General features: G+C 40.5%; 4 protein-coding genes, 1 long non-coding RNA gene and 2 other non-coding genes across 22 annotated transcripts; 5 read left to right on the top strand and 2 right to left on the bottom strand.

Annotated features, from left to right (window-relative positions):
* Positions 1-1,123: 1,123 nt before the first annotated feature.
* Positions 1,124-9,850, bottom strand: syt4 (synaptotagmin IV). The gene is made up of 5 exons (XM_051429327.1): positions 9,559-9,850; positions 6,843-7,462; positions 6,422-6,745; positions 2,900-3,020; positions 1,124-2,407 (listed from the first exon to the last, which is right to left on the bottom strand). The coding sequence occupies exons 1-5, from the start codon at positions 9,590-9,592 to the stop codon at positions 2,088-2,090; spliced, it is 1,419 nt and encodes a 472-aa protein (XP_051285287.1). The 5' UTR covers positions 9,593-9,850; the 3' UTR covers positions 1,124-2,087.
* Positions 9,851-14,105: 4,255 nt separating this feature from the next.
* Positions 14,106-26,265, top strand: LOC127379198 (uncharacterized). Of its 16 annotated transcripts, none has more exons than XM_051428520.1 (5): positions 14,106-14,700; positions 17,341-17,471; positions 20,109-20,165; positions 20,254-20,372; positions 22,588-22,642. In XM_051428520.1, exons 1-5 carry the CDS (start codon positions 14,598-14,600, stop codon positions 22,637-22,639), a joined length of 462 nt encoding a protein of 153 aa, XP_051284480.1. In that variant the 5' UTR covers positions 14,106-14,597; the 3' UTR covers positions 22,640-22,642. The 16 variants fall into 16 exon arrangements, with proteins under 16 accessions (XP_051284480.1, XP_051284463.1, XP_051284465.1 ...); XM_051428505.1 differs by lacking the exons at positions 20,109-20,165; positions 20,254-20,372; positions 22,588-22,642 and adding exons at positions 17,690-17,743; positions 17,894-18,095; positions 25,806-26,265 and having other exon boundaries at positions 14,583-14,700; XM_051428506.1 differs by lacking the exons at positions 17,341-17,471; positions 20,109-20,165; positions 20,254-20,372; positions 22,588-22,642 and adding exons at positions 14,830-14,960; positions 17,690-17,743; positions 17,894-18,095; positions 20,969-21,426 and having other exon boundaries at positions 14,583-14,700.
* Positions 26,266-28,032: 1,767 nt separating this feature from the next.
* On the top strand, positions 28,033-33,256 carry LOC127379197 (carbohydrate sulfotransferase 12). The gene is made up of 6 exons (XM_051428502.1): positions 28,033-30,277; positions 30,643-30,750; positions 31,121-31,296; positions 31,742-31,885; positions 32,029-32,336; positions 32,629-33,256. Exons 2-6 carry the CDS (start codon positions 30,648-30,650, stop codon positions 32,867-32,869), a joined length of 972 nt encoding a protein of 323 aa, XP_051284462.1. The 5' UTR covers positions 28,033-30,277; positions 30,643-30,647; the 3' UTR covers positions 32,870-33,256.
* A 598-nt stretch (positions 33,257-33,854) lies between these two features.
* On the bottom strand, positions 33,855-92,905 carry sema4f (sema domain, immunoglobulin domain (Ig), transmembrane domain (TM) and short cytoplasmic domain, (semaphorin) 4F). The gene is made up of 15 exons (XM_051428499.1): positions 92,098-92,905; positions 44,130-44,275; positions 43,419-43,478; positions 39,713-39,811; positions 38,758-38,869; positions 38,456-38,575; positions 38,172-38,326; positions 37,895-38,076; positions 37,633-37,774; positions 37,288-37,501; positions 37,048-37,157; positions 36,772-36,923; positions 36,117-36,172; positions 35,747-35,937; positions 33,855-35,596 (listed from the first exon to the last, which is right to left on the bottom strand). The coding sequence occupies exons 1-15, from the start codon at positions 92,189-92,191 to the stop codon at positions 34,871-34,873; spliced, it is 2,559 nt and encodes an 852-aa protein (XP_051284459.1). The 5' UTR covers positions 92,192-92,905; the 3' UTR covers positions 33,855-34,870.
* Positions 92,906-96,822: 3,917 nt separating this feature from the next.
* On the top strand, positions 96,823-96,894 carry trnaa-ugc (transfer RNA alanine (anticodon UGC)). Its single transcript has one exon. It is a non-coding gene; the product is annotated as a tRNA-Ala (tRNA).
* Positions 96,895-99,300: 2,406 nt separating this feature from the next.
* On the top strand, positions 99,301-99,372 carry trnaa-cgc (transfer RNA alanine (anticodon CGC)). The gene has a single exon. It is a non-coding gene; the product is annotated as a tRNA-Ala (tRNA).
* A 27,738-nt stretch (positions 99,373-127,110) lies between these two features.
* Positions 127,111-128,507, top strand: LOC127379199 (uncharacterized). Its single transcript, XR_007888269.1, has 2 exons — positions 127,111-127,462; positions 128,350-128,507. It is a non-coding gene; the product is annotated as an uncharacterized LOC127379199 (long non-coding RNA).
* Positions 128,508-142,891: the final 14,384 nt, after the last annotated feature.

A 142,891-nucleotide genomic window follows, 5' to 3' on the forward strand; every position in this document is an offset into this window, starting at 1 on the left:
CAGTAAAGCTGTAAATGTGTAAAACCAAAACAAGGAGATAAAGGATGCTAAAATGCTCAGCAGAGCTAAGGGTTACTACTGCATCTGTAAGTAACACTTCTCACATTAAATAGTGCAACATATTCATTCATAAAAAAGAATTAGTGCAGCTTTAAGTAAGTAAACAATATGGCTTTTTCATTCATTCATAAACACAGCATTGGTTATCTTGCTATATGACTGGGCTGTTTAACACAACCAGTTCTAGTTCTGCCTTCAGAGATGAGAGATGTTCACGGCTAATTATAAAGTCCCAGATCAATGACGAATAAGTCTTTACATTAGAGTATCAGCATTTATCTGATAGCTGGCTGAGTCGTAATTGGTTAATCAGAGGAGGTGAGGAAGAGGTGGATGGTAGTGATGCTGCACGTGGCACACAGGCCTATTTTATCGCTTCAAAGATGACAGCAGAGGTTTAAAATAGAAACCAGCCTCAGCGAGCGACCTTACAGGTCAGAACCACAGAGGAAGAGCAGAGTGACAGAACATCCTGCTTCTCCAGAGACTTCAGCACAAAACACATGATGTAACTCAGTGTAAGATTAGACTGTGGAGGAAAGAGGGAGGACAGAGGCAGGATACAGAGAGAGATTATAAAACATACCTTTCTTGGTTTTATCTTGTCAAAGAAAGACAAAAGGAAGGAGAGGGAAGCTGAGCCAGCTGTCCTCCCTCACCAAACCACTTAGCTGATATTAAATTCAGACATGATGACTTCATTCAGGAGCACTTAGCCACTCAGCAGTTATTACATCATCAAACTTGGAAAGGGGCCCAATGATGTCATCCCCAGGGTGCTGTAGGTGAGGACACACACAGACAGACACGTTTATACGCAGACTGCGCAGTAGTATTATAATTTTAAAAGAGGCTTTTACCTTGGAGAGAATGAACGTGGAATGGAGATATTAGAATTCATGATATATGTTCAAACAAAACCAAGCTTAACCTCAGCTTACCCCATTAACCCTAAAGGAGCTAAAATGCCTCTAGTGGTAATAATGCACTTCTAAATACACACACATGCACACACACATACAATTAACTCCACATACTCATGAAATAAAGACTACAAACTCAATTTCTTTCTCAGAACTTGCCATATTTTATAGTAAGGTACATACATTTACACTTCAGCTGTCTTTGTGCTCACAGTAAGGGGGACAAAACACCTACAGTAAACAGTATGGTGCGCACATCTCTTCAGAGCTGACACACATACAGGCACCCATACACACACGCACAGTCGTATCAGCAAAAGCACTCTCATATCGAAACGCACGCACACACTCACATACACAGTTAACTGTCCCCAATGCACTCAGTCTGTTCCAGTCTTTTCTCAAACCACCTAATTTAGGCTTTCTTGTACTTAAGTAATGATATATGAAATACCACTTATACTTACAAAACATGTTCAACAAATCAACTATAAGAGTACAAAACAAAAACATAAATAAAAACAATCTACATCCTTATGAAGAAAACATTGTCGTTATAAAATAAACTTTAATAATCCACATTTTTTACAGCATTGTCAGATGTGGTTCATTCTGGTTTTCATATGATGGACTAGGTTACTATTTATAGGAGGAAGAGCTGAAGAAAGAGAAGGAGAAGAAGGAGCAGAGGAAGAAAAGAAGAAGAGTAATAGCGACATTTAAGACATTCTGCACTGCACACGGTTACAGTGACAATTGGTTGTTGCCATGGAGATGATGTTGCATGTTACCAGGTGATTTTCGGTGACAGTCTTTGGGATCATTTAAAGCTATGGGGTTCCCTTTGTCATGCCCCGCCCTCCCCGCTGAACCCCAATAACTTCAAAGATAAGTGAGTGAATGATTGACTGAATGATGACATCACTTCAAATGACCCTCCCCACAACATCAAAGTCCCCTCCCCCTTGTTTCCCACCCACCCTCACTGAAAGTCCAATGGGTACTGGCTAGCAGGGATGTTAAATCCTGCCCATCCTCCCTCCATCCCTCTGGTGGTCAGACCAGATCGGATATGGACGACAGAATCCACCAACACCCGGCGTTCTAATCCTCCGACATGGCGTGCCACTTGGCAATCTGGCGACGCGGGTGGTCGCAGATCTCCCTCCAGTGCTCGCCAGGGGTGCCTGCTGCTGACGTGCCCAGCACCAGACGCCCGAGGATGGTGTTGGGACAGCGTGAGTTGCCCGTGTCTGAGTCCATCAGAAGCAGCTCCACGCTGGTGTCCCTCAGGCCCTCGTTGGAGGGCAGATCAAAGACAAAGAGCTCGTTGAAGACCGGGTTGGGGGAGCATTTCTTCACGTGGGTCTTCTTCTTGCAAACCCGCTTCTTCCCGTGGTACATGTTCACCTTGACGTATGGATCTAGAGATGAAGAATGACAAGAGCAGATGAAAAAAGTAAGGACGGAGGCAAAATAAACCCTTGCTGAATATCCATCCCTGCCGCGGCTGCAGAGTGGCATATTATTCCTAAGCCAGATCAATACGGCAATCGATAGAGCGGAAATGATGGATGTTAGTGATGAGGACAAGAGAGGCTGGCTGTGTAAACACTTTAGTTGTGTGTGTGTGTGTGTGTGTGTGTGTGTGTGTGTGTGTGTGTGTGTGTGTGTGTGTGTGTGTGTGTGCGCTTGTCACTAAAGTGCTCTCTATCACATCCTGATCAGATTACTTTAGTGCGGTGGCGGTGTCATTATGGCAACTATCACAGCATCCAAAGTAGTCTGGGCTGTGTGGCAAGAGCAAAAGGATTTTTGGTCCCATCTGATTATGGTTATGTGAAGGAAGTTCATGCAAGCATGCATTTGTGTTTGCCTGTGTGCTTCTTGAGATGTTCAGCTAAAAGTGTATCTACCTGTAGGTCCATTGTTTTCAGTCTTGGGCAGGTGGCGAGCTTTGAGGACGACCACAGTCAAAGTGTTGGTGGTGGACTGGTAACACAGGGACAGCAGTAACTCACCTCGGCCTGAGGACTTCTGTGGAGAGACAGGAGAGGGGTTAATGTGTGAGAGGTGGTGTGGGGACAGAGTAAGGGTGAAAACAAAACAAAAAGGTGCAAAAAGAGATGGCAGGTGTGAAAGGAGACAGAGAAGAAGAGACGTGTTTCTCAGCTTCCAAACTAGGCGTGAACTCGCACTCAATCATATTTAAGGCAGCAGACCAAACAAGCCAAAACATGTTTTTTTCTCACCCCTAAAGTGAACCTTCCACTTATGCTGACTGACCATGATTGCCACAGAGGCTGTATGCAAAGAAGATCTCTGTCCTAACACATTGTAAATTGTTGATAGTTGATATTTTTTTAGTACTGTACTGCTGCTTATTATTAATGTTCTGATTTATTTAGCTGTGGAGATATAGGGTGGGGTAGGTGGGGTAGGTGGATTAGGGGGTGTTCATATTATAGGTAAATAACAAAAGAATGCATACGCCTTTAGTAGTACCTAATAAGGCGTGGCAATTGGAAAATGTATGTAGTAACAAATAACATATAACATATAATGAGCTATTATCAATGCTGTGTGGTGAATCCTGCACTGTAAATGGTGTCGAAGCTGACTTTCAAATGTCTGTCAACTAAAATATCATCACCTGCTTATGGGGTGTGTTCTCATATCTTAACTAGCACAAACGTGTCACTGAGAAGCTCCCCAATCTGCTCTGCATTAGTGCTTCCACTGTGATACTGTTCTGCAGTTTGTGGTACACATACACATCCATGTCTGGGTCCACACCCAAGAGAGTTGGCGCCTCGGATGCTGTGATCACACCTAACAGGATGTCATGCCTCAGCTCATGGTTGCCATGGCAATGAGAAGTAGCACGCAGACAACTTCTACCCCTGACCTGATGGTTAGATCTCGGAAAATACAGATGTGACTGTGCTGCTGATGTGTTTCTATATCATTCCTCTGGGGACATTGTACACACATTATAAATTAGGAAAGGCTAAGTGGCAAAATAATATTCTACTCTATTCTATTGTTTTTGTCATCTTCCGGGTTGAAAACAAGGCGATGGCTACGCCGCCTGCTTGCATGCTGTATTGATTCCAAGAACTGCTGTGTGCTTAAACATGCATACACACACTCAGTCACACACACGTACCCACACAAAGCAGTGAGACACAATCTATGCCACGCAGACAAAGAGAGCCACCACCCTGTTAGCAACGGGCTGCTCCTAATCAGAGGGAACAGTGTAGACAGCTCATATTAAAAGAATTCAGCCAACAATAATTGTCTCATTGCAAGTCACACACACAACCACATGGACATATTAAACAGTGGATGTAATTATGAATAAACTATTCTGTTTGATCCACTGTTCTTTTGCATTCTGTAAAGCCCTGTAAATCCATCAAAAAGGATTGTTTGCGCTTTCATTTTTACATAAAGGGAAACTAGTGCCTATATATTCTCACAAATAACCACAGAAAAGAGGCTGAGCCTTTTTCTCTCTTCACCTGCCAACGTCAAATTCAATGAAAGAGTCCAGACAAAGAATCCAGGCTGCAAAGCAATATCATAGATTCTAAAACTAATTTCCTATTGATTGCCCAAAAAAGTGTTCAGACACAGCCGACTCCGCCCTACTGCAGAGGTTTATGAGATTTGTCTCTCCTGGGATGCCAGTGAGAAATGGATTTGAAAAAAAAACATGGTTAGTGTGCAGAGAGAGCCAGCAGAACATAGTTTAAGAGGTAATATCCTCTTGATGATAAAAATACAAAAGGGGCTCTGCTGAGAGGGAACGATCCTTTTATATTTCTCAGAATCTGAGTCACATTACCCAGCACTTCTCTGGAGTACTATATCGTATCAGAGATCTTAAAAGATATTACAGATAGCTTACATTCCTCCTGGGAAGGTAGAAATGTGCACGAACATATCCACTCCCACCTGCTTGGCACAGAGCTACCATTTTAGCAGAGCTCTGCAGACTACAATATTAGCCCACAAATCTATAATTACATTGATATCATCTCACATTCCACCTGCAAATGGACAAGTGCTCATGTACAACCAAACCATCTAGTACCAGCTGCTGTATACTAGACCACAGAGCTATGATAAGGATAGAGATATCATCTTTCACTCCGTCCTTTAAATTTACTAATACACTGAATGTAATGTACTGAACCCAAGTCCAATACATTTTCAGGAAATGTATTTACTCGTGGGTATTTTCTGTCACAGTACAATAGAACAGTATATCAGTTCACATCTCAACAACTGGTACTGATACTACAGTATGTACTACATTCCTTTAAAAGAAAAAATACTGTACTGTATATGTGCACAGTTGTGGTTCTTACAGTTGCCAGGAACAGCCAGTCTGGAGCACAAGTCTATTGACCACCAGCCCACAGATCCATAAGGGTGTGGTGTGGATATCACTCCATCTATTCAGTACACTACTGGGAATGCAACAATATCCATATGATAGCCTTTCAAATCGTTTGCATATAAAAATCCTCAATAAATGAAACAAGATGAACCATAGTTCAGATGATTCAATGGCCTAAACCCTGTTTGCTAAGTAGCTGGTATTTTAAGAGGAAACATGTATCAGCTGTTCCAGAATAATCAGCTCGTCAGGAATTTGGATTATAAAGGATAATAAACTGCAGCAAAAACTGACACACATAAAAAAAAAGAAACACCAAAGCCTTTCACTTATCCAGACTCACAGCGTTTAAGAACGACACCAGACCTCAGTATCAGCTTTCAAATCCATAATGGTGCAACCGATCTTGTCTCTATGTCTCCACAGAGGGATACACTTCCTATCTGCTCTCTCCACTGGCTTTATTTAACATGAGCACCCTTTTACCGAACTAGAAATAAATGCTTGCTTCAATGCATTTGCAAAATATATTACATACATTCACATTTAGAACACTCATTCGAGATGCAGATTATGTGATTAAATTAACACTTGAGAGCAGCATGAAAAATTTCAGTGTGGTTCAAAGAAACATAATATGATGCACTTGCATTTAGGTGAGTTAGAAAAAGCTCCATGATTTAAATATCATTAGATTTTATATTGATTTATGTACTGATTAATATTGTAAGAGTGGAAGCACTTTGTTGCAGTGCTTTTAGGGATGATGCAGGCACTAGTGTTATAATGATGAGTCATTATTGGCATTTTTTTTTTTGATTTTGTGGTTAGTTTGAGTGTCATTGGAACTGTTTGTTACGTAAAATAAATATGTAACATATAGTATGTTATATAATATATATATATATATATATATAGTGTGTTGCATGCTGTCAAAAAAAACTGATAACTGATAACAACAACAACAAAAAATACAAAAAGTCATGAATTCGATGGGTTCAAACATCAGAATTGTTCCAGATCTTACCTTGACATTCCTCTTGATGATCTCTCGGCTCATCAGGACACGGCCCTCTGATAAGTCGATCCCGGACAAAGGTACAAGGGTCTCTCCGATCACCTCATCACGGGAGAATCTATCAAAGCTGAGCACCATGAAGTGAAGGGCCAACTCCGACACTCGGGTCAGCGGGATCCCGTAGAAGCTGAAGGTCTCATCAAAGGCGGGGTCCAGAGTCTTTCTGAGGACTCTGGTCTTTACCCGGTGCTTTTTCTCCGGCAGCAGGGTCAGCTTGATGTAAGGGTCAGAGGTCAGGGACTGCTCATCTGTTGGGGTCAGGCCATGGGCTTCCTAGATCAAAAAGTCAAACTTGTAAAACAATTCTACAAAAAAAACTGATTGTAAAGATAGACACACACCTAAACACCAGGCTAAATGCATACAGTACCTTGATATGGACAATGAATGCCTTCCTCTCTGCCTGGTAGTCCAGGGAGAAGTGGAGGGTCCCTAGCCCGCCCTCCCTCTCCTCTCCCTGGGGCTTGTCCACAGCCGGGGTGGGTGCCTGGCTTGAGAGGGTGCTGGAAGGTGAAGGGAGGTCACGGCGGTCCATCACCCCAGGCTGGGTAAAACCTGCATGGGGAGAGGGCAGCTCGAGGTCTGGGGAGCTCCGCACCTTCTGGTGGTGGTGATGAAATGGTTTGGTGGTGAAGTTGCCATTCAGATCCCGTTTCTCCAGATCCAGATGCAGATCCGGCCTGGAATCGTTTGGACTTGACGCCAGTTTACCAGTGGCGGTTGGGCTCATAAGTGATGTAGTGTGGCAGTTCCCGTTAACGTCAGTTTTACTGGTGTCATTAGTCGTCGTGGTGGCAGGTGCAGCGAACTTCTTCTTGCCGCTGAGGCTCTCTGGGTAGATGTCAACCCCTTTGAGCATGTGCACAAACTTGTAGGGAGGTGTCTTCTGGGATTTGGTGTTTTTACGCTGGCAACAGATCCATGCAAAGGCTGACACAGTGAAGACAAGGCCAAAGACACTCACCACAGCAACACCTACTGGCACTGCCACTATGGAGGAGGAAAGAGAGAGCAGAAGGAAGAAAACAACTTTCATTAAAAAGGTCTGACTACACATAAGACAGTTGTGCAGCTTGCACAACCTCAACAGATTTAATTGTTGCACTAAGGCAGTTGAATCCATTTTGTGCATCTGACTGACGTAGGCTGCAGTCTTGACTCAGAGAGAGATGAAAACAAGGCAATCTGTTCAACCCTGATGAAGTACCATCAGTAGCATGTTCATATTCCAAACATGGCTTCAGTAAATCAACAGGAAACAGCTGGTGTAAGTAATAAACTGCTGCGACATCACGTCATTATGCGACTGGCTCATTTCTTAATGGCAGGTTTATAAAAATGGCTGAACTCAGAAGCAGGACGTGGAAAAGCAACAAGCCGTCAGCAACAGCACCAATGGAGAAAAATGTACTCCAGTGTCAGTTGTTGTGTTACCAGGTATCATAACAATCACTATGATGACAATGTCAGTCGATGATATGCAGGCCTACGATATAAACATGTTAGGGAAGATTTTTTTGTCTGACGACCAGACTTTAAAAAGGAATTGGTCGATACAGAGGACAAACACCAGCTGATGTAACATAGCATAACAGATTCTTATAGATTATATTTCATTTGTTTAGAGCAAAGAATTGTATCCCTCACTACTGTAAAGGCAGGGTGGCTCACCCCGATATCCCATCTGCAACAATGGCATAATAACCCAGAAATGTGTTATAGGCCCTGTATTATTTTATTTATATTCCCCCTACTGCAAGGGAAGATTTGCCCAAAAATGCACTAACAGTAGTGGTACTTGAGAGTCCTAATTCCTTTTCAATGGCACTTTTTGTCACCTATAGTATCACTGAAATGTTACTATGGAGACATGTTACAGGGATATTTGCCACTGAATGCTTCAACTCTTTGTTTAGTGGTGTTGAACTGTGACTCAACAGCAATCATGCTGCCTTCTCATGCAGTCAGAGTTAATAGGTCTATTTCAATGGAGGAAACACAGACCATTTCCTGCAGTTCAAGTGGGCGGCCCGGTGGAAAAGCACTCAGGTTAACACCCATACAAAGACAGAGAGGGGGCGGAGGTAGTAATCACTCATGTACTTGTCTTTTAAATCTTTCTCATCTGGTCAAATCTACTAAATTTGGATGATCAGATAATCGGTACTGCAACATTTTTGATAATTTATTTAAAATTGTTATATAAGAGAATAAGTGTAATTATGAAACACAACAAACAATACATGTAAACAATATGTATTATTACAATTTGCTATATTTGACATATATTATTATTATTATTATTATGCCTATATATCAATTTCAAGTACTGTAAGCCAGTTTTGCTGTGATGGCTGTAGGCATAGCATCTATCTAAAATGACTAATCTGAAAGGACTGTCTCTGTCAGACTTCACAATGGGCTAGCAATGAGGTAGTAAGTAAGATCATTTCCATTTTACATCCCAGCACTTCTACATACTGTTTTCTCCCTTTTCTTTGCATGAATATTTCAGCCCAACGCCCTGGGTGAACTGGTTTTCAAGGCAACAACAACAGACAGATGGATGTGCCAACGGGAGGGCGGTGGGGGAGCTGCTGAACCGACAGGAATTTAAGAAAACAAACAGGTGCTTCCCAGGCTTCACCTGTGCTGTAGTAACACCCACTCAATTTCAAATTATAATATTAAATGAAGTTTGTTAATGTTAATATCGTAAAAAAAAAAAAAAAGGGGGGGAGCTATATATGTCACCTCCACCCTGCTGGTTAGTTTTGCTGGTAATTAGCTGTCGCCCTTAAGCTAGCTGCAAAATGGAGGCTGGAAGTCTCCCCAAACACGTTGTTTTATGGAGTATGAAAGGGTTAGGCGACACACTGAACACTGCTCACTTTCACTTTCTTCACAGGCCACTGTAACATACCTGCACTGCCATTGTTTTAAAATGAATTAACAAGTAACAAATGAACAACTGGCCACTAATAACGCCAGTACTTCTGAGAAGAGCCGCGTGAAGACAGCAGCGCCTTTCACACATTCACACCTGTCTCCTCCCGTCCTAATGAATGAGTGAGGGTCGGACTCACCGAGCTGAGCTCCGTCCTCCACCATTGGAGCCATGGTCGCTGTCCGAGGTGCTGAAACGGTCCGTCTGCTTTCACACCGAGCTCTCTTCTCTACGGCCAACTCGCTCCCCTGATGTCGAGGTTGGGGTATATCTCCGCGATATCTCGGCTTTGATTATGTTTAATAATACACGGGGCTTCGGTAGGGGCTTCAATAATTCAAAAGAGCCAGCCTTGTTTCTCTCTCAGAAAGAGAGATGGAGGGATGCTCTGTCCTCGCCCTGCTGCTGTTACTCTGTGATGCGTGAGTGTATCTCACAGGCGGCAACACCCCGTTTCTTCTCCCTCCCTCCCTCCCGCTCCCCCTGTCTCTCTCTCTCTACGTGTTTTCTCAGTCTCTCTCTCTTTCTCTCTTTCTGTTCACCAACTCCCCCCCCTCCCTCCCTACCGGTAAAGCTGAGCTCATCAGTGCTGACGCAGTGGTGACGGAGGCTGGCTGTGAAATCAGGACCCCCGGTGTAGCAGCACAACAGGGCTGCCAATTCCCCTGATTAATTGTTGGGGAATGAACAGTCTTAGTCTGTATCCATCTCCTTCTTTGGTTGTGTATACGTGTGTGTGCGTGTGTGTGTGCGTGTGTATACATCCTTTATCGATAAGACTGCTGAATGGATGTGTTATACTGTAGTCTTCATTCATTAAAGTAAGTGGAAATTTGGCTGATAGGTTTGTATGCAGTGATGCTTTCCTCTGATATAGATTGGTAGTAATTCTAATAACAGGTCGGTTTTACTATGACCAATTCCTTTAATAGTCCACAGTGTATTTAAGATATTGTACAGTGTATAGTCAACAGTAAGTAGTACAACCCTCTGTTGTATACATACTGTATGTACACATACACTCATCTACCAAGTTAGAGTGAAAGTATAGGTCAATTGACATCATGTGGATCACTGCATCCTAAATTGCACAGTTCAGTTTGACTAACATACTTAATCCTATATGTAATGTCACAGATCAGAACAGGTTATAGATAACTTTCAGTTTTCATTGCTTTTCATACATTGTTAACAGAGTGTAACATATGACAGTCTATGTGCAATCTAAAATAAAGGAAAAGCAAGAATTTGTTGTCACCTGGACAATTCAGTGGAAGACATGTTTTGTAGCTTTTAAGTTGTGCAATGGTCAACAAACTGAGAGCTTGGTGAATGTTTCTTGCATTCTCTACCTTGCCCAATGATACTGCACTGGGCCTTTTTATTGTGAAACTTGTGAAATGTGTAATATAAATGTAATGTGTCTAACTGTAATCAGTGAGTTCAACTCTGTGCAGGTAATATTCTGACCACAGTCAGTTGCACTGTTCCTGACAAATAAAAAAACCCATAACATACACAAGTCAATGTGTCCTGCATTCTTAACAGGTCTAACATTTGGAATGATCAAATACTGACCCCTGGTGTTCATAGTAAAGAATGCATCTCCCCAAAGTACAGTGAAGAGTAGTGAAAGCATGTCCACATACTTGATGCAGATTTGACACCCATATCAAATAAAAAAAAGTAGTAGAGTCACATATGAGCAAAATAATCAGATCTGGGCCAGCAGTGTGAACGTAGCCTTTGTGTCAAAACATGGTGGAGAACTGAGGGAGTTGACGGAATCCTCATCAGCTCTGTTGATACACTGGCTTTGGCCCAGCCCTTTATTACAGTGCAGATCGGCTGTGTGGGTCAGAAAGTTGCACGATCAGACTGAAATTAAACTTTACATTCCTAAAGATTTCAAAAATGTTGTGTGCTTGTGTGTGATCTGCAGTGTAATACAATAATACAGTGTGCGGCAGCCAGCTAAAGCGGTGATAATACTGTTAATATAACATACACCTTAACTGATTTTTACTTTTTGAGGTGGGGCATTTTTATGTGGCTGTGATAAGATATCTGTGAATCACACTCTGTATGGGATTGTTGTCTGCCTCAAGGAGTAAACATACAAACAAGTGCATGTATACATTTATGAAGCCAAGTGTGAGGAAGAGTTTTTCCTGTAAAGTGATGTGAAACTACTAATACTAGTTCTCTGAGATGAAAGGGAGGTAAAAACTGCGTTCACACACATAGCTATGCAGTGGGCGAGGTGACACCCGGAGTATATAAAGCATGTTGAGGTCTCACCCCAGCTCTCCTTCCGTTTACCACAACCGTTTCAAGGTGAGTCTCTTATAGGAATCTAATGACAGACTCAACTCACAGTGCAGTATAATTCAAAATAGAATTTTCATACAATTTTCTTTATAGGTAGACGGCCCCACTGTGGAGCTCATGAATGAAAGTTTGGATCACTTCAACCTACTGATTGCACTCGTGGAGAAAGCATCTCTCTTTCCGGAACTGGAGGAACAACTGGAAAAAAACAAGGACCAAATAGAGTTATTTTGCAGCAATTGAGGACAATAAACAGAAATTGAAAAAAAAAAAACTAAGAAATATTTCAAAATCCTTGAGGAGCACAGTTAATTGTAAAAAGCAAAAGGAAAACTGGAAAGTTTGAAGGTGAGTCAGTCAGTTTCTATGTTGCTCATAAAAATTTTACTTCTGAAAGACATCAAGACCATAATGGAGAAAAGCAAAGAGCTGTTTGAGGGTTTCGGTGCAGAAATGGAAAACACTGAAAAGTAATTGGGGGAAAAAAAGGAATATATTAATTTCCTTGAGGAGCAGCAGGGTGAATTGTAACTTCCGTGTCAATTAGTGCCTCTATCTCTGATATTGCATTTATTGTATCTGTTTAGTTTTCTCTTTCCTAGTGTGCAACTCCATCTCAATGTTTCTGCATTTGAAATCATAAATTCAATTTAATGGTTTGACATGAAATAGGATGTTACACAATGAGTTGACAGGGAATACATTTACAAATGTACTGCTGTGCATTACAATTGGGGAAGTGGAAACAATGATTATGCAAAATGAAACAAAATAAACACATTTTACTCCTGTTACTTCTAGTTCACTAAAACATAAATGTGGATAACTTAAGTGAATTATGTTTCTGTTTTCTTTGGCTTCAAAACAGAAATCAGAGCTTTTAATTAATGATAATGATTCAAATATTGTACATGAAATCCAGCATATGTGGATATCTAATAAATTCAGTACCTGGGAATTATTGTCTGTCTGTTGTCTGTTCTTTCTTTACAATCCTAAAAGATGAGGCCCAGAGTTCTGATATAAATATGTTCTCTGTAGACGTAATGCCAGGCTGGTAAGTTATCCTCTCTGTTGCTTATAACAAAGACCATTTTTACTCATGCTGCAGGAATTCAAGCATATTATTGAGAGAGAGCAGCTCTTTGAATTAGGATCAATGCTGGCGTGTTTGTAATAATCATTGTATAATGATGGTTTGTGGGATCAAACAGTGAAGAATTGTGTCCAGATGAGATTTAACTTCATGTCCAGTGATCCAGTTATAACCATAAGCATTATTTCTACTGTTTATGTATTTTTACAAACATGCATGTGTACTGTTTTGATTTCACAGGAAGTGAAAGTGAATGACTGACATGAAGAGATGTGCACGTGCATCACACACTGTGTTTGTTCACAGCACCTTATGAAATGGAAAAAAAATATTCTGAGAGTTCTTTCTCACATTTTGCTGCCATTTATTGTCCTGCTAGCTCTGTCTCTTCTGCAGGACAGAGGGCAGGGCTCAGCTCCACACACACACACACACACACACACACACACACACACACACACACACACACACACACACACACACACGCACACACACACACACACACACACACACACACACACACACATAGTATCATAGTATTGGGTCAGGATTTCACAGATTGTGTATAAGAAAGTGGATCTATCAGTGTATTAAACAACTGACTATTAATTGCTTCTCATGAAGTGAAAGGAAGTTTTACCTACACTAAGTGATGTTGGAGAATTACTAGAAAGTAAAAATACTGTTTCTGTGAAAATGAAACTCAAGAGACGAACAGAAGAAGTAGAATTGCAAGCGAGTGGAGACAAGGTAAAACCTGTGTGCACAAACAGCTATGCAGTGGTTGAGGTAACACCTGGAGCATATAAAGCATGTTGAGGTGTGTCATTTTATATTTCTTTTCTTCATCACCTCTAGCTCTTCCCTTTACCCAGCAGGTAAGATCAGAAACTGTAACTCACTATAAGATGGTTTATACTGTAGACCTGTAGTTCGTGCTGTACCAGGTGAGCTACCATGTACCCCATCATTTCCTAAGTTTAATAGATTGAGTTTGAATGAAGCTCAGCTGTAGTTCAATCAGGGAGACCTTCTCATTGTAACCCCCTCCACTCCATTCACCTCCGATCCATCACATCCAGTGTCCAGATTGAGCTCACCAGAAGTCCACTCTTCATCACATCCAGATCTTGAGCATTCTCTTCATTCCTTCACCACCACCAGTGTCTAGACTCCATCAGGGGGTTTCCTATAATAATCACAGCTTCACCAACACCTTTAAATACCATGACATCATAATCGGATCTAAAAGACTTTTCACATTTCTCATCTTCATTGTGCAAATATCAAAGAAATATATTTGTTCATTCAAAAAATGTAGTCTCTCCTGATTCTGGTATTTATTGTGTTTCCTTGTTGAGCTCACAAACTGTACAGTATGGTGCTTCTCAGTATAGTGTTGGACAGTTTGAATCATACTTTTTGTACACTTTGTATTGGATTGCTGTCTGCCTCAGTGTGCATCAAGTAGAGGCAAAGTGAAAGCACATGTACACACATTCTTACAACTGCATGACATAAAAACACAATGACAGAGTGTAACAGACGAATTTTTCTTTTACTGTGCTTTTTGTTTTGCTTTCAATGCAACAACAGCAAACTTGTTCTATTGTATTGTAGGATATGTGGAATAACCTGTCCTACATTCTTATGAACAATCATTAAACACACACACACACACACACACACACACACACACACACACACACACACACACACACATATGCACGCACATACTCACGCACTCATAGATGAGTTATATACTCGGAGTATATAAAGCTTTTTTTGGCACGTCACCTCATCATTTCTTCCTTCTTCACCTGTACAGCAGCTCTCCTTCCATTCACCCAGCAGGTAAGATCAGAAACTGTAACTCACTATGAGATGGTTTATACTGTAGACCTTTTAATATTACACTTCACAGTTTAAAAAATGTCCTTTTCAGTTCCTCATTGATCCTTTAATATCATTTTTATTTCACAGCGATGGCAGCAGCAGCTTTGTCCAGAAGCAGAGGAGTGGCTGATGTCAATACCACCAGAGGCCTGTTCTTCATCTTCTCCCTGCTGTGTCTGGTTTGCCTCGCAAGTTCATTCATTGACAAGGACCAACTGGTAAATATATTTTTGCTCCATTATGTTGTGATATTGCATCTATTGTACCTAAGTTACTACCTTAAATTTCTCTTTGTTTGTGCAACCTCATTTCAAAATGATTTTAGAGTCACTGTTGACAGGGATGTGAAATGTGTTGATATACCAACAACTTTTGATTCATACATTACTACTGATGTGCAGCCATTACAATTTAGGGAGTGGAAACAACGGTTTTGACTATATTTTGACTATGTTTTTGTTTTCTTTTGCTGCTTTATTTTCACAATTTCCTTCAAAACATAAGCATGAGCAGTTAAATAATGATAATGATTGAAATATTGTACATGAAATACAGCATATGTGGGCAACTCCAATAAATTTGGTACCTGGGAATTATTGTCTGTCTGTTGTCTGTTCTTTCTTTACAATCCTAAAATACGAGGCCCAAAGTTCTGATATCAATATATTCTCTGTAGAGGTAATGCCAGGCTGGTAAGTTATCCTCTCTGTTGCTTATAACAAAGACCATTTTTACAAGAAACATTTTTACAAGATCATACCTGTAAGAGCCAAAGTCATCATAACATACTGCCAGAAACTACTTGGTTAGGGTTAGGCAACAAAACTACTACCCACCCCAACTGTTCTGCAGAGTGCAGCAAGGCTATCAAAAGTAGTTTACTTGAGCTTACTAAGCTGATAAATTAGCATAGAGCTCATGCTTAATCCCAAATCTGTCAAATGCCACAGAAAATGATTACACAGACACAATCACATAAATGACGAAATGTTTTTACCTGAAAATCGTCTTCACCGATGTGTGTTGGTGATGATCACTGTGCCTTCAGCGGTGGCGCTTTCCTCGGCACCTGTAACGTTAGCTAAATGATGTAAAATGTGTCAATGTTAATAGAGGTTTTCCTCCGACAGTGGGAAACAGTTTAATACTTTATTTGCCTCTTCATCAGTCATTAAAAATGAAAATTAACTTATCAAACAGACTTTTCACAATTTACACAGTTCTTATGATAAATTCGGCACCATGTTTCACAAACCTCAAACATTAACGTTATGTTAAGTTACACTGAAGTTTATTTAACTTAACATTAGTTCACAGAAGAGCTGGTAAAGTTAAAATCCAGCCGAAATTAAAACTCTTTCTTTATGAGTCATACAAAGTCATACGTTATGATTTATAAGTAATCTGTTAAATTGAGCATTATGTTAGCGGAGTCTGGAAAGTAGCCGGCAGGCACTGAACTCCGAGTGTGTATTTTCGGAGCAACGGACCTTCGGAGCAGTGGAAGCAGTGGACAATGTGCTTTCGGTCCATGAGGACATTTTTTTAACTATTGTATTGTAACGTTAGTTGTAACTAATGCATGTTACGCTAGCTAGCTTTAGCTTTAGCTGAATTAGCTAACGTTAATATTTGCTAAAACAAAACGGTACAGACTGAATCTTTCTAACAGTTAACGTCAGATTCAAAACACGGCTTCGCTAAAATAATGGGTAATTACAGTCAATAACACAAATAAAACATTGTTCTTGATTTCAGTTTAATTACCAAACTTATTTTCTTCTTCTAATATTTATTACATTTTAGCTTCTAAAGAGACACAAATACAAAAATGTCCTCCCAACTTTGATGTTTTGAAACTTAGATACACTGCCTGTTGTTGGTATATTCACACACACACACACACACACACACACACACGTCATAGTATTGGGTCAGGATTTCATAGATTGTGTATAAGAAAGTGGATCTATCAGTGTATTAAACAACTGACTATTAATTGCTTCTCATGAAGTGAAAGGAAGTTTTATCACTCTCATACTGTGTAATATCCTTTACTGCCACCTGAAGGTTTCTGCAGACAGAAGATTTCAACGATTAAACCTTCTGCCCTCTGGCCACAGTCCTCAGCTGTCAGACATTAAAGAATGAGCAAAAACGTATCATGTTGATGACTATATTTACATAATTTGCTGTCTATCACAGTGTTACAGATTTGTTCAAATGTGTCAGGATAAATTAGGTATGTACCTACACTAAGTGATGTTGGAGAATTAGTAGAAAGTAAAAATAGTGTTTCTGTGAAAATGAAACTCAAGAGACAAACGGAAGTAGTAGAGTTGCAAGCGAGTGGAGATGAGGTAAAAGCTGTGCACACACAGCTATGCAGTGGTTGAGGTAACACCCGGAGTATATAAAGCATGTTGAGGTCTCATCTCAGCTATCCTTCCGTTTACCCAGCAGGTAAGATCAGAAACTGTAACTCACTATCAGATGATTTATACTGTAGACCTTTTAATATTACAGTTCACAACTTAAGTTAGTTTAAGTTAAGTTGCAGTTCTTCATTGATCCTTTCATATAATTTTTATTTCACAGCGATGGCAGCAGCAGCTTTGTCCAGAAGCAGAGGAGTGGCTGGTGTCACAGCCACCAGAGGCCTGCTCTTCATCTTCTCCCTACTGTATTTGGTTTGTCTCGCAAGTTCATTCATTGACAAGGACCAACTGGTAAATGTATTTTTGCTTAACTTCCCTTTGCCATAGAAAAAAATTATTCACATTTATCCACAGCCATTATGAGTCCTCATGAACACATTTACTGTTGAAATTCTCTGACACACTTTTACCTGCAGTTGTATGCATTAATATCTTCTATATTGGAGCTGCTGTCAGGCTCACATGTCCCTAAATGTTACTACATGTTGATTCTCACCCTGGATTTACAGGAAAAGCAAAAGGAAGATCTCCAGAAAGCAGAACAGAAACTGGAAAGTTTGAAGGTGAGTCAGTCAGTTTCTATGTTGCTCACTTTAGTGATGGAATATTCAGGATGAGAGAAACTCATTCACAAGTGAATTCATATAAGAGACACAACATAATGTAAGAAAATAACAAACTGAGTGGTTCTATATGTGTTTTTTCCCCATTAGGAAAAGTACAAATTAGAAATGGCTTCCAGTTTAGAGCTCATAGATGAATATATGGGCTACCTGGACCCAATGATAGCATTAGTGAAGGAAACCACAGGAACATCACCTGATGACTTTCCACCAGTGGATGGACTTCTGCAGAGCGTCAAGGCCTACATGGAGAAAACCAAGAGTTACGTGGAAGACAAAAAAGTGAAGTTAGGTGCAGAACTAGAGAACCTTGAAAAGGATCTCGAAAAAAAGAAGAAATTAATCAAATTCCTTGAGGAGCAGCTTGGTGAATTGTAACATCCATGTCAATTAGTGCCTCTATCTCTGATATTGCATCTATTGTATTCATAATTCATACATTTACAAAAATGTGTTTTTTGTTTTCTTTTGCTGGTTTATTTTCACAATTTCCTTCAAAACATAAGCATGAGCAGTTAAATAACAATAATGATTCACAGCATATGTGGGCAACTCCAATAAATTCAGTACCTGCGAATTGTTGTCTGTCTGTTGTCTGTTCTTTCTTTATAATCCTAAAAGACGAGGCCCAGAGTTCTGATATAAATATTTTCTCTGTAGAGGTAATGCCAGGCTGGTAAGTTATCCTCTCTGTTGCTTATAACAAAGACCATTTTTACTCACACTGAAAGAATTCAAGCATATTATTGAGAGAGAGCAGCTCTTTGAATTAGGATCAATGCTGCCATCTATATCTGATATTGCATCTATTGCATCTGTTATGTTTATCTTACATAGTGTGCAGCTTCATTTGAATGTCTCTATGGACTGGCTTTGAAATCAGTCACTATTGACAGCAATGTGAAATATAGCAAAAACTTTTTATTCAAACATTTACAAAAGTTCTGATGTGTAATTACAATTATGGAAGTGGAAACAATGGTTGTGCAACATTTTCCTGGTTTATTTTCACAGTAAAAAAAAGTTTTTTATTCATTGTCTGCTCTCTTTAGAATGCGTCACTGTTCACAGGGATGTGAAATGTGTTGATATACCAACAACTTTGAATTTATGAGTATACAAAAGTACTGTTGTTTACAATTATAACTTGGGAAGTGGAAAAAATGGCTATGCAAAATGACATACAGTTACATTTTAAATCTGTTTTTGTTTTGTTTTGCTGGTTTATTCTCAAAGTACAATAATTAAATTCAGCTATTAAAATCCAGCATACTGTATGTGGGTAATGGTGCGGTTAATTAATGATAATGATTCAAATATTGTACATGAAATCCAGCATATGTTGGCAACTCCAATAAATTCGGTACCTGGAAATTATTGTCTGTCTGTTGTCTGTTCTTTCTTTACAATCCTAAAAGACGAGGCCCAGAGTTCTGATATAAATATATTCTCTGTAGACGTAATGCCAGGCTGGTAAACTGCTGTTGTGTTGCAAAAATGCAGCAAAACTGCCCTTTATTTACTATGTTTATATGGGCCTAGCTTTAATGAAGATCGTTCCCAACAACAGAATCTTGAAGTCTTTCTCTGTTGTTAATCAGAATAAATATTCGGTACTCTACTAAACTATAGATTTAATCCCAAATCCCTACTGACAGTTTCTCCTGAAGTGAAAGAAAAAGGTAGAGGACAGGCAGGGAGACTTCAGTACTGAAATGTCCTGCACATATTCACATTCTTATAAACAATCATACACCTACAGGAACAGATGCATGCAGGTGAGTGGTGCAGTGGGTGAGGTGACACCAGGTATATCTGGAAATAATACAAATATTTCTTGACATAAGTGTCTTTTATCAGAAAAGAACAACTGATCATTTCTAATGAAAAGAAAGTGAGCATGTTATCTGAGGAAGATCAACAGTTTCATCACTTTCTGTGACTCCTATATATTGTGTAATATCACACACACACACACACACACACACACACACTCAAAGGTTAGTTATGCAGTGAGGGAGGCGACACCTGGAGTATATAAAGCCTGTTTTTGGTGTGTCATCTCATCATTTCTTCCTTCTTCACCTGTACAAGTTCATTCATTGACGAGGACCAACTGGTAAATATATATTTTTGCTTAACTTCCCTTTACCATAGAAAAAAATATTCACACATTTACTGTTGAAATTCTCTGACACACTTTTACCTGCAGTTGTATGCATTAATATCTTCTATATTGGAGCTGCTGTCAGGCTCACATGTCCCTAAATGTTACTACATGTTGATTCTCACCCTGGATTTGCAGGAAAGGCAAAAGGAAAATGTCCAGAAAGCAGAACAACAAATTCTAAAAAGTTTGAAGGTGAGTCAGTCAGTTTCTCTGTTGCTCACTTTAGTGATGGAATACTCAGGATGAGAGAAACTCATTTACAAGTGAATTCATATAATAGACACAACATAATGTAAGAATGGAGTGGCTGGTGTCACAGCCACCAGAGGCCTGTTCTTCATCTTCTCCCTGCTGTATTTGGTTTGCCTTGCAAGTTCATTCATTGACGAGGACCAAGTGGTAAATATATATTTTTGCTTAACTTCCCTTTACCATAGAAAAAAATTATTCACACATTTACTGTTGAAATTCTCTGACACACTTTTACCTGCAGTTGTATGCATTAATATCTTCTATATTGGAGCTGCTGTCAGGCTCACATGTCCCTAAATGTTACTACATGTTGATTCTCACCCTGGATTTGCAGGAAAGGCAAAAGGAAAATGTCCAGAAAGCAGAACAACAAATTCTAAAAAGTTTGAAGGTGAGTCAGTCAGTTTCTATGTTGCTCACTTTAGTGATGGAATACTCAGGATGAGAGAAACTCATTTACAAGTAAATTCATATAATAGACACAACATAATGTAACAAAATAGCAAACTGAGTTGGTTCTATGTGTTTTCTTCCCCATTTGTAACAGTACAAATCAGAAATGGCCTCCAGTTTAGAGCTCATAAATGAATATATGGGCTACCTGGACCCAATGATAGCATTAGTGAAGAAAACTACAGGAACATCACCTGATGACTTTCCACCAGTGGATGGACTTCTGCAGAGTGTCAAGGCCGTCATGGAGAAAACCAAGAGTTACATGGAAGACAACAATGTGAAGTTAGGTGCAGAACTAAAGAACATGGAGAAGGATCTCGAAAAAAATAAGAAATATATAAATTTCCTTGAGGAGCTTCAAGCTGAACTGTAGCATCCATGTCAATTAGTGCCTCTATTTCTGATATTGCATCTATTGTACCTAAGTTACTACCTTAAATTTCTCTTTGTTTGTGCAACCTCATTTCAAAATGATTTTAGAGTCACTGTTGACAGGGATGTGAAATGTGTTGATATACCAACAACTTTTTTTCATACATTACTACTGATGTGCAGCCATTACAATTTAGGGAGTGGAAACAATGGTTTTGACTATATTTTGACTATGTTTTTGTTTTCTTTTGCTGCTTTATTTTCACAATTTCCTTCAAAACATAAGCATGAGCAGTTAAATAACAATAATGATTCAAATATTGTACATGAAATCAAGCATATGTGGATATCTAATAAATTCAGTACCTTGGAATTATTGTCTGTCTGTTGTCTGTTCTTTCTTTACAATCCTAAAAGATGAGGCCCAGAGTTCTGATATAAATATTTTCTCTGTAGAGGTAATGCCAGGCTGGTAAGTTATCCTCTCTGTTGCTTATAACAAAGACCATTTTTACTCACACTGAAAGAATTCAAGCATATTATTGAAAGAGAGCAGCTCTTTGAATTAGGATCAATGCTGACGTGTTTGTAGTAATCATACATACATTGTGTGATGATGGTTTGTGGGATCAAACACTGAAGAATTGTGTCCAGATAAGATTTAACTTAATGTCCAGTGATCCAGTTATAACCATAAGCATTATTTCTACTGTTTATGTATTTTTACAAACATCTACTTTTACTGTTTTTAAAGAATTAATTTGTTTATCTAGCCAATGATGCAATAAAAAAAAAAAAAAATAAAATAGATAAATTGTGTGTACCTACACTAAGTGATGTTGGAGAATTAGTAGAAAGTAAAAATAGTGTTTCTGTGAAAATGAAACTCAAGAGACAAACGGAAGTAGTAGAGTTGCAAGCGAGTGGAGATGAGGTAAAAGCTGTGCACACACAGCTATGCAGTGGGTGAGCTGACACCCGGAGTATATAAAGCATGTTGAGGTCTCATCTCAGCTATCCTTCCGTTTACCCAGCAGGTAAGATCAGAAACTGTAACTCACTATCAGATGATTTATACTGTAGACCTTTTAATATTACAGTTCACAACTTAAGTTAGTTTAAGTTAAGTTGCGATTCCTCATTGATCCTATATATTCATATAATTTTTATTTCACAGCGATGGCAGCGGCAGCTTTGTCCAGAAGCAGAGGAGTGGCTGGTGTCACAGCCACCAGAGGCCTGCTCTTCATCTTCTCCCTACTGTGTCTGGTTTGCCTCGCAAGTTCATTCATTGACAAGGACACACTGGTAAATATGTTGTTGCTTAACTTCCCTTTGCCATAGAAAACATTTATTCACATTTATTTGCAAGTCCACAGCCATTATGAGTCATCTCAAACACATTTACTGTTGAAATTCTCTGACACACTTTTACCTGCAGTTGTATGCATTAATATCTTCTATATTGGAGCTGCTGTCAGGCTCACATGTCCCTAAATGTTACTACATGTTGATTCTCACCCTGGATTTGCAGGAAAAGCAAAAGGAAGATCTCCAGAAAGCAGAACAACAACTGGAAAGTTTGAAGGTGAGTCAGTCAGTTTCTATGTTGCTCACTTTAGTGATGGAATACTCAGGATGAGAGAAACTCATTCACAAGTGAATTCATATAAGAGACACAACATAATGTAACAAAATAGCAAACTGAGTGGTTCTATGTGTTTTTTCCCCATTAGGAACAGTACAAATTAGAAATGGCCTCCAGTTTAGAGCTCATAGATGAATATATGGGCTACCTGGACCCAATGATGGCATTAGTGAAGAAAACTACAGGAACATCACCTGATGACTTTCCACCAATGGATGCACTTCTGCAGAGCGTCAAGGCCTACATGGAGAAAACCAAGAGTTACGTGGAAGACAAAAAAGTGAAGTTAGGTGCAAAACTAGAGAACATTGAAAAGGATCTTGAAAAAAAAAAAGAAATTAATCAAATTCCTTGAGGAGCAGCTTGGTGAATTATAACTTCCATGTCAATTAGTGCCTCTATCTCTGATATTGCATCTATTGTACCTAAGTTACTACCTTAAATTTCTCTTTGTTTGTGCAACCTCATTTCAAAATGATTTTAGAGTCACTGTTGACAGGGATGTGAAATGTGTTGATATACCAACAATTATTTCATACATTACTACTGATGTGCAGCCATTACAATTTAGGGAGTGGAAACAATGGTTTTGACTATATTTTGACTATGTTTTTGTTTTCTTTTGCTGCTTTATTTTCACAATTTCCTTCAAAACATAAGCATGAGCAGTTAAATAACAATAATGATTCAAATATTGTACATGAAATCAAGCATATGTGGATATCTAATAAACTCAGTACCTTGGAATTATTGTCTGTCTGTTGTCTGTTCTTTCTTTACAATCCTAAAAGATGAGGCCCAGAGTTCTGATATAAATATTTTCTCTGTAGAGGTAATGCCAGGCTGGTAAGTTATCCTCTCTGTTGCTTATAACAAAGACCATTTTTACTCACACTGAAAGAATTCAAGCATATTATTGAGAGAGAGCAGCTCTTTGAATTAGGATCAATGCTGACGTGTTTGTAGTAATCATACAAACATTATGTGATGATGGTTTGTGGGATCAAACACTGAAGAATTGTGTCCAGATGAGATTTAACTTCATGTCCAGTGATCCAGTTATAACCATAAGCATTATTTCTACTGTTTATGTATTTTATAAAACATGCACGTGTAGTTTTTTTTAAAGAATGAATTTGTTTATTTAGCCAATGATGCAACAGTATATACAAGATAATAGGTACTGTAGCCTCATGTACAGAGGCTCAGCTGCTGTGAATTCACTGCAGCAGGTGGAGTTACAGGGTTTAAACAATAAAATAAGATGATTGATTTCTACCAAGATCTTGATTTCAGTTTAATTACCAAACTTATTTTCTCTAACTTCTAATATTTATTACATTTTAGCTTCTACAGAGACACAAATACAAAAACTTCCTCCCAACTTTGATGTTTTGAAACTTAGATACACTGCCTGTTGTTGGTATATTCATGGTAAAACTGGCAGAGAACCAGTGTTCTGTGGTTTCACAGGAAGTGAAAGTGAATTACCGACATGAAGGAATATGCACGTGCATCACACACTGTGTTTGTTCACAGCACCTTATGAAATGCAAAAAAACGATTCTGAGAGTTCTTTCTCACATTTTGTTGCCATTTATTGTCCTGCTAGCTCTGTCTCTCCTGCAGGACAGAGGGCAGGGCTTAGCTCCACACACACACACACACGTCACAGTATTGGGTCAGGATTTCATAGATTGTGTACAAGAAAGTGGATCTATCAGTGTATTAAACAAATGACTATTAATTGCGTCTCATGAAGTGAAAGGAAGTTTTATCACTCTCATACTGTGTAATATCCTTTAATGCCACCTGAAGGTTTCTGCAGACAGAAGATTTCAACGATTAAACCTTCTGCCCTCTGGCCACAGTCCTCAGCTGTCAGACATTAAAGAATGAGCAAAAACGTATCATGTTGATGACTATATTTACATAATTTGCTGTCTATCACAGTGTTACAGATTTGTTCAAATGTGTCAGGATAAATTAGGTATGTACCTACACTAAGTGATGTTGGAGAATTAGTAGAAAGTAAAAATAGTGTTTCTGTGAAAATGAAACTCAAGAGACAAACGGAAGTAGTAGATTTGCAAGCGAGTGGAGATGAGGTAAAAGCTGTGCACACACAGCTATGCAGTGGGTGAGCTGACACCCGGAGTATATAAAGCATGTTGAGGTCTCATCTCAGCTATCCTTCCGTTTACCCAGCAGGTAAGATCAGAAACTGTAACTCATTATCAGATGATTTATACTGTAGACCTTTTAATATTACAGTTCACAACTTAAGTTAGTTTAAGTTAAGTTGCAATTCCTCATTGATGCTTTCATATAATTTTTATTTCACAGCGATGGCAGCAGCAGCTTTGTCCAGAAGCAGAGGAGTGGCTGGTGTCACAGCCACCAGAGGCCTGTTCTTCATCTTCTCCCTACTGTGTCTGGTTTGCCTCGCAAGTTCATTCATTGACGAGGACCAACTGGTAAATATATTTTTGCTTAACTTCCCTTTGCCATAGAAAACATTTATTCACATTTATTTGCAAGTCCACAGCCATTATGAGTCATCACAAACACATTTACTGTTGAAATTCTCTGACACACTTTTACCTGCAGTTGTATGCATTAATATCTTCTATATTGGAGCTGCTGTCAGGCTCACATGTCCCTAAATGTTACTACATGTTGATTCTCACCCTGGATTTGCAGGAAAAGCTAAAGGAAAATGTCCAGAAAGCAGAACAACAACTGGAAAGTTTGAAGGTGAGTCAGTCAGTTTCTATGTTGCTCACTTTAGTGATGGAATACTCAGGATGAGAGAAACTCATTCACAAGTGAATTCATATAAGAGACACAACATAATGTAACAAAATAGCAAACTGAGTTATGTGTGTTTTTTCCCCATTAGGAAAAGTACAAATTAGAAATGGCCTCCAGTTTAGAGCTCATAAATGAATATATGGGCTACCTGGACCCAATGATAGCATTAGTGAAGAAAGCTACTGGAACATCACCTGATGACTTTCCACCAGTGGATGCACTTCTGCAGAGCGTCAAGGCCAACATGGAGAAAACCAAGAGTTACGTGGAAGACCAAAAAGTGAAGTTAGGTGCAGAACTAGAGAACCTTGAAAAGGATCTTGAAAAACAAAAGAAATTAATCAAATTCCTTGAGGAGCAGCAGGGTGAATTGTAACTTCCATGTCAATTAGTGCCTCTATCTCTGATATTGCATCTATTGTACCTAAGTTACTACCTTAAATTTCTCTTTGTTTGTGCAACCTCATTTCAAAATGATTTTAGAGTCACTGTTGACAGGGATGTGAAATGTGTTGATATACCAACAACTTTTTTCATACATTACTACTGATGTGCAGCCATTACAATTTAGGGAGTGCAAACAATGGTTTTGACTATATTTTGACTATGTTTTTGTTTTCTTTTGCTGCTTTATTTTCACAATTTCCTTCAAAACATAAGCATGAGCAGTTAAATAACGATAATGATTCAAATATTGCACATGAAATCCAGCATATGTGGGCAACGCCCAATAAATTTGGTACCTGGGAATTATTGTCTGTCTGTTGTCTGTTCTTTCTTTACAATCCTAAAAGACGAGGCCCAGAGTTCTGATATCGATATATTCTCTGTAGAGGTAATGCCAGGCTGGTAAGTTATCCTCTCTGTTGCTTATAACAAAGACCATTTTTACTCACGCTGCCGGAATTCAAGCAGCTCCTCTTATCAGGAGGAGTTTTTTGTGGAAATCATACATACATTGGTTTTTGGGATCTGATGGTGAAGAATTAAATGTAACATAAGGTTAGAAGACCAAAGCTATCTCTTTAGTTGTGGATGTGTGGTTCACTGAAATCATTAAATGCATTTTTATTTCATTAGAAATGGCTCTCATAGTGGTTGGTGTCCTATTTCATTTTATGTACCCTATTCAATGGCCTTAAAAAGTGAGCGTGAATTCAGTTTCTTGTTCTGTTGCTTTCACTTCTTTTGCATTGGATTGTAAAGATCTTCTGTCTTTAAAGGTGGTTAATGATATTCTCCTATGTCCCTCACAGCTGCCTCTGTTGTGAAAGAAATATATCTGATGTTGATGTGGGTAACTGGAGAAATGGACAGGAGGTTGATTGATTGAATGTCCAGTTCTAACCATAAGAATTATGCCTACTGTTTATGTATTTCACAACCAGGCATATGTGTACCATTTTTTCTGAATGCTTTTATATTTGCTACTAAAGGTGCACTAAAAGGTGTTCAGTTTAACAGACAACATATTTTCTCAAATGTTTAAGATTTATTTTCTGTAGCTAAAGAGCCTCAAATACAGAAATGTCCTCCCAACTTACCACTGGGTTTTTGAAACATATAGATGCACTGCATGTTGTATTCAAAACTACCACAGAATGAGTGGCACATCCGTTCAAAGGAAGTGAAGGTTCATCACACTTCATCACACACATCTGCCAGATGAAACAACATCACATTTTGCAGACATTCATGGTGGGTGCTGCTGCTGTGCTATTCATGAGTAAATTATCACAATGCCTCTTATAAATCAGAGACTGCAGAAGAAACACACAAACCATTCCTGTTGCATTATGATAACTACACATCAACTCAACTCAAAGGAAAGCATCTAACATTCTAAGAGACTTTGGCAGACACAATATAAACACTGATTTCTGGAAGAAAAAAAAAACCTGCCTACTTCTGGTTCGCACCTTAAATAGAGGAAACAAGTTTTGTGTGGAAAGACATCATTTACTTGTTTATAAGAAAAAAATGTTTGTATTAAAGGTGCAACTAGAAGGAAAAACTTGCATGGGACAGTTGACAGGAAATGTCAAACAGAAAAGGCTACAAACAAGTGACAAACTCCCAGTGGAGAATAATCTCCCCTAGACAGTTGGAGTGTTTGAAGTGCAGGAGGAGGGAGAGGTTTGTTTTTTTGCTGTCAGGAATAAGGCATATACATTAACTCCATTACCCGCATGTTCCCAAAGAAATTACATCCTTGCTTTAACGAGATGAGGGCAGTAACTCTTAAAAGGCTGTTGAATTCAGGACAGCTGGAAATAAATTTGTCTCTCAACTTATGAATGTTGCTATAAGTGGTAGGTTTTGCTAGAAACATTGTTGAATGAATCAGTGTGTATAGCCCTAGATGAAAGGTCCATGGATTAAAGGTTTTACATATTATCCCCTGGCAACCGTGAATTACATGCAATTTTATGGCAATCCAACCAAAAGTTATGTAAGATATTTAAATAAAAAACAAAAGCATCAACTGCTGGTGATCAAGCCAACAATGAGAAAAAGGAATACTTTATTGATCGTTTGCAGAGATGTCCTCTGCTGAAACTGCTGAAGAGCATCCATCTCCATTCGCCAACATTTCGGCCGTTGTGTGTGACCACAGTTATCTTCCCACTTGGTTTGGTTGTCTGGTGGAAAATGCCCTCGTCTACATAGCAGGATTTGTAGTCCGGCAGATTCTGCGAAAGCTGTCCTGTGATGTGTGCCATGCGAGCTTGGTCAGAGATGCTGTACCATCATCATTTGACGAGAGCTACCACCTTCTATCCCTGAAAAACAACGGCGGCCTAGTGATTCCATCACAAGGCACAGTGAAGGTTTGATTTTATTATCTTGTTTTTTTTAATCTTTTAATCTTTGTATATTAAAGTTGCTTTGTTCTTTGTTCTTATTTTCTCTGTTCTGTAAAGTGTCTTTGAGCACTGTGTAAAGCGCTATATAAATATAATGTATTATTATTATTATTATTATTATTATTATAATATATAAGGTGCTGAGAGCTGCAGAGAGGGTGATTCGCCAAGCTTCATCAAAGCAAGCTCCAAAGGTGTCGACAGTCATGCACATTGTCCAGGAGGAGATTGGAACGGAGGATGTTTTCCTGCTTGGGGAACACGTTGAGGAGACACAGTTTGGCATCGACAACCATCATTCCAACTTGTTGTCACTGGTTGTGTCTGTGTTTCTTGAGATAAGGCTGCACCACATTGCCAAACTCACCTTTCTTGACCTGCAGAAAGGGAGCACGAGGAAGAAGCTCTGCAAAACAGTCCTCTTTCAGGGGTTTTAGCTCATCTAAAACTCTCATGAGCAACTTTGTACATGTGTAAATATGGTTTGTGGCGGGGATGTGTCATGTTCTTGTGTTAACTTGAGAATTTACATTTACATTACATTTTATTCTCCCTCTGCTTTGTTATACAAGTCTGAAAAGCAAGATGAGAGTGTATAGAGGCATTTCCACTTCCTTCCCCTCCGCATTTGTTATCCAGGTTTTGTTCTAGTCACTCATGGTTGTCACTCTTTTGTATTCTGTTGTGAAACTTTTTGGTTAGCTATATTTGCTGTTAATGCTGGAATAAGTACATTTCCTGCTGTTTTGATGAGAATGCGCATCTGCCTGGTATAGAACAGCCTCGAAACAGTCTCACAAAAAACGTGTGAAAATCAGTTTAGAATTCAGAGTTATGATTGATTAACACATTTCATTGCGCCTCCCAAACAGATTACACTGAGTGGCGCGGATGACCGGTCCAAGATGGCGGCCCCACGGCTCGTCAGCGCCAATAGGGAGTAGCGGTCGATGCAGCGTCTATTCTTTATATGTCTATGTTTTTATAGATCTCCTCCTTGTTTGTTTTTTCATCTGTCATCTCTCTTTTAATTCATCCATCCCTTTTGTTTTATCTCCCTTATGTTTGTTTTTACATGCTACCTATGTTTGTGTGATTGTGTATGACTATACCCTTATGTCTATTTGTTGTTTGTAAAACACTTTGGATCTCTGTGTCAAAAAGGTGCTATATAAATAAAGCTTTACTTACTTACTTACTTACTTCCTGTGCCGCTCTGTTGTCCATCTCGGTGGATGACAAGTCAGTAGCATTCACCATCTGGTAACCTCATACGTCTCTTTCAAATTTGGTGCCAATCAATCAAGTAGATGTTGTGATATTTTATTGAATAGGCGAGCACTTTGAGCTGCAGGTGGTGCCCGACGTCAGTCAGGGAATCACTAAACTCATTAGGATTTATCCTTTGGGAACCTTGAATATCGGTCGCAAATCCTCTGTTATCCATCTAATTGATCCGATCTGATAATGAGATCTTTTTGATTGCCATTTTGAATCATGATGTAGAGCAATTTGAACAGCCTTAACGAAACAATAACACGAAATATTCTTCATTTGACCTTGCATTACCATGTAGTGAAGAGACCACTTACATTATTTAATTTTTAAAATCACTTTGAATTTGTCAAGACTTTTATGTGACGAATCACTTGTCAAGAAGTTGTGGCAGAATACAGTTGGTTGAGGATGTCGCAGAGTCAATATTGGCTGCTGCACCTCTCCACTAATATGTTCATATTTGTTTTATCCTCTCCACTACAGAGTTTGCTCTGCTTACTTCCTCACAGTGAACTCTTAGTAGGACGCAAACAGTATCAGGACATGTTTCTGTAGTCTGAGCTGCTGATGAGCAGTTTTCTCTCAGGGAATCAGAAGATCTATCAGAGAACAGCAAGGTGAGTGATTACTTGTGATATTTAGGCTGCAATAAAACTACTGTACAGGAGCATCAAAATAATGCTTAATGCCTAATCTACTTATAGATTTTGTTTGATTTATTTAGTTGTGACTTAATTTGAAGAAATTCAACTTTGATTTAGTTATGGATTTTGTGTTATTACAAAATATTTTTTACACAGTCCAATATGTTGGTAGAGCTTTTATCTTTGTGACTGATATATACCGTAATTAAGTCGGAAAATAAATAAGGGATACTGGATTTTACCCTTAATCACTTGAGTGTCCTTCAAACCCTGTACATTCAGTGTACTTTTATTGTTTCTGGTTCATTGACAAATGCTGACACATTGTGTATCTCTAGCTGCCATGACAACATGCAGAGGATTGCTACTGCTCCTTGGATTTGTGGGATCCATGTTTCTCATCATATTGACCTCTCACCAATGGGACATGTCAAAAGAAAAAAGAGGTAAAATATGTCTATGTGTGTTTGTTTGTTTCAATTTCGTACTGTTCCTGCTGTGCATCCTGGTCCTGGAACAAAAGCAGTTTGTTTAAATAATGTTTTGCTTGTTTTATGTGCTCCACTGCATGTGAAATGGTTTTGGAATTAGAAAGTGGATTAGTAGATGACGGATCTTTGACCTCACCCCTGATTACTTTTGGATTAAAAGCTAACTCTAAAAAATAAAGAAGCAGAAAAAAGAATAAATATTTGCCCTCTGGCTTTCACCTCTCCCCGTCATCTCCTCGAAACAAAGGCGAACCTAAAGCAATATTTATTTAGCATTAATGATTTTAGCAAGTTACAACACATATTCTTATTCTTCTTATCACAGCGGAGAAGATCCATCATCTACATGAACTGAGAAAGCAGCTGCTAAGAGAAATGTGTGATGGTGACAAAGAGGCATTTTCTGAGGGGAAGCGCACCGTAGAAGACATGAGTGACAAAGAGCTGGAGAACCTCATTGTGGATGACAAACATGGCATCATTTACTGTTACATTCCCAAGGTGATACAGACGTAAACACACACAACACACCCCCAGTAACTAAAGACTTCTAATGAGCATTTCAGGCCTAAACAGTACTTATTTGATTGGATTCTCATCTAAATCCATCACATTTAGTTCATTTGAGTACATCTCACAAATCTGTAATCTGCACTGCACAACCACTAACCATAGTCCCATTTTCAGCTCCAAAATAGACTAATGACATTCCCCTCAGTTTTACATTGAGTTAATTGTTAATTAGACGCTAAACTAAGATGGCGAATATCAGTGTGAGCATGTTTATGTTACCGCATCTATGTTCCAAGAATATTAAGTTCCCTAACTCCCTTATCCTAAGCTTAACCCTGGAGCTGGGCAACACAGGACCCTGGGAACACCCTGGGAATGACCCCAGCATCACATAAGCATAGCCTTAAACCTTTTAACTTGTTCTTATCTACAGGTGGCGTGTACCAACTGGAAAAGGGTTATGTTTGTCCTGAACCAGAGCGAGCCATATCATGACCCCATGTCCATACCTGGTGACTTGGTCCACATGCACAGCAAGTACACTCTGCTAAACAGCTTCCCAAGAATAGAGATGAAGGTCAGTTTAGTGAAGTTATTAACTGAAAGTGTGCCCACCTTTGTTTCTGAAGTAGTTAGAACATATATTAGTCCCATGATTAGTGGATTGAATCAGAACAGGGTTAGTGTGACAGGGGGTTGATGCATATTTGTTGACTACAGGCAAAGCTGAAGCACTACACCAAGTTCCTGTTTGTGCGGGACCCATTTGTCCGCCTCATCTCCGCCTATCGAGACAAGTTCCAGCGGCACAATGAGTACTACTATAAGAACTATGCCCGGTACATTCTGCGTCAGTATGGCAACCAGCCTGACCCACCACAGACAGTGGATGAGGCGTTCGCATCCGGCGTACGCCCCTCGTTTTACAACTTTATTCAGTACCTGTTGGACCCGCTGACAGAGAAGCGAGAGCCCCTTGAACCCCACTGGAGGCAGATGCACCGCCTGTGCCACCCCTGCCACATACAGTAAGGCAGTTTTTATTAGCTGTAAAGGTCATGTGGAGGGGTTATTGACCTGCAGAGATATTACCAATCTACAAATAATAGTTCAAATTTTTTTTATCTCAGTCTTTAAACAACAAAAATAAATGGAAATGGAAAAAAAGGATTAGTAGTAGTAGTAATAGTAAACTGATCTTGATGTATAAAATGGCTGGAATGTCCCTTCAACATCCGGAAATGACCAATTAATTCAATGTTAATACAAGACTATGCTCGTTGCAGCTGGAGTTTCACATTGGTTTGTTTTACTTCTCAGGTATGATTTTGTTGGCCATCAGGAGACTCTTCAGGATGATGCTGAGCAGCTTCTGAAGACCTTACATCTGAAGGACGTCATCAACTTCCCTCCTTCCTATGAAAACATGACTTCCCCGGATTCTGTGTTGAACTGGTTCAGAACAGTGCCCCTAGAGGACAGGAGGAAGCTGTACAAGCTCTATGAAGGGGACTTTAGGCTTTTTGGCTACAGAAAGCCAATGGAATTGCTTGCTGATTGAGATGAAATGATGATTTGGACAACTTCACTTGTCCCTATGCAGTCAATGGGCATAGAAACCACAATATTTACCTCTGAGCAAACCCTCACAAATCACAAAGGAAATTGCAAATGTTTTGCATTCTCTGATACAGGAATTATAAGCATTGTCATTACATAATGGTTCTGTTCATGCATTTGTTTACTAATTTTGCACATTCTTACATTTTCTACTCTACACCACTGAAATCTGTTGGCTAAAAGCATCAAATAAATGAAAAACAAAATGAGGTTATCAAGGTTCTAAGTAAATGTCTGTATTTTCTGTACTTCTTTACCTGTTTTCAGATGTTTCTTAACAATGTAAATAAATGTCACAGTGACCAACCCAAAGAGAATTATAACTCAACTTTGCAATTCCCCTTTAGCTTCTTTTAGCTAATTGTTTTGGTTTTATGGCCTGCAATTTCACTGTTTTGGTTCACTCTTACAGCTCATGTCAGTGTCCTCTATTGCAGCACAGTGCAGCTGTTCAGTGAAAAAGTTCTGATAAACCCCCTGTGGCATATAATGCTACAGCAGCCTATTGGCTAAGCATGGCATAAACTCTGTAAATGTTTTATGTTTGAACAGAGCCAGGCTAGCTGTTTCCACCTGTTCCTAATCTTTGAGGTAAACGTTTTTTAATCTGTAAGCTTAGCGAAGATAACTTGCTGCTGACTGTGGCCAGTTGTACAGTACAAGGTGGTATCCATCTTCTCTTCGAATTCTTGGCAACAAAGGGTATTTCCAAAATGTCAACTGTGGCAGCTGTTAAGTCGAAGATAGACTATATATTTCATATCTTAAAAGGTACAAAACCTCACTTACAGCCACAGATAACTTCACACACACTTGCAAGTTGCCGGATTTGCAGAAATTAGCACACTGCACCATTTGTTTCAAATCTTTAAACTTCACTAACATTCAGATTTTCAAAATAAAGTATGGCAACAGTGATACCCGGGTAATAGCAACTTTTTTAGGCTTTATTACAAAACAACATGACAAAAACAATACATTGTTATGTTGAAATCCACACTCATAAAACAAGGTGATGGTGGCTTTGTGTCTGGCAAGGTCCATTTGATGAGGCTAAAATGAATTTCACAACTTTTTGAAAGTCATTTATCTTCTGTCTCAGTAACTGTGAATGTGAACAGTGACAGATCTGGGCAGCAGTCAGTCACCTTAAATCTGCTGTGCATCTTTAACTTTCCACACTGACAAAAATCTGACAGGCGACCTTCAACCCCATCATCCTCTTGACGTCTGCGGCAGTGTAGGCAGGGACAGCCCGTCACGGTCACTGTAGCCCGTCTGAGGGCTCTGCAGTGAATTTATGGTTCTTTAGTCTCTGACAGTGACATCTCTCTGTTTGAAGCCCAGAACTGGTGCAGTCCAACTGGGAAGTCTATGGCTCAGCAGTCCTTTGGTGCCTTTGGACCCATCAGGGCCTGGGATTGGAGTGATGTGTCAGAGAGAGGAATAGAAATAGAGAGACAGAGAGACGTGCTGAGAGATTCAAAGTGCACTTTTCTTTTGCAGTGCCATCAGGAGAAGAGAACGAGAGAGCAAACAACAACAGAAGTTAAGGAGAAAGACATTATGGCTTTTCCATGTCCACACATGTAGACATTTCATCTTTGATTTTTTTGTAACATTGCGTGATATCACGCTCAGCTCCATGTCCACAGTCAGGTTCAGCTTATATTTACATTTTATATTTACATCTGACACATGTATTTCGCTGTGGTTGTCACAACACTGGAATATGTTTTCTATCTCACCATTCTTTCCACAACTCTCTCACATGCTTAGAAATAAACTTATATATTTCTCATATATCTCTGTAGTCTCTCGTCATTCCACAGCTCCCATTCAAAGGCATTTGGCAGTAGCCATTTTGCATTTCTCCAAGTAGCATTCAGTTTATTTAGAGGATGCAAAATGGTGCAATCAATAGAGCATTCATATCACCTTTTCATATTGAACTTTCTTCACATTTAGCCAGTGGTGCTGGTGATTTAAACATGGGAAAGCTGGCCAACTCCTCCTCCAGTCCTTTCATCCCGTCCCCTCCCCCATCCCCCAGCCCCTCATCCACCTCATCCCCTTCCCCTGACTCCCTCTCTACCCCCTCGGGTCTCCCCCTCTCCCTCTCCCCAGTCCTTCCATCCAGCATGTCTGCAGCTAAAATTTCAGAGGCGAACTTCAGCCCGCTGCTACTTGTGTTGCAGTTGGCATACAAGGAATTCCCATGGCCATTGCTGGGGTTGCTGTGGATCAGGGTGCCGCTGTAGCTGTTGCCATGGTGACCACCATTACCCAGGTTGCTGAGGAGCGTTGTAGACGTAGTTGTGGTCGCCGTGCCGTTACGTTTTTCCGTCAATCTGAATCCCTCGGACAGCAGGCTGGCACTGCTAGGGGACTGTGGGGTGGCCGAGGATCCCAATAAGTCCCGCCCCTTCTCTGATGACAGCGAATTATCTGGCAGGTGGTGGCCCTGCCGGCTAAGGCTGCGCCTACGGGTCACGAAGTAGATAAACACACCAAACAGTACACCCCCGCAGAAGACAAGGATGTAGATGGCCAGGACATGTCGTCCCCCTGCTGCCGCCACTGCTCCACCAGCACTGGGGCCTTCTAGTGTGAGCTGATAGGCTGCTCTAAGGCAGGGGGTGGGGTCTCTGATACCTGGTCCCGCCTCCTGGAGTAGAGTGACATGACAGAGAAGAAGAGAGAGTTGTTTGATCTGTGAGTGTGAGTTTTTCTGCTGCTAAGGAATAATCTGACAAAGGCCACATTTTCCCCCTTTTTTAAATCACATATGTAGCGGACATATGTTTGGCCTGTGTACCTGGCATGTGCAGATGTATTTTCCAAGGCTGTCCTCTGTGACAGTCACCTCCAGGTCAGAGTGGTGCTGCCTGGTGAGTCTGTGTGGAGGATGCTCCCAGCTACAGGGCCTGGGAGACAGCTGGACACATGGCAACAAGAGGCGCAGACCCATGGAAACTCGCAGCTCCCTGATGGATGGGGTGCAGCGCCCTGCAGGAGACAACGAGCGAGGAGACGGTAGAGAGTTAGGAGAGAAACACACATATACATAGAGAATGTAAGTTAAAGTGTGATTTTTTGTTTCGTTTGAAATCATATTACACAGGTTTGAAATCAATAAAGGATTTGACATTTGGATAGTCTGTGATCTAAAAATTAGATACACTTACCTTCTCCTGTCTCACACTTTTTCAAGGCGTCATCAATCATATCACCTGGACCAGGCCTGGACACACACACAAAATGGAGTCACATTTTTGCATGAAAGTTTTAGTTGGAACAGAGATCTTTCCTTGGTGCCTGCTCTTTAAATATTTCTTTAGTGAATTGATTATTCTATCAACATATGGTTAATCAGTTACAATTTTGATAACTGATTAAGTGAATTATACACAGAGAATGCAAACAATTATTGATCTCTTTATTTTGCTGCTGGTTACACTTCATACTGATAACTGATGATGGGTTTTTGATAGTTGATGATTTACTTTTCATATATGATTGTTTAAATATATTTTATTAGCAGTGGTTTAAACCGTATGATGTGACTGACAATTGCCTATTGTTAAATGTAGCAGAAAACAGAGGTGTTTCTTACATTACTATATTGCTTACTTACTGCATTACTAGATAAATGTGCGTTGGTGCAAGGAGAATCTTGGTCAAAGGTTTGAAACAAAATGACTAATGAACATGCTATGAAGAAAAATGGGTCAGTTTTTACACATAACTAAACCTTTTTCTAACACAATACTGCCGCTGTCTGCCTTTGCTTTTCATTTTTGGAAGTCTTCCAGTTCATTGTGATATTCCTGTAGTACTCACTCTGCTGTTGTGGATCTGCAGGCTCCTTCCTCTGGGATCCACACACAGCCCAGGCCTCTGGCTCTGGCACACACCTCACAGCTGGGATACAGAGTGCAGCCTTCAGCCTGGACACGAGCCAGAGACAGAGGGCTGCCCACCAGAGCCCAGCCCTGGAAACACAGGGAACCATTACAGAAACACAGAGCAGTGTGACAGATATTTCTGAGCACTGCGGATCAATATATGCACATCATGCACAACATATGTGTGTGAAAAAATTTCTAAATGCTCTACCTGGTGCAGTAATATATTGTTGACTGGCTCCTGTGAGGTGAACAGAGGAATCTCCTGCAATAAGGTGGCATTCTGGCCCACTACTGCCACCCGGTGGAGCTCCCCACGGTCTGCAACACACAGAAACACATGGTGAACAAAGAATCTCATCTTTTATCAAAAAGTCAACTTTTGACTGCCAGTTTGAGTTTATCTCTTCACATTTTCTCTCTGGTTATCCAAGCCTCCAGCTCCCCTCACCTGTTCCAAGGTGCAGCACTGCTCCTTTCTTCTCCTCTCCAGTGCCAGTCTGTGTAACAGCCAGCTTTGTGTATGTGATTCCTTTCCGGACCAGCAGGGGTGCTGCCATGACACTGTTCTCCATCAGTGGGTGGTCCCTCACAAATGTCAACACCTTGTCGGGAAGTTTCAGGGAGGACTCGAACCCCTCTGCCTTCAAAGCGTTGTTCAAACACTAAAAGATGTGGAGAGAAGGACAAAAAATAAGTAATGTCCGAGTCATTAATATTAAGGGAGTAGAATGTAATGAAATTGTGTAAAGTAGAGGTGCATATGCAGCAGTTCTGTAGTTGTAGAGTTTAGTACCTGGCCAGGCCTGGGTGTGGGGACAGGTTCAGGGTTGATCCAGTTCTCACAGGTCTTCTTCAGCTCTTTAAAGGGACCGTCCATTACTTTGCTGATGTCAGACAGACTGAAAACACACACTGCTGATACCTCTTCACGCTCCCTAAAAAGAAGAAAAAGAATGATTAACATTTTATTTGAGTTAAGTTCCATACCATCCTTGAAATAAACCCTACAGGATAGCTTGTTTGGAGAGAGAGCAGCTCTGGTTTCCTTTGCTTACCACTGGGAGGTGAACAGTCCGTAGAAGTGTGTGCTGCTGGGGTCGCCTGGTGTGTGTTGTGTGGTGAAAACATCAGTTAGAATGTTGTAGCGCTGACCGCTTGGTTTGTCCTCACACACAAGCTCAGCCTTGAGGAAGGTGGTCCAACGTCGCTGCAGAGTCTTCATCCCTCCCACATCAGACTGCACGGACAGGGAGAGAACGATTAAGCCTCACAGTGAATTCATACGAGGCGATCAATCAGTCAGTCAATCATTCAGTCAAGACACTGGGATACCTTGCAGACTCGTGCCACCCTGGGCACTTTGACTTTGGTGTAGAGGTCATATTCTTTGGCCACCTCAGTGAAGAAAAAGTAGATTTTGTCGTCGTCTCCTGATGGGTTGCTGTCTGCAGACTGCTCTATGAAGGCTGAGCTCACAAACTCTGGGTCTGAGGAAGACAAACGCACAATTTGACTTTTTCCTGTGGGAAAGCATGATCAAGGTAATTTAAAGTGGAAGTGTGTTTGTGTCTGTGCATGTGCATGTCAACATTATGCAAGCGTGCCATGTGTCTCACCGCTCAGCCAGTTGATGGATCGTTCAGTTCGAATGCGCTCCTGCTCAGCGCCTGTTGCCCGGGAGATGTCAAACAGCGTTCCCAGGAAGTTACTGGTTGCTGCTGTGTATAGGGTACCACCTAGACAAAAGAGAGAGAATGAAGTGAGTTTTATTGAAATAATGCACAGTAAAATATGAAAAGAACCTAAAAATAACCTTCCACTACACTAGACTAGTCTAGACCCATATCCTGATCAACCAGACTACAAACAAATTAGTAGATGAATCAGTCAGTTAGTCAAACACTCGGTACTGTCCCACCTGCCATAACAGCTGTGTAGTGCTGACTGGGCTCAAAGGGACACTTGCCCTTCCCCGTCTCCATCTTCACCCCTCCATCCTCGGTTCTCTCCAGGGTGAAGGAGGAGCGCTCCTGGGGGACGACAGCAAATGAGAAGTTAGAACTACAAAGGCAGCACTGAATTGTCATATGAATAATGATAATTATGTAGATTATTCTTTTTACACAGCTGTCTGGTGTTTTATTATCCTCTAAATTAATTAAAGTGGAAAAAAATGAAAACACAATTTGATCTCTACAGGTTGTCTGCTTAAAATGTCACTATAATTGACTCTAATTATGCTCTTTTATGCTAAAAGCTTTAGTGACTTTAGTGCTCAAACTACCTTCTGGAAAATGTCACTCTCATAACGACTAAATCTAAAAGCTTTTGTTGTTTGACTGGCACCAAACGTCTAATAATTACTGAGGAAAAGTGGGTGAGTGGAGTCTGAAAAAGACTAAAAAGTTTGAATGTGAATACATTTGCAGCAGTAGTAGGATAACAGCATGTTGTGTGTGTGTGTGTGTGTGTGTGTGTGTGTGTGTGTGTGTGTGTGTGTGTGTGTGTGTGTGTGCACCCTTCTGCCTGTCCCTTTGGTGGAGGACTTGGGTGTGAATGAGTGTGGGAACTTGTCACAGAGATTCATTTGCAGCTCTTAATGCACATGCTGTAGGTGCAAACACACACAGATACAAATATACGGGGACACGCATGCGAGCAAACACACAACGGTTTGGAATTATAGTGTGCTGCAGCTGTGTGTGTGTAGAGATGTGACAGATGATAAGATCCTCAGGCATAGATCTGCCCTATAATGTCTCACTCAAATATAAATTCATACATGCAGACATGTACATGCAGAACAGGAGGATGTCCTCACACACACACACCGACATACACACACGCACACACACACACACACACTAACTGACCAGGAAGGCACACTGGGGGTCGAAGGCGTAGGTGCCACACACATAGATGCGTCCGTCAGCCAGAAACTTCAGCAGGCGGATGTAATTGTTACAGTCGACCTGCAGGGGGAGACAAACAGTCAGAAATAAAGCCGAAAGTGTTTTTAGATTCAGGTTCAATTTAAGAAATTTTGAGTAAAACATGTTTAATGTATATGTATTCACTTATTACATTTTGCATTAGATTATCAACAATATGGCTCAGTTTCAGCATTATGAAACATTTTATATATGTGAAAGAGAAGGTTTACTTTCAGTTACCATAAAAACATGTCTAAAATATATAACCGCATTACTTATTTAAATTGTTATTCAAATATATACAGTAGGTGACTGCATAAATATCAAACAACTCTGAAGATAATTTATATCTTTGTATGTATTATAGCTTTCAGAACAAGCTTGCTGCAACCAATTTATCAAAGTAGGTGTGACACATTTTATAAAGTAGATATTTATTATTTCAGTTTATTTATTAGATATTTTATTTAGTTTTAGAACCAAAGTCATGTCTGTTTTGACCATGACTGGTCCAACAAACCAACAACAGAACAGTCCATGAACAGAAGCGGTCCCCTATCAACCACACTGAGCTTTAGGAGAAAGGATGGAGAGAACAGCTGGGGTATCCATGATTCTGATTGGAAATTGGAGACCCCCACTGCTGGGACAGACACTTGAGACCCCCATTGCTGCCAGCAGAGATCATCCATACTAACTCAGACTAACACAGGCATGCAAGCTGCAACTGAAAACCACACATTTAATGCATAAATAATGCACAATAAGCACACTTATTATGTGCTCCTTTGTCTGTGTCTTGGATGATATATTTGTTGAGCTCCCCTCTCTTTACAGATGAATATTAAATCCATAGCTGTTGTGGAAAAACACCCCTACTGTCCCTCCCCAGTTACCATGAAACCATGACGCAGGTGATTTTTTTGTTAGCTTGTGTGTGTGTGTGTGTGTGTGTGTGTGTGTGTGTGTGTGTGTGTGTGTGTGTGTATCTTTGCGTGCCATCCTGGATGAGCTCCAGGCCTGAGTCACCTTCGCCCCAGGGACCTGATCCTCTCTGATGCCCAGATCATGTCACCCAAATCAGCCCCCACCACCACCACACCACCACCAGCCCTCACACTGCTCCAGCTCCACGTGAGACGGACAGAGAGCCAGAGAGAGGGAAAGAGAGCTCAGGCTGAACAATGGGATCAGCTGGGGATTAGCTATTTCATTGGTCCAAATTAACCTCATTCATACTAACAAGCTTCATTCACTATCTGGCATGGGGTGAATCGAATGGCTCTATTCTGTTCAATTCAATTCTATTTTACTCTATTCTATGTGAGTGTGTTGGAGATTATAATTATTATTATGCAGCTTCATGTTAAAAGCTTCCGTGACTTTAGAGCTCACTGTGGAAATGAAAAGTCCTGCCACCAAAACACCTAAAAGCTTCCATACTAACTCACACTTATTCATATTAAGAGCAATTTTGCAATAATTACAGAGAATCACAAGAGTGTGTGTGTGTGTGTGTGTGTGTGTGTGTGTGTGTGGTAATGGCAGAAAGTTCTTCTCTTCTCCTCATGCTCTGAACCTTCTTTCTGTCCTTGTAGTCTTCACTATATTTGCTCTTTCTTCTAAAAACCTTCCTGTTTTCCACGAAGAGGGTTGTTACTAAGTAGATCTCTATGTGTTTTATTGTCAAAAATAAAGGTTTGCTGCTATAATCTGTTAATAATAATAATAGTAATAATAATAATGTTCATTTTAACAAAGTATTTCAGCCCATTTTTTTTGGTTTTTGGGCCTGCAATTTAGCCTACTGTTGTTTTTGACTCTCACTGCTATCTGCAGCAGGTGGCTGTTTTCAGCACAGATAAACCACTGTACCCTAACTGTCTCACACCACATGGCAGACAGACCATTAGAAACTAGCTGGGGAGCATTTGAGCATGATATTTTCCTCAAGAGGAAACCGAATGATTTGTTGAGCTCAATAGAAAGGTGTTAACCTACATTTTTAGTCTGATACACGTTTTGTTCTGCTTTATGATCAATGCAATGTTGACATTAAACTCAGTAGCTTAGTAACATCCTGCTGATAGCAGCAGAGTATTGTGTAACCCTGCTAACTCGCCCTGATTTGTCCTTCTGAGTCTGTAGTTTTTGCATGATTCACACACACACACACACACACACACACACACACACACACACACACACACACACACACACACACACACACACACACACACACACACACACACACACACACACACACACACACACTCTAGGTCAACTTCAAGGTAGTTTCTTGTTGGGTTTAGTGTCTTGTCTCTCTAATATAATAATTTCTTCTCTCTCAGTTTAATAATGTTCCTCATCCTTCCTTGCTCACTACCATCATTCGTCCTCTTCCTGTTTCCTTCCCTCTCTCCTTCTTCCAAATCCAAGTGAGTCACACTTGTAATCTTGTAATCAATGTTTTCTCAGAAAAAAACCCTAACCCCTTTCTTTCCTGCCTTTATCAGTCTTTCACCTCTTTATCGCCTTACATTGGAAAACAGAAGAAAAAAATGGGTCAAAACTAATTGCACTTCCTTTCTGTTATAGTAACACACTGACCCTCCATTAGCTTTGTTTATCTATTGATTTGACCTAATTTTGCTGGATAAAGGCATTTTCAGGCAAGTTTTTAGCATATTCAGGTCATTGAGTAAACCCCCGACCCTATGTTATGATGCTGTCGTGGTACTGCCCGGTAAACTGTAAAAACCAATGAATCAATGAGACATTACTCAAAAATGCTCCAGCGTGCAGTTAGTTCACTGTTCAGTTGATTTCCTATTGTAGTTGAAGCATAATGAGAAGTACAGCTTGAGTGTACAGTATGCTCTATTTAATCAGTTTCCATAGACAGTTACCGGACATCTGTGACTTCACATACACCCTCTCTTACTCTCTTTCTGTCTCCACACACACACACACACCAACCGCTGATGAGGTCTTGGCATAAATCCCAGAACTTCCCATGCCTACAGTAACAGCACGGGGTTGTGACACACACACACACACACACACACACACACACACACACACACACACACACACACACACACACACACACACACACACACACACACACACACACACACACACAAGAACAAAATATAGGCCCATGAAAACATGCATTTCAGTTGTCTGTAATTTCAATCCAATAAATTATACTTAAAATAAGATGGGAACACTACTATACTAACATTGAGATTTTATATCTTTTTTTATCACATCTGAATTCCTCCTAGTCCCTTATCAAATGAGATAATAACAGAAACACGTATAAATAAGTGAGTATTCAATGACAAAATCTCAAACATTGGAAGAAGTAAAACTTGATTCAATAGGAGATTAATGAGACTTGAAATATTATAGTGGTTCAGTGTAGTTTCAGGACATTTAAATGGTACAAAATACATCATCTAGGCACTATTGAACCAAACAACCTGTTCATTTTAGTGGTTGTTGTACTTTCCAGGATATTCCTGGATGTTTCTTTACAGCATCAGTACAACAGGGTTAATGGAAGACACAGCTACTGTAGATACTGTGAGTCACTGTAAATCCCCACACACACACACACAGAGAGAGAGAGAGCTCTCACCTCTGTCTTTCCCTTTGCAACACAAGACTTCCTCTTCTCCACCGGCACATCCCAAACAATCTGGAACAAAAGCAAAGGGAGACAGAGAGAATTGGAGCAGTTATTGTCACTGTAACTGATAAGTAGTCAGCGTTTAGTCTCATCACAGCACGGTTCCTGTTCTTTTTTTAAATATTTATATATTAACGTGTATTAGCTCAACAGTAAGATGCATTTACAATTAATCACCCAGAGAGTTTAATCCAGTCCTAAAGTCAATTAGGTTCATATTTTGTGGTTACAAATAGAAATCCAGAACATCACAGTAAACTGTGGAGCAATTTTTATAGAAATGTGCTCATAATTCAGTATTTTATCCTTGTGACAGGGAGAGAAAGTAGGTGGAAATTTCATAAATCCAAAGGCGCAGTCTTGAACTTACTCATTTGGCTATTTTGCCAGTGATAAATCACCACTATCAAGAAATATTGAGATAGTTGGAGTTCTTGGGGAATATGCTTATTCACTTTCTTGTCAAGACTTAGACGAGAGAATCGATACCTCTCTCATGTCTGTACGTTAATTAGGACGCCACGGCCAGTTAGCTTAGCTGGCTCATTAATTAAGCTAACCAACTGCTGGCTTCATATTTAGTGTACACGATGGAGAAATGAATAACATTATGTGAGAAATATGACGACCATTCACTCAACACACACTCACTCTTTCTACCTTTTTTGGTCGTTGCTTCAGTTTGTTGGTGTCCACAGCCAGTATGGCATCCCTTGCACCCAGGAACAGCATGCCCGATGAATGGTCCAGTAGGAAGGTGCTGAAGTTGGCCACATTGCTGAACTCCTCTCGAATAAGAATGGTGTCTGTGGACCGAAGGGGAGAGAGAAAGGGGGTGAGATTTTCAAGATTTGAGAGAGGTTAGTGCTGCTATCAGTCAACCAACAACGATTCTAAAAGATGCACTCGGAGATCCAAACATAAATATGTTCAGTGCCTCCTTTACCCGTGTAAATGTTAGAATAAATGGTTGTCGGGTGCAGATCAGTCAATCACAATATTCCCAGAAAGAGGTTTAAAGAGATAAACAGATGTGGGATGGAGGGGTGAGAATGGGAGGGTGAGAGATGAGTAACCCTTGTTTCACCCTGCCCTCTCATACAATCAGACAGCTCCAGATTGACTCCTTTAATCTCCCTCAGTGTTCACTGTTTTTTTCTCTGTTTTTGTGACAAACATCAACTCCAATCTGTTTCTGCTGTTTCCATCATTCCCCAAACATCCTTCTGGATTACTATCTATTTGCCTCTGTTTAAATGTTTGCTACATATATTAATTGAGTCAAATCCACTGCGGAGGAGAAATACAATAAACTAAATTATGCATTACATATGATAAATAATTAATTCATCTTTTAGATGTGTGTAATCTCAGCTATATTTGTCTTTTTAATCAAAACTTTCATATGAATCAAATCCAAAAAGCTTTTGAATTGTGTCCCAGCTCTTGTTTGTTCTCTTCCTCCTACTTTACAGGACAAAGCATATGAGTGTGTGTGAATATGTGTGTGTTCAGGTCCCAGCTGCTGGGAGGAAAGATCACAGCTGTGTACTGAACTTCTTTGGAGTGCTGGTGAGAGAGTGTGTTTTTTTGTGTACACAGTCTACCCCCTGTCTCTGTGTGTGTGTGTGTGTGTGTGAGGATTTAACAAGTCCTACAGCGCTGACCTTTGTTGGCCTTCATGAAAAAGGCCAAAAATGTCCAGAGAGAGAACTGACAGTCTCATTTCCAGTGAAGGTGGAACCAGAGACCGTACTACATCCCAATCAAACACACACACACACACACACACACACACACACACACACACACACACACACACACACACACACACACACACACACACACACACACACACACACACACACACACACACACACACACACACACAAGGAAAGGAACTCATTGTACCACAGATTAACCCATCGGTGGATGGATTAGAGAATGATTAAAGCCTGTGATGTTAATGTAACCCTTAAACAAACCAGGAGAGCAAAAGAATAGATTACATATTACTCATTAAACATCACTCAGTACATCTGCACAATCAAACAATTAATGAAACATGACATGACAATGACAATAACAAAGGCTACACCCATGTTTGTGCAAACACAAACAGATGCACACACGGAAACATTAACACATGTAATTTTAATTAAGTTGAATTCATCATTATTTTGTATATTACAGCACAATCAGATGGCACATGGCTGTAAAACTGACAACTAAAGTCAGCCAGGCCAATATTAGGTATAAAGGTCAGTGGTCATCTTATGTATTTATGTACAAAACAATAGACAAAAAGACATTATGATGAGCAAAATAGACTTAAAATGGGGTTTGTAAGACAGGCAGAAATCAAACTCCAATGGGATGTTCATGCAGCTATGAGTCTTTTGGACATGTGCTGACTTTTAGCTAACATGTTCGCAATAAGCACTTGATAAGTTGGTGGTATATGTTATAGGACACATTATGTCGCTTCTACTAATTTCGAAGAGGAGGGCTGCTTTCTTTTTTATTTCAAGGGTTAAGATGTTTTAATCTTTATCTCGTAAGTAGCCGTATCATCCCCTATAAACACACAGCCTCACACACTCTCGCCTCCACTTAAAGCGCTCACGTCAAATAGATAAATAAGCCTGTAAACAGTAGATAGGGGAACAAACTGCATTCCTCCCCTACAATGGGCTTTTTAGATTCACCTGAATATAGGAATTCAGGAAATGGTAGAATAAAGGCGAGAACAAAAGCACTCGTGCACACACCCTGTATTATTCTGCAGGTAAAGGCGAGGAGGTGACGATGTAGCACATTAATAGAGGAGTGTTTTCAAAAGCAAAGCAGAGAGGAGCAGCAGTTTGATGTAAGTACAAACAAGATGAAAGCAACATTAATTCTTTCACCTTCATCAAGACAAATGTTAAAATAAAGAAAGCTACTTAATAATTACAATTAGAACTTGATATATTTCCTAAATGGCATGAAGGAGAATATTGTTTGAGGAACATGAGCCCCAATTTGGCCGCTGTCTAATAAAAAGATTTCCTCCTTTCCACCTTATGGTGGATGGGACTCAAAGTACCATGTCAGTATATTCTGATAAATGGCTCTCGGCGTTGACATGGTTTTCCACTTAGAGCCTGTCTGTGTTGTTCTGTGAAAAAGAAAAAAAAGAAAAAAAGAAGAAAGATCCCAACACACTGACATCTGCCTGTAACTGAATCACAGACATTTTCTCTGGCCCTGCCTCCATCCAGACTCCCTCATCCAGTCAGTCTGTGTCTGGGTCCCGTAACATTTCACATGAATGTCATCTCTCATTCACTAAGAAGCCATCTGTTCGACTAAAACCCTCCAGGCAGTCAAATAGTGAGCAGCACTCTGATTTGCTTCCAGAGTGCCCGCACTTCTTGAAGGGCCAATGTGAGGAGAGAGAATGCAGTCTGTCAAAGCAGATGCATACGACAGACAGAAGTAAACGCGCTCACACACAAACACACACTTTGGTTTAACTGTTCCTCAAGTATACTGAAGCTGCTGATCTGATACGTGAAGTGTCTCCGTTTTTTTGTTTTACACCCTGAGCTAATAAAATAAACACTTCCTTCCTAAATCTGTCAGTCAAAGAGGACTTCAACTGCTGAAGGAGACAAGAAGTGAGGCAACAAAAACAGAGACCTCTCAGCCCCATTCTTTTCTTCTTTTTCATACTTGTGTTGTCTTCTTTGGCACCCCTCTTCATCTGCTCTGTCATCCATCCATTCTTTCGCCACCCCGCAGCCTCATATCTCCAAAAGAGATCACTTCTTCAAACTCACTTTACAGCCTGTGCCCTTCCGCTGGTCACACACACACAGGGCAAAGCAGACATGAGCGTTAGTGACACAGGCCAAAGGCAAGGTCTGCAGAGATGTCCTTGTACACTGGTCCACGCCGGCTGTGTAGGACATGAAGGCACACACATACGTATATGCACACACACGTGCACACATGCACACAGGGCCACCACCTGCTGTGTACCCTAATGTAGAGAGATGATTCCTAGAGCTACACCATCTGCCCTTCCCACACACAGTGGCACACACACACCTCTAACCCTGCACATCCAGGCACACGCTAAAAAAAAGGCCTCAGAAAGATTTGGAACATGCAGTTTCTTGTTTTTTTTATTATCTCCTGCTTGCCTTTTACCTACATGATCACATATGTAGCTGTTTGTTAGAAGCATTTTATGAATAGATTTGATTTGACATGTGCCACACGGGAAGAGAGGACGTTCTGCAGGTTGGGTAAATGCCTCCTCTTTGACAGTGGGAGCCTGCAGCTCACCATGTATCAAATATCACCTCCTGCCTGTGTGTCTTTGTGGCGTGCGCATACTGTGCCCATTCATGTGTGATGTGTGTATGTGGAGATGTGCAGTAGTAACATTATCAAAAAGACAGAAAGAACATCAGGCCAGGTTTTTGTGTATATCATTTTTTTATCTATGAACTGTGCTATGGAGTAAAGTAAATATGATGGTGACAGAGAGTTACAGTGGAAGTGCCTTCTACTAAATTAACTAAATTATTTTTAGCTCTGTTTCACTCTCCACCAACTCCTGTGGAAAACATCTGCTACATGCTCCACCATGTTTACTAGCTCGTTGCTAACATTGTCGGTCTGCTGTTTGGTGCTAGACAGGTAAAGCGTTATCAGTTCATCAGAGCTGTTTCACTGAAAACTGCCACCTGCTGTAAAAAAGAGGTTCATGAGAGCGGTGAAACAAAACACTAATGTTGAGGAGGAGGGGAACTGCAGGTTTGGGTTATGAGTCACTACATGAGTCTCTTTTCCCATTACACATATTAAATTGATCACTTTTTAATGTAAAATATTGATCAGGGCAGCTTTAAGTACGAGTATGAAGCCAGGTGTTGCTGTGTAAAAGAGAAGTCATCCCAGACACAGTAATCCCTGGATAAATACAAATTTTAAATAGAGCACTGGTTATTAAAGTGAAAATGGGGAACTTCACATTAAAAATTATTCAAATGATCTCTGTGGTAAACCTGCCGACCTTATACATGCTGAAAAAAGAAATCACACACACAGGATATATTTTAAAAAGCGACTGGTGTGAGTATAAATGAATAAGTAGTCCTAAAATACAAAATCCTCTCCCCTGCCATGAATCATTCATTCATTATACATTAAACATGACTGAAAGGCAGCCAGGGAGAGAGACCAACAGAGTCTCTCTGTGAATGTGTGTGTGTGTGTGTGTGTGTGTGTGTGTGTGTGTGTGTGTGTGTGTGTGTGTGTGTGTGTGTGTGTCTGAGTGTGTGTGGCGTGTCCATTAAGGGTTTAATAAACTGGCTTTTGCTCTTGGGGACCAACCCTGGTCTCTGGCTGCAGGGCATTGTGGGATTGGACCAACCAGGAAGTGATAAATTATACACCTCCCTCCTTCATCTGTCAATCAAAACTGACGGGATGGAGAGAAGAGATGCAGAGAGGCACACACATGCTCCAGCCCCCACAGTCTCTTAACACACACGCACACACACACACACACACACACACTCTCTCTCTCTCAGCCCCTACGGTGAGACAGGACACAGCTGCATGATCAACACAGTCCCACACTCTGCAGAAACGCACATTTATAGCGCTATCATCCACTCAGCTCAATGCCATTTTCCAGCTGTGGTTTCCTCTGAATTGTTCAGCAGCAGTCAAACAGATGCACTCCACAGGTTAAAGGAATATACCAGCTTTTGGCAGAGTGTCCCATTAGACAGAAAACCCATTAGCGGGCTCCCCTAACACTTCAGCATGCATTATGAGTGACGGCAGACAACAAGCATCATCCAAAGTGAGACAACCCTCCTGTTATTTATACACAGGTGTAAAGCTTAACTGTGGTTTTTAAAATAGAACATCAATTCTAAAAAGATAATCAGGGCTGAGGTTGCCAAGATTGTTTTAGTATTTCAAGTGAACAAGCATATCCCCTTGGCAATTACTTTTAGCTCTAGACTGTCTCCCTTCTTCTTTGTGTACTATATTTCATATAAAGTCTACCATTATTCTGCCAAAAAACATGGCTGAACATCCATCAGTGTTTGCACACCTCCATGCACACTTGAACCTTGAAGCTAGGCACTAGGTAGCAGGTAAAAGCTGAATCATCACCCTGGACAAAACAACATGACAAACATAACAAAGCATGGCAAGACAGAAGCAGGTTGCAATATTTTGTTTATGTTGAGGTCATGGCAGAAAAAGTGGCAGATGCACTCTGCAGCCGAGCTTACTTTACATCCAGATACACTGCCCCTACTGTTCACGGGCACGAGTAGCAATAACTTTTGAGGATGTGCACATCCAGCGCTCTGAACAAGTGCATCATAGGCATAATCAGTTAAAATGGCTCCATATTATAATGCTTAGAGAATTAAATTAACTTCTTCACCACTGAATGTTTTCTGTCTGCTGTTTTATTATAAACAGTAGCTTAATTTGAATATGATTTACAACCAAAAAAATAAAATGTCCGTTCCAGCACCCAGACAATGAAAATTGTTACTAAGTGTGTGTGTGTGTAATGTTTGGTTAACCCCTTCATATTGTTCCTAAGTGGCTCATTGTCTTTGCTTTGATTGATGACAGAAGTCAGCTATTCAGGCATATCCTGTCTCAAGAGCGGTTTCTAGAGTGTGTTAAAGTACGAGAGAGAGGGAGCCAGAGTGTGTTTCAGAATGTGAATTGAAAACAAAAAATAAAAGATAAATATCTTGGCCTGCATCTGTTGTTTTGACAAGATAACTTCCTCTAGACTTCTTCTCTAACCTTGGCTTGACATAACACCACAAAGTCTCATTGATCACGTGTGTGCATGACATCAAGAGGGAGTAAATGAAAAGAGAAAGACAAGCCTCCTCTTGTAGTGGTCATGGTCAATTCCAGCCCTTTTTTCAGTCAATAAACGGGCCTCACAAAAGCCTCAAAGCATCAAAGCTGGGTGCTCGTTAGATCTACAGAGACTCATTTAGCTCCTGTTAGCATCAGTCACTACATACAAATGCAGCTGAATGCTACAAAGGCTAAAACGTAACATCTGTGTGGCACTGTTATATGTAAGGACACACTTGAAGTTGAAAAGTAAATTTCACTGACGTGTTTGCTGCCGTGGTTGGATTTACTTTTAATCAGGCAACAGGGAGAAATACCCAAAGAGACATACTGCAAACGGAATTTGCAGTAGCCAATCTGTCTTTAAGATTGCATACAAATTCCTGAAATCTAAACTGCGTAGGAGCAGCATTAGACCATAAGATGAGAGATGAGACGCACCAATGTCACGGCTAAACTCTACATAATGTAATATAACCAAAATATGACAGCATACAAAACAAACCTGCCATAAAGAACAACAAGGTCGCGCTTAACTCCCAGCTGAGCACTCATACACACTATAGTCTTGTATCAAGGTCCTTCTAACAGCTTATTTTTTTTCCTTTGAGTTAGATTTATTAGAGCCACACTAAAGGATTGCCTGTGTGCCAGTGTGTCTGCAAATTTCATCAAGTCAAATGTAATAGTTTGTAAAACCTTTTATGGCCACTTTAATAAAATGTAAAACCAATTTTGCCCTGAAATGAATTTCTAAATGAAAAACCAGTTTGTCCGATTAGAGTGGAGTGTCATTGTGTGCGTGACTGAGCTGATTTCTCACCAAAAAAAAGTAATTTGAGAAAACAGGACCATTAAAAGTGAATTAAACACTTGAGGGTCAAATCAAATGATGCTACACTTGTGGAAAAGTTTTATTTACATTATGATAGACTTTATGGTACCACTTTCTCATAAGACGCTCTAGTATTTGTGACTAATGGCTTTGTTTATTGTTTGCTTTATATATGTACTAGAAAAAAAGGTTTGGGTTTTCAGGGTGTGAAAAATCTTCTTGGCAGCTGCTTATCGTTTGTATTAAGTAATAATACACTTGTAACTTTCTAATAAGCGATGCAGTTCTAAAAGTTAATATGTTAATAATAAAGGATTTGGATACATTGTCAGGATTTCAGTCCACTGGAGCATTCTTCTTGATGAAATTAAAGAGATAAAGACAAAGAAAGTGCAGGGGAGAATAAACACAAGGCAGATGGATTTTCTTTTACAACCTAGCAACCCCTAAGTTGATTTTATTAATGGATAATAAATGATCTATTTAGTTGTTATATATTAATAAAGTCTTTAGTTACAGCTCATAAACCCTTTATTTAAAATAGCTTATATTATATTATATATATATATAAATTATTAGAATGTGTTACCTACTTTGTAGTGCATATCTGGCCTTCCTCCTCTCCACTCAGAGGTGAAGACATCAAAAACACCAAATGACCCTGACACACAACCCTGGCCTCTCCTTTGAGGTTCTGCTTTACTGGGAGCAGACACACACACACACACACACACACACACACACACACACACACACACACACACACACACACACACACACACACACACACACACACACACACACACACACACACACACACACACACACTGCCTGAGGTCCTGAGGGAAGTGGAGGATTACAAAGTATAAAAGCTGGGAAGAGAGGAGAAAATGTAGGAGGGAGGAAATAAGTGTCACAAAGTGAATGATACAAGGACACAGGGACAGATATAAGGACGAAGGGCAGCAGGTTTGTGTGGAGAAGGACGAGGAGGTCCAAGGTTGCAGTGGCTGGTTGCCCACTCCATCACTTAATGCTCCGTTACTCTTCTTCTTCTGTGTCTTTTTATTATTTCCTCTTCCTGGGGTGTGTGTTTATATTTGGATGATCTTAGCTGAATAAAATAATATTGAGACTAAAAAATAAATTCCTTTGTTATACCTTCAATTCTCTCACCCCCCTCTCCCAATTTCCAACCTCCCACCACCTTTTCCACTTCCCTAATTTCTCTCCCACCTCCATGTCCCCCAACCCCCTCTCTCTCTCGCTCTCTCTCTCTCCCCCTCTCTCTCTGGCTCTGGGTGATAAGCAGTAGCACTACTAATCAGGCTTGCCCTAAATTCGCCCATGCCCTGCAGGATTAGCATGTGCATGTGCGAGTGTGGGAGCGGCATGGTGTGTGTGTGTGTGTGTGTGTGTGTGTGTGTGTGTGTGTGTGTGTGTGTGTGTGTGTGTGTGTGTGTTGGTTTAGGAGCTGGTGCCTGTAGCAATCACCAGCCATCACACATGAAGTGTGTGTACATAAAATCCAGTGTGTATGTGAGGGAGAGTTTCTGTTCTGTATGAATGAGTCACTGAATCACACAATCCTGTTATTTTTATCTTACTGTAAGTAAGACTGTACTGCTAGATATAATAAAGCCATCCTGTTGCATAGTATAAATATCTCAGTGTAATATCCTACACATTCAAAATAGTATGCCTTTTCAAAGTCTTTGTTGTATAGGGAAGATAGGTAGAATGCATGGAGAGGCATCTATCTATACATTCAGTATATCCACAGTATTGGCTTCTAAAGGCTAGAGTTGACTGAAAATTAGTGTTTAAAAAGTCCGGTATATAGCCTGAAATCTTTGAACCATAATGAAATTTACTAGAATGAAGATCATGTCTTTTTAACACAACAAAACTACTAGTAAATCAGGCTTGTACTGGAAACCTGGGTTACTGTATAACACAGTAACATCTTACGCACAAAGGGACACATACACAATCGCTCACCTGTCTGCCTGTGGTTCTGGCCGTTGGATTCAGACTAAACAGTGACACAATCTGTGTGTCTTCAAAGCCAAACAGAGCCGGAGCAGCCATAACATCTGTTACACTTTTTGCCTTTGTGTAAAGGAAATATATTTTTTCTCTCTCTTGGGATCCCAACATAGTGGTTGCACATTTACATTTACTCAAGAACTGTAGTTAAGTGAATTTCTGAAGTAACTGTGTGAGGGAAATTATTACAATTAATTACAGAATTTCATTTGCTCTATGAAGCCACATATCCCCATAAACTTAAGTAGCAATGACTTCATGAGCTTCTTTTATAATAAAATTATTACTGATTAAATTAATCACCAACTGCCATCAACAGTTATCAGTGGCTCTCCAAGTTCGGGAACTTTAAATAATGTAAACTCAGATATATATTTAGTCAGTTTTTCTGCTATCGATCTTCATCAGTTAACTTCAATAATTTCTACATCGAAGCCATCAACCTGTCTGTTAGACCCCATCCCAACTAGGCTGCTTAAAGAAGTCATACCCTTAATTGGCACTTCTTTACTAGATATGATTAATCTTTCTTTATTATCAGGATATGTACCACAGTCCTTTAAAGTAGCTGTAATTAAACCCCTTCTTAAAAAGCCCACTCTTGACCCAGGGGTTTTAGCCAATTATAGACTGATTTCTAACCTCCCCTTCCTCTCTAAGTTTCTGAAGAAAGTATTTGCCAAAGAGTTGTGTGACTTTCTACATAACAATAGTTTATTTGAGGATTTTCAGTCAGGATTTAGAGTTCATCACAGCACAATTATTATATTATTATATTATTAGATCTTTGTGTCTTCCTTTTACAGAGACTTGAGCATCAAATTGGCATTAAAGGAACCGCACTAAGCTGGTTTAAGTCATACTTATCAGATTGTTTGCAGTTTGTACATGTTAATGATGAATCTTCAATAAATACTACAGTTAGTCATAGAGTTCCACAAGGTTCTGTACTTGGACCAATACTATTTACTTTATATATGCTCCCTTTAGGCAACATTATTATGAATCACTCCATTAACTTTCACTGTTATGCAGATGATACGCAGTTATATCTATCGATCAAGCCCGATGAAATTAATCAATTATCTAAATTACAAACATGTCTTAAGGACATAAAATCCTGGATGAGCCGCAATTTTCTGATGTTGAAAATGTTAAAAAAACGAAATTCTTGTACTTGGCCCCAAAAACCTTAGAGACTCACTGTCTTAAGATATAGTTACTCTAGATGGCATTACCTTGGCCTGTAGCACCACTGTCAGGAATCTTGGAGTTATCTTCAGGTCTCTGTAAATGTTATAAGGAGTTTGGTCTAGACCTGCTCTATTTGAAAAGTGTCCTGAGATAACTTCTGTTATGAATTGGCGCTATACAAATAAAATTGAACTGAATTGAATTTGTCATTAGGAGTGGGCGATATGGGCAAAAAATAATATCTCGTTATATTTTGGGATTTTGGCGATAACGATAATCAGTCGATATCCTTTAAAATGTGATTGGAATTGTCTGAATTGGGACTTGTGTCCACCAAACGCATTTTTAGCGTACTAATTTTCCGAGCGCCCAGCGGTGTTAAAAGTTGAACAGATTTCAACTTGAAGCGCTCTGAGCGCTGCGCTAAAAATGTCTTTCCGAAACCAAACCATTTCCATGCCAGAGAGGTAGACCCACGTCTCGGCACTAAATCATCTGAAGTACCGGTAGCTTCAGGGACTGGAGGTGCTTGCATTTTCTCTCTACCATCACAACGCGCTGCTAAACTGTTGCAAGGAGGAAGCTAGCGAGAGGTCATGTGATCACGTCATGTGATCACGTAGGCCCACTAGTCGTGTGACTGAATCCTGCCATGCTGTAGAGAGTGTTGCTGCACCGTGTATTAAGTGGATGGGAGGAGTTTCCGTGTGCGTTTCAATATTTTTGGCGAAGTAATTTAAATACTGGATAATGGAAATTTGCACATCGTCAAAACAACAATGACGATATTATCGCAAACGATATATATCGCCCACCTCTATATGTCATACATTTGATGTGTAAAGGTTAAGTACTGCTTGTGCAACATTGGTCAGACAGGATCTTTTGCACAACGCAGGATGCATAGCGCAACTGTTAGCATAAGCTACTACAGGTTGTACAGGATACTGTGGTTAAGTAAGGTAATGTCAGCAAGACAGCATGTGTCACTGTCCATGATGCACAGTAGGTCAGGATGTCTGTCAAAAGACTATCTAATAGCATCCATAACATTATAAAGATGGGGATGAGTAGTCGGCAGAGACATTTTTAGATTTATTAAGTTAAGTGGAAATTGAGTGGAAACCTGTGGCAAAAAAATCACAGATCTGAACCTTACGATGTATGTTTCCTGTTCTGGTAATTGATGACAACTTAAAGTATCCACTGCAAAACTCCACAGGAGTCTGTAAAAAATATTAACTGTCTGCCAATAGAGGATTTAAATTACCTGCTGTTTAACACTGGCACAGTGAATCATTTTAGAAGACAAGATGGCACTTTTCACTTTTTAAAAATGGAACTGATATCATTTTGATGAACACTTTTGAGCCAGAGGGAAGCACTTAAGTTTCTCTTCCACCTACAACTCTTTGAATTTGCTTCCACAAATCTATTTCTGTATATTTCCTGTGCTCTGCTGATGACAATCCATCCAAGTGGCTAGTAATGATGTAATCCAGCTGGATGACTAGAGTTTAAACACCCCATTGTCAGCAGCACCCACTGTGCTGAAATGCAAGACACTGTTCCGCTATCAGCTCTAGGGCTGCTATTCCGCAGCTGACCTTTGACCTCCCTGTGGAGGGATTACTAGAAAAGGGAATTTCTCTACAGGGATCAATCACGTAGGTTGTGTTCAAAGTGCTGAAAGCTTAAAAGGATGTGCACATAAGCTGCATCAAACTCACTTCTGCAGAGAATCTACAGCAGGAGGAAGATTTTATCATTTCTGATTGAATGACCAACACAACTTGTGTTATGTGCCGCTCACTTGTGTAATATGTTTGTTGCAGATGTTTTCCCTTGGGTACTATGTCAACAACAGGATACTAAGCAAAAAAAGGAAAAAAAACTGAGTTAAACAGGCAGAAACAGCGTGAGAGAGAGGTATCTGGGCAAAAACCAAATGGCTTAACCCACTGGTGCCAACACCACAGTGACCATTAAGCACACACACGCACATGCACACACGCACACACACACACACACACACACACACACACACAGACACACAGACACACACACAAACACACCACAGGACATGCATGGACACACACACCTGTTTTTCACCTAATGTGTTTGGTTTGTTTCTCCAAATTGTGGGCTTCAGTTTTTGCTCTCTGTTCGATTCAGGCCAGTGCACACAGTGGCACAAACATAAAAACATACACACAAACACACACACTGATACTGTGTGCGTGCATGCTAACACACAGTGTACGTGGCACTATATTTCTGTGTAACTGGAAAATGTGACAACTGTCATTTCTTTTGCCGTTCTTTTTTCCTTAAAACGTAACTATGCATCTTTACCCACTGCACACACAACCACACACATTTCTCATTAAAACAGCAGAAACCTCACATTTCTGGGTAACATCTGCATGTGGTGGCACACACACACACACACACACACACACACACACACACACACAAAAACACAAACACACACAGCGGACCGATACCACATGCAGGTTCTGAAGCAACAGCTGGCCAGTGTCACATGTGTGTCACTCATAACCTCCGGGGTCACAAGCCAAAGGTCAGAGTTTGCATGCTGCTTGAGGCTGGAAGATCAATGAGACCTAAACACACACACACACACACACACACACACACACACACACACACACACACACACACACACACACACACACACACACACACACACACACGGTTCAGTTTAGTACGTTTTTTAAACATTTTTAAACACTACTTTAATATCTAAACTGGAAAAGGTTAGAGAACTTTTTTAATCACACACTCAAGTTGCAAATGTCTTTTAGTGGCATGCTGCACAATTCTCAAGAGAACTATTTATGATCTCCTTTCTGTGGGTTTTACCAGAAAGCCAAAGGTTCTGAGTAAAGGTTTTAACAGAAACTACTCTACAGAGAATGAGAAAGCCCAGAAAGATGCAGTAGGTGATGGTGACGATGAGCGGTTTTTAACTGACACACAAGTCAAATGATGACTAAGAAGGGTAGTGAGGGTGTGAGTGTGTTGGTCACAGGAAAAAACACCATGACTGGCCTTAAATGTAGTCACAAAGGTTTAATAATTAACAAAGCCAATTTCCTGTCCTGTGGCCGATATTAGCAATGTTGATACACCTACACAGCTGTTAAAAGGCTCCCTGTGTGTTTGCACTCTCTTTTTCCCCATCACCTACACACACAGATTAGGGGTGCACGATAATTATCGGGCCGATAACAGGAAATTATTACGTCATTCCGATAAGTCCGATATCATGACGAATAGCCCCGATAACATAAATAATTTTGTCAGCACGGCAGTGCCCCGCTCTCACTATGAGACCTGAATGGCCTGCAGTGAATGCTGCATTCAAGTGATGTTGGCATTATCAGAAAAAGTCTTTCTGACTGGGAAAATTCAAGAATACCCCCTCATGTCGAAAAGAACTCGTTAACTCGGTCATAATTTTGGTAGTTGCTGACTTGAATTGATATCCACAGTATTTTTCCACATGTTACACATAAATAGAAACATGTACTTAAAAAGGCAGAAAGAACAACTAGCAAATGTGGGAACAGCGAATTACTGTCACACCGTGAATGCAGCACAGCGTGCTTGTTTAAAAACAGACAACATGGTGTCGATTGTGTGGGACTTTTTCAACGTTTCTGAAGAAGACAGGTCGCTTGTTATTTGTAACAAATGTTCCAAGCAAGTTCCACGAGGAGGTAAAAGTAGCACGAGCTTCAATACGTCAAACCTGATAAGTCACCTGAAACATAGCCATCGCTTTGACGGTCTCTCTCTCTCCCTCTCTCTCTCTCTACACCTCTCTCCCTCTCCCTCTCTCTCTCCCTCTCTCTCTCCCTCTCTCTCTCCCTCTCCAACGACTGAACCTCATTTACTTTAGTGAAAAGGTATTCATTTGAATGGAACCGTAAGCCAAAATAATTTAAACTTAATTTTTTGTTACTATGAATGCACTTTTTCAGTTTATTTACACAGACAAGTCTAATCTACATTTTGTTTATTGTTATTGAGGAATGCACTTTTTCAGATTGTGTTTACATAGAAATGTTTGAATCTAACTTGTGTCAGTGCATCAATTTTCTATATATATTGATTTTTTTTAACTTCTGGAATACACTTTTCAGTTTGTAATCCCAATGCATGTATTTGCATCAGTTCAAGGGGCCTTTATTTTTTTTTGAGAGGCTTGCCAATAGTTTTTCATTGGAAAAAATAAATATCTCCATTTAAGAGTCAAAAGTGTTTTTGGGTTTGTTCATTGTATTTATGTCATGATCTTAGGTTATGATCATATATATATATATATATATATATATATATATATATATATATATATATGTGTGTGTGTGCGTTATCGGTTATCGTTATTGGTATCGGCCTTTAGAAGCTGAAAGTTAGCGGTTATTGGTATTGGTTTAAAATAAAGTTATCGTGCATCCCTAACACAGATGATTTTCACTTCCTGTGGTTCAAATTAGTCAGTGTGCTTTCATATGTCTTGCATATGCATAGACTGTCTGTAAGGACAGAGGAGATATACTGAAAGATAAAAAGAAAAAGGATTCAACACCAAGCTAGCAGCATTTGTGGACCAGATAGTAATAGAGGCTAATAGGGAAGGGAGACTGAGCTAATCAATAATAGATAGGTCAATTAGCAGCCTGCTGGCCTGGATGGCTAGGAGGAGAGGAGAGGGATTTTGGGGCTTGGGTGATTTTGTTGACACTGCATTAGTATATTGGCTTTCTGATCTCTTGCAACACAACAACTATTTCTAATTATCTCCTTCTGTGCCTCTCTTCCCATGTTCAACCCGCATCTCCATTTCCACCCTCCTCATGCTGTCATCGTCCCTGCCCTGAAACAACCAGAGGTTAAAGGTCACGTCATTAATAGGGATTTGATTGTGTGTCAGACAGAAGCAAAGAAGTGGACGCAAGAGGAAAAGAGTGGGCTGTGGACGTGTCAAGAGCATGTGGGAAGACTGAATGACTAATGTCAAAAGCTAATGATAAATAAGTGTGACAGACTGTAGCCCTTCAACATCTTTAACAGATGTAAAGGGATGAAAGGAACGACTACAATAACTACATTTTAGTTAAATGAAAAAAGAAAATGCAAGGGCACACACCAGTCCTGCAAATGTCTCATTAACAATAGTATAAACCATAAAGGTCTACCACCCATCTGGTAAAGAAAAATATCTTCCATTCACAGCCAGATGTGGAGGCCACCAAGACAACCACAGAAACACATTCACATACCAGGTGGCCCCACATCCTCGATACCGCAGCCTAACCCCCTCATCACACTGCTAAATGTTCTCATGAATGTCTGCTTCAATAGACCACATTTGTTTCCATCCTTTCCATCACATGTCATCCTAGAAACCCAGCACTTGTATGTGTGAACAGGCCGCTAATCATTGCCACGCTAAATACTGGTCGCACTACATCCTGTATTGGTACTGAATGTTAGTGAAAAGCACAGCAAACCTCTCTTTAAAAGCTAATGAAGTGTTGAAAATGACACATCTCCATGCCTCCTCCAGATCACTCTTTGTGTTCATGATGTCTGGGGCTGGGTCTATTCTTGACAATGGAACAAAGTAGCCAGTGTGCTGAACTGAGTTTGGCCACTGACAGAGACCAGAGATCAAAGCACCCAACATTTAACCACTGGCAACTGACTGACACTGAGGGGGTGTGTGTGTGTGTGTGTGTGTGTGTGTGTGTGTGTGTGTGTGTGTGTGTGTGTGTGTGTGTGTGTGTGTGTGTGTGTGTGTGTGTGTGTATGCCAGAATGCTTGAAGCCTACATTGCTGCTATCTGAAGTGCCCAAGTCAGTGTTTAAGTTTGAAAGAAATGCAGTTTGAATAAGCGTTAAAACTCTATTAACACTCTATAATAAAAGTAAATCTTTCTCTCATGTCTTCTTTCTTCCTCAGCCCCTGGAGGGGAAGGTTCTGCTGGAACGCTGCGTCCCATAAAGGCTCATCCCGAGTGGGGAGAGATGCTCTCATCGCCTTCCTCTTCACCCTGGTTCTCCACTACTCTCCTCTCAGTTTCATTCAGAATAATGGACGCATTGTTACTGAGACACAAGTGACTCTAAATGCTCTCTGTGTCTGTCTGTATGTCTCGCATTACCAAAAGAACTGCCTCTTCCTCTTCCTCCACTATAAAGTCAACCCTACAAACTCACTAGTGCATGTTAGGGCCAAAATCATACAAACACACACCTCACCATGTGGCTGTCAGTGTATTTATATTGGAGGTTCCACTCCAGTAGTTCTCACCAGACACTGACACAAACATGACACCCTCTTTGACCTGTGACCCCTCTCTCCATGCAGTCTGATCTTTTCACACACTTTTAGCGCTGCAACTGATAACACTTGTGTTTGTCATTGTGTGTGTGTGTGTGTGTGTGTGTGTGTGTGTGTGTGTGTGTGTGTGTGCGCGTGTGTGTGCGTGTGTGGGTGTGTGGTGGTAGAGGGAGGACAATGACCTTGCAGCTGCACAGAAACCAGTCTCGCCAAACAATGTCATGAAAACATGGAGAGTTTCCAAAACAGAGGCAGAAGAGCTAGAATGAGAGAAAGAACAAGATGCTTCCTCGTAGAAATATAAAATCCGGCACATCCTCTCATCTTTTACTCTCTTTCCTCCTCTTTTTGGCTGCCCTCCTTCTTTCCTTCCATACTTGGCTGCTTTATCAAGGTCAGCTGAATCATAGTTTGTTTTGATGCACCTTCAAATTGCATTTGTTAGCAGTTCACTACCTCACTCGCTCTCGGTGTGTGTGTGTGTGTGTGTGTGTGTGTGTGTGTGTGCAGTTTTAGAAGCGATTTAGTATAGCACCGAATCACACAAGAGGAGCTCCATGGGGGGCAGAAAGAGAGAGGGAGAGGGAACGAGAGGAAGAGGCACTAGGGAATCTGAATAAATAAAAGTTACTATGAAAGGAGGGACAGAGCGAGGGAGAGAAAGAGGCAGGGTATGGAGGAGATGGAGAGATGAAGAGAGAGTCCAGGTAGTGAAAAGCAAACACAAAAAAGCCATCTGCACCTCCAACTGAAAAAGTCTTTGACTGTGATTGTGCCAAAATGTCTCTTTTTGGTACCAATATGAGCAACTCACAACATATTGCAATCCAATGTAACAGGCCTGCCATAAAGACTATTACTGTAACACCATATATTGTAGAGTGTTGCTGTTATTTTGTTCACCCCAACATACTGTATGTGGAAGAGTTCAAAGATCAACATTGATTGATGTGTATCTATATATTAGTGTGTGTGAATCACTATTACAGCTGCAAATAACATTTATTATCCTGATAATAACCAGTTGATTCATTATTTTAACAAATGCACATAACGATTTCCCACAATGGGTAGGGGCAAAAACACCATTAGCGCCTTGACGGAAATGTAATCACCATAAGTACCCTTTATTTTTTGCACAACATGCACAATCAGGTTAGTTAGTCAAAGTATAACATAGATGTTAACAGTGGCACTAAAAGTGCATCCGCCACAGTTTACAGGACTGTCTAACTAGCAGGCTCTGGGTATCTTGTAGTGAAGCTGAGAGGGACAGACTCTGATCTGAACACTGATCTGAGCCCTGTTTGAGTTTTGTGATTAGATATCATTTCTGGTTATGGGAGGTTAGGCCATTGGCCCCAACTAAGCAGTTTTGCTTAGTTCATTCTGTCACTAGTAGTCAGATACTTTAGCTAACACTAACTAGCCAGCTGTCAGATTGATATTAAGAACCAGAAACAGATGAATTAGTGCCAGACATGAACTGCTAAACTGGACGTACATGTTCGGTTTAGCTGAAGAATCTTGTGTGCCACAGTGTGTGGGATAACCTGTATTTTCAACAATGGCAGACTTGCAGGTGGTGCTGGTCTTTTATTGTTCTTGTTTGAATTCAATAAAGACTTAAGACTTCTGTTGTATTGCTTTGATAGCAATCCTCCCTCTCTTTCCAATAAGACATAAACTCACTGACCGGCGAGAAAGAGAGACAGAGAGAGAGATGGAAAGTGCAAGGTGGGCAGATATAGCCTTGTAGAGAAACTGGGGCCATTTTATAAGCCCTCTTCTATAGGGAGGGCTGCGGTGGTTCAGTGTGTGTGTGTCTTAGGTGATATATAGCAGTAAAGGTCGATGGGTTAAGTGCTCTGTTCTTGTGAAATGGGTGCTGAGGTCCTCGGTGCATCTGCAGAGCTGATAGGTTTATCTGTCCTGCAGGCAACTCTCAGGATCAAGAGACCAAACTGAAAGAGCAGATGGAGCATCTTGCATATCTGGTTCAGCCATCAGTCAAGCAACAAATATGATGCAGACTGTTTGGGGATGAACTGTAAATTCTCAACAGTAAATAGCGTTGTTAAAAAATTTGTTGTTGGATGAAAATGAGACATTTCCAAAAGGTCAACTGTCCAGGAAATTAATGAAACACAGCCTTTAATTTGGCTGGACATCAGTGCTCTTTTGAAATTTAAATTTTTGGTGGATTTTCATGAGCCCAGAGGTTATTAAATATAGACCTTGTCATGTAAGCCCTGGGCTAAAGCAAAAAAATAAATTAAAAACTCATCAGCCAGGAGGCATTTTTTTGAGATTTAAGATATCAATGAGAGAGAGAGAGCAAAACAAGTCTGTGGCAATTATTTGATGAATTTCTGTGTGTGCGCGTGTATGCTGAGTTATGATTCTCTGACCCCAAGTCATTGTCTGCCTTCGGTCTATTGAAAGAGCCACACCTCTTACACACACACACACACACACACACAGTCATGCATGAATAAAACATTTGTTAAAAGAGATGAGGGTGTGTATGTGTATGTGATTATGTGTCACAAACAATAGATCACTGCAGAGTCGCAAGGGATGAACGCCCTCAAATGTATGACATACAGTAGGCTTTATTTATTCATTGTCTGCCATGGCCAAAGGCCCTTGCATCGGTGCTATAACATGACAGACTTCAGACGTAATATTCAGCTTTACAGATGGATAGTTTAGTGTTTCTCAAAAGTTTGAGCTGAAATATTTAATGAATTAATATATTAGTTTCTTGACAGAAAATTAAACTACTTACAACAGTTTTGATAATTGAATAATCATCTTTTTTAACAAAAAAATACAGATAATCTGCTAGTTTCAGTTTCTCATATGTGAGGATTTGCTGCTTTTCCCATTTTTATCTCCCTGAAAATGAAATATCATTCCTATAGAGCAGAAGAACGTGGGATGGAGGGAGATAGTAGAGAGTGAGTAGGCGGTATATGAAAAAAAAAAGTATACAACCCAAAAGATAAAAAGTACAACCCCAATTCTAATGAAGTTGGGACGTTGTGTAAAACGTAAATAAAAACAGAATACAATGACTTGCAAATCCTTTTCAACCTATCTTCAATTGAATACACTACAAAGACAAGATATTTAATGTTCAAACTGATAAACTTTATTGTTTTTTTGCAAATATTCACTCACTTTGAATTTGATGCCTGCAACACGATCCAAAAAAGCTGGTACAGGGGCATGTTTACCACTGTGTTACATCACCTTTGCTTTTAACAACACTCAATAAGCGTTTGGGAACTGAGGACACTAATTGTTGAGGCTTTGTAGGTGGAATTCTTTCCCATTCTTGCTTGATGTACAACTTTAGTTGCTCAACAGTCCGGGGTCTCCGTTGTCGTATTTTGCGCTTCATAATGCGCCACACATTTTCAATGGGAGACAGATCTGGACTGCAGGCAGGCCAGTCTAGTACCCGCACTCTTTTACTACGAAGCCACGCTGTTGTAACACATGCAGAATGTGGTTTGGCATTGTCTTGCTGAAATAAGCAGGGACGTCCCTGAAAAAGACGTTGCTTGGATGGCAGCATATATTGCTCCAAAACCTGTATGTACCTTTCAGCATTAATGGTGCATTCACAGATGTGCAAGTTACCCATGCCATGTGCACTAACACACCCCCATACCATCACAGATGCTGGCTTTTAAACTTTGCGCTGATAACAATCCGGATGGTCCTTTTCCTCTTTGGCCCGGAGGACACAATGTCCATATTTCCAAAAACAATTTGAAATGTGGACTCGTCAGACCACAGCACACTTTTCCACTTTGCGTCAGTCCATCTCAGATGAGCTCGGGCCCAGAGAAGCCGGCGGCGTTTCTAGGTGTTGTTGATATATGGCTTTCGCTTTGCATGGTAGAGTTTTAACTTGCACTTGTAGATGTAGAGACGACCTGTGTTAACTTACAATGGTTTTCTGAAGTGTTCCTGAGCCCATGTGGTAATATCCTTTACCCATAGATGTCGGTTTTTAATGCAGTGCCGCCTGAGGGATCGAAGGTCACGGGCAGTCAATGTTGGTTTTCGGCCTTGCCGCTTACCTTTCAGAGATTTCTCCAGATTCTCTGAATCTTTTGATGATATTATGGACCGTAGATGATGAAATCCCTAAATTCCTTGCAATTGTACGTTGAGAAACGTTGTTCTTCAACTGTTGGGCTATTTTCTCTCGCAGTTGTTCACAAAGTGATGAACCTCGCCCCATCCTTGCTTGTGAATGACTGAGCCTTTTGGGGATGCTCCTTTTATACCCAGTCATGACACTCACCTGTTTCCAATTAACCTGTTCACCTGTGGAATGTTCCAAACAGGTGTTTTTTGAGCATTCCTCAACTTGAGCAACTGAAGTTGTACATCAAGCAAGAATGGGAAAGAATTCCACCTACAAAGCCTCAACAATTAGTGTCCCCAGTTCCCAAACGCTTATTGAGTGTTGTTAAAAGGAAAGGTGATGTAACACAGTGGTAAACATGCCCCTGTACCAGCTTTTTTGGAACATGTTGCAGGCATCAAATTCAAAATGAGTGAATATTTGCTCAAGTTCATGAGTTTGAACATTAAATATCTTTTCTTTGTAGTGTATTCAACTGAATATAGGTTGAAAAGGATTTGCAAATCATTGTATTCTGTTTTAATTTACGATTTACACAACGTCCCAACTTCATTGGAAATGGGGTTGTATAAACTCAAGAGAAAGCCAAACAAAACAAATAGATTTTTAAGACAAGAATGGAGCAACAGCAACACATTTGAACATGTCACCTTTAACTTAAAGTAAATATTATGGTCATTTTTCACTATTCTCTGACATCTATACACCAGAGCTTTTTCAAACTGTATGCACTCCTGATGCATGGAGGCGTGAGGCAAAGAGGGGAAAGCTGCTCATAATAATTCCAGGACTTGACTGTTGATATTTCTGTATCAAAGTAATCCAGTGACAGTTGTCTACAGATCTATGACTACACTGCAAAAACTGCTTATAGATCATTCATTTATGGATCCCAACACAATAAACTTTCTGACCCTAACCCTTTTCAAAAGTTCAAAGAGCACAACTACCCAATTGTCAAACCCCTGGTAAGTTTATACTTTCACTGATTAATCAGAACAAAATTGCACAAGAACATAGACAGATGACTTTAGTGAACTAAAATACAGGATACACCCTCTACAGCTAATCATTCAGAGCCTTTTTGGTCCCAACACTGTCTCATTTCAGTACTACAACAAAGAACGAGAACTGTCGACAGACAAACTCAGAACATTATGAGTGTGTGCATTCATAATGGTGAAGTGTGTGTGTATGTCAGCACTAATTCCTTATCTTTAAATATCATGCTGTTATAAGTCACTCATCCGTGTCAGAAAGTACTGATATGGAGGTCTTGGGGTTTGTGTGTGTGCGGGTGTCTGTGCATCCAAATTATCTTTATCATCAGAAACTATGCTGACACAAATCACACATCTCTGTGTGTGTATAGCTGGAAATGCTGGTGCGTGATAGTATCTTTGTTAAGCCATTGTCTTCTGAAGAAGGTAATTTTAGACAGGTGAGAAAGTTACTTGTTCTTACATAACACACACACACACCCACACACACACACACCCACACACACACACACACACACACACACACACACACGTGTACTCTACAATACATAAGAAGGATGTGTACTGTGTGTCTCTTGCTCTCACACACAAACACACAATGCACTGTAATGATATTGACATGGACAGCACCGGCTTCCACTGCACATCTAGTTGATGTTGACCTTCTAAACAAAGACAGCAGCTCTCCGCTGTCAAACTAAATAAAAATAAATCCCTCACTTCTTTCTATCACTTTCTTCTCTGAGGAAATAGGTAGTTTCTTAAAGTTTAATCACCATCTCTCTGTATTTTGCCCTCCCAACGGTGTGACTTTCCCCTCAGCCACCTCTCTCTAACAGGGAACACACCCACCCACCCACCCCACACACACACACACACACACACACACACACACACACACACACACACACACACACCACACACACACACACACACACACACACACACACACACACACACACACACACACACACACACACACACACGGACCGTTCTAAATTAATGATGTGTATTATTTCCACATGGCTGAAGCTCCTGTGCTGATTCACTGCACTGTCAGTGTCACACACAGCAGAAATCTCACATATGGGTAAACACACACACACACACATTCTGCATGCACACATCATTAGGTTCCACTGAAACATGAAACATGCGTGAATTTCTGAACTCCAGTCTCCGAAGTTAAAGGCAGTTGGAGCATTTTAATACAGGGGGAGTTTAAGGAGTGAGGCAGAGGTCCAGGCAGATTGTTTATATGAAACATTTAAAGTGAGGCAGGATGAGGGGTGAGACGAAGTTCAGGCAGCCAGCAGCCACTGCTCTGCAACTCTCAGGCTTGTTGGAGCCTTAGTAGGTGATGAGTTGCTGTAGGCCACTGTTGGTCAATGTTTTGTTTTTAATTAACTTAAAAACAAGAGAGCCATACTTAGGAAATGTTGTCACACCAGCCTCTTACACACACAGATAGCAGGAAACAAACTGTGGATTGAGTTACATGGAATGTTTATGTGCTGTAAGTATTAAGTTTACTTCATGACTTCCACTTCCCTGCAGCCTCTAACACAGAGGCACAGTCTGAGCTTCAATGTGCAGCGTTTGCTCGGCAAAGAGAAGCGTATTGTGAGTTGCACCCTTGTCAGTTTCGTGCTCGAAACACATGTCACTCATCATGATTAGATGTCAACCTTAAACTGCCTCAAGCCTGGAATGAAAAACCAGGATCCCTAAAGCCACTTCAGGTGATGAAATTGAAGGGGACAATACGTTGGCAGCAAAAAAAACTATGCATGTTGATGTGTTTGTGTACCTCAAGTTTAGGTGAGACGTTGCTGCTTTACATTTCTTACTGCGTTGCCTCTCTTGACTGCCTCAACCCAACTCAAGTCACAGGGAGCACTACTCAGCTTGTGAAAACAGTATAATGTGATCTATATGTCGGTCTCTGGAGGAGTCTCGTCAATTCTTATCCCCTAAAAATGACCCTTATGATATCATCAAGGCTATTTTCTAGGCTTGGCCTCTGATAACACAAATTCATAACAGAAAGTTGATATCCAGAAGTGTTGGACAGGGATACTAGATATGAAGGTGTATCAAAGATGAATACTCTTGTTTCCATGATGGGAAATCTAGGATGCAGTGTTTTTGTAGCTTGGCCCATAGCATTGACTAAAGGTCAGGATGTCTCAGCTTCTGCTGCTTTGATTTTGGTTTTGAACTGCTTTTCTGACTGAAACCAAAGGCTTCAGCTAACAGTAATATTCAGCAAACAATGAACTGAAAGTCAAACATGTTCAAAAATGCTAAGTAATCCCATGAATCAATAGATAAACATTATCTCTCCCTCATATGATTAATGCTTGACCAGGAATCAATACTCTCCACTCCCACATGTGGGATGAAGAGCATAAAGGGTTCCTCATTTACTGCCTGTGTGCTCTGCACGTCCTCTGTGTGCACCGTTTCCAGCCTTGGATAAATGTTTGTAAGTTCAAGAAGAGAATCTGACAGTGAGAGCTGGAAAATAGCACAGACACTTAGCTGTTTGTCTCTAACGCCTCCGTTCACCTTCTCCACTATGGATAGACACACACACATATATTAGACTAAATAAATCCTATTTGCCTGCAGGGACAAGATAATGTAGGTTTGACATTTAGAAAATATCAGCTGTTCAGAGGAAGTGAGGAGGATAGTGCACTCACAAACACACACACATACACAATGATGCTGTATCCTTAACGACTGCATTACCCATGAGCTATTTCCCTCCCCCGCACACAGACCCTGTATACAACCTGATAGCTATACGCTCATATCTTCCTCTGCATACTTGATGACATGACATAAAAGGGGCCTCCCTCCAAATGCTCTTCAGTTCCATAGCCTCTGCTGCTGTGTCTTTTTAATGAAATACTAGTTTAATTGGCTGATTAATTCCAGTCTTTTTCCTGATGCTACCAGCTGTGAAACTCCACACTTCCTGCAGTTTGTTTTTATTAGAAGTCAACGATTTAAGGGAATTCTGGAAGACGTGACTGTTGTTCTGATGAAATTTGTGCTGGGGAAATATGATCCCGAACTTACGAAGAAATACAGAGAAAATAAGAAAAGGGAAATAAAAACCTGGCCCTGATAATAAGGCCTGGTTCATTTGAGAATTACCGGTTTTGGGCAGGTTATATAAGTTTCAGCCAGGAATGAATACGTTAGGGCTGCGTATTGTTTGAGATTTTTGATACCAATTACAAGCAATCCCACGTGAAGTTTGCCTTAATGATCTAAATCTTAATCTAATATGAGCCAAATTCTGATTCAAAAGGGCAGCTTCCTGGTTGGTAAGAATAAATATAAAAACTCAACTTTAACCAATATGTGAAGTCACTAATGTCAATATCAGAGGAATATAAGTGCTGTATGTAACCAAGTCCAAATGTACACTATAAAACAGTGTGTGTTATGCTGTGGTAATACTATACACATTTGGTTAAAGGCTAGAGGACTAACTAATATGATAGATAGAGGTTGCAGATGCTGGAGACAATAAGGCTATTTTTCGTGCACATTTTATCTCATACACGTAGCTGCACACTGAGAGCTCACTAACAGTAGATACACACTAGATGTTGCTTACTGTGCACAGCAGCAGTTTATTTCCATGGGTTTCGATTAATGTTAATAGAATCCTGACATGTACAGATTGAGGTTGAGCATTAACCCTGCAACATGCACACACACACACACACACACACACACACACACACACACACACACACACAGACAATAAACAGTTAAACACAGTATGTCTAGTCATTAATCATGTCAGAGGGTATGCCTCAATCCATTTATCTATCCCCTCACCCCCTTTCTCTCTCTCTTGACACACACACACACACACACACACACACACACACACACACACACACACACACACACACACACACACACACACACACACACACACACACACACACACACACACACACACACACACACACACACACACACAAAGTGACAAATTGCTGACATGGGTAGAATATTCCTGTGTCTGGAGAGGAGATTCCCAGTCCCCCTGAGTCCAGCCCCCTAACCTGATTTCATATATCTCTTTCTCTTTTTCTAAATCTCTCGGGTCACACTCTTGCACACATACAGTACATACATACACGGTTTGTGACTGTGTGTGTGTGTGTGTGTGTGTGTGTGTGCGCCTGCATGAATCCTCATGTTCTGAGGTCTTAAGGTCATTTCCCACGATGCCCTGCACCTCCAGGCTCTTCTGTGACGTCATCGTCACTTGGGGCGACAAGGGGAAATAGGGAGGCGGGGCTTTCCTTCCTGACCCCATCTCCAATACAATGGAGGACACACACACACACACACACACACACACACACACACACACACACACACACACACACACACACACACACACACACACACACACACACACACACACACACACACACACACACACACACACACACACACACACACACACACACACACACACACACACACACACACACACACACACACACACACACACACACACACACACACACACAGTTTTGGGTAGTGCAGGGAAAACTCTTACATGGGTTTATGCAAAATCAGTGTGTATGTAAATGTGCGTTTGTCTCAGTGCTGTATGGACTTTACTCTGCTGTTCGTGTTGTGTGGGATGGTCATTCAACTGGAAGTACAACTGAATCTGAAGTACAGGTTTCTTTGTGGCTACAGAAATAGATCTGAAAGCACACTTTTAAAGGTTTTGGTTCAGTGTATTGACCATCACATTTCCTGTGTAAATGTCCCAGAACAAAAAATACTGAAACAAAAGCAAGAAAATGTCATCACTGTACTAACCACACTGTCTGACTGGCAGAGGAAATAAAGTAAGATGAAAAGAAACCAAAGATGGCGATTTAGAAATTGGCACAGATGAAGAAACCATTGCCAACAACTTCAATGGAAACAACCTGACCCAACAGACTTCCAGTAACCCAATATTCTCAGTTAAGAGGAGTAAACATGTTTGGCTGCTCTTTTGTGCTTCTCTCGTAACTAACTTGATCTGGCTCTTCTGAGAAACTTCATCCGAGTGCAGAAGTGTGCAAGGTCACGCACTGAAACGCACAAAAAGAAAACGCTTCACAGTTTTTTTTATTTTACTTGCCCCATGTTTAAAAAAAAAAGAAGCATATTGGTGCAAACATTTCAGTGTTGCACCCAAAAGTTGTTGTTGTTTGTTGCTGCAAGAAGATGCTGACCACTTGAGTTTACAAGATTAAATGAGGTCCTCTAGGGATGTGCACCGCTCACAAAATCCTCCAGTAATAAGGAGATAACAGAGGAAAGAGGAAAATGGGGAGAAAACACCAATAAGCTGCTGATTATGCAACAAAGTCCCTTTGAGTAAGTAAAACAATGAAGAAGTTAAACTACAAAATGATTGGACTGCAAATTGTATTTTTAAAATCAGGCAGATTTATTTTTAAATCATTTTAAGCCTATTTTTAAGAGTCTAGATAAACTTACTATTTAAAAGAACCCTTAGTATGATGTACATATACACAAAGACAGAAAGAGAAGTTTTAAAGTTAACAAATGACATTCACTGGGATAAGGAGAGACGCTCTCATACTTACATACTGTACACTTGCCTTTAGGCTGGTCTAGAAAACCTGTATCCCCAGGTATTATCCACCCCCTCATTCTTTCCTGCCAATCACAAACACCTGCAGGACCTGCTCTACAACTGATTAATGTGTGTGTGTGTGTGTGTGTGTGTGTGTGTGTGTGTGTGTGTGTGTGTGTGTGTGTGTGTGTGTGTGTGTGTGTTGTGAAACACTAAAATCGGGTCAGTCGGGGGGTCAGCCATCAGCCACAACTTGCCAGCTTGTTGCGTTGCCCAGAAACAGGATGAGGAAGAAAGAGGAGGGGGGAGAGCGGCAGTTTATGGTTGTGGTGATACAGCCGTACTGTAGCGCAAGGTAGCTAATTGCATTAGCCCGACTCTTTTCCTGGAATGCAACATTTACAGTGGCAACATCCTCCATGTGTTTCCTTCTCCTCAACTGCCCGCTGACTAACACACATTCAGCCATTGGATTTGACCTCCTTTTTGAGTGCATCACCCTCACACTAAAATTCATTCAAGTTCAGTGTCAGAGTGAGAGAGATTTAGTGATTTATTTTGCACTAATTAAATCAAAGTATTGATGTGTTTGTTTGCTCTTTGCTTGCATTAGTGGTTGGAGAAAGACTGTGCCAGATACATACCACTGCACATTTGTTGTTAAGGGTGTGCACCTACGTACAATATAACAAATAAATGAGATGTTATTGTAAATTGCTTGATGATTACTGCATTAATCCTAAAAATCACATTTAGTAGTTGTGCTATGCCATACTACCTAATCTTTGTTTGATATTCAACAATCTGAGGCTGTGTCCCAATTTTTTTTTAACTGCATACAGAATATGCTATATGCTAATCTTGTCTTATACTCTTTTATACTAACAGGATATGATGCATCCACAAATTCAGTCGTTATTTTTTGTTTTCCTGTGGGTGTTTCACCAGCATTCACAATTATTTTTACACTTTATTCCAGCTCCTCCAGTTCCTTTGTGCGCTGATTTCATTCAATGAAACTGCAGAACAAATTAGCTAAATATTTAAAATATAAAAATAAAGACTATATTTCAAAATAAATGTAAGAATATAGCTAATTTATTGAAATATAAGCATGCCCCAGAGCAGGATACTGTTTCTCCAGCACTGCTCATTAACCTGTTTTGCATGCTATCACTATGGTGCCAAAGATCACTCTGTTCCTTCTTCTGATTGGCCCGATGTGTGCACTGCTTCGCTGGCACATACAAGCATGAGTCAGCACAGTGCAGCATCACAACACAGACTATTTATGTTTGCTTCAGCTTCCTTTCTGCAGGTGAACTACAACCCGTAACTCCAGATGAGTGAAGAAAGAAAGAAGAAGCTGGAGCCAGGACTTTATAAAGTATTGAAAGGATGAGTCTCATTACATCCTCCCTTAGCCTGAGGAGACACTGTGCTGGAACAAAAACTCTGCAGAGCTGCTGTGTCATTACGTAATCAGCACTAAAGATCAGTCATTCATGTGTGAGGACAGTGTGTGTCGGGAACACACACACACACACACACACACACACACACACACACACACACACACACACACACACACACACACACACACACACACACACACACACACACACACACACACACACACACACACACACACACACACACACACACACACACACACACACACACACACACACACACACCTTCTAAACAAAGACAGCAGCTCTCCGCTGTCAAACTAAATAAAAATTAATCCCTCACTTCTTTCTTTCTATCACTTTCTTCTCTGAGGAAATAGGTAGTTTCTTAAAGTTTAATCACCATCTCTCTGTATTCTGCCCTCCCGACGGTGTGACTTTCCCCTCAGCCACCTCTCTCTGACAGTGCCGGCTCCATCCACTGTGTAAGCCAGCAGGGGTGGTCGCTCTCATGTAATAAGCCCCTGTCACACAGATTAATGCCCGCTGATGATAAATCCCCCCCCACCCCCGGAACGGGTCGAACCAACTGTCTGCTTGATTAAACCCAAAGGGAGAGACAGAGCGGGTCACACAGCAAGAGAGCGAGGGAGGGAGAGACAGATACAGGAAGAAAAAAAGTCCTCTTTTCATCTCTCCTCCTCTCGGGCTGCCATCGGTCTACAGGACATGACAGCTCTTCTTGACTTCCTGCCCTTGTTTCTCATCTTTCTCCTCTCTTCCCATCCACTTTCATTTTTCTCCCGGTGATGAGAAAATTTCCTCTTAGCCTCTCTGGTTCTCTCTGTCCTGACTTTTTCCTTCCACTCTGACCCCGCTATCCATGGGCACGACCACAATTGTACATCAATGACAACAGCTTTTTTGCAGGATCTTTTTCACTCTCACCCTCTAATGTTGAAAACACCTCACCTCATCCTTTTCACAGCAATATCATACTCCTGAATGATATATTTTCTATTTACTTCTTCTATAATGGCTTTGTGTGTATTCCAATGCATAGAAATACCATACCATACCAATTCACATTTTGGATGAGAATCTCTTAAATTTGGTTATTTGGTGATATAAATATCTACAGAGAGGGAAATTTCACAGCTGAAAAATACTTTATTGGAAATACTATTTAATGGAAACACTGTTTCTAAATCATCTCAAACATCCTATACTGTACAAGTATAATTAAAAGTAAAATTACTTTAATTATTTTATAGAGTAAACATCTTAACAGTATGTGAAGCAGTTGAGCTCCACCTGAACCAGCTACAACATTAAAGTACCAATTACACATTAATACATCAATTTTAATAGAGAAGAGGCAGGAAGTTACACATTTAAGGTTATTTTTGTACTGATAGTAAAAAGACATTTTTAGATACTGTCAATACATTTGGTTGCTCATACTTCTACTCTATATTTTACCTAAACGTACTACAAGGAGTTTATAACTGGTTATAAAATAGTAGTTTCATAGTGATGCCTCTATATCAGCTACATAAACAAAACCATCAGCGAGAAGATTGTCATTTTTTATACAGGTTTTTTTATTAAGAATAGGAGGGAAACAACTATTATAATCTTCTGTACCCCCTGCCTTCATAATCACTAAAAGGCTTTAAATCCTCTTCCTCACTGAAGTGGCTCCACAGTATAAAATCCCTACTCACCACCCAAACAATCATCTGGCAGGTCTGAGTTGTTTATTGTGTTTGTGTGAAACTCACTTGGATAACACACATATATACTCGCATTCAAAAGACAAGTGACCGAAAACACAACCTGTGAAATTCCGATGAAGCTGCACCGCCCTGTCTAGGGCTATTTATTTATCCATTACAACACACGTGGTTGCACCTGTGTGTGGGAACACACCTAGAAGGAGGAGCTTCACAGATCCACTGAACAGAAATGAGGAGAGACCGTATTCATTTACAAGTGAAAAACAAGATGGAGGGATTTTAAAAGACTCTTCCGAAAAGAGAAGAAGCCTTAGACAGTTTATTTCTTGTGCCTGACAGCTTGTGTGCAAAACTCTGTGTGTGTGTGTGTGTGTGTGTGTGTGTGTGTGTACATGAATGCTCGGTGTGTGTGTGAGGGTGAATTTGGTCAGTTTGCTCCACGAAAAGCAAGATTAATGACCCTCATTCCTGGCAAATAGTAAGATCTGTGTGTGTGTGTGTGTGTGTGTGTGGTTGACCTAACAAGGAAAGCTTTGTCCGTGTAATGGCTTTTAGCTGCACCTCAACCTGCTGATCAGCTTTTGTATGTGTGTAAGAACTATTATATAATGTATATCAGCATTTAAACTGTGTCTTACAAAGACACAGTTTAAAGAGCAATAATATCAGTGACATGATTTCACAACATATAAATATATACAGGACTTTATGCCCATGTAAGGAAGTGTCTCAGATTTCATTTTCAGTTGAGTCTGTCTAAAATAAACTGTGCAGTAAAATGTCTGTGCAGCTCGGTGACAGCTTCCTCTCTAGTCTAGTGAGTTATTTTCATAACATTAGCAGTGCGTGCATTTGACATCTTTATCAGTGATTGATAGCTGCGAGGCCAATATAACAGCAGTGACTGCTTCACAATGGTTGGGTTGGCCTGCTGACAAGCCATCAGCGAACACAAACACACACACTGAAAAGGAAAGGCACAAAAACACAGAAAAAAACATGGACAAGCACTACAATGTGTGCAAAGTATAAAACATCACACTTCATAAAGGTCTAGGGGGTCCATAGTGTGGGTTTATGGCTCATTCATGTGTCCTCCATAAGGACTCTTCATCAGAACCCAGCAGCATGGAAATACTCATCATACAGATCATGTATGGCTCCTGTGGAGGCACACACACATTTACAAACACACAATTCAGCACACATTTCAAGCTTGTCTAAAGCGATCCACTGAAATAACACAGTAAAGATGTAAGCAGTGAATAATTGACAGGTTCATTAGCTCTCTCTCTTTTTTCTGTCCTTCATTCCCTGACTGTCCTAACCATACATGCACCTGTTATTTGCAAAGTCTTTCAGCTGAATCTAAAATACCAATATGATGTCATCTGCATGCTTGAGTTGTTAAACTGGCACATTCGGTGCAGTTGGACTTCCTGTCTGTTCAAGTCTGCTCAAACTAGAGACGAGGCAGGAAATTACACGTTAGGTTATTTTTGTACTGACAGTAAAAAGACAAGAGAGGATCACTTTTTCAACTTCTCAAATGGCTGTTTTAAATGAATTTGGAGCCATGAGATTTTAAGATTTAAGAGCAACCTAAATTGAAACTTAACATTTTAAAAGCAACAGATTCTACCTGGCAACAATGATAGCATGCAAAACTTGTGCATTCACAATGCAAAGCAGTTGGGCTGACTAAAATAAACTAAAGGCGTTCAACGTGACACATAATAAAGAAAGAGAACCAGTAAACAAGACGACATAGTCAGGACCCAAAAGGTCATGGAGCTGAACTTCAGCTCACTTTGTTTTGAGTTGCTGCAGCGGCCCGGTTCGAATCTGCGCGCCATCCACTCTCTCTCTACCCACCTTTCCTGTCTATCTACAGCTGTCACTATCCAATAAAAGGCCAAAAAAATAACTTAAAGAGAAAAAAAAAGGCTAACTTAGATTTAAAATGACTGCATTTTCTCTGTGTCCCAGTACTTGGACTGAATAGCTTACTCTTTTCACCCCCATCAGTATATAACGTGCACTAGCTGAACATCTAATTTGTCAATTCCATTCTTGGTTAACCTTGAGCCGGCCTGTTAGCCTCTTCTCTCTAATGCTTTCCATTATAAATAGTCTTGTAAATGACATTTATAGACGGTATTAATGGAACTGTGCCTAAACTAATTTGTAGCACTTTGCATGCTCAGCTCTTCACCTTCAGCTGCCATCACCACAATATCAATGTGTGTATTCTGTGAGTGTGTTAGTGTGTCAGCTGACGGTGCATTGTACTAATACAAACAGACACCCATATGCTAAAAAGCAAACTCAGTGATGTACTGCATGAATGCAACCAAAGGATGGGAATAAAAAGACCTGCATGCGGGAAAACCCACATGAACATTTTTCCCAGGGTTTAAGTGCAGAGAATATCTGTTTCTACCACTTGCCTCATTAAGTCATTCTACCTGTTGAAACAGAAGACTTCCAGTGTTTAAAGCTGTTTTGCAGTTCAGAATCCTGTTATACAGCACAGCACAGCACAGTACAATGTGAGCTCATTATTGTGTGTTGAGGAGATTATTTGCACAGGTAGGTACACAACAGCTCCCTGGGTTCCATGAAAAAGCCATTATTACTGTTAATCATTTATCTACACTGAGAACTTGACGCAAATAACACCACCAGCCTTATCATAACTGAGTGTGTCTACCAGGCTACCAGCTCTGCCTACTGTTGTATGTTTTCTGACATGTGTGTAACTAGGTCATCTGATCTCTCTCTCTCTCTCTCTCTCTCCCTCTCCCTCTCTCTCTCTCTCTCTCTCTCTCCCTCTCCCTCTCCCCTCAAACAATAATAAGCAAGTACATTAACACCCCGTCAGTGATTCTTAAAGTAGCCACCTACCAAGTGCATAATATCATCAAGGTACACACACACACACACACACACACACACACACACACACACACACACACACACACACACACACACACACACACACACACACACACACACACACACACACACACACACACACACACACACACACACACACACACACACACACACACACACACACACACACACACACACACCTTAGACAAACTCATTATCAAAGTAATTCACATGAGGATCCAAAATACAAGCTTATTCCCTCTTCCCTCTTAAGCGCACACACAGACACACACACACAGACACGCATGTTTGACCTAACCCATATGTTTGGGTGGGATAAGTCCACATCACCTCTTAGTGTCTTTAAAGCATTAAGTCCTTTCTTTCAGCTCCCCATCAGTGCAATAGCCAGTCTCTATACAATCCCACCCACGCACACACACAGACAAGCAATCCCATTAACAGATTGCTGTCCGTTCAATGCCTGTTAGTTCATGAACTACATTTAAATGGATGCAGGTATTTGTTCAACTGTACATGCAGACTAATGAAGTATTTCAGTATACACTGATGTGATGGAAACAGGTTATTTCAGTAAAAAGCAAACAGGAAGGATTATATACATTCAGACAACATATATATACTGTGCGCTTTTATCCAGCACAGATCAATCTAGTGAAGAGGCAGATATTTTGTTTTGATTAATTGATTACAATTTAGTCTATTAAATGTCAGAAAATCAAGAAAATGTTCCTGTTCTAAAGCTTTTGTTAACTAACAACCCAAAGGCATTCAACTTCAAGCAATATTGAACTGATAAAGCAGCATGTGTTCCCATCTGGGAACATCAAACTAGCATTTCAGCTTAATAAATTATGAATTGATACATTTAATTGATTGATCCAGACAGACAAACTCTCATCAGATTCTCTCTCATCAATTTCAAATCACAAAATTTGGAAATATGTGGTTTTCAGTAAACTGTTGACTCACTTACACAAAGCATAAACTGAGGTTTATCTTACGTCACTTGCAGCATACATGATATTTTATCAATCTCAATTTGTGCTAGCAATTTCCATATGAATGCAGTATATACCCACATGCATTTGTACATGTTTCCTCTGTGCCTTTGTAACATATCAGGCAGCATGATATTAATCTAATCTGGACTGCTGGGATCTCATTATCATTCTGTCCCATGTGGACAAGGGGGCAGTTACATAAAAGCACTTAAGCTGATGAGATCGCTTATAAGATGCTGATGTCATGATGCCATCTGACTGGACCACTCTGTGGTATGATGTCACATCAGAAACTTTAAATCATAATAGGATCAGTGTCTGCAGTTTTAAAGTGGAATTATGTCATATTGTGTCTGACTTCACAGCTCACAATAGATACTGTATTAAAACTGAGGTTGAATGTAGTTTTCTATAGATAAAGTACTTTACCTTCTATTCCATTTATTTTGAATCAGAGAACCCAACAAGTCTTATGTTTTCTGTCATTTTCTTGTTGATGATCAGCTTTGATCCACACTCTCCTCCTTTAAAACAAAAGCTCAGTTAATGTGTTCTTACTGTGATGCCACCAACTCTGTCTTGTCCGCCCGTGTAGTACTTTGTAATGTCAACATGCTTTCTAGATCAGTGTGATCATGCTTTTAAGGTTTTTTTTCCTGCCTTAGCAATGACACACACCCACACCCACACACACACACACACACACATACTCACTCTTAAGGCAGCCTGTCTTCCATTGTAATGTTGAGCTAAAAGATGAAAGTATGGTGTCTGTCTGGCTCTAAAGACCCTCTCTCTCTTTTTCTGTATTCCCCCTGGACGCACACACACACGCACAAAATACACATACAGCTTCAGCAGACACCTCAATTATGATAATGTGGATCAGCATTAATGTATCCTTACAGCACGGCTGGCTTTCAACAACGTTGTGTGTGTGTGTGTGTGTGTGTGTGTGTGTGTGTGTGTGTGTGTGTGTGTGTGTGTGTGTGTGTGTGTGTGTGTCCCAGACAGCAGGAGAGAGGAGGGGCAGCTACTGTATCTCATTTAACACAGGTTACTCCCTCCAGGAGAGCAAAATGCTGAGGCCTTCAGCATTTCTACCTGCTTACACACACAACAATAAACATAAAAACACACACAGACTTTCACACACTTTTCATATGAAAGTTTCTCATGAATGCAACAAAGGAAAATATGGACAAACAGAAAGACAAGAAATTCAGGGAAATATTGATGCCTGTTTCTGCTGAAAGAAGGATCAAATAAGACAAAGAAACGAACTGAATAATAGAAAGACACTGAAATAAACAAATAACCTACTGTGTGTTTTTCTGTCTGTGTGAATCTGAGCGCCAGTTTTAACAGTCCAGATGGCCTCGAATTTGGGCAGAAGAAACTCAGTTTATACAATGTAAACAATGTAAAACATTCAGAATTCACAGAATGGGCCCCACTAACTTTGTGGTCATGGGAAGAGACCTTTTGAGACACCAAACTATTCAGGAAACGTACAAAATGAAAAATAAAAAGTAAAGAAACTCTACTTTTCTGTACCATGTCCACCAATGTCCTCCACTTATGGACTGCAGGTGGTGCAGTAGTAGAAATACACAAGAATCATTTGAGAAAATGTCTTTCGGTCAGTTCTGAGAACCTGATCCCCTCTCTCATCTCCTCTGCAGCTCTTTCATCAAAACCCTACCATTTCTTCCTCCTCCTCCTCCTCCTCCCCTCTCCCCTCCCCCCTCCTTCCTCCTCCTCCTCCCCCTCTCCCTCTCCCTCTTTCTCCTCTCCCAGACTCCCTCCCTCCCTGTAATTACCACCTCAGACTCCAATTAAAAGAAACCACAATAAAGAGAGCAGAGGAGGGAGAGCAGTGGGCGGTAAGGGAAAGAGAGAGGGGACGGCGGAGAGAGAGACAGGGGGTAATTTAATGAGAGAGTAACACTTTATATTAAGGTACGCATATTCATCATAACTAATATGCTTTGCTCTGTATGGGCCAAACTCACAAGAATTAGAAAAGTCTCACTGGTAACTTACGCAAACGACGAGTTTTCCTATCATCTGTACAGAACGTTGACTCGTAAGGCAAGAGTATCTTCTACTCCCCAGTTAGTGTGTCTGTTGCCTTGGTTGCCTTGTCCTGGGAGCACTGGGGGAGCTGACAGCTCTTCAGTGAGTTTCAACAACACCCCACTGATGCAGACAGATGTAGATCATGCCTTCGAAAGGTGCTCTTCGAAAGGGCAAACAAGACAGCTAATGAAGAGTCAGTGCAATCAGTGCAGGGACAGCTGTAGTCATGGACAACTGCTTCAAGGCAAGGTTAGAGTTTCTGTAGGCCTTGAAGCAGTCCTGCATTGCAAATGGGTTCAATGTTGACTCCACCAAAACCAATACCAATACCATCGATGAGTATGTCGAGGAGAAGACAAACACGAAGATAGACAAGCTGTTCACCTACATCTACTTCAAAGGTAAAAGGTTCCCTGAGATAAGATCCGTTTTGTTGTTTGTTGGCTCCTTTTTGAGGTCACACCTTTATGCATCAGCTATATAAGTTGTATATTAACTCTGCTCATCTCCATCAAACAGGAAAGTAGGCGACTCCATTTTAACCGGAGCTCACCAAGGTTGGGATAATCTAAAATCCCGCAGCAGCTGCTACAGGCGTCACACTTATGTCCGTCCCAGACATCCCTGCCTTGAAGTTCATTTATGGTTGTCATCACTGACAAGTTGTCAGCACAGAAAGCATCCTCTTTGTGGGCAAGATTATCAACCCAAACAGCTGATGGAATAAACACTTTGTGTTTACAGAAGCAGAGCTGTTGCATCACATATAAAATACTACAATTGACCTGTGATTGAGTGTGTAGAAAACAGTCTTAATGGTTTAATGAGTGTTTGTTTCTATATTCATTTTTGTAGGTAAAATAATCTATTCACTATGGAGCATTTTTTTAATTCATCCAATACCAATTTATGTCTTTAGTATTTTACTGAGCACTGAATTATTTCTGCATTCTCTAACATGGTAAATAAATATATCCCAGCTAGAAAAACATTGGTATATTTCTCTCATTATATCATTATGTAATTTTCTATACAAAGCCCTTTTCTCCAAAGATGTTGTGTAATATATAGGAGATATAGAGTATGAAGTTTCATGAGGGAAAATAAATTTCACATCACCCCAAAAAGCAACCAACAGCACCAACAGCTTATTGATTACTTCAATAAAACAGACACTGGTCTTTCACCATATTAGCACTAGTTACTGATCAGTTTAAAATAAAGCAGCCTAAAACAATCAAACCTTTTTGAAGAAGAATGTTATGGTTTGTCACACTCAACAAATGCACCATATTCTGTTATGCAGTGTAACAGCTTTTAATATAATTTGAAAACAAGATGGTACTGCTGCACCAAAGACATGGGGAACCAAAAATACATTTGGAAGAAGAAGTCAGAAGAGGAAGAGGGACTGTATTATTGCACTTTATTACAACCCCTAGAAATTGGTGGTATTTCCTTTGGAAAGACTGAAAAGTACTACAGTGTATACTTTACATTCACAAAGACATACACTCTGCACCGTGTGTGTGTGTGTGTGAATTGTGAATGGGAGACTGCTGACAGTTTTTCCTTTGTGTTTTGCGCCAGCCTGTTCTCACACACACACACACACACACACACACACACACACACACACACACACACACACACACACACACACACACACACACACACACACACACACACACACACACACACACACACACACACACACACACACACACACACACACACACACACACACACACACACACACACACACAGCCTTATCAGTTTCTTTTTATTTAGAAGATCCATTACTCAGCTTCTCTTTGAAGACTACTGTGTGAGTGTGTGTGTGTGTGTTCCAGACGGGAGTTGCTGTGCTGACTTTATGACCAGGTGTGTTGCCTTGATCATAGCAGGAGCGGCAACTTGCTCTGCATGACAGACCAAACACCCCGTGGTGTGTTGTGTGCATGAACAAAACCTACGTTCCCAGCTTCATTGAACTGTAAATTCAAACCTTCTGGAAACCGGTTGGACCATCATGTCATGTTTACAACTGTAAGCCAGTTCAACCTGATGGTTCAGTTCTCATGAAAGGTGACATTTAAGAGCAGCTGAGTGTGTGTAATTATCTGTGTGTCCTATATATTTACTACACTATCAGCTGGCTAATACGACATCCATAAAGCTTTGGAGGGCGGAACAAGCTATTTATATTAATTGTCATAGCAAGTATAAACAAAGCTAAACATACTAGCTTGTGCTTCACACAATTCAGAGAACATGAAACTGACCTATTAATGAATTCAGACATGGCCAGATTAAGCTGCAAAAGGGGCATTGGACAAATATTTGCTGCCTATTAGCGCTGCGCAGAAGCTACATTTTTGATAAAGGTAAAATATGTGACAATACAGCACTATAATGAAGAACTGTAGGGCTGCAGGGATGCCCTGGCCTACAAATATTGTTCTCCAGATGTTACATCATCATGATTTTAATAGTTTGATGTATGATGTATATTGTGCAGCCCTAGTGCCTATTAAGCTACCATTACTGCCAATCTCTGTGCATTTTGTATAATTTTACTATGCTGGAATACTACCTGGCCACAGATCTGCTGTGTGCTAATTTGATTAAACACAAAATAATTCAGGAATATGGGACATTTAAACAGAAAAGTGAAATAAAGTACGTCTTTTGACACAAGGGTCCTCTTAAAGACAGGGACTCCAGGTTAGATAGTAAAGCAGCACCCACCTCAAGGCCTTTATCACATTAGCTGATACTGTGGTTTAAAGGTGCCTAAAGAACACACAGCCTGGAGCTTTTGGGCTCTCAGGAGAGCTCCATGGGTAATTGCCCGTTCTTCCCAGCTGATAATCCAGCCTTAACTTTAGACCACCATGAGGTGTTGCAATACAATTTCATGCACCTCAATGTTTCATAGTTAAGCTCAGTTCATGCTTGACACCAGTACAACACCAGATGGATATATCATACATGATCATGCCTGATCCTGCTTTAATTACTGTATACACCCCACAGTAACTGTGTTTACATTCTTTCATTTACTTTGTGATATAAAACTGATGGTGGCCTATGCATATACTTGTAAGACTGGAGTTACAATCAGGTAACTTCTATTTTCAGAATACTGCTTTGTTTGTTGTTACCAAAAAGCAGCAGATTACTGAGCCTTTCTTCAACTTCCTTAATGTTGTATTCACTATCAACAATCGGCACTAGAGACTTGTAGGAGAAAGTAGCCCACACAAGCAGCCCACGCCGACCAATCACAGTCCCACAGCCACACAAGTCATTTAAGCTTTATATTCAAGTATTTAAAAGAAGCGGAAATATAATTTACTGTAAGAAAGTAGTAAAACTGGAATTCACAAGACTGCACTCAAACTCCGCAGTCTGCACATGGTGGCCTCTTCCAGCTTCCAACTGTCACTGAGAGTAAAAAATGCCATCAAGCACAAATCTGCAATACGCTGACTGCTCGCTACCGCCAGTGCAGAGCTGGTGTGAAGGGTTTCACTACAAGATTAAGTGTCCGGCTTTTAAAAAACTTCCTTTGACACAAACACTGAGCCAACAACATACTGTATGTAGCTTACTACTTGATTGAGACTGCTGGAGATCAATGACCAAAAACCAGTGTAGTGAGATGAAGTGTGTGCTTGTTTGTGTGTGTGTCTGGGAGGAAAGAGCCAAAGGAAGTATAGTATTCTACTCATCAGAGGAGAATGGGAAAAAGAGAGCTCTGTGTGTGTGTGTGTGTGTGTGTGTGTGTGTGTGTGTGTTTCCTTCCTTCCCCTCCCACACTCCTCCCTTCGCCTTAAAGCTGTCAAAGATCCTGTACAAAGAGCAACACAGATGTTTAAAGCATTAGTCTTAAATGTGAACAAATCACCTTACAATCTCCTTCAATTCAGAAATCAGTAATTAATTAAATCCATAATCATTGTATGTTTTACGCACGGAATGTCAAGTTTCATGACAAAAGGTGGAACAAACGTGAATAGAGGTCTATAGATGGAGCGTGCCTTCACATTCCAGTCTTTCCATTAATGGACGCACTCACTGACCTGAAGATACACACATGCATCTTGATACACAGAAGTGCAGCAGACAGACACACAGACAGACTGACAGGTCAATCGATTGATGACTTTTGTTGATTCCAGACTTCCAATCAGTCTGGGTAAATAGCCACCAACTCTCTGAGGATCTTCTCATTGTGCCTGCAGTGTGTGTGTGTGTGTGTGTGACCTTGAAAAAAGCTAACAGGTTAAGTGGATGCTGTCAGTGCCTCAACATGAACAAGGTGACCCTGTGTGACCTCTGACCTTGGTTTAAATCTGCTACGCCCATCACCTCCTGTCTGTCTGGTTGGTTCTGTCCTGGACGAGATGAATCAATTACACTCTCTCTCCGTCTCTCTTTCGTCAGTGACTATTAGTTTCTGTCCCTTTTCCCAGATCTTATCACATCTGCTTTTATCAGATATTTTCTTTTGTTCTTTTCCTTTTAATTTCACACTCTACCGCTTTTCAGCCCTCTTTTCGTGGGTCATTACGTCCCAACATCAAAATTCAACCATGTTCAAAAATCATCCGTTTCTTCTTTCTGTCCCCACCTCGTTCTCCTTTACTTCACCTTGAGTCAGTGAATAATAAAATCAATACTGATTGATATGGTTGACGATAGTCCCAGACAACCGTCAGCAGCATTAAAACAGCCTCTCAGTCAGGAAACTCTCAAACTCAGTCCACTTTTCATCACATGAAGTAAACTTTTTTTAATTGATAATGCCTCTGGGATAGTCCAGGTTTGATTAAAATACTAAAAAGGCTTCACTTTACCTTAAAATTAAGTAGAACAAGAGGTACAAAAAAGTTAAACTCTTCAGGTTACGTGTACCCTCTGTGTCTAAATGCTGAAAAATTGTTCTCTATGCATTATAATTGGTTTCCATCAGATGGGATTTTCACGCAACAGAGGGCGAGAGGGAAAGGCGATGAGGGCAGAAAGCAGGAGTGAATCCCAATGAGTTGATGATATATGCTTGAGCTGTGCACTGCAATCATTTCTTCTAAAGCCCTCTGTAGGTAACACACACTTAATGCCAGACACACTGACGCGCACTCTTCAAGACTTTTAACACCAGACACAGCCTTTTTAAAAAAAACGTATTTCATGTCATGACGCAGCACCTTTTCACCAGATTTTTATGAACGAGGGAGTGAGAACAAGGCAGGAAGGAGGGAGGAATGAATGCATGAATGAATGAATGAAGGAGGAAGGAGAATTCTACCAACCCACCTACAATATCAGCCTACTGTGTAGTTGACCTTCAAGTGCCTTGTGTTTAAACTGTTCACAGAGGTCAAACTAGGTGGGGACAGACGTATCGGAGCAAGAGATGCAGAATTAGGACTGAGCCACCAAGAATCCCAATCATGAAATCCTCCTGGGAATGCGACAAAGGGAATCTGCTTGCGTCAACTATGTGTGTGTGTGTGAGTGTGTGTGTGTGTGTGTGTGTGTGTGTGTGGCCTTTGACATCTGACTCGGTTTGACCTTTGCGCTGACAAGCTCCAGTCAGAGGAGTGCCTGTGTGGGCTGACCATTCACAAACAACGTGGGAGAGTGCATGGACAACTATGTACGTATGCACCGCTAATGTAATTCTCAGAGTCCGAGGTTTGATAGAGAGTGCATTATGAGTAAGAGCGTATGAGAAGCTAATGAACTTTGGTGACGAATGTAAGGAGTGAGAGAATATTTTCTGTAGGTGGCCGATGACAGCTGAGAATTTCCTCCCCTCTTCCTCCTTTCCTCACCTTCATGCTTAACTGGTTTTAGTTCAGTTATATATTTTTGGCCCTTTAAAAGACTCTCGCAAATTTTAGGTCACTAACCCAGAGTAAGTCATACTGAAACGCAGTTTAAAATTAATGTTGCCTTGGTTTATTAAAGACTTTAGCTTCGTTTGATGTTCGGCTTTAGCTTTCTCTGAGCTTAACAAATGGGAAAAAAGAGGATTTAGAAGATAACAGAAAAGACAATAGAATGAATGAAAGCAGGGGCATGAAAAGAGCTGACAAAAATAACAGAGAGATGTTGCAGCAACAGGATGAGATGCTTAGTTTTGAGTGATGAACTAACCAAACAAGCTATGATGGAAACTTTTATATCACTTATTACGTATTTCTGACAAAGCCACAGAGAGATATAGACAGCAAAGCAGGTTTCAAAATGCTGCAGCTTGCACTCAAGCTACGGCCAGCAAAGAGCTACGGCTTATCAGACAAAACTGCAAGAAGTGCTAAGAGCATTTCTGATGCCTCTCTCCATTCCCATGGTACCACTCAACTCCACCGGGCCCCATCAACCACACTTAGAAGAACGAGGGGGATGAGGGCTAGAAAAGACTGGCGAAGCAACAAAGACAGAATGGGATGCAGGGATGAGAAAGAGGAAAGACTGTTCTCTTGTCTTTGGATAACCACTTCATATTCCCTGGTGGGAGACAACAATGCAGCCTCAACCCAAACACGTAATCTACAGTAGTCCACATGTGTTCTCACAGGCTGAGCCCAGTTCAGACAGTTTAGTGGTCACCCTCTTCCTGGCCTAATCCCAAGACATTTCTGTGACATGAAAATATGCATTGATGAGAAATTTGCACATCATGAGCCTGATTCCTCCAAACAATGGATATCTTTGATCACATTTCCTGACAACTGTGTAAAAGCCCCATTTTACCACGTCATACCTTTAATGCACAAAGGCAATATTTTGTGTCACATGTATGCAACTAACAATTATTTTCATTCTTGATTAATCTGTCGACCATTTTCTCTATTAATCGATTAGTTGTTTGGTCCATAAAATGTGGTGAGAAGTGGTAAAAAATGTTGATCACTGTTTCCTAAAGCCCAAGGTGACATCCTCCAATGTCTGTGTTTTGTCCACAGATAAATGACATTCAGTTTACTGTCATAGAGGACTGAAGAAACCAGGTAATAATCACATTTGAAGCTGAAATCAGACATTTTTGGAAAATTACTCAAAATGATTAAACAATAGTTGATTATTCATTTAATAGTCGATAACTAATCGACTAATTGTTGCAGCTCTAGATTCAGGACCAAGATTGTGTCAAATTTGAAATAACCATAAACATAAGTTGCCTTACTTACACTGTACACATGGGCATAAGAACTATAATTTCTGAATGGAACAAAGCACATAATGACCCTACTGACACTACATGATCAACCAAGTTATGGTGGAGGAGGGCCACCTCACTTGAAACAGACCTCCTCTATTGACATGATGACACATTTATATGAAATAAACACTGCGGCTACTGTTTGGACCGTCATCTGCTTACGAAATTGATCAAGATGTTTCAGGCTTAACATCCAAGCAAAGCAATTTCCTGAGAAAAATCCCAATCAACACCTCTGAAATCTATTATTTTCGGAATCTGTCTGTTCTTGTCCTAGCTTTCTGAAAGACTTTTAGAAATGCCAGAGATATCAGATTAATCTTAAATACACAAACCCCTTTAGTGAAACAGCACCTTTCTCAAAAAAAAAGGTCGAACCAGGAGATGAGCAACCAAGAAAATTCAACTGAACTTCAGAATTCATTTAAGCTTGACGTCCAAAAACTGTTGGCAGTGGTTGCACTTTTCACAGTCATCAGTTATCATCAGATTTGGTGCGTCCTTGTTTGGGTAATTTAGTGTGAAGCAGAACAGTTTTGCCTGGCAAGTAAAATTCAAGAGAATCACAGACCAGCCCAGACCTTACAGAGCCTCCAGCCCCGCCTGCCACACAACAGTACGCAGTGAAATCAAGGCGCTCACTGTATTTTCCAACCTGCTTTGATTAGTCTTTGTTATAAGGGACTCCCATCCATCCACCCACACACACACATAGTTCACCGCTAGCCAAGTGAAAACGTTGGCACTAAAACTGAAAAGTACAATAGAGTAATAAATCTTCTATCACTGAAAGCTACTGGAGTGAGAAATGTTTGAACAGAGATTCTGCTAAGCTCCTGTTGACTACAAACAAAGAAAAAGTACAGTTTTGGTGAGCAGGCGGACAAACTGATCTGCCAACCAAGCAGGTGGTACAGTAAGATGGACACTGGGTGGCCCTATAAGAGACATTAAGCTTATATACCTGCATAGTTTCCGTCTAACCAAGCTAATCAAATTAGACATTGCTCCAGTCTCCCTCGCTGTAAATGGACCCTGATCCATGGAGTTGGAGCAACACTGGGAGCCAGACCCTCCCTTGTGTGCCGACACCCTAATGAGTTTCATGTGAGGGGCATTAAAACGGCTGCTAGACCAGTGAAACTGACTGGAGCTGGCAGAGGAGCAATCTGTGATCCAGTCACAACAGACACACACACACACACACACACAAGTGATATAAAGCCAAGCGGAGTTTTGTTTGATATTTAAATACAGGGCCATTTAAACATTATTTCCATTTCTATTGACATTAAAGTAATTATATCAGAGCTCTTGTATATTTTAAACAGAACATTAAGTTTTTTTTTTACTAAAATATCTAGATACAAATGTCTACTTCATGAATATGTTTTGCCATTTTTGAGCCAAATTGTAGGTTGTGCGTAAAAACACAATTATGATGAACCAAATAGGCTTGTTTGTGATTTCTTTAAATGACAATCCCACACTCTGATGGTAACTTCATTATGCAGTGGGTAATTTCAGCCGAGCAGTTTTACAACCCCCAAACACTTAACCAGAGAGTTGGAACAATTCCACATCAGCCTAATTAGCCGCCCTACCATTTAATATTACATCTTACAAGCTCGACACTATCATAACGGCAATGAGGAAGCGAGAAATAACATCTCTGTGATGCAAGACAGATGGATCATGTGTAAAATAAAGATATCTAACTGACATTACATACTAGAAAACACAACTTATTGAAGAATGGAAAATGGAGAAACTAATTATTAACTTAGTATCAAAGTTTGACACTGAGGATAGGGCCAGAGGAGCCCATGTTGTTACAGAAATCAAAAGTATCTTCAGTACTTCAGTCTGAAGGCACAGCTAAGGTAAGAGGTATCCCTGTCCTAAAGTGAAGTGTTGAACAAGATTTCACCTGTTGGTGGCGCTGGCTGTAAAGATGTCAGACAGTATCTGTGATACGTGCTATCAGCAGACGTGCATCTGAAGGCAGTGTGTGCATTAGCTTCAACTCTTGTCACTTGGATATTTGTACATGCAAACCAAGCTTAACATACATCACCTGACCAGCTGCTAATAACAACTCCACCGTCTTACATAAGAGTCTTTCTTCAGTTATCATAACAAACACAGGAGCATATCACACACACACACACACACACACACACACACACACACACACACACCCCAGTGAGGATGGACGAAGAACAACTTTTACAACAACTAGAAGGAAATGTTGTGATTTTTTAATAGACAAGAGTCATGTGTTAACACTAAGCAGCAAGTAACCTTTGATCTGATATAACTGCAGCAGGACATTCAAACATAGAGACAATGATGCACAAAGAAATACAAAATATTGATGCACCGATGCAGGCCTCTCTGTCTCTCTCTCACTGCTATTTGTTGGCACTCGCTCTGACTGTACTTGTCGTGGGGCCAGCATGCCACAGGCCACAGTTGCGTAATGACAGAGACAGAGAGCTAACTTACAGACATTGCATTCATTCAGCAAAGGGGCCTGTCTGGAGCAAAGATTTAGCTGTAGGTCGATCACAGATTGGAAATACAAAAGGGTAAAAGCACAATGAGCACTGCTGCTGCAGAGTGCAGCGGTGGACCAAAGCCCATTAATACAGTCAGGTGACCGGAGTGCAGGCTAATGGTCAATGGACGCATGGTGACGCAACCTCTAAATCTTTTCCTCCTCACTGCATCTGGGTGTAAACACCATCACGTGGTAGAGAGAGGGAGAACGGACCAGGAGCAAATCACGAAAGACAAAATAATGAAAAGGGAATGAAAGAAGAAAAGACAAATAGACAAGGGTCATATGAGAGATAGAACAGATAGTTATTACCCTGCAAACAAAGAGAACAGATTCAAAACATGGACAACTGGAGAGATGTGGACACACTCACGCAGACTGCAATCCAATCTCCAAAGGATCACAAAACAGCTCTTTATGACTATTGCCCCATAAGCTTCTTATTATTTTGTTGTGATGGATGTCTGCTCTCATTTTATGTTTTCCATTTGAACTGTCAGTCAGTTTCCAGAAAACAGGAAGGCTAGTGAGCCTGTGCTGCTGACCCCGACAGTCCCAGCACAAAGGGGGAGCCTGTTAGAGAGCTGGGCTTGTCTTCTATTCACCAATCCCAATCTGTGTCTGCTTCTCTCACAACGCTCAGCATTTTCCCACTTAACATTTTTGAATATGGTTGAGAATGTGAGACACACAATCACTTTTCAAGAAAACTAAGGGCTATTTTGGGGTCATTCTGGAGACCCACAGTCTGAAGCCCCGGCATCCACTCAGCTGAAGTGTCCCTGAGCAAGATGCTGAATCACTGCCAGCTTACACTGATCCTGACCTCTGCCTCCTTCGGATCAGGGCAAATGAAAAGACAAATTCCCCACATGCATCCATCATCCCCAGCGGGAGGCGCATTTGACTGAACTGTCCCTTTAAGTTTGAAAGCTGCTACGTGTCTGGACGAACCAGCAGCCCGGTGTTTCTGCCCAGTCTTGCACTTGTTGTTGGCGTTAAGCAGAACACGTCTGGCACCTGCTCGCTTCGCCAGCATCACCATTTATCAAGCCACAATAAAGGCGGAGGGCAGCGCTTTGGCACCGCGCCCCGAGTGCGTAAATTGGCCGCGCAGAGCAGAGGTTGACGGCGCGGACACTAATGCAGGTTTAACTTTGGGTAAAAATGTGTTTTGTGCCACACACTGCCAAAAGCTTATCACATTCGGTTGTGCATGTGGTTAAATGAAATGAGGCAAACTATGCTGAAGTTGCAGGTGTTGCTCCAGCCTCATGCATTCTGTTGTTATGATTGCTGTCATCATCAATATCATCATCAATATCAGCCACCCGAACCACCTTTTTAATTGGAAATACTAAACAATAATTAAAGTGAGGAAAGTCTCACCCAAAAAGGGGGACATGCGCTTTTTAAAAAAAATCACTTCAGCTTTGATCATCACCAATGATGCCCTCATGAGTTCTTGTTTTCCTCCGCTTTGTCGGTTGCACTCACCTTCCAGTCCGCCCAGGGTCGCTGCCCAGGAGGCTCCGCACAGCAGGCACAGCACCGGGAGCAGGATCAACATCGCACCGACAGGATGATTCATGATTCGGCTCCTGACCAGGTCCAGGAGGGAGGTGGAGGTCCGTCCGATCTGATTTCAACACCAAAGTCCCGGACTCGTGGTTTCAGCTGCGATGCATCCTGATCCTGATCCGGGTTTCACAGATTTCTCTGAGTTCAAAAAGGCGCAGGGCTCAGTCCAAAACAATTATAAATAAGTTGGAGGTTGTTTCAAAGTGAAATAAATGCTTACTTAGTTATTTTGTTCTGTTATTCTGCTACAGGTTACTGCTTTCACCCTGGCTATAATCTGCACAAAGCGCACTGAAGTGCATACATACGCACAGCCTAATGTGAGGGCTGAATTATCCACTGAAGGAAAGCTAAATGCGGAGAACCAGAAGATAAAATATTGTAGTAATATTTTTTTATGTATTCCAGACACAAACTGTGTGTCAAAGTAATCCAAAGTAGCGTCCTCTCTTGCAGGAATAATGTCCGGTGTCCTGGGTTATAATGGGCTTGAAGGCTCGCTCTTATCCCCGCTCTGTGCCCCGGTGTCGCCGAGTCTGTCCCGCTGCTACAAATAAAACCTCCGCTCGCCTTCAGTTGCAAATTATTTCAGGAAATTAAAGCACGAAAATGTCCGGAAGTGTTAGGTCCGTGAAAAAAAAAACAAGATTCGGAGCGCGCGCTGTGTCGCTGGAGCTCGAGCGCTGGCACGGGTGCACACAGTGATACGGAGGCTACTGACCGGCTCGAGGATGTGCTGCTGTAAAGCTCGAGCGCTGACAGTGTACGAGCCAACCAAGACGGGCCCCGCCCTCCGGATAAGGCAGCGGGAGAGAATACAACAGGTAAACCGGCAGGTGCAGGCAGGACGATATTTATATCCTCAAAAACTCTACAAGTGATTCATATCAAACTTCTGAGTAAACTGGAGCCGTTTTATGAGAGTTTCTTTGGAATTATGGGTTCATTTCATGTGTGGAAATGAAAAGCAGTGGGGTCAGAGAGTCCTTCCCACTGCGAACACTACACTACTATTGTGGAGCTGCAAAAATTAAATAACTGGATATATTATTCTCACGGTTTTTTTACAGGAGCCATTTTGACATGAGATTGTAGGGTAAACACAGGTGTTAGCAATGATACTAATTAAGGTTCAGTTCCATTCAACTGGAACTGAACCAGTCAAACAGAGTGAGGATGCTGCTGTTGCACACTGGCTCACTGCTAAATGGAAGGGAACCGTAATTAGTATCATTGGTAACACCTGTGTTTACCCTACAATCTCATGTCAAAACGGCTGCTGTAAAAAAGGTCTGTAGTGCAATGTGTAGTAGAGCTGATATAACATGCCGATATAGCTGCTAATATCGGCCTTTTGCGGATATACTGTGTATTAACAATAAAATGTACCACTCGGTGCTCTTGGTCACAATTGGTTTTATTTATATTATTTCAGAAAATCTTATTAAAACTGATTTTGTTTTAGTATGGCCCCCAAAAGCCAGTATTGGTAAGATAATATATAATATGAGCTACTTTACTGCCTTAATTGGTATTACAAGGTTGCCTCAGACTGAACTGAATGGCCCTCACTATGAATACTGTTAAAATATTGGAGGTAGAAAAACTCCCTGTGAGGGGGGAAATGGCGTAAAAAGTTCTACCGGAGATTGTGAAGAAAAAGTACAGGAAATAGAGTTAACACCATTATTCATTAGTTAACCATTCAAAATATCAATTTAAAGAATGTACATTTGACCATGAATGTTCCCTCTGCTCCTTTTAATTCTGCTCCTGTGGTCTGGCTTCCTTAATCCATCTGTCAGTCATCTGACATCACTGGGGGGGCGGGGCGTTTAAAGTAAAGATGATTAAACAGTAGATGTGAGGTCAATGGTCTGCAGGCTTTAACCACACTAATAATCCACAGAGAGGTTGTTTTCTGCCATGTGCTGTTAATTTGCCTTGACATTAACTTCTTCAGTACTTCAAAAACATAAATCAATGTGATTTAAGGTGGTGGTGTCACACAGTTATTTGAAAAACAATAAACTGCAGCCTCTTTAGTTTAAAAATTACCCAAGCCTGTGTTGTAATGTTAATATTAATTGTGCAACAGCCATAACTGCAGAACTGAAAGCACTCTCCTTCCTGCCCCCTCTCTCTTTCCCCAAGGAGGAAAGCAGGGACGGCTGGCAGTCCTGACCGGCTGATTTCACGGGGCGGGGGTGCAGACATGTACCCCGACTCCCGAACAAAAGGGAGGGGTCACAGAGGAGCCTGGATTAAAGGATTTGGTAGATGAGGAGGGGGAAGGAGGAGGAGGACAGGGGTCAGAGGTGAGGTAGCGTTGATAAAGAAAAGCCAAATGGAGCAAAGAAGTGAGCGGCGCCGTCTCTAATCGAGCCTGATTAAGCTCACACTGTGCATGTCTCATCTTTGCGCGGCCACTGACTTTTGAACGACTAAGCATCACTCAGAATCACAATGAACGTCTTCATCAGTGGCAGTTGTAGCGGCCGTTGGAGATGAGGGCAATTTAAAAGCCCCCTACGCCTTTACCCATGACTTCTAGGTGGCTAGTATATTTATCAATGTCAGTGTGGAGGTCCAGATCTGTCTGGGTCAGTTACTGTTTAGACTGACTGCAGCGCATCTGGCATGAAGCAAATAACACACAATGACATTTTGATTCAGGAAGTATGACTTGAATGTCTTCTGTAGAAATATATCAAACTCATTTGAGCTGAACTGCTACCCCCTTCAGGACAGGTGAAGCAAGTGCTTAAAAAAAAAAGATGCAACATAATGCACTGGATTGTAAATTTCCAACAGAAGGTTTCAGTAAAGCAGACACAAAGACAAAGCGAGATGCACAGACAGTCAGATTGATTGAAGCCTTCAAACCACTGCACACAGCCTGGTTCAAATAGAAACACCAAATCTGCATAAACTGGGCATCGAGATTGGCATAAATTAACCAGAAGCACCAACCACAGAGGAGTATGGCCTTAAAGGGATTGCCACGGCTGCTTATCTGTCCCCGCACATTAATATTCAGACCCTGATGTAAGGAAGCTGCAATCCGTGACCCTGCACTCCTTCGGTTAATGTTTGTGTCAGTGTGCATGCCTGTCTGTGCTTTGTCACAGTCTGTAAATGTGTCTCCGTGGTTGTACAGTATGTGTGTGCATGCTTGCAAGCATATGTGCACATATCTTCTTTTTTTCCCCTTTTTTTTTTCTACAGATTTTGATGTGTGTCAGCCAAGATCAAGACACTGGGTTAGGCCAAAGGTTTTATATTATGTGCGTATTTGTGCATGAGTGTGTATGTGTGTGTGTGACTAATGGTTGGGGACCACTGGTTGAGCTGGGGGGATTGTTATGGGTGAAGAGCATGACAGAGAAGAAAATCCGACAGAGGAAAGAGATGGAGAGAGACAGACGAGCCACCACCTCCAGCAAATGTAATTATATGGCTCAGAATCAGTGATCAGCTTTAGGCCAGGCAAGCACACACACACACACACACACACACACACACACACACACACGCTTGTGACATTGACCTTGTCCTTGGACATGAGGACAGGGGAGCAGTGACTTTGTTAAAAAAAAGATGAAAATGTTGTTTGTTGTGAAAGTCTGTCCTGGAATAAATCTGGTGACTGTGTGACTGATCTGTGTGCTCGGTAAGTGATGCATGCAGTCATGGATTTTAATTCTGTTCTCCCATTTAATCAGTAAGAGCCTGTGTAAGTGTGTGTGTGTGTGTGTGTGTGTGTATGTGTGTGAGGGGGGGGCGGGTCATAAAAGACAGGGGGCTTCTGCCCTGAGGAGCAGAGGGGCCACATGCACTCACACACACACACACACAAAAACACTCATTTAGTTAAGAGCTTTCATTTCCCTAATTAAACCAAAGATATAGTGTACCCTGATTTTCTGTCTCCCTATCTCTCTCTCTCTCTCCCCCTGCGCCCTCAAAGCTCTCTTGCCCCCTATGTCCCCCTTCACTCTTACCACCTCTCCTACTGCATCTGCGCACATTTCCCACCTCCTTCCCTCTAAATCTATCAATCAAGAAATCTAAGGCACTGCGTAAAACCACGGAGCAGAAATCCTGTGCACAATGTGAGCACTGCACCCAGAATGTCTGACTAAAACAGATTACGGGGCGAACGTGGGGTCAATCACCACCCTGTGTGATTTTCACTACTTGGTGTTCGTATCGCAGCTGGCTGGTTGCCAACTGATTTACCCCCCATCCCTCACCTCTGCTGAGGAGGAAATGGAACAAACAGCCCAAAACCTTTTCCACTAATCCCCCAACAATGGATTCTGCTGTTTTATTGAGGGCGGAGATGGAAGGTTATTCAGGCAGTGGGTCTGAGCGGTTGTATTGAGCCCAGGTAAGCCTGGAGATTTGGATCAACGCTCAAGTTAAAGCATTTGATTAGTTTCATTCCACCCAAATGATCCATGAGTATGTGTGTTATTGTCCAGGTTACTTAAGATATACAGAAATATTAACCTGCCACTTGATGGAAGATTTCACAAGGTGGATGATCAGCCCTCATATTACACTACATATGTTTAACCTATACATTGATTCAACTATTCCTGCTTTTGTTATACAGTGGATTCCTTTTAACATAGAGGGGATGTAGCTCAGTGGTAGAGCGCATGCTTTGCATGTATGAGGTCTTGGGTTCAATCCCCAGCATCTCCACCTCTTGCCTACAGAGGAGCTAACATGCTTCCAGGGTTTTGAACTCCTTTGGGTCACTAAATACTACATCAGACAGGATGTTCAAGGTAGTAAAGCCTTTCAACAAAAAATAAGTAAGAACAGCAGCTCCTCTTGTAAAGAATGCAATGCTGAATTCAAAACATCTTTAGCTGGAATATCCTTCAGCAAGCTTACCGCTCTCTTACTTCTCAGTTTGTACATCTTTGTTTCCTTACCAGGCAGTTAACAAAATAAGACATCCTTCCTTCGGAGCCGTCATTTTAAAGCAACCTCAATTAGATATGACATGTAGCGCAGCTGGATCATCTGTCCATTGTCATTCATTTTAGGACTTGAGACGAGCCTTCAAGGTGGCACGTTGAGTTTTTTTCAAGGTCACAGACAGGAGGAAGAGAGCCCTTTGTTATTTTCCATATGATGTTTTCAACTGCCACATACACAGTGGTATTATGATTGTGTATATACATGTAGTAATATAAAACACATGTGTTTGGTTAGGGTTACACGCCACAACAACGACTTTAGGGAACATCATGGTTTGGGTTAAAATTACTGCTTTGTTAATGTTTGGGGAGCTGTGTTGTCATGGTAAAAGTGTCTGGGTGTGACAGTGCTTAAAAAACACTTTCCTGTCCGTGCATTCACCAGAGCTGGGAGGTGATTAGCCCAGCTTAGCATGAAGAGTGGATGCAGGGAGAAACAGCAAGCCTGGCTCGGTCCAAAGGTAAAAAATATGACTAACAGCACCTTTAAAGTTCACCAACTAACTTGTTTCATCATGTTCTTTTCAGCTTCCTCAAAGTATCATGTCAGAAATTCTAACCTGCCAGCAGAGAGTTTTTCAATAGAACCATATGAAATTTCACAGAGTGGAAGGAAAGCAAGTGAATCTGCAATATTTCACTACATGTTAGTGGTTTCAATAATAACGAATGGGTTCATTAATCTTCCTCAGAAAGATGAAGACATTGAGACCACCTCCTGTAATTTGAATTAGGGCTGAATTATAATACAGTCAATGTTCTGTCATAAGAGGGGTTGTAGCTCACTGTTACAGTGTATGCTTTATATTTATGGGTTCAAATCCCATCATCTTCACATATTAGCTCCAGGAGAGCTCTCATACTTCCAGTGTTGGCTCTCCTTTGGGTCACTAATACCAAACCATACACAGTGTTCAAGGTAGGAAAGCCTTTCACCAAAAAATCATTTGTAGCCGTGCACTGCCCCCAAGGCAGATAAATAAGAAATAACTGAAAGAAGGAGCTCCTCTTGCAAATAAATACAATGTTGAATCTGCTTTATTTTTGGCTGTAAGAGCCTTTTTACAGGCTTACTTGTCTTCCTGATGTTTTCATTCACCACATATAGAGAGATATTATGAATGTGTTTAGGTATAGGTTTATTATGCTGCATGTGTGAAACCAGGAAATGGATTCAACTAGTCCCGCTCAGTAAAGGTGAAGATATTAACGACTACCTCCCCTCCTTCTTTGAACGAGGGCTGAATTACAGTACAGCCTTCAACCACATTCATTATAAATCAGATACAGCACGTAAATCCCCACAAAACTACAACTTCTTGTTTTCATATTCTATTTGTGTACAGACTAAACAAATGAGATACAACATGTTAGTTGATGAGCTTTAGAGATGATGGTAGCCACATTTTTCTACCAGGCTACCCATTCCTCCCTACATTCACTCTTCATGCTAAGCTTGGCTAATCGACATGAAAGTGGTATGTATTACAGATATACCATATGTTGTGTTTAACATAACTTCCTCAAAATCCTTTACAACAAAAATGATAAGCTGCCAGCAGAGGGTGTGTAAATGGAACAATGTGCAATTTCACAAAGCAATTGAATATTAATTTCATATTTCACTACATATTTGGTTTAGTGATTTTAAAAATCAGGTATGGGTTCAGTAAGGTGAAGACAATGAAAGAATGAAGGCTAAATTATAATACAAATTAGAAATTGGTTTGTCATTTGGGTTACTCAATACTTAGATTTTATACTGTTTTAATCTTTTATTCAGTTTCTTTCACCAAAAAATCTGTTGTAGCCTTGCACTTTCTCCATATTGAATAAATATAAAAGAACCAAAAGAATCAATTTCAGCTGTGCAGAAAGTGCATAACTTTGGCCTCCCTGTCTTCTTTGAAAAGGTTTATTATGAAACGTAGCCTAAGTGTTAATCTGGGGGATTTCGCTTATTGGTATACTGTAATATAAAACACAAGAGTTTTGTATAATGTCATTGTTAATGATGTGGTTACGTTTAGGTTTATCATCCTGCATATGAGTCACCAATAAATAACTATTAAGTAATATCAACTAATACCTTGATTTATATAGTGAAATGCTCAAAAGCAAAGGGGATGTAGCTCAGTGGTAGAGCGCATGCTTCGCATGTATGAGGTCCTGGGTTCAATCCCCAGCATCTCCACTTACCTTCAAAGATTGGGTCATGCTCTCCCTTTGGTCACTGAATACTACACCATACACAGTGTACAAGGATGCATTATGTAAGCGCTTTCACAAATAGAGTTGTAAACTTGCACCGCCTTTGAAGCAAATCAGAACATGACAGTGATGAATTCAGTGTCCTTTCATCTACCGAGTAGCAAAGCCCAAATCCTATCATTGTACACTATTCCCTCCTTTAGGTCACACCATAATACAAGTACTGCATGTACTGCTCAGCAGCCTTGCACTCCCTCCAAAGTGAATCACTTCCAAAGAACCAAAACTATCAAATCTACTTTTTTATCTTGCCAGCAACAACCTTCATAAGGCTTAGTGTCCTACAACTGATTTTTTGATATATAGATATATAGATATATATAGATAAACTGTAGCACTATGAACACAGTAATATGTCCATTGACTTCAGTCCTCCACCTCTCGTTTGTCCCTGCAGGTCATTTCCTTAAGCAAACAGAGAACAGGGGCCAGGATGAAATTAAAAAAGGAGAGGGGATTTATTTTATTCTCATGACTATCAAAGACAAATAAATGTAAAGAATGTAGTTTCTATAGTCAGTAATAGCAATAATCTTTCCAAAAGAATCAGTTTTGCTGCGCGCATCTTCCTCAACAGTAAGACCAGTAAGATTATTACATCATTTTCTGCTTTTTACCTCCATACAGAGAGAAGACTAATCTGAGAACCGAGACTAATCTGAGATGGTTCACTTCTTTCATGAATACCTCCTGGCTGTGTTACAGGTATGTTGCATGCATGTCATATTGGATGCAACATAATTAGAAGCAACCTCAAAACCCCTCATATCTCCCCTTTATAGTCTTTAGATTCATGAGTAAAAATGCTCCCAGCATTCCCAAATTGCATTAATCTATCAAGCTGTCCATACACTTTTTCCAATGTGACATGAACACAACATAACTGATCCTGCCAAGAAAACATAGATACATGTCGAGAGGCTTCTCATGCTCCAGCTGCACCTGCTGAGGTGTTGCAACACAATGCTTGGCAGAGGAAACAAAGCAGTTCCTTATCATCACATACAGAGCAATGTGCACGTTTTCAGTGTTAATAAAAGTATCCTAATCTGTCAAACATTAACACATGTTTGCAGGTACTACTTTCATGCAGTCATGGGGGAGAACTGTGTGCGCTATCCATCCCTGTGATGTGAATTAAAGATGTTCAAACAATGCTAACCAATCAATTATTTACATGTCACACACACACACACAAGCACAAGCTAGGAAGCAAACACATACACTAATGCACACGGAATCACACAGACACACCATATCCTATTAAACAGCCCTAATTAAAGGGATCATTTCAGCTATAATTAGCCTCTACGTCTGTGGTGTAGCCATCCTTTAGTGTGAGCTGATATATAATCAGTAGCCTCATCTCTCAAAGAAGCACCAAGAAAGAAGTGCTTCGTAAGACACACACACTGCTATTCAATCATGGCAGGTCACTTAAATTGAATACAGCTAACCTAATCATGTAATGCAGTGATTCCCAGCCACTGGTACTCTTGTACCCCAGGGGGTAATTCAGCAGTTGCCAAGGGGGACATAGAAAAGCTGTGGAGTTGGCTAGCTAAAGTCACTATAAAGATAGAAATTACAATCTGAATTTAAAAAATATGTCTACACTTTGAGTCAGCAAGTTAGCTAAAAGTAATGGAAAATTTTGAAGCAGTTACCAAAAATGTATGGATAAATGTCCAACTTCTGCCCCTTCAGATGCTCATGTAAGCATGCAAGCTAAAACAAACCAACCTAAAGATTGAAAGTTCAGCTGTATTAAAAGAATATTGTGGCATTCTCCATTACATCCACTTCTGTATCACTTTCAGTTAAATAATATCTGTTTAAAATCTATTCAAATGAGCACTTTTGGAATATGACAGACACCCCAACTGTCATGTCCCAGATGAGCTCGTGTGACAGGGCTGTGGGGGTACGCCTGACAAAAAAGGTTTGGAATCAGTTGATCTAACATACGCTGATGTGCTCTGATCACACGTCTCACTTTCATATGCTTGCGCACTTTACATTTGATTGAGGGAATATTTCCAGATCAATCGGACTTGCAGCAGACACGCCCACAAACCCAAAGAGCTACACGCACAGTCATCCTGCTGTTACTATGATGACAGAAAAGTGTTAAATACAATTATACAGTATCAGTCTCCTGATGGCAACAAAAGGTGAAAAGTAATTACCCAGTGTTGCTCTAACCTAATTCCTTATGTGACATTCTGGTAGATTGATTCCACAGCAGATGGTGCTATCAATTATTGAGCCTGGGAAGACGACGCTGCCCTCAATCAGATTAAGTAGATTATGCCAACATCAACTCCCTTATGATCCAGACTTGGTGTCGTAGATCAACATCAAGATGCCTACCCCCAACACCACCTCCTTAGCCTGTCACTTTTTTTCTATCTATCTATCTATCTATCTATCTATCTATCTATCTATCTATCTATCTATCTATCTATCTATCTATCTATCTATCTATCTATCTATCTATCTATCTATCTATCTGTCAAAAGGTTCTTTCTACTGAATTTGTTCATATCTTCTTGGTGTATTTGGTGTTGTTGTGTGTGTGTGTGTGTGTGTGTGTGTGTGTGTGTGTGTGTTAATGTATGCAATTCTCAAATCTGACCTAAATACGCTACACGTTGAGCTCTCTGAATGCTATCCGACTACATACCATGATGGAGTCACTGCCAACATACTCATCGTTCCACCCAGCCCAATGCAAATGTCCCCTTAATCCTGTTAACCCACTCTTACTGTGTGGAGACGCAGTGAGAGTAGGAGAGAGCCCGGGGCAAGTATGGCATTGTACCCCTCCACCCCGCTGAGATCTAATTGAAGAAACAAGTGCTCTGTACAAAGTGAAGCTCCTCGGCTCACTGTGACATTAATACATGACTAGTGTTTAAAAAAAACAACTGTGATCCGCAGCATATAAATTTGAAAAACAGGATTGTGAATGTGGGGGTGCAGAGGAAGAGGAAGCAAATTTAAACACCGGCTTACACTATGTTTAAGTTGAGGTTTACAGCTGCTGACAAAGTGGATCATATAATCCGCAGGTGCTTTACTTGCAGTCCAAGAAACAGGAAAACGAGTGACTCAGATTGATTTCAGTGTTGTTTTATTGACTCCAAATAAATAAAAAGACGGAATGTTCTTATTGTTATTTGGTTATCTCACAATGTGCAGCACTGCACTTGCAACAGTTGAAACAAACCCCTATTTTTCATAGCAATTTATAACATTTCTTTTACAGTGTAATTGCAGTATACAGTCTGGCAAAGAAATACTGACCTCTCCAGAAAAACTGCTGTTTATTTAAAAGCTTACAGTAAAAACGTACAGTAAAAAGGCAATGTACTTCTGTCGGTCGGTCCACCACTTTGGTCCAGACTAAACAACAATTTTCTGAAAGATTGCCATGGCATTTGGTACAGACATGGTTCCCAGAAAGTGTATCTTAATGATCCACTGACCTTAGTGCCATCATGCAGCATTTGTGGTTTTGGGGTGACAGAGCATGGCTGTAGACTCTTAGTCTTGTTGTAACCTAAATTTTAGGGGTGCTTTTTTGTCTTTATTGGACAGGACAGTTCAAGTATGACACAAAGCAAAGGGCCACAGGTTGGACTAGAACTCATGGCTGCTGCAGCGAGGACTCAGTTTTTAATATATGGTGTGCCAGCTCTACCAGATGAGCTACCAGGCCACCCCAAAACCATGATTATTTACTAGCTTTAACCTTTACCCAATCAAACCTTCCCCATAGAGCTGATATGTTCAGGGTTGTCTCAGAAGACCACCTAATGTCTCTTTCAGATGACGTGTAGGGTAATGAAAAACTACTTCTCACACCATCCAACAAATTTCAGCCTATCAGATGACCCCCTCCCCCTTTACACGCCCTAGTCAGTCCTCCCCTCATTGCAGATAACCTACTTAAGCGGGAAGGATGAATTGAAGGATCGGCGCCTGTACTGAGGAGTCATCTATACTGTATCAGTTGTATCATTATATTTTAATGCAGGGATTAGATCTTATTTATTGTGTGCCAAGGATTAGTTAAACCTAAAGATATTGATGCCTCGCAATAGTCTGCCTGGTTGTGTGTGTGCCCACTTTATTGATCGCACCTGTGAAAATTATCCAGCACTACTCTGACTGCCAAACTGCTGGCAGCAGCCTTCCAATATATGTGAGCTGCCATTTGGTTTTTACATGCTCCGAGGAAGACTGAGTCGAAACACATAGGCATTAAGCCCATTTATTAAAGGCTTTTTAATTTTTGCAAAGCAGTGTGCCTTAGTGTATTTTGGTTATGACTTATTGACCACAAAGCAACACACAAGTAAGACCTCTCCTTTTTGTTGGTTTAATGATAAGTCCTTGGAGCCAAACAGAACCTGTCTTTTGATACCTGCTTTTGTGAAACCGGATTTGTGAAGAATCACTCCTTGGCTGATCTACTGGCATTTGCTCCCTCTATAAATTTCAGCCTGTATTAGACAGCAGCCTACGAATTAATACATGGGTCATGGGTTTTCACATACCCTGCTTTTGAAAAACAATAATTCACCTTCCTTTGTAACTATATAGTGTGTGTGTTATTAGTCTAAGTGAGTGGAAGAAGCATAGGTGAGAAGCTGTTTTACTTATAGATTTGTAGCATGCAAGGTGATTGGGGTTGTTGTTTCTTAATGATAAAATCTGACCTGACAGAATAAGGCGGGTCTATTGTGTGCTAAGCTCTTCTCAACAACATGTTTTGACCCTCATCCAGCTGGAAAAACCGTCTTAGTAATTAAAAAAGGGTGAGGTGGGTGGATGCACTGGTATCATTAGCAGCAGTTAGAATGTCTACATGTTTTACAATAACAAAAAATTTACATTTTAGGGAGGAATGACAAATAACCCACTATGGTAGATTTCACAGTAGACTTTTTTATTGCAGAAACATGTTTGTTAGCACAGTTCCCAGTGCTGGGAGATAAACTGCTGTTGGTGGCTGATAGCAGAGAGATTTAAAGCCTTTACAGTACACACAACCACAGCTTTTGACTCTGGCTGGGGTTGCCTCTGTTTGCTTTATCACTGTGCTGCAATGTGGGCCAGAGCAAATGTGGAATATTCCCATTTCAGAAGGCAAGAGTTGCTTTGCTGAAAATGTTCAAGGTCTTTCAGTGTGAAAGCATTTATTGTTTGAGGGAGAAGAAAGCTTTGGCTGTACTGGAGTTGGAGCTGTATAACTGTACGGAGACCAGCTTTGGTACTGAGTCTGATACCAAGATCAGTGTTCTCCAAATGACCTGACTTGATATTCTCCCCTGAACTGAAAAGAAATAAAAAATTTAGAACCATACAATTATGTTCATGCACCTGAGTTTTTAGGTATGCTTGTGGCAAGACTTTCCCATTAGCCTCAGATGTACTTTGTATTTAGTGCTCCTTAGCAAATGTTAGCATACTAAGCTAAATTGGTTAACATGGTAAACATTGTACCTGCTTGCATTGGCATGTTATCCATTGTGAGCATTTTTGCATGCTGGTTTTAGCATTTAGCTCAAAGCACCACCACCACAGTATGGCTTCACAGAGTCTGTCTTACTCTAAATATTATAATTTAAATTAAAATTGAGCTCCACTTGACGTGTTTCTGCTGCTGACTTGACACGTCAGTATTAAATCTTTATTAATACAGATGTGTTCTGTAATAACATCAAACATTTCCATTCAAATACGCTTTCAGTTTTAAATCAGCAGCATATAGTGAGAAGAAAGATCACTGCATTTTAAGCCTTGCAGACTCATTTACAGAAATAATTACATTGCAACCAGACTGTGTAAGATCACATTGGAATAATTACACAGCAGCAAATGTTGAAAGGATGAGAGATTATGATTATATGGAAGAAACTGATTATTTCATTCAGTTGATTCAGTGGTTGATTACACAGATTATACAGCACTATAGTTCACTGATTAAATGATTCACTCTGCATATGTGTGGCTGTATGCAGGTATAACCCTCTATGTTGAACTATTAGTATTCTGTCCAGGGCTAGATTGTTTATAGCCACAGTCATTTTGTGGAGAAAAAAAATTTGTTAACATAAACATGAATATCATCAAGTTACAAACACATTACATAAGTGCACTGGAGAATACATAAAGTGTAAACATACAAGCTCATTAATATATATTTTTTATGTGGGGACCCAACTGAAGTAGATCTGAAAAATATTCTGTCAGGACCTGAAGTTACACTAATTAAAGATTTAAGAATAAACATGATTTTACAGTAAAATTATGTTTTGTACATACTAATTAAAACATGAAGACTTTGATATGGGAAAATACCAAACCTTTGAGGCTAATTAAAGGCTGTAGAGTAGATTTCACAAAATGTACCTGATTAGAATTAGGTTCTGGGTTCAATCCCCGGCATCTCCAGTTCCCCTACACAATCCCTCTGAGATCCCTCATCTGTCTGTCCGTCAGTCATTGTGGCGCTTGAGCGTGCAACTCATAATTCTTGTTACTGGGTGGGATTCGTTTTTCATTTGAAGAAGGACGTTTTTGAAATAGTAGTTACTGGATATAACTCCAGTTCTATGAGTATGCCCGTAGTATAATGTGTTTTGCTATTGATTTTGGACACTCACTTTTTCAAACACTGTTCTGTCCAATAAACATTTACTAATTCTTGCACTAGTGTCACACTTGTGTTTAGCCATAAAAAGATCAATACATTCTCAGCACTGAAGAGCTGTAGGGCAGCCCACGTATGTTCTTCTGATAAACACTTGACTTTTTGCTTCCTAACAGAATGTTTTGTTTGGGTCTGGGACAGCCAAATGATTCGAATGAATTGAACAATTTGGAAGTAAGCAACAGTAATTCCAGTACACAAATGGAATGCTTGGTGTTAAGTCTGTGTTTACTACAGTTGCCAGGCAGCAATGACATTCTTCAGTTTTTTTATTTATTTATGAAGGCTAAAATGCCTGATTCTCACGGCAGCTCAGCTTTTCTAAAAAACGACAACTTGTTCCAGTGAGAATAAAATTGTTTGGTGATGTATGGTTCAACGATTTGCACAGGGGACTGATATGATTGTTGGAACTACAATGATTGGTCAAATTTGCATTACATTTTGCAATCGCAATATCAAAACTTCCTTGAGGTGTGGATTCTTCCCATAACACGTTTTGTTGGAAGGCCTCCTGGCATTTGGAGAATACTGCAATGAACAGCACGTTGAGCATAAACGCCTCTGTGCAAGCTTGAAGCTTATACGCCATCATCCTAATTAGGAAATGTTGTCATTTTGGTTACTCAATACTTAGACTTACTTTCACTTTTTAAGGATCACAAGGATCCTTTATTCGCCGTCTTTCACCAAGAAATCATTTGAATCCTTGAGCGTCCCCCACACTGAATACATTTGAAAGAACCAGAAGAATTTGTTTCAGCTGTTCAGAAAGTGCACGACTTTGATATCAGCTCCCCCTCCTCATAAAGGAAATTATGAGAGTAATTAGCATGATCAATGTAGCTCAGTGGCAGGGTGTATGCTTTGCATGTATAAGGTCCTGGGTTCAATGCCCTAGTATCCTGTTATCTTTGATTGAGCAAAACACTAATTCTATTATCAGTTTGTTCATGGTCTCCTTTGGGTCACACAAAATACACAGAGCTCAAGGGTGCTTTACATAAAAACATTCACCAAAAATCCTTGCACTTCCTGCTGATGGAATGAATGATAAGCTGCTCTTGCAATAAAAATGAAAATATTAATTCTTGGCTGCAATAGCCTTGATCAGGGTTAGTTGACCCCAGCTGTCCTCCAACTTTATTTTTTTATTCACCAGATACACTGTGGAGTGATGAATGTGTATACAATAATATGAAAAGTGGACTTTATGTAATAACTCATTGTCATTTGATTGTATTCTTTGGTTACATCATCTGTTTGTATCTCATTCCCCCTCTTCTTTTTTTGTCCCTGCGAGCCCTATCCTTAAGCAAACAGAAAAGAGAAGGGCCATGATGAAATGAAAGAGGTAAAGAGAAAGGGGTTGAGACTAAAGAAAGAGGAAGAAGGAGAGGGCAAGGAGTGGGGGTGGAATAAGGAGTAGAAATACAGAGAAGGGGGTAAATTGGTCCTTGGCTGGTTGTTTGACCCATGGAAAGGGAAAACGCTTGGATGGATGAAAAAAAGCAGTTAGGCTGACAACACACTAACACCACCTCCATTAATAAAAGATACGGTTCAATAATCAGCACATGAATATGGATTAATAATTTCATCAGGAGGGAGAGCAGGTTTGTGGAGTGAAGGAGGGAGGGATGAATCCAGCTGGGCGTCTGCTCACATGACAACAGCTCCTTCATTTTAAGCTTTTGCAACCAAGGATAGAAAGAAGAAATTCAGAGGTAATTAAAAAGGGAGAGAAGGAGTGACAGGGGGACAGGAGGGAGGAGGAAGAGAGTGGCGTTTGTGCCTCCCAAACATCTGGTGACTGATTAGCAGGAGAGGAGAGGACCTGAAGTTCGTCTGAGAGCTTAAAATAGACATGGCAAAGTGGGTAGAGCAAATAAATCATATGTTATTTAAATACTGTATGACTTTAAAGGCCATATTATTGAACTGTAAGTCCCTTTTAAGAAAAAAGGGTACATTCCTCATGAGGAAATGGATGTGGAGCCCATGTCTTACTCTGGCAAACTTCCCTGCTCCTACTGGATGTGTGCATGAGAGGAAGAGAAAAAATGATGTGTGGTCCAAAAGCCATTAATTGTGTCTCAATTATTAAATAAAAAAAACACTTTTGTATGTTTGTACTGTAGAATGCAAATAAAGATATGTTCACTTTAAAATGTAACATGTTTGCATGTTAGCATGCTGAGTTTAGCCTTAAACTGCAAGGAATATTAGATAAATATACAGTATTTGCTCATGCTGTAGGCCATATGTCTATCCTTGGCTACCTGCAATCGAAGATTTCAGAGAATCATGTATATCGCACTGTTGCATGTGAACAAAAAAGGACACAGAAAGCTGGTAATGATCCATGAGATTGCATTAAATACGACTAGCCAAAATATATACCAAAATCTGACTGCAGTTTGTGCTCTTTAATAACTTGCTGCCTCCACAAATTACCCTACAGGCCTTTAATAGAAGTACTCCACAAATCTGTTTGGCTCAAGTCTGTTGTGTCTCACAGTGATCACAAAAAATAGTTAGTTTTCTTGGTTTCAGTGCTGCCTGCACTTTATTGAATTGCTTCAGATGCTGTCAGCTTTGTAAAGTGCAGTCAAGTGTATGATGTTGTCTCCGTATTCTGGAAACACACAGAGATGAAAGCTTGACAGCAACTTCCAGTAGCCGCTGATGTTTGTATCACAATCGTCTCTGCTGCATTGTGATGACAGTTTACGTCTCATGAGAGCAAGAAAGGATTTTTTTGGACAATGTCGGGAGAATTTGTTGTTTTCCTTCTGAGTGTATGAACAGGTAGTCTCTCTGGGCTAAATTTAACCTGACAGACATGGTCGCTGGTGTTTTCCCTTAGGCAAAAACTTGTGAATACCGATCTGCTTAGGAGGAAAGGGGGGGGGCAGAATATCAAGAAACATTACATCAGTTTAGTCAGTCATTCAGCCCCTTGGTCTCCATCACACAGACATCTTGTCTATAGTCATAGTGTAGGTGCTTTCATGATTGTGTCTGATACTGTGTGTGCTCAGATCCACTCACCTGACCCCACTTGACCTGATCAGACTACAATTTGTACCCAGTCCAAGGTGACAAAAGGACACTTAAAACATGGTGAACCAGCCAACCAGAGGCCATTATTCAGTGTGTTAATATCAATCATGGCATGGAAATATTAATGAGGTTCACTTGACACAAAACTCCTAAATCCCTTTGTAACATGTCTGCTGAGTTAAAAGGGTACTTGTTCTTACCTGATACATATGTATAAAAAAGAGAGAGGTAAAGTAACTCTGGTTTGTTGATATATAAGACCTCTTATTCATTAAACTGGTCACACACAGTCATTGCTACAAGAACACGCCCATCTTTTTATCCCTCCAACTACGTGCAAAGTGGCAACTTCTTTGCTCCTGGGCTCACTCACTCATTCAGTCTCTCCTTTTCATCTCTACACTTGCCTATATTCCAGCTCCCATTTTTCTCCATGTCCTCATTCCTTCCTCCATCTCTCCTCCAAACATGGAGCCTCTCCCAAGCTTCTCCTTTGAGCTCCTCCAGCTCCCTGAAGACAGACAGACAGGGAAGCAGGCTTTGGGGGATGGGGGTGCTGATGGGGGATGGAGGAGAGGGTGCGAAGAAAAGTGTTCCCAGAATGTCAACACCCACACACGTGCACATCGACTTATATACATGAATATACACACACTGGGGAACCAGCTCCATAACCACCTTACCCACTGGCACACACACACACACACACACACACACACACACACACACACACACACACACACACACACACACACACACACACACACACACACACACTCACACACAACTGCTGCCAGTCTTTCCACCCAAAACCCCCTCTGAGACCCCTTTGTGGTTTAATTGGTGTAATTATATTTGCATAAGGCTGTCCTGTTTCAGGAGGAGATTCTGACACACACACACACACACACACACACACACACACACACTCCTGACAGGTTTTAATAGGCAGGATAATTGAAATATGATTCCCTCACTAGTGCCCTGAAGGGTCTATCTGTATACTCTGCAAAGGATCAGCGCTCCATACGTTTACTTAGACAAATAGGAGCACGTTTGCTACCAACTGTTCATTATAGAAGGTTAATGGACTTGACGGGAGCGTTTGGGGTCAACATTTTATTGATGATTAAGAGAGGTGACATCCTTTATCTAAAAGTGAAAGACAGAAACTGAAAGACCTCATTATTTTACCAGCCGATGTAACAAAGTTGTTATAATTCCTTTTTCATGTAAGAATTCAAATTGAAAAAAAAAAGCTAATTAAAAAGAGCAAAAATAATGAGAGGAAGGCTTGAAGTGGTAATAAACTTGACATTTTCCCCTAACTATTACTAGGTTACAGCTTAATATGTGAGACTGAATGCTCCTTGTTCAGAATGAGCAGCAACACGAGCAACATAATTACCAGCTAAGCAATGTAAGTCGCTGATTAAAGTAGCTACAAGAGACTTGTAGTTGTTTTCTTTCCAGCTGCAGTAATTGGAAGAAGCCTTGAGGTGGCCCATTAAAGGAAGGATTTATTCTTAAGATAATTAGATATACAGTTATTATACATATACAGTATATTTACATTTTATGATAAAAAACAGTGCCTTCGAATTACTTAATTTATCACATTGAATCTCTAAATCAGTTTTGCTCACACATGGAAGGTTGCATTCCTACATCTACAGTACTATATCTAATTTCAAGGCCACGTGCTAAATGCATTGTAATGTGTAATAAATGTAAGCACACAATGTAGTTGCTATCTCACTGTAATCTAATTTGCTTTGAAGACTGAAACAGCAATAAGAGAAGCTCATAGAGGATTCTTAAAAGCATGTTTTCTTATCAGATTTCAACTGTCAACATTTTCATTGTCAGATTGGCTTAGAGAGGGTTTTATGACTTAATTTCTTCGATACATTCCACTTATTTATTTATTTATGAAATCAAGTTGCCATCCTACTGAACTGTACTTCTGTGCTTTCAATAAAATGTTATATTTCAAATATCTAATGAAGAGAGCTGTGTATGACTGAAGCATGTGTATGAGATTTTCATATGATGTCAGGGAATTTCCATGAAGCACAGACGTTTCCATCACTCACCTACCTAAAGGCTTTGGTAGGTGTTGGAAATATAAAAGATACAGCAGACATTAGCAGTAAAAGTTTCTATGACTGATGAATGGAAAAGACATTTTATAATAATATAAATAGAATGTCACAGCTCTGTGAGCACTCCTACTCCTGTTAGTAATGGTTCGCCTTGTTTTGCGTTCTCATAGTTTTTAGAGCTCTGTTTCACAAGAAAAGGCAAACATTTGAAAAAGAGTTTGAACAAATAAACAAAATGTCACAGAAATGGTTTTTACTTTTATGAACCATCTTGTGACATATATTTCAGGCCCTACAGGGGCTCCTACCCTAGGTATGGAGACTTTTAGCAAACAGTGGAACTGAAAATGAACTCTCAGTAGCGTAAATGAGCATTTAACATAATCGTTTGAGTTAAATTTTAGGTGATACTAAGAGGGGTATTGAAAGATTCAGAGCTTCAGTTAACTGTGTACAGAAGAATACAGATGAAGAGAAGAGATGACAAAGTGGATTAAAACCCATTACAGTGTGAGCACATAATATTGTATTATTCTGTCTTATCCATATTTTATCTGTTTTCTACTAGGACGTCTCATGTATAATAGAGAATTTAAAAAAAATGACAATTACAAAGGGGGAAAACACAACAACAGGACAAAATGGAACTGAGAAACTGGAAATAATGTTGAAATATGGAGGAGGAAATCAAATGTTTCAGCACTTCAACCAAAGTTCTCATGTCCTTCATTTTAATAATAAATAGAGGACAGAAGGAGTAAAACTACATAAGAAAAATACCATGCTTTTCTTCCTCTTTCTTTACTTGTTAATGAGGTCATAACCCTTCAGATTTATCTTACGGCACTTCGGGGGTTCCAGCCCCCAGGTTGGGTACCACTGCTCTCCCACTGTTAAATAAGATCATTATGCCTCATATGAGAGCTCATATACAGTCAGGCAACATTGTGGACTACTGTCAGTATTATTCTCTCTCACACACATTTCACAGCTGGCCCACACTCTCTTTACAGATGAGTAATATGGAGCCAGTGATACAGAAGGAGGAAAGTTTCAATTACTGTAAATTACATAAAATACCTTGAAGATATTCTTAAAAAAAGTTTTTTGTTCAAACTGCCTTCCAAATTACCTCCTATTCTTTCTAACAAAAGAATACAATGAAATACCCTTGAAATGGTCTTAACAATAATAAAATGACATCCAATCTTCTGCACCCCAAAGTGATTTTGAAATGATCTCTAATTCTGAGACACCACCGCTGGCCACAGTGTGACAGCCGCAGTTTTACATAATGCACTGTTGCATTTTTTAGCCTTTTCTTTTTTATTCACAGAAAGGTATCTCCCTTCTTTTTGCTTTGTTAACCACATCTCCCTTCCCCCTCTCCCTCTCTCTCTCTCTCCATTTCTCTCTCTCTCTTTCATTTATGAACTCACCTCACCTACGCTATCCATCCCTCCCCCTTCTCCTCCTCTCCCTCCTCCACCACCTCCTCATTTTCCACACACACCAAACCCCTCGCCTAAAAATGAAATCTGATTTTCCTTCTCTCTCTCTCCTCTCTCTCTCTCTCTCTCTCTCTCTCTGTCTCTGTCTGTCTCTCTCTCTCTCTCTCTTCCTGTCTCTCTTTCTCTCTCCCTCTCTGTAGATGAGGGTCTCTGGGTCTTTTGTTCATCCACCCGCTCATGTGGCCTCCTCCGGTTGCCTAGGCAACCGGGTGTATACATACTGTTGCTCCAGGAGAGAAATGGAGATGGAAAAAAAGAATGGGATGCAGAGAGATGAGAGAGAGGTGGAGAGGGATGAGATGGAGTCAGAATCTGAGGAGAAAGAGAGAGGAAGAAAAACGGATGACAAGAGGTAGAAATGTGGAGTGATTAAGAAAAAGAGAGGAGGAACTGGAGAAAAAAGGGGATACAAGAATGAATGAATGTAGGAATGAGGAGATGCAGATATCCTTTCCCTTTCTGCTGCATGGGCAGTATTTTTTCCCAGCTCAGATCTCCTCAGAATGAAATTACCCTCTAATGCCAAACCCAAAACAACATTTACACATGTAATTCCTATTTCAGTGCTCAGCATTTTCTCTGTTTCTATCTATTTGGTTTAGCAGAAGATAATCAATTTTTTTTTCAGATGCAAAGCAAACTTTTAATCTAATCTTCTGTCCTGGAACTGGAACACTTGTTTCATATCAGCGACTGATTGTAGTACAAGAATTTAAAGCTTACTGTGCGCTGGTCGCACACACTGCAAAATAATCTGTATCAGAGAGTCAGCGAAATAGTTTAAATGTGAAATGTACTGCAATGAGAATGCAAAATGTAGAGAGAAACCGGTGACATATCGCCTTCTTTCTCATCTCACATACTCATCACGTGTACTTAAAAGTTGTTTAATTACACCATAATCACGTAATTACTCAAATCAACTGAGCTTAAATGTATCTTTGTGCCAAAATATATCATCTAAACTGGTGGAGGGGACAGACATTAAATTCTGTCTTATTCTCATATGTTCTGCTTTGCACTAGAACAATGGGAACAGAAAACACAAAAGGGAAAACACAAAAAGAGGACAACATGAGTGGGTGGGGAAATCTAATAATGACGTTGAATCAGGGAGGAGAGAATCAAAGGTATGAAGGAAAAAAAAGAGAGAGAGAGAGCCACAATAAATATGAGCATCCTCGTCCGGGCAGCATCTTCCTCCACCCAGTTGTCTGTGTTTGCTGTATTAGACGCCCTGTAGGAATCCAAACCCTGCAGACAAGCAGCCATCTGCCATCTTGGCTCTTGTCCAATGCTGCTCTGTGGAGCCAAGATGGCGCCCAATCACATACATTCAAAGAATTACATTCAAAACTCAGTCAAATAAGACATGTTTTATAGCATATTATGACACATACAGACTTATTTGCCATAATGTAATTGAGGACTGCATTTAGAGTTAGGAGTTAGGTGAGGATACATTCAATATCACCAGTTGTAAAGGTTGTGACTGTAAAGCTGTTCAAATTAATACAGAGATTCACAAATACAATAGAGGCATACTACCATATGTACTACATGTCAAATATAGGCATATATTCAGTAGCAAGAGCTACTGTAATATTAAATACTTAACCAAGTACTAAATCCAGTAATAAGTCAGTCAGTCAAATGTAACAAGACTCATGCTGCATTTACAGTGTGTCGGCAAAATAGGAAAAACAGGAGACCTTCCTGTTATTCCAACTTGGAAGCCTTCACATAATATTCCATGATGGTTAGATATCCCCATTTCTAGCATTGTAGTGGCACCAGATAAATAGCCTAAATTCTCTATTTTCATCGTGTCACACATTTGAAGGGGTTCATTCACAAGCAAAAGCGCATGCAAACAAATAACATACAACTAATTTTTAATTAGCTGCATCTAAACATCAAAAGTGTTTCTATTTATTAAATTGTAACTGATAGTGATAGGGCTTTGCAAACATTTTATCACCAATTTGTTAACATTTATGTACTGCCTTTAATAAGCAGCAGATACTGTAGCTCAGCCGCTAGTAAAAAAAAGTCTGAATGATAGGACATGACCGCTGTCAGCAAGAAATGGAAAATGAATCTTGGCTAACAGAAAGCCTCCACAAATATAATTGGAATACTACTGTTACTGGTGCCAGGAGATGATGTCGCGGCCGCACTATGAATTAAATTACCGCTGGCACTGACGTGGCAGTTCCATTGAAGAACCCAAAGACTATTATCATGTACTGCGGCTACATGCTCGACCTTCTGCCTGACTGCTCGGGATGTAATGGGCAACCACACTGTGTTAACATGCAGTGCTGTAGGAGCAATAGGCAAGCATTCAGCCTAAATGTATCTAGCACTTTTTAAAGCATAGGTTACAAACTGCTTTACAGGGGGGAAAGAGGGGAAAGAGGGAGGTAAAAGAGCAGCTGATAATGTGGATGTAATGCTAATATGAGATGGCTTCAGCTGCAGCCAACTTTTTCTCTAGATGACAAACGAGGACAGGAAATGAGCGCTAACACTAGCTGACATTTTTTTCTCTTGGTGCGACAAGATGAGCGGGCGTCCGTTGACCGGTGTTCTGAAGTTGGCAGCAGGCTGTGTACATGGCTGGTGACCTGCTTATATGAAGACTGATTGGCCGATCATGAGGCTGATAAAGGAATGATGAGCAGAGGCAGGAAGGAGAGACGGAGAGAGATAGAGGAGCTATCAGTATCGCAGAGATTATCCATGCCTAATGCACATACATGCACACACACACACAGAACTGTGGGATCATGACACGACTCTGAGATCTCAAGCTAATGCTGATCCAGACTTGTTGGCATCAATTCAACTCTCTTTCTCTCTCTCTCACACACACACACACACACACACACACACACACACACACACACACACTACTGGCAGTCCTCCATTATAGAAATTGCTACTCCCTCTCATGCATATACATACCCACATGCTCAGAGGCCACCAGAATATTACAACCCTCAAAATGAAACTAGAGGTATATTCTTCCATCCAGAATATGTCTACGCTGCTTTTAATATCTCACTTTTCTGGTAGAATCAATACCATTTATAACTAGAAAGTGATTGTGTGCCTCTGAACTGCATTGCTGGCAGAGCTGTGAAGGAGCAGCTGAACAAATATGAAAGGTAGGAGCAGTAAGAGTCAGCAGCATAAGGTGATTACAACAAACCCCAGCGCACGGTACTACTGTATATCGTAATATACTGTCTCATCACATGAGACTTGACATTAACATCACATGAGACTTGACATTAACACGAATTTTAACCAGCAATCATGATTGCCTATATAATAAAAATATCAGGGAAATAAGATATTAGTCTTTTAAATTAATAGTTTTAAATAGATCATTTATAATTTTTACAGTTGATGTAGACTAAGCTGATTGTTTTTTTTTTTTCTAGATAACAAATTACTTTTTTACCCAAAAGGAAACCATGACCAAAATGGGTTTGCCTTTTTGAAGGCATAGAGCAAATGGTACCATTTTTATTATTTTTTATTAATATTTTTTATGTCAGCTCCACAGTCGTATTTCGGACCTATTTTTCTGCCCACCACATTGCCCTTTAAATGATTAAAGAGGTTAAGCTGTAAGTTAGAGTTTAATGACTCAACAGGGTTGACAATCAGTTGACAAGTAAGCAAGCAGTGGAAATGTTGTGACAGGCAGGAGAGGAGTGGTTGCTAAGTGGTTGCTATGGTATTACTGGTGGTTGCAGGGTTCGTACCAAGTTGTTGCTTTCTTCGATTAATAATGAATTTCTCTGTTTGAGTCGATACCATTTATAATGAATAGATGTGTGTTTCTGACTCTCCATCAGTCCATACTGTGCGTCATTTGTTATGCTTCTGAGTTTTAGTCTGCTGACTTTATACTGTGTTTATTAGTTTATGGACTCAATTCAATTTTGGTGAACTTTGACATGTAGATCTGCAATGTCGATAGCAAGCTGCCTTGACAGTGCTGACACAAGGAGTCCAAAATGGAAGAAGCTTTCTTTTGTTTAACCTGCTTTGTCGGAGTATACACTGTTCCACGACAGAGCAGCAGTTTGCAGACAGTTATGATGCAGGGTTCAATGGTACAAACACATCTACAAATCAAAATAAACTGCAAACGTATTGTCTCATTATCAACCGAGCTAATGAGCTGATGAGTTAGCAACATTATTCACTCAGAGAGCTTTCCCCCACTTTAATAACATAATAATAACTTATTAAAAAAATGGTGTACAATGGTAAACAAAATATGAGAGGGGGTAAATGGGAAAAAAAACCCATTTATGACTGACAACTGCTAGTTTGGCTGGCTACAGCAGTTCACCAACTATCCCTGCAAGTAGCCGCTACCACACAACACATCTAGAACCAAATATTTTGCATTCATTTTGTGACCATGTCTTGCCAGGTCGTAAAAGGTTTATATAAATATTAAATAATGATTATCATGATCACAACTAAGAAGTTATGATGTAAAAGTGATGGATGCAGTGCCCTAACTGAAACCCCAGTAATAGTTTGCCTGTATGTGAAGCACTGGTCTCGGCCCAAATGCTAACAAAAGTAAGAAAAACATTTACTTATTCAGCAGAACATAGAGACCTCTTTATCACCCATATGAGCTGCATTATGTACATTTCCTTTTAATAAGATGTTATTAATCCTGCCTGTTTGAGTCTGGAGTTCTCACTGATGATATAATCTACATTTATCTTTAGGCCTATCGCTCTCTTTACCAGGTCAGAGGGATTATATGTGTTCCACGTCCAGTGTCTATATAATTACAGATTACATGTGATTATACACACACGCACATGCACACACACACACACACACACACACACACACACACACACACACACACACACACACACACACACACACACACACACACACACACACGTGTATCTGTTTAATCCTAAAATCATTCTTCTGACATGTGGTGTAAGTCAGCATATTTCAGTTGTTTATCTTATGACTGACACTGAGACAGATTAATTCAGAGTACTTAATCACCTTAATAATTTGTGTACATTCGTGTATAAGCGCGTATGTGCAGTTGCACTAATGCCTCAATTCACACAAAAACAAACAATATGTTAATTGAGGCTGCTCCTGGGTCAAATGCTGCATATCAGTGGTACGTCTGTATATGTGTAGGCATGTGTCAGTGTAAGCATGGATGGATTATTCAAGGATATACTGCACATTATGAGAATGTGTGTGTTAATATGTGTATGTCTCAGCTGGTCACATGGGCAAATGCTGAGGGGGCAGTACATCTCCGAGGGGATTGTCACATATAATAAAGATGCTGTTAATAACGCACTGCGTCCATATGTGTAAGTGTATGTGTATGTGTGTGTGTGTGTGTGTACTGGAGTGAGGGGTCTATAATCTGCAGGATTAGTGCCTGTGGATTGAGAGTGAGATTAAATTCGACACCAAGCAGGGGCTCCTCCTGCAGAAAGACAGATTAATGTGTGTGTGTGAGGTCCCTTGCTTTTATTAATGACATCTTTCAAGTCCTAACCCTGACAGAGACAACATGAGAACATGTCTGGCTCAGTTAGAAAATGTGTGAGAAAAGGGTTTGGACCCTAATTTAGGCATTTAGTGATTACAGTTAAGTGGCACCAAGCAGCAGTTTCTGGGAAAATGCATTTATTTAATAGCCTGAGAAATGCAGCAGAGGACAATGTCCCTGAGATTAACTAGACTGACCTTATGTGTCCACATTTATTTGTGGCTGAGCATATTGATATTAACACTAAAAAAAAAACATTGACTGCTTTAGCCAAACACACTGTAGCATCGTCAGGAAATGCAAAGAGGAAGACATTACTGTACTTACATGATGCAACCTTACAGGCTTTTTTCGAGGAGGGCCCGACTGCAGGCTGAAGCCTCGGAGACACTCCAACTCAAAACAAATAGCCATGAGCAATGTCACTCAGAAGCCCATCCACTAGTTTCTTCTGCAAGAGAACGAAATGCTTTTTCCATATTTCCTAACTCTAAGAAATAAGAAAGCACCTCTGCACTCAAAACACACACACACACACACACACACACACACACACACACACACACACACACACACACACACACACTGCAATCAAGTGCCATGTTTAAAAATCTTGAAGAAGAATAAATAACTTCACACCAGTCTTTATATAAACTGTAAATCAATATCGGTTTGATGTTTGAACAAGACGAGGAAGTCATATTAAGAAATATATTGTTCTAAATAAGTAACTAAAAGCCTGTTTTATCTTACTTAAGTTTATAATGCTCATTCATTCACTGGAAATAAATGTTTCTACATTTTAAAAAATTAGATAAATCTTACTCTGCTTTCTCTTACTTTCCAAGATTTCTCCATCCCCATACACACTCAAACACACAAGTAGAGCCCCTTCTTTCTTCAGTTTTGACCTTTAAATACACTGTCAGATTTTTTTAAAAATATTTTTGTTGAGACACAAACAAAACCTGAAATTGCCTGTGGGCTCCTGTTCACAATCTCACAATCAATGCTTTCTGACATTTAGAGAGGGGGAGAGGGGGACATGTGCGTACAAGAGTGTGTGCAAGTGTGTGTGTGTGTGTGTGCGTGTGTGTATTTTACTCTGTGTACAAACCACCCACCAGATAGACAGGTGAAGGCAATTTTGCTAGACTCCTGTTCTAACCAGCACCTGCTAACATGTATTAAAGCAGCCTACATTGAGAGGCTGTAAATGAAACACAGCCATGTTGTCACTTCCCTATGCTGTACCACTGGTCTGTTTGAACAGTGCAATTTCTGGAAGGTCAAGAATGATTTTCCGTCTAATTTCTACAAAAACAAGGTGGATGAAAGGGCCATTAAGAGGGCTGCCTCCATTTATCTCTCTCCTCCCTCCTAAATGTATTTTTTACCTGTAAATACCACTATGATGCATGTGTATCAGATCCATATAAAGAGTGTATAAGACCATATCATGAAGCTGAAAAGCCATCTGATTACACACAATGCAATCTCTGTCTGTGCACGGCCTAATCAATACACATCTCATCTAGCAATCACAGCAAATGGGGGGCAAAATAGCTGAAAGTATTGACAGCATGTGTACAGTAGCACTGAATCAATATCAGCCACTACAACCACAGAGATAGTTTAAAATATAACAATTATAAAAGCATAGAATAAAGCAATAGCTACTGCTGTCAAGCCGATATAAAAGAGGATAATTCTTGGCACAGAAATGTTTTAGCAAATTACCTATTGGAAAATTGAATAGGCCTTTTGAATAGTCAATATAATGTAAAGAACTGCAGGCAACACTGTCATTCTACAGTGGGTTTAGTCATTTAAAGGGTGCTTCTTTTTCTTTCTGATCCATAATTTGTGTGCACACACTGACAACCTGTTGCCTGATTTCCTTGTGCACCTTGACGGAAACGTTGGACACACTTGTGACTACTTATATACCAGCATGACTGAATGTCTGTCCAACTGCAGCCCTGTAAACGCCACTTCAATCAGCACTCAACAAGATCCTCATCCCTGTAACGATGGGTTGAGGACAGCAGCTTGTCAACAGTGCCTGTGATGGCTGCCAACACTGTCAGACCAATGAAAAGATGGTGAAGATGAAGATGCCCTCCAGATGTGGCTATTTGTAGCTCATGCATCTGTTAATTCTGACACAAACACGTGAATGTAGAGAAAGTGCAGTCAGGATAACAAGTTGGGTTTTCTGTGCTCGAGAGAGTATGACGTGTTCTAAATTATCAGTAATGTACAAGGAACAACACATGTTAGAGCATTCATAGATTTCTAAGTGAAAATGTATAACAACAACAAAATAAACTACTGGTGCTAGGTACCTAAGGTTCCATAGTATCCCAAGATTGTGTTGGTTTACACAAATAGTCCAGATAATGATTTGTCTTTTTCTTTTTGCAGCCTAATCCAGTCTGCTCTTTCTTGAAAACAGTCCTCTACTTCCCTCAGGCTGTCCTCAGAGTCTTTGTAGGTTGACCACTGAAAGGTCAGTATTTGCTCTGGGGTTGGGTTCACCGATTAGGAGGAGGTCAAAGTACAGGGTCTCATCTGATTTATATTATGTTTTTTTCCCCATGGTCACATTGCATTGCATCCAATGTCTTATAGCCAGAATGGACTCCTATTTTTTTGTTCTGATGATGATGTTAAAATGTTAAGACTTTGGGAGCCAGTGGGAGTCAGTATTTTGCCTGATCCTGTTTTTATGTTGTTGTTTTTTTAAGGCTACTACTAGTACTCATATATATGTATTGAAAACAGTAATGATATAAAACTAATTTATTCTTAACAGAGGGGAAATGGCTCTGTACCATCATTTAGCAAACGACCGACTTGAGCACACACAGGCACACAAACCTACTCAAGGGCAAGCTCTGGGTGAGATCACTTTACATGCGCATTTAAATTCATATGTACACATATAAAGGAAAGTAAAGGTCAAACTGTTGTATGTATCTGTGCTAATGGAGGGAATAGTCTGATATCTACTAAAATATAGTACCAACACACTGACACAAAATCTTTATCCGTCATATGTCCTAGCACTTGCATCTCATAGCGAGAAGCTTATTTTGTGTGATTTAAATGTAAACTGCAGTTATGATAAGTCAGTTAGGACTAGTTGGATTAGTGTGTTTGTCCAATCAGGTGGAAGAAATTATGTTTGAGTGAATGGGAATGGGTCTTAAAATTCTCCCACCTGAGCCCCACCAGAAATGATAAAGGAAAAAGGAAAAGGAAAGATTGTTGGTAACAAAAAGCAACAAATTAAATGTTGTTGGGAAGACTGCCCTTAAAGTAAAAAAAGAACACAAGGTAACAAATAACAGCAGCATTTGGTCTCAGTCTGCATTATTCCAAGATTGTTGGATCTGTTTACAATGTGAAACACCACCTAATATTGTTATGAATGCACAAAGCCGTGTTATGGCTCAAACCCTATCCAAACAACATCAAACACATAACAATTGGCTTCAAGGTATTAGTGCATTTGACACAAAAAAGCATATTGCATCAAATGTCATCTGTCTAGACGGGAACACAATCACCAAAAAACAGTGACACCCCAAAACCAGTCAACTGAGAGACACTGATGCCTTAAAGCCACAAGCTCTCATAACAATGGGATCAAAACAGCATTAATACCCATGTTCAAAAACAACTCTCAAACCCTTATATCCCTTTCTAAAATCCTCTTCCTCGATTCACCCCAAAAACACTTCCCAAATAATCAGCTTAAGAGATAAGACAGAGGCTTTTTATTTAACAATTAAAGGCTGCAGTGATTCATGTTCCTTTCAAGAAAATGACTACAGTAATAACTGTAGTTAGTTATGAGAGTTGGAAATTACACGTAGAGCTCAGATTTTCCATATCAGCTTTATTGTCTACCTTTCAGCCTTTCAGACTGTACTTGATCTACCGCAAGAAAGGTTTCATTGTTTTTTGCATAAATCAGCCGGAACTCACTGACAATAGCCTCTACATTTCATTAATTCAAGCACTGGCATTGTAATCCATCTGAGTCTATTACCTTTTGTTTGGACTTCAAATACTATTTCATTAATCCCTCTCACGACCCCAATTGTATCTGTCGCTGGCTCAGATTGGATCAATGGGGTTGATTTAATTCACAGGTGGGGCCGTCAATACCTGTAACTAATGCTAATTTAGATGTAAATGATCCCATCCCAATAAAACATGCACAGTCAAGGTCATGTGAGGACAGAGGGCTGTTGAGATGGAACCACGGCAATGGTGGACTAACAGGGAACAGCTCAAACAATGCAAGTTGTGGTTTTGTTTGATCGTTTGTTTTCAAAAAATGTATCTGTGCAGAGTGAAAATCACATTTTAACAATGCCATTTGAAGTTCAAATGTAAGGTATGTATGGTAAATGTTGTTTTTTTTTAAAGAAAATCTGGTACATCATGGTGGCATATAATCTCTTTCAACTAATGCGCTCCGTTTAAAGATATCCAGGTATTTCTCAAATCAAATGAATCAATAACAAAGTCAGAGTCTGCAGCAATGTTAGAGCTCAGGCCACTAACATGCTCATTTTCAGGAGGTATAAACGTCTACCATGTTCACCATCTTAATTTACATGTTAGCGTGCTAAAATTGCTAAATAGTATTAAGCACAGAGTATAGCTGTGGCTATTGGGAACGTCATTGCTTTTACTGGTTTTTGTTTGATGGGAATACATCCAATCCAGTTGTTAACATATTCAGTCTGGAACAAAGTGGTGGCCTGACCGACAGACCAACATTCCCATTGCCATAATTTAAATAGTTATTAATTTATCAAATAATTATTCTCACTACTACAAAGGTTGGTCACCTGCCACCCACTTATCCACACAGCAAGTGCCTAGAGGCTCCAGGAGGATAGATGTTGGCACTTACTGTGGCCTCTGTGGTCACTTTAATGGATTAGCTGGCAAGACAATAAGCTAACACGCACCATATTGCATTTGAAATAAGCTAATACATTGTGTTTGACAACAGTGGCACCGCCTAAGTCTGTCCTGAGGTAACTGATTGTGTGTGTGTGTGTGTGAGCAAATCCTCCAGTCACCAGCAGTGCAACCCTGTCTGACCTTAAAACACGAGTTTAATCCCCAAGGAGAACCCCCAAGTGTCTCCATACACCCTCCAACCAACACACACCACACACACGCAAACACACAGCTGGCTGGTCATGAGACACACTCCCTACGGCGTGGGAACAAACCCTCTTGACAGCAGATGGGTATGTGTGTGTCTGTGTGTGTGTAGGAGTGCGTTTGTACATTTGTGCCCCTTTGTTGCTTGCTCAGTCACCTGCGTGCGTTTGATCGCGCCATCATTTCTGCCTGTGTGTGTTTCAAACGGGAGCTCAGAGGACAACCGTTAACAATGATATCACTTCAGCCTCTATAAATCTCTTTCTACCTCCCAGTGGGCGAGGAGCGGTGGGAGTGAAGAGAAGAAAACAGGAGTGTCAGGAATGAAAGAGAAGTGTGTTTGCGCCTGGTGGGTGATGAGTGTGCGCGGGAGAGAAAGGGAGGGATGAAGGGGGAAAAAAATGAAGAAAGAAGTGCTGCTGTTGGCATGGCGCAAGCATGTAAATCGAGGTTGGAAAGGACAGAAGAAAGACTTTATTAAAGGACAGAGATCAAAAGAGACTTCCTGTGATCTGTGCTCATTCTGAAGATCTCTGTGTTGTTCTGTATTTCCTTTTACGTTCTGTCTTTGTTTCTTTGAGACTTTTAAAGAAAAAATACATCTTTGTAATTGTATGTCTACCTATCAAGGACCTTTAGTACATGTGGGAAATATGACCATTATCTGTCACGTGTAGGCCTGTCACGATAACAAATTTTGCTGGACGATAAATTGTCCCAGAAATTATTGCCTTAAACGATAATATTGTCGTTCAGAGACCATTTTCATTTAATATAATGATAATGGCATAAGAAATGCAGGTACACCTTTTCAAAGATCAATAAACTTTTATTTCTAAACAATATGTAATACTGGAACTAGAAGACATTTTAAATATCCACAAGAAATGAACAAAACAACCAAAAACAATAAATAAAATGGACAAAAATGCACTTGAATAAAAACACAACACAAACGAAAACAATAAATAAAATGGAAATTAAAAACCACACTCTGCCGGCTTTTTTGACGATACTAAAGGGCAGCATCTCTTTAGCAATGAGATGCTGTCTCTTTGGTAGAGAGAGAGAGAGACGAGGAAAACAAACAAGCATGCAAATGGAAACTATCGCAGCCGAAAAAAATTATCGAGCTCATTTTATTTATCGTGCGATTAATTGATTTATCGCATATCGCGACAGGCCTAGTCACGTGCCGCAAAAAAACTTGACTTGAGACATAAAGCCACTGTTCGCTTCCTACCAAACTTCAACATTGTTTTCTTATAATGAAAAAGACAGCAAAAACTGAAAAACAGTAACAGCCCCCTACACCCATTAGTACTTTTGGGGGAACAGTCCATCGATCCATTTTCATCCACTTATCAGGGGTCGGGTCGCGGTGGCAGCAGGTCAAGCAGGGCACTGCAGACATCCCTCTCCCCAGCAAAGCCTTCCAACTCCTCCTGGGGAATCCAGAGGCCCTCTTGGCCAGTTGAGACACATAATCCCTTTAGCGAGTTCTGTGTCTACTCTGTGGTCTCCTCCCAGTTGGATGTGCTGAGAAAACCTCCAAACGGAAGGCACGTTCAATGCAAACGCTGACCCTAACTCTAAGGCTCAGCCCAACCACCCAGCTTATATCTCTGATCTCATTCTTTGGGTCGCTAAGCTCACAGCCATAGGTAAGGGTCATCATGGCTGATGCAGCCATTTTGATATGAAATAGTCGGGTAAACACAAGTGTTACCAATGATTAGTGTTGTTAGTAACACCTGTGTTTATGCTACTATTTCATGTCAAAATGGCCGCTGTGGAAAAGGTATTTTCAAACAAAGGAAAGCCTTCATCCATGGGTAGTGTGTGGTACAAAAATCCAATTCTAGACTTAAGTGGATGGACAAATATGAGTTAATACATAATAAAAATACACCAGCATGTCACCACCAAACAGCAGACAGAGTTAGAGGCTAGCTGGTGAGCATATAGCTGCTAAACAGACAGATATTTCTCTCAGGAGTTGCTGGAGACCAAGAAGAAGAGGAGGGTGAAATTTGAATTTACATTCACCAGGTGCACAAACAGACTGCAAAAGTGTGCTCTGCAGACAACCGTTAGCTAACATGTTCGGCATTTCAACTAAAAAACATTATTGCTGCTTTAACATGGTTAGTTTCCATGCCAAAACCAACTCTTTACCAAAGGTGTCAGATCAGAAAACAGCCACATGAATAAGTTGTTTTGGACCGCAAGGACAAGCAACATATTCATATAGTTCACCTTTTTCCTCCTGTGAACTGGGAACCTTTCCTGTTCTGGACAGGTAAATTAGTAAAGCTGTAAAAACTAGTGCAAAAGTGCCCTTGAGCAAGCTGCACAGCCCTGATGTGTGAATGTAAAGTCCTTGGTCATCCTGTCTTTTGTTCCCTTTTCTTCTCGTCTTTGTCATTAGGAGAACGGCTCAAGAAGCTCCCTGGGAAATGGGATTTATTTTGGACAGACCACACAGATCCCCCCCCCCACACTCTCTCATTTCTATTTCTACCTTTCCTTCTGTTCTTCTCCCACTTTCTCTCCTCTCCACCTTTTCTCTCTTTCCCTTTCTTGCTCACAGTCTTTCATGTATAGATCAGAGAAGCCTGCCACTTATCACAGGAGGCTAGAGAGGCTTTCCAATAAAAGCTGGCGTTACATGCCTGATTTAACAGGGCACACACACAAAGACCCCTCTATCTCTCTCTCTCTGACTTTCTTCATCATGTTACTGTCTATATATCCCTCTTTTCCTTTTTTCCAACACACGTTCTCCATACAGAAGTAATGTCACTTACTCATGGAAGCTCACTCTCTTTTACACACACACACTCACACAGGCCTGCCTCAGCTCTTGTTCTCTCACAATGGGATTAGTGGTGTGATTCCTCCACTCCTTTTAAGTGGGCACACCACCAATCCACTTACGATAGACTCCACTGAATACTGAAAAGAGTGAAGAGGAGGGGAGGAGAAAGGAAAAGATGAGGGGAAAAGGAGGAAAGGAGAATAGAAGATGAAAGGACATGTGGACATGAGAAGAATGGAGTGAGGGAAGACGGAGGAAGAGGAGGTGGATGAGTTCAGGGGGAACAGAGCATAGAAAATTAACCCTGTTTGTGTGTTTTAAAAATTAAACTTTGCTGGTGACAAAATGTAACTCTGTGGGGAAACAGACAGGATGGAGAGATGGAGGAAGGACGGCGAGAAAGAGTGAAGAAAGAAAAGAAAGAGCATAAAAGAGTATTGGCGGCAGACTTACAGCCAAAGGTGAAGCAATCACTGCATAACTCTAACAAGCGCGCGCACACACACACACACACGCGCACACACACACACACGCACACACACGCGCACACACACACACACACACACACACACACACACACACACACACACACACACACACACACACACACACACACACAATTGGACCTGTTGCCAAGGTGACAAGAGGCAGCAGAGGCCCCGCCCTCCCCCACTGTGTTTCACACAGTGATGTCATCGGTTGCCGCCGGCGCCGGGCGGGCCCTTGGCCAATAGGACAAAGGCACTGTAGGGCGCAGCCTGTCCCTCTCGGGATTTTCTTTCTTTCTTTTTACTCTCTCTCTCTTTTCCTTTCATCAGGTGCTCTCTCGTCCGCCCTCTCGTTTTCTGCCCCTCTTTCTTTTTGACTTATTCAACTCAGCCAGCGGGCGGCTGCAGAAGTTGAGGCTTTAGGTCTTTCACTGCTGATGAAGAATGAAGATGATTAGGCCGGCTGGGAGAATATTTCACGGCAGGAGAGGCTACAGCGATTGTCCAAGTCCAGTAAAGGGAAGGTCAGAGATACAAGTTTGTTTGTTTCAGGGGTACGCTTCCCATCAGAGCATTTTTCATTTTGCAAAGCAGGTTTCATTTAAAAGAAGAGTCCTGTCACACTAGCAGCTCTGTGATGCTCACTGTACAGAAAACAAAACAGCACCATCAATTGTTATCGCTACCATTATAATGGTTCAGACGGGGCAAACGGCACCTAACTGTAGGCCAGAAGGTGCTCATATTATCTATTACTATAATTGATAAATTATTCTCTATAGAATTCTAAAACATTCTCATTCAAGTTAACAATAATAAATATGCAACATTTACTTTTTTTGCTTCACATGGGACATGAACAGCAGACTCCTGGGTGAAAGTCCTGTGTTTGTCTGATCCATCCATCCCAACCTCCTCCATACACAGACATTGTGGCTCTTTATATCACACTATGTCCGTCTGTTGTCCCATCCTCTGCTGGTATACTGCACTTTCATACGTTCAGCTTACTAATAGATGGTAACGGTCTACTGAGCCAATAAGAAGGTAGGCCCACCCTACCTCAGATGCTCCTGATGACAACTGATTACAGCCACTTAATGGGATGATAACATTGGAAACAGTCTGTCCTAAACTGGAAAACAAAAAAGTTAAAATGCTTAAAACGACCTAAACTTCTTGCTTTTTGGTTTGTGTGATTAAAGGTGACCAAAACTGACTTAACCTAACCCAACCTTAAACATAATTAAGTTAAATCTTGACCTCTGGGAACAGTGTTGCATCTGCAATTACAGAGCTAAAACTTTATTGTCTTCAGCCATAACTGCATCTTTTCTTTTCTTTTTTTCTTATCGTAGACAGTCAAGGAATTGATTTTCTTGTGACCACCATGAATGTTCTTTCTCTGCAGTGATGGATGGCCTTCCCACTACACTCTGGACTCGAGAGTTACTCTGTATCTGCTGTCAGAGTCTGAAAACCCCACTTGTCAGGAGACATTTCCCTTTAACATGCTGATCTTGCTCAAATAAATAAATAACATACCAGGGCTTTATTTCTGCATCTAAAGGAGGCTGTGTGACTTTTATTGTTCGTAGCACTTAAACGGCTATTGTGTGTTTTATTTTTGATGCACCCAAATGAGAGGGAAAGCTGATTATAATAGAAATGAGCATGCATGGAAACCTCATTACCTAAAGTGCCTCTACCATTTTCTGTTGTCTTTAAAGGTCTGATCCAATGTGTGCGTGCTCCCGCCTCTCTATTATCCTTGTTTATTCTAATGTGTTCCTGTACTTGGCTTAACCTTGTTTTATTCTAAGTCGTCCCCACTTTATACCACCTGAATTCATTTCTGTGCTCCTGCCACTGTAATCCCATTTTATTGAGACAAGTCTCTCCTCTGTGCCATTATTGTGTGTTTCTGCTGGCTTTTGTCATAAGGGAGAAGTACATCCAGAGTGTTGTGGTGCTTTATTGTCCCAAAGCTGGAGCCTACAAGGACTCTTCACAGCAGATAAGAACATCCACTGAGTGTGTGTGTACGAGGTCAGTGAATGGAGCCACCGGGGCGAGACTGATTGCTAATTATTGCATTAGATGTTGGCGGCATGTGGAGAGAGGATGAGATAATAGGAGGAGCAGACAGCAGAGAGGGCTGTCAAACATCTGTACCTGACTCTCTCACACACACACACACACACACACACACACACACACACACACACACACACACACACACACACACACACACACACACACACACACACACACACACACACACACACACACACACACACACACACACACACACTCAAAACACGCATTTTCAAACCATGTCCCCTGTTCACCAACATACACTCACACATGCAATAAATACAGATTTAGTACATTCCTGTGCACATTGGTGTTGACATAAGTTAGACACTGCTAACTGACAGACAGACGGGATATGAAAATAATTTTTCTTAAGTGCTTTGACTTCTAAACACGTGACCTGAATTTGACAGCACCTTGATTATAATATTTAACAATGTGACTCTCTTTTGGAAATGTGCAGTCCACAGTTGTGTAAGAGGACAAACAGTTGGTTATTGACCCCTTTGACAGCCCCTAGTTACACTTTCCTCGTTGCTAAGCAGAGACAGGAAGCAGGTATGGCCAGAGGAGACCCCCACAGGACCTTCTTCCTGTTTGGAAGTTAACAAAAGGTGGGGTGAAGTTGAGTTGATTTTCATTGCTCACTTCCGAGATAGCAACCCTAGCCATAACAATTGATTTGGGAAATCTTAAAACTGACAGCAAGGTCAACCCGCTAGTACATCCTGTCAGGAAATAAAGGTGCTGTTATCAACTAGCCTGTTTAGGCTGTCTGGTATTGTTTTTAGCCTTAAAGTGCAGCTGAAAAGGTTAAAAGGAGTCGATTATGTGAGTTAATATAAAGTGTTCACATTTCACATACGCTGCCATGATTTGCAGGTGTGCACAAGATAATGGCATGGATAAAAAAATATCTAATATAAAAAGGGACAAAAAGCAAGATCTTTGTAAAATGTCATGCAAATTTGATGGGCAAGCAGACATGAAAGATCATAGCTAGTCCACACAACTTCGTAGGATGCAGAAAAAGCATTTGAATTCATATTTGACTATGTACGTACGCTCAACTTCTGTGTTTCAGCAAAAGACTTCTGTTAAAATATTCATAAAATACTTATTTTACTCACTAATTCACTTATCAAATGAAAATGAAAAATGAGGAGAGGGTACGTTATTAAAAATACAGCACAGCAATCACACTTATAGGATAGAATGTTTTGTACTTGGTTAATTATAGACATGTTTGTTGCATAAAAAGTGAGCATTGCACACGGTGAAGAAAACAGCATTTTTCAGGGTTTCAAATCAGTTAGCTATAATCGGAGACTGTGCATTATCCATTTAACCTCATGTTCTCTATATTCTGGAGGCAAGTGAAACCAACATGATTATGTAATTTATTCCACAATTACTTCTTTGGAAGATGAATCTTTACAGCGCCATCAAGCAATCAAGACATGAATATGTGAAATGTAACATTTGCTGAAAAATGTGAATGTTTCACAAAATCCACAAACCCTTGCACAGTGATAACGTTTGCTATAACGTCCTCTGCCGGGTCTTGTGTGTTTGGCCCTGTGCGCTCCTGGCTTGTCGGCGCCCCCCACCCGCCTGCTCTGGCCGCCCCTCCCTGTGTGTGTGGTGTGGTGGTAAACCCTTAACCTCCTACTGTCTGGGTGTCTGTCCTGGGTCCGCCAACCCCTTGTGCGTTTGGCTGATAAAACGCATCAGACTCTGAAATGATCCAGAGGATCACATTACTGATTAGAGCTAATACTGAAAGTTTGCAGCAAATTACATTTTGAGGTAGCTCACACTTTATCAGTTTATGGTTGGTGACATGCTCCACCTTGTAAGTGACATTCAAAAGTATAATAAATAACCAAAAATGTATAAATGTACACTGTTAATAAAGTGGGTGTTGGAGGGGTAAGTTTCCAGTGCCTTAGTCTTCCTTTTTTACTCGATCATGTCAAAAAAACAAACTTCAAAACCAAGGGTACAGGAAATGACTGACATGCTACAGACAGGATGCAGCCTGTTATAGTGAGGACAGGCTGATCAATGGGATGGACAGGAAACAGGAGAGACTGCATGTGTCGCACATGTACCTAAAGTTGGATAAACTGACTAAACAAAATCATATTTTCCCTCAAACACGTGTCCTATGATATGTGTATCTATTCTCAACTCACAAAAAATACAGTGAAACAAAAAATCTGGCAGAGCAGATGTTGTTTCATGAGGTTAAGAAGATCACAGGGTTCGCTGAAAGGTGAGAGCTCTCGGTCTCCACTTGACAGAAATCAAAGGCTGCAGGCATGAAAACAACATCATATGACAGGGGTAATGATACACTGCTGCACCAGTATCTGAGCACCACTGGACATGTGTCTATTTGTTTTGATTGAAAATGACCTGCTACTGAAGTCAACAATGATTGAACTTGAGAAAAGGTTTCCGCATGATGCTCACAAGTTCTGTTTGAGTTCAGCTTCGGGCTTCAATTGAACAAATGAGCATTCACTCAAATAACACCAGATTAGTTTTATGATATTAAGCTGTTGCATGGTTCCTCTCGCTCCTGATAATCACTGGCCACAGGACGTAAGTTAAATTTTAATCATACATATTACTGATGTTTGTGATCCAGGACGCAGCGATTGAATGCATGCATGCACTGCCTCTCTTACTGGAAGTCACAGAGCCAGTAGGAGAGACAATATGCCAGACTGAGTCCAACCAAGTTCTAATATAGCCCGATGGTGATTATTGAATAATTACATGATTGCACTCTCTCTGTCTCACACACACACACACACACACACACACACACACACACACACACACACACACACACACACACACACACACACACACACACACACACACTTTCTGATTTCCATATTCTTGTAATTAAGACAAAGTGCCCCATTAGTTCTCCATTAATGACTGGAACAACTACACGTCCAATCAAGTGATTTGGTCCACTATTCATTTTTGGTTTCTATGGCAACAGACCTATTGAACCACTCAACGCTTGATTAACAGTGAAGAGTGTGCACCATAATGTACTCCATTATGACAAACCCCACCCATTGTTAATCAAGAGCAAAAGGAAAACGTTAACATATTAATAAACACCAAAAGAAAACATGCAATATATTCAATACTCTCCATCTTTTTTCTCTGTCTCTCAGTTTAATTCACATCAGTTCTATTTAGTTTCCATTACTAGCATGCATGAGTACAGTACAGTTACAGTATATTTACTAGTATATTAATTAGTGTCCCAGGTGTAGATGTCTGTATGTTTTTAGAATTAACGAAGTGCTATTATTCTGTATATTGTGAAAGAAACCGGGATAGTGATGGGTGTAAGTACCTTGTACATGTACAGTATATATTATCTGGATAGGTGCACCTTTGAAGTTTCAAGTAACTTGAAAGTTAGTGAGAAAAACTAGGGTCGCTTGTTGCTACTACTACTGGAGAAGATCAAGATATCACTCTACAAAATACATTTACACTACTAAATGCTTGTGGGGGAACTCAGTCCCTGCATGGATTATGTTCAGTGGAAATGTACTGGTACTACGGAGTGTTTGGCTGGTTGGTTAGCAAATGGGGGCAGGACCAAAGTGTGCATCCCAAGTCCCATGTGTTGTTAAGTGCAGGATTTACTTCGGTTAAGGTTAGGGACAAATCATACAATTGGATAATATTAATAAAGGAAACATGGAGACATGTGTCTCATGCTTCCATTCCTGTTTGACTGTCAATATTTATCCAAGACCACAGTCTTTCCTAACCTTAACCAAGTGCTCTTAGTGCCTAAACATGAGCATTACAAACACTAATAATGCTCAGGGCAGCCTGGTAGCTCACCTGGTAGAGCATGCATACCATGTACCAAGCATGAGTCCTTACTGCAGCGGCCCAGGTTTGATTCTAGCCAGTGGCCGTTTGCTGCGTGTCATCTCCCGTCTCTTGTCTCTCTTGAGCTGTCTCTATAAAATAAAGGCATTAAAAAAAACATTAATAATGCTTTGGTTGCTATGAGTGGATATTGTAGTGAAATTAAACAAGTTGTCAGTTAACATATTATAGATACATTCAGTAAGAACATTTTCTGATTGGCAGCTGCATTAAAACCATTGACAGTATATAGATTGAAACATTTCCTTATTATGGTAAACATGTGTCTTTTTTTTGGAGACAGGGCTGTTAAAGTGAGTTTGTTTATTTAGGAAATATAACTCAGTCACTTTAGAAATAACGTAAGTGGGATATTGAGTGTTCAGACAACAGAGAGCGATATGCATGATGTTCTAAACACGCATACAAAGCTATGATAAGCACGTTCTTCTATGTTCAATGTGAACTTTGTAAAAATGATAATCTTACCTACAATATAAATAAATAGAATATACTAATGAATGTCTGGAAGTGGGGGGAATACCGACTACACAAGCTAAGTGAATAGTGCAGTCTGGAAGGAAAGACAAAATCAGTAGAGCCGGTCCTTATCTCTCCACACTGTTTCAGTCCTAGCAGGATTATTAAAACTGGCCAATTCACATCAGTAAAGAGACTAAGGCATTCAGCTCTATCTATTTTGAGATGGCTAAGCGCCTAGCCTAGTTTTTCTTTGTGGATTGAGCAGTTTTTAGCCCAAAGCAATTAGGCAAACTCACCAGCCCTGTCAGCGAATGCATTGAATGCAATCCTGCATTGAGAAATTAACCACTGGGTAGATTTTCTACCTTCCTGTCTCCATTCAACACATCTTTTTTCTTTTTTACTTCTTTTCCCTCTTTTGATGAAATGACAGAAAGAGTGATTAACTGCTGAAATCCGCCTGTTGGCCCCCTCGCACACATACAGTCACACGCACACAAACACAAAAACTCAAATTCATCATTCATGTTTCATGTGTGGGGCGCTGAATAGTGCCGTTCGGAGAGCCCAATTTCCATGACAACAGGTCTGAGGATTAGGGTGAAAAACTGTCATTCCAGAGCAATTGTCAGAGCACCTTGATTCAGAAGAGCACTCAAGAGCGAAGGGAAGGAGCAGAGGACGGGGGTGGAAATGGAGGAATTTGGGTCGGCTGGAAGGATCAAGGGAGAAACGGGGGAATGGGTAATGATCCTGCTGAAGATCACTTTACCGCCACATCCTTACTCATTGTAAGTCACTATGGGAAAGAGGTCAACACCTTAAATGGAAATGTATAGCCATAACATGTGAAAAGGTGAGAGAGGAAGATGAAAAGAGTCAGTGAAAAGAGAGGAGAAGAGGTGGCGGTGCAAAGGAAGAAAAGGGAGGAAGGAGGAGGGAAAAGGAGCTAATTACAAAAGCATCCAAAACAGTCCAACTGTCCCCGAAGCTTTCACTCGTCGCAAGGCGGCCAAAGATGGCAAAAAACCAATGAGGCCTACTAGTCTCCTGCCGTTGTTGTTTCTGGTTCTGTCTGGTACCCCTTTTTCAAAGACTGAGAAAAAAGATTAAGGAGTCCCAGCATCATTAAATATTTTTTAAAACTATGTCAAGTTTAGATTGTAATTTACTTATTCTTGTGTATTTATTTAGGATGAAAATAAAAAAGCCCATTGTGATAAACCTTCAAATACAGTGAATGACTTTAAAGATCCCCTCAAGACATGTTTCAAGATATTACAATACAAATACTCTTGGAATAATAGTTTTTGTCAGTTACTGTTTTCCACAAAGAGTTAGTTACCTCATTAAAAGTTCTACTCTTCAGATCTACTTCTCTCTCACTGAAAAAGTTCAAAAACTGAATATGCAAATATTTTTCATTTTAACTGACACAACATCAGTGAAAAGTCCATTCTCAGCATCTGTGCACTTCAGGTTTCAAGTTCCCACATTGCAAGTTGTATTTTGGACCACGGCGTGTCACAAAATCATGCTCGCATCTACAACGCCCTCGTCTCACCCTCGAGTTCCAAGTGTGTACAGAAACTACAGAGACAGTGTGGATCAAACATCCAAGAGAAGTGACAGTAAGCAAAGCACATTTCTGAGCGGAGGGGGACTTTAAAGGTTGGTTTGATAAGATCATCAGTCCTACAAAAATGTAACGATGAAGCCATTTTTTAAACTTTGAACATTGGTTTAGCTTTGAACATGTGTCTGACTTAAACCCGTGGCAGTGATACCACTTACAGCTGTGTCCTAAAAGGAACGGAGGCAGGTAGGTGGAAGACAAAAAAGGAAAACACCTCGTAACAAGGTGCCTCAAAATATAACACCATGACCATGAAGAATTCTCAGCTGCAGATGTCATTTTAGGGATGCTACATAAACCTGGAGGGGAGTGGAGGCAGGTTAAAGGAACACCTTGACATTTTAAAATTCTCTATATTTTTTTTTGATTCACCTAATCTTAACAGACAGACGGGTCGCCTGCCACAAATGTTGTATTCACTTTTGCTGCCTGAAAGGAAACTCATCTTGTGTGAACATGTTGCATATGGCTCCTGCTATGGCAGCTTGTCAGTCTGTCTCTCTTCTAAAGTTTATAACTAGCTTTATATATTTTTAAAAAAGCCTTCATGTATTAATGTTTTGTTTTTCATATTCATAAGATCATTACTGGTTCTCCTATCCTGAGCCCAATGCTTTACTGCTGAAGTGATTTATTTTGTTATGCACAAATCTTGAAAATGTAATAGACAAGGTGCTTGTCATTCAGCAGTCTCTTCTTTGAAGATCAGCTTGGAACAATGTTTGCACGGGCGGATGCAGCCTCCTTCCAATTAGCTGTTCTTGGGCTCCTTCTGAAGTTAGCAGCCGTTCATGTTCATCTCACAACATCTGCTGTTTTTGATGAATACACAGTTTCCATTCAGCCGTAAAGCTTTGCTAACTATGTCTGTAAGTTAGACATCAAGTTAAAATATTACGAGCTGAAGGCATCTGAAAATCCCCATCTATCAGCAACACAGGGACTAAAGAAAACATTTAGCTCCCTTGAGTAGTGTTGACATTTTACGGTACATGTACGACAAAATATTCATTGCCCTGGAGTCATGAAACCTAAATTGCACATGGGAGATCATTCATTAGTGTAAAATGGCAGAATTTAAGATGCACAGTTCATGAACTGATCAGGTGCCTTGGCAGTATTGCACATTAGACATAAACATATATTCACATGACATGAATGTTTAAATGATAATCAACAGGAAAACGAAAGATTCATGAATATGTTAACAAGACCCCCACCTTGCAGAATACTACAGCTGATCCACACACATTCACACTCACCACACCACACACACACACACACACACACACACACACACACACACACACACACACACAGTTTCAGTGAGCTGATCATTACACATCTGTGAGGAAGACAACGAGCGGACGGAAACACATAGGGAGAGCGGTGACATCGTTACCATGATGTACCTCATACACAGAAGACACTGTGTTAAGAACGACCAGACATCGGCTGTCTGATCATGTTTAACAATATGCACATACAACATCTCCTTAAACCTGACCTCAGATACAAAACATTAACTGGATCTGCTTTGTTATTATCTTCATGAGACACCGGCTTTCTATTACATGTTGAAGCAGACCATTAACTAACACCAGCTTCTAAAATGTGAATATTTACAGCAGTCATCAAGCCAGTGGAACTGATCAACAAACCTATCACTCAATAGATTTCCATGTGATTTGTGATTTGAAGAAAAAAAACAGCCTTAAGGTCATTAGCATGTCAGGCCACTACAGCTGACACAATCTACAGTCTATGCTGCTGCTTGTTCCTTGTCTGAGTGTGGAATAGAGAGTCATGGGAACAAAGAGCAACAAACAGAGCGGATTGTTGGAGAGTCACATGACACATCGGCAGGTCCGATGAGACCGTGTGGTGCTGTAACTGTTACTGTACGGAGCTATACTCTTTATAGCAGCAGAGATAAGCAGGAAGTGCTTCCTGACATCTCAACATCGCACATATGGCGAGGGGGCACAAAGAAGACCAATGTCCACTTGTCTACAGCAACACGAGAGTGCCATGTTTGGGCCCATTTCACCACATGCTGAAAGTTAGCTAAAATTTTGTACACAGAGATGGAGCAGTGTTGATTTCACTCATGCAGTCTGAAAGAGGTAGACCATGTAGACAGTTGACTAAATCTTAAGGGCCTATAGAGAGATCTTGAATCTAGATACAGAAGTATAAAATCAAGGCCTTTGCTGGTCTCGCCTTTTAACAATGGGGAACTTTACTATTAAATTACCTTGTAAGCTTGTTGTTTGCCACTAGTTCAATAGTAAAGTCAGCACTGATGCAATCCTACTGTGTGTCCATTTCATGTAGACACACTATTGGGCTGATTGAGTGCAGCTGAGGAAGGAAATAATATGGGATCTTCAAATAGCAACTAGTTATTCAAAATAAAGCAAATACAGTGACCTTAAAATGCACCACCATCACCAATCTGGTTATACAGAGGTGATATAAATAAGTCATAAAGATGAAATAAAATAATTAGTGAGACCATGAAACATACAAGACCTGACCTGATTGGAATGACGTCATTAAACTCATTAATCATTAGCCCTAGAGACGCTGATGTTCGAGATGAATCATACATGTTCACGAGGACTCTCCCTGGAGTTTTTTTCTCCAGAGAGAACATCGCTCCTGTTCATGTGGTACATTAGGAACACTGACTTATTGATGAGGCAGCAGTCACAAGATCATCAGGAGCTTCTGTTGTTTGGTAGACAAACTGTTTCTTCTGCTATTTTCTCACGCAGCTGACACAGAGCCCGTCGGAATGAGCTCACAGCTGAGGCGAAACATCGGCTAATCTAAGACGACAGACTGGACACAGATCTTTTGAAGATGTTGTGGTGCGGGCTGGAAGAGAATCGTCCTGTTGCCAAGTATTGCAATATAAAGGAGTGGCATCAACCGTTGCATCTGCCTCCCTCTTGTGAAAAAAAAAAAAAAGCTTTTCCTGGCAGCAGTTCGGCTATAACTCTCCATCCATCATCTCATTAGGGAAGGAAGTGTCCCCTTTCAATAACAAATTAGATTGCCAATTGATATGTAATGGATGATTACATTTAGCTCTACTTGAATGGTATCAGTTACATGCTGCCAGGCGGCGGGCTGTAGAATGAATAGGAGTCTGTCACCTGCCCTCATACGTTTATAAAAGAACGAAAGAAAGAAGCTAAAACAAACAAGCTAGATCAACCAACATAAGGTCTGCTTTCACAGATTTTTTGGCCACTTGGGGGCAGTGTAAACAAGCTGTAAACACAACTTCGATACGACAGACTTGTTTGCAAACAGTTACTTATTTACAAACCCCGCAAATACGTAGCAACATGAGCATTTGGCATTGTGTTTCTGATCAGCTGTTGAACCTTAAATCCAATATTCACTCTCCTTTGAGCTCTCCACCAGTTCCTGAGGGAAATATTTGGCTCTTTAGCTGCTAAATGCTCCACTATGTTCACCAGCTAGTTGCTAACTTTGTCTGTTTGTTGTTTGGTGTTCAGCAGGTTCATCTGAATTTTTTTGTTGAAAATGTGCTACTGGTTGCAGCTGGAGTCTGAGCTGAGAGAAGTGGGAGTGTACCAAAGCAATAACGTAGCGGGCTGGAAAACCTAAAGAATGAGCCGAACAGCGCTTTAAAGCCGAGAGGAACTGCAGATTTGGGTGATCATTCTTTGTGGCTTTGTCACTACAAGCAACCTCTTTCATGTTACAGGTAATGATTTCATTCGTTGCCAATATATAAGTATTGATTAGAAATTCCAGTGGGAGGTACAAAGTCTGTGCCCTCTGACCTCAATACGCCGCCTTGTCATCCTGTCATTACTCTTCATTCAGTTATGTAAACCTCTAGGAAATGTCGTCTTGTATAGGGGGACCACCACTAAGTAGCACTCAGAAAGACATTAATGGCCTCTGATGGCTTATATAGAAGTAACATGAACTCTAGATCAGCAAAGAAATGGATCTTCCTGTTTTCTGGGAATCATTTGGGCTGATTTATATCAATACAGACCAGAACATCCCCTCCCTCCCGCTTTGAAATGTATGCATCAAAGCAAGAGGTCATACTTTTGGCTATAAAGACTATGTTATCTGATGCTGATGCTCTATGAAGACAAACTCCATGTCACAGAAAGCAGAACTCCCATTAGACCATTAAGTCATAAAGGGTCTGCACGCATCCTTTTAGTGTAAAGCACTCCCATCAAGGTAACAGACCATTATATGTATCCACCCTTTTAGCAGCCGTGTTCTGTTCTCTTATACTCTGTAGTAGCAGTAAACACATAAACCACAGTAAACAGGTTTGGCTTTGTGCTCTGACGTACAAAGCCTTGCTTCACGCGTGCACGAACATACACAATCGTACACACACTTGGCCAAAAAGCATTCCAATGAAGTCATTTTCCCACCCAGATTAGTCCAAATGCTTAAAGTATTAATGCTTGCCGCTAAGCCCAAAACACACACACATACTTCCGCAAGCAACAATTCCCATAAAACACGCCATTACACTAGGGCCCGAACAGATCCCCTGTAACAATGGGGTAGGATTGGCTCTGAAGTGGGTCTCATGTGGATAAAAGAACAGTGTGGCTATTTGTACTTCTGAGCCACAGCAGATTCAAATGGTGTCTTCTATGATTTAACATTTTTCACTGCGCAGATGTTCAAACTAAAACTTCAGCTACCCTGGGTTCACAACTGCCACCAGGTATAAAGCTTGGAATATAATAAGATATGATAAGAGAAGAAAATATAAATTCATGCAAAGAATTTGCAGCAATGATGTTTTGTGATTAAACTGTTCATTGAGTGACACTCCTCAGAGCTGCCAGTACACATAACATATAATGTATGAACTAGTTGTTTCAATGTAAGAATTTCAAGCACAGTCTTCCAGTGCAGTTAGAAAAGAGAGTTAGAGCATCAAGTCAGTTTTTTTCCTGAGGGTGAATGCCTTCAGGTGGTTTAGGCAAATCCCATTTTTGGCTTGTTTACACTTGTGTTTTACGTGTCAGGCAGAATTTAGCAACTCTAAAGTGGCAATACAGCACCCTGCTGTGTACTTCTGGCAGACATCTTCATATTCTCAGTCATCAGAGCTGCTGTAGCACTTCGCTCTCCTGCTTTTCTTCCCCTTAAGGAATAAAATCTAGTTTTAACATAACAAAAATAAATAATCTTTGAGCCTGCGTTGAGAGATTTTATGGCCCCTGTCTACAAAACCAAGCAAGCAAATACCTGCAGTAGCAGAGTGGAAGTCAGACCTCTTGTGCAAAGACAGATGCGTGAGAGGTGTGCTGTGGTAATACTGTAAACAAGCCATTTTCACAATAAACCAGCTTGTTACATAAAGCACATCATTGTACAGTCTAGCTAACGTGCTGAAACAAGCCTTTTGTTTTTACATTGAATTCCTGACATAAGGATCACAGTCACAACAGTCAATAAGCAGAGTAAATGTGGGTTGTTTTTTTCCTGTACACATATGTAACAGACAACTCACACACTCTTCTTCTTCCTAGGTTGACATTTTAGGAAATACTTATTTGCTGTCTTGCCAAGACTTAGATAAAAGGATTGATGCCACTCTAATGTCTGTATGGTAAATATGACACTCGGAAGCAACACAATCCACCTATCACCACCTCTAAATTTAACTAATTAACATGCTCTGTAACTGTTTTGTTTTAGCAATTAACCCACGTAAAAAACAGCTTTTTACACCTCACTTTTTGTATGGATTAAAAACAAAATGTTCAACTAACTACTTTCTCCAAGACAGAGGTTCCCAAACTTTTACATGTTAAGGATCACCCACAATAGATGAACATTAGGCCATGGACCATTGTCACTATAAATATCATATATCATATGATCATATGATCATATATATCATATATATAAATACCATATCACTATAAATCAATAGTGTGTGTACTTGCTGTCCCAACATCGAAAAAATGGGCTGAAAGTTCAAATATTCTATTCCTCCTTTTGCTGGGGACACCTGTTTGTCCCAGGAACCCAGTCATAGGGTTTAAGATGTATTGTTTGTGAGCTATAGGCATATGTTAGGGATGGGGATTTATAAGTAAATTACCTAAATAATGATGTGATTTTTCAACAAAAACAGATGTCGCATACATGAGTAGCACCAAAAATAATGAGATTGGATGCAGCTGCACTGTGAGCTCATTAAAAACTCAAGTTGTGAAAAGCGAGTTTCTGCCTGCTATCGGCCTCCATCTGACCCTCTTCAACTAAAACTGCCAGGAATTACTAAGAGGGTTTTCTAATTTCATGCTCCTGTTCCCATTTTAGGGAATTAAGACTAAAATGTCTCAAGGCAGCAAACAACTTAACACAACTGACTTAACATTAATTTAACCTCAACCACACAGTAAATAAAACTGAACCTAAAACCATGCAAGAGCCACACTGGATTGACAAAAAGCAACTAGTGTGCAAAATAAGTACTCAAACTACTGGGCAAACTTTCCCCCAATCCCCCTGAGTAAATCAAAAAAAGGCATAGCGGATTAGTGCACTGTCGCAAAGCTCCTATTGACCTAGAAGTATGTGTGTTCATCACAACTAAATTAGGAAGCACTTGTGTATTTTATTACGTGCGCCTGTGCGTAAGAGCGATTAAGCTCCAATCATATCAATACACGTAATCCCTTTACATGGGCCTTTACATTTGAGACTGAAAGCTCGACATCCGTCGCAGTGGAAGCTCCTCAGAGTGAAATCCATGCATTCCAGTGGTAATCTTATGCACAGCATATAGATAAAAATTAGAGCTTCGAGCACTGACAAGCAAGTGGGATGCAGAGGAGGAGGAGTGAGAGGAGAATGAATGATTTTTTTTGGGAGGGGGCAGGTGTGTGTGGACAGGATGGAAAAGTTTAACTAGGCAGGAAGAGAGGAAAAATAGGAGGCAAGATGGAGAATTGCCAGTGCCTTCAAGAGTCAGATTTGGAGAAGAAAACTTGCTACTCAAAATCCTCAGCCACCACCCAACTGGCAACATTAAGCCCTGATCATCTGGTGACACACACACACACACACACACACACACACACACACACACACACACACACACACACACACACACACACACACACACACGCTATGCTTTCAAATCAGGACAACCACTTGGCACAGATTCATCTGGAAATGATTTTACCAGGTACAGAGAGTTGGCACAAGTTCGTACACCTCATCTTATCTCCCATAAGCAGACGTGCATGTTCCACATTTCTTCATGTCAATCTCACGCACCCCGGCAAAGTAACATGTTGTATGTGTGTGTGTGTGTGTGTGTGTGTGTGTGTGTGTGTACGAGAGAGAGAGAGTCAGAGAGAGACAAAAAAATCTGTGTGACTATGCATCACTCAGCTCTAATTTCCCAACCCAGCATTCACCAAAGCCTCTTACACAGACCACAGAACCCCTTCAGACACACACCCACACCATACAGACACAGACACACACACACACACACACACACACACACACACATCAGAAATCATATATTGTATTTCCCCCCCATCTCCAATTCCTTTCACAACTTGATTGTACCATCATGCTGGAAGGTCTCACACACAAACACAAACACACACCAGTACACAGACACACCTGCACCGACTACTAGAAAGCACTTCGAGCAGACCAGCCATCAGGAACAAATTTCCATATCACTCTTTCATTCCGTCCCTGCCTGGGTTCCTGCACTTGGCCTCTCATTTATCTTTTTCTCTATTCATCTAGCAAT

Source organism: Dicentrarchus labrax, unplaced genomic scaffold, assembly GCF_905237075.1.
Source record: "Dicentrarchus labrax unplaced genomic scaffold, dlabrax2021, whole genome shotgun sequence".
In the NCBI taxonomy this organism is placed as follows: Eukaryota; Metazoa; Chordata; class Actinopteri; family Moronidae; genus Dicentrarchus; species Dicentrarchus labrax.

Coding starts and splice junctions, on each gene's coding strand:
- syt4 (XM_051429327.1), bottom strand. CDS start 9,592: ATGGCTCCAATGGTGGAGGACGGAGCTCAGCTCG. Junction 6,746..6,842: donor CATTCATTGTCCATATCAAG/GTACTGTATGCA, acceptor TTTTTGATCTAG/GAAGCCCATGGCCTGACCCC. Junction 3,021..6,421: donor TCATCAAGAGGAATGTCAAG/GTAAGATCTGGA, acceptor GTCTCTCCACAG/AAGTCCTCAGGCCGAGGTGA.
- LOC127379198 (XM_051428503.1), top strand. CDS start 14,598: ATGAGTTATATACTCGGAGTATATAAAGCTTTTTTTGGCACGTCACCT. Junction 14,701..25,047: donor TCCTTCCATTCACCCAGCAG/GTAAGATCAGAA, acceptor TTTATTTCACAG/CGATGGCAGCAGCAGCTTTG. Junction 25,179..25,404: donor TCATTGACGAGGACCAACTG/GTAAATATATTT, acceptor CTGGATTTGCAG/GAAAAGCTAAAGGAAAATGT.
- LOC127379197 (XM_051428502.1), top strand. CDS start 30,648: ATGACAACATGCAGAGGATTGCTACTGCTCCTTGGATTTGTGGGATCC. Junction 30,751..31,120: donor CATGTCAAAAGAAAAAAGAG/GTAAAATATGTC, acceptor TTCTTATCACAG/CGGAGAAGATCCATCATCTA. Junction 32,337..32,628: donor TGCCACCCCTGCCACATACA/GTAAGGCAGTTT, acceptor TTTACTTCTCAG/GTATGATTTTGTTGGCCATC.
- sema4f (XM_051428499.1), bottom strand. CDS start 92,191: ATGAATCATCCTGTCGGTGCGATGTTGATCCTGCTCCCGGTGCTGTGC. Junction 37,775..37,894: donor GGACTGTTCACCTCCCAGTG/GTAAGCAAAGGA, acceptor TCTTCTTTTTAG/GGAGCGTGAAGAGGTATCAG. Junction 35,938..36,116: donor AAAGTGTGAGACAGGAGAAG/GTAAGTGTATCT, acceptor TGTCTCCTGCAG/GGCGCTGCACCCCATCCATC.